Here is a 112,616-nt window from a genome sequence, read left to right as displayed (position 1 = left end):
ATCATATGCAGACTGTAAATCTAAATGATGGATCAACTGGATTTTCTGATGTAAATGAAGATTTTGCAAACTTTTCCTCCATAAAAACAAAAATAAATTGTTTCATCTGCAAAATCCTGACATGTAATATAGTGTATAGAAGAAAGACTGTGAAAGAAGTCAGAGCTTAGACTCAACACAAAGTTATTTTCCTAAATGTACATGTGTAGATACTGTACTATGTTTCTCAAATGCAGCTATCCATCGCATTCACACACCTTTGCACACACAAACACAGACACACTTAACTTCCTCAGCCGATTATAGTTCCTCTCACAAAGGCTGAGACAAACTAAACTTGGATTAAGTTTCTTTCACTGGAATAAATTCAAGACAAACTGTGACACAAACTAAATAATTTTATATGCTAACGTCTTGTCTGCCTGTTGGTGGACATTTTCAACCAAAGCTTAGTTGTGGTTTGAAGGAGATTGTATTGCAACATCATCAGTGATTATTCATGCTGCCAAACATCTACATGTATTTTGTTTTGTTTTTTTTATAATAGTCTGCACCACTTAATGTTAAAGTGTGTTTACACAGCTTCACTGCCTCACTACAACATCCCTCTTGTCAGGTACCAGTCGTCTGTGTGTAATTCAGTGTTGTCCCCTTTTAATATGTGGAAAGTTAAAGTTCACTGGATGGTATATGAAAATACAGGGAGAGAAATAAAGTGGTGTCATTTTCTGCTTGTGGCTCTTCTTTGGAGAAGTTGTATCAACAACAGATACATTCATTCATTGATTCATTTATTCATTCATTATCCGAACCACTTAATCCAATCAAGGGTCGTGGGGTAGCTGGAGCCTATCCCAGCAGCCTGCAGGCAAAATGTGGTGTACACCCTAAACAGGTTGCAAGTCCATCAAAAGATACATTAAACAAAAAGGGAAATGTACTGTTTTGTAGGGGTATGTATTGGCAAAAATCTGGCAAAACAATATGTATCAATACAGGGGCAGTGATATATTATATTACTATGAGCCAGGTAATACAGAGCAATTATTCTTTACCAGAGTTCATCACAGTGTAGTAAATAAAGCTGCCACATGCTTGACGTCAACTTTATGAATAAGAACAGATCTTCATCTAACTGCAGAATAATTAAAAACATTTACTCTTTATATACAAGATGAATTAAGAAAATAAATATTCAATAATCATTCATTCATTTTTCTAACCTCTTTATCCAATTCAGGGTCACAGGGAAGCCTATCCCAGCAGGCTTTGGGCGAAAGGCAGGGTACACCCTGGACAGCTCGCCAGTCCACTGCAGGGCTATTCAGTCAATATATCAGTATCAAATGATTATATGAAATACATACATTTTATTTCAAAGTATTTCTCAAAAAAGTATGTTTGATGCTAAATCAAATTATACTACTTTTACTGTTCTTTTAAAATTTGCATATATAAAAGAAAGATTAAAGATCTGAGGATTCTTGAAGTAAATGTTAACAAAAAACAGGTAAAGTTTAAGTGTAACACAAAAACCACTGTAGTTAATGTTGGAATATACAGTGTATTTATCGCTCCATCCATCCATCCATCCATCCATTCATCTTCTGCCGCTTATCCGGGGTCGGGTCACGGGGGGCAGCAGCCTAAGCTAGATTCCCAGACCAGCCAAGAGATATAATCCCTCCAGCGTGTCCTGGGTCTTCCCCGGGGTCTCCTCCCAGAGGGACATGCCTGGAACACCTGGCCAGGGAGGTCCAGGAGGCATCCTGACCAGATGCCCGACCCACCTCAACTGGTTCCTCTCGATGCGGAGGAGCAGCGGCTCTACTCTGATCTCCTTCCGGATGACCGAGCTGCTCACCCTATCTCTACGGGAGAGCCCGGCCACCCTGCGGAGCAAACTCATTTCAGCTGCCTGTATACGAGATTTCGTTCTTTCTGTCACGACCCACAGCTCATGACCATAGGTGAGGGTAGGAACGTAGATCGACTGATAAATCGAGAGCTTCACCTTCTGGCTCAGCTCCTTCTTCACCACGACAGACCGGCGCAGAGCCCGCATTACTGCAGACGCCGCACCGATCCGTCTGTCGTTCTCATGCTCCATCCTTCCCTCACTCGTGAACAAGACGCCAAGATATTTAAACTCCTCCACTTGAGGCAGGACCTCACTCCCGACCCGGAGAGGGCAATCCACCCTATTCTGGCTGAGGATCATGGTCTCAGATTTGGAGGTGCTGATTCTAATCCCAGCTGCTTTACAGTCAGCTGCGAATCACTCAAGCGAGAGCTGGAGATCACGACCAGATGAAGCCAACAGGACCACGTCATCCGCAAAAAGCAGGGACCCAATCCTGAGGCCACCAAGCCGGATCCCCTCAACACCTCGGCTGCACTTAGAAATTCTATCCATATAAGTTATGAACAGAATCGGTGATAAAGGGCAGCCTTGGCTGAGTCCAACCCTCACCGGGAACGAATCCGAATTCATAAAAAGAAAATTATTGCCTTGCTTTTGAACATTGATATATAAGCACACAAAATATCATAATATTTCAGTTTATCAATATTTTCTTAAAACCAATACTGCTGGTAACAATGTTCGTCCTACGAAAGGTCAGTAAAACTGCACGTAACACTAGTAAGACAACAAAACCATGCAACTATAAGAAATTCATGTAGCACCAACACAGAGGCTGTGTAGGCTACAAACTACTAGTGACTCAAATATGATTGTTTAAAGCTAAGACTTTTTTCTGAACGTGTAGCCATTCAGAAAAATAAACCATTCAATAAATAGAATAAGAAAAAAAAGATATTTTCAGATGAAAACCCCCTTGAGTAAGTCTGGTACTGTTAGCAAACAAGGACTGTAAAATAACTCACAGCAGAGAAAGCTGCAAGCTGCTAATTAGCTTTGCTAATGCTAGCTAGCAGGAAATGTTGACTGCTAGCATGCCCGAAAATCAGATAACTGCAAAAACAGAAAATGAAACATGAACCATTAGTTATTAGTAAAATTCATAGATCAGCTTGAAAGAATAGCAAATTGTATAAACTTTTCAAATGCCACCGCAATGATTTTATTGTTACCATTCAGGTAAAACTCTAATAGATATTAGCACAATTAATCAATCAGCTTCAGGAAAAAGCTAATGCTATGTAGCTTTTTGATAACTACTGGTCGTTACTGTCATTCATCTTGTGGGAAGACTCAGAGCTAGCTAGCTAGCAGAAAGAGATGCTAACGGTGGTTGTGTTTGAGAACAAAGACAATAATTTTAGGCATCAGGAGTTATCTTAGTGATTCTGCTTAAAAGTTTAAACCACAAAGAAATTATCTGATCAACCGTTTAATCAATAATAATGGTAATAAAAGCAGTAACTAAGTAAAAATCTTCTTTCTTAGCATCCATTAATGACTTATTTTATCAGGTGCCAGAATCCTGCTGAGGTAACAGGAGAGGCAGATGAGCTTCAGCTGAGCTTCTACTTGGGCGACATGATTAACTGAAATGCAAATGAACACATTTTTAGGTTAAATTGAAAACAAAAACACATTTAAAAAAGATAATTACTTTAAAAAAATTATACATTTCCTCTGATATTACAAATTCTAAGCAATTGCAATAAGTTATGGTGCAAAAGACATAAATATAGATCTATCTATCAATCTATCTATCTATCTATCTATCTATCTATCTATCTTTGTCTATCTATCTATCTATCTATCTGTTTGTCTATCTATCTATCTATCTATATCTGTTTGTCTATCTATCTATCTTTGTCTATCTATCTATCTATCTATCTATCTATCTGTCTGTCTATCTATCTATCTGAATATCTGTTTATCTATCTGAATATCTATCTGTCTGTCTATCTATCTATCTATCTATCTATCTATCTATCTATCTATCTATCTATTTGTCTATATATCTATCTGTTTGTCTATCTATCTATCTATCTAGATATCTATCTATCTTTGTCTATCTATCTATCTATCTATCTATCTGAATATCTATTTATCTATCTGAATATCTATCTATCTATCTATCTATCTATCTGATTATCTATTTATCTATCTATCTATCTATCTGATTATCTATTTATCTATCTATCTATCTATCTATCTATCTATCTAAATGTGCAGTTTTTCTTGTGACCACTAGGTGTCTGCCTGTCTTTAACCAACTTCATCCGAGAGGCTCCTTTGCTCACGTCTGCAGTGCGTCCGCGTGCGCGCGCGGGAGCACACGCTCTGCGCACCGGCCACGCCCCTCTCATGAATAATGCAACACCTACCGTCGCCAGAAGGAGTTTCGTGCTAGCAGGAGGAGCTCCTCAGACGTCAGCTCGTGCTCACCGATGGACAGAGATAAATGGTCGTAATATTGGTTTCCGTTCACCGATAAGGAGGTTCTGATATCCGGTCATGAATGGGGGACGCGGGGCGCGCGGGAATCCGCCTCACGCTCCACGTCTCCGCTGGCTTCTACCGGGAATTTACGCATGAGGACGCGGCGAGGGGCTGGACAGCAACCAGACCGTGACCGACCTGTTATCTACCGGTCAGACGTGTGCTCTCATCGGCCGTGAAAACAGCGCCAGAGGTGTGTTTTCTGTCGTTTCTGGGTTGCTTTCCGCACGCGCGCGCGTGTGTGTGTGTGTTGGATGTAACCTGTGTGTGATTGAAGGAAGGGGAGCGATTATAGTAGCGCGGCGTGGTGCGTGTATTCTGTCACGGATGTGTGTGCGTGTGTGGATGTGGAGCCAGCGCAGCAATAACATCAAAGACATCCATAACAAAAATCCCACTGGGCTCTGAAATCCTCCCAGTATCAATCCTCATCCTCCATACTGGCACACATGAGTCCCCTTTACCTGTTATTGATATGATCACGTGATTAATCAGATCATTCTGATTGATTTCCATCCTGTTGGTTAAAATATGCTGAAGTCAGCAACAGCAGCTCAGAATCACTGCATGCAAAATAACCTGCCTTCCTCTTCACTTCCTCTTCACACCTGGCTGTACTGGTACAGTGCAGGGCTGTTGTACTGGGAGGACTGGGAGTAATCTGCCTGTACTGGATGTCTTTTGGAGCCAGCTGGTGATTTACAGTTGTTTTGGCAGGAAACGGAAAGCCTTTGTTTAGAATTGACTGGATTATCTATGTTTATTGCTCTGGCTGCGAACAGATCTATAAATCTGTCCATCGTATTGTCTTCTAGCGTCCACCTCAGACATGTGCATCTCATTTAAAACTGACTTAAATGAACCGTTTCCCCATTTTAACTAGTTTTTTCCCAGTTCACTGTACCACGTTTGTCTCTGTGAGTGTGTACAAATGACCACGTTTGCTCCTAAAGTGTCATTTTTCCTTCATAAACAATCCTGCATGTGCAACGGCAAACAAATTCCCTTGTTTTTTTGTTCTGCCAGCCTCTTTTCTGGCTTCTTTTCCTAGACAGTGGCAGTGCAGATGGGTGTAATCCCACATTAATCTGCCTCACCCTCCTCTTCATCAGCGGGGTTTAACCCTGTGCTGATTAAAAGCTCCCATCACTGTGTCATTCATTAGTTTAATTAGATGAGTCACACACCATCACCAGTGCAAAGGAATACAAAAGACACTGAAGGGGGGTGGTTTGGTGTAGAGGCACCCTTATGGCACTTTTATGTCTTTTGTTTGTTTATTTTTTCCACAAATTCAGCGTTTATCCCAACCAGTCTGGCTGACTCGTTCCAGTCTGGAGCCCAGAATGCCAAGAAATCAGTGATATTCATCTCAATATAGCTTGATAAGTAATAAAAAGGTAATCTATGCCGGAGGGAAGGGGCTGAGTATAAGCACAGTTCATCACTCTGACTTCCTGTGGGAAGAAACTGTCTCTGAAATGGGCAGCGCGTGATTTAATGGCCTGGTATCATTTTCCACAAGGTGGGAGTTCTACCTGCCCGGTGTCCTTGATGATGCACATATCATGAAGCTGCCTGCGCCAATATTTTTCCTTAATTTGTCCTTCTGCCGTCCGAAGCAGTCCAGTCGCCATAAAGTAGAGCGATGCTCCCTGTCAGGATGCCTCCGGTGATGAAGTGTCAGGCCAGCAGCGTCGTGGACTAAATGTGACCCTCTGCATCATGATTTAGTTCTGCTGATGAAACTTTTTGTTGTTTGTACCAAGTAAGATCCCATTCTCTGGTCAGATGTAAAGATTTAAAGTAGCATGTTTTAAACAGAGCAGCGTCTTCAGACATTAATGTAGCGCGCTTGCAAGCTGCAGCATGTGAATAACCAGTAGGGGGCAGTGTGGAGGACCAGTTTGACTGGTCAAAGGGTGTGGTTTAGAGCAGGGGGTTTCACAACTTTTCCATCACATAGGCCTACCACCTCAGAAAACACCAGGCTCTCCATTCATTCGCTCATTATCTGAACCACTTAATCCGATCAAGCGTCGTGGGGGAGCTGGAGTCTATCCCAGCAGTCTTAGGACGAGATGTGCCTATCGGGCTATAAATGTTGGATAAAAGCGTCTGCTAAATTACTATAGAATAGAATAGAATAGAACAGAATAGAATAGAGAGGTGGGGTAAATCCTGGACAGTTCGGCAGTCAATTGTAGTATCGGACTCTCCTAGTAACGCCTTTATCACTGACATTTAGATATAGCAGAAGAGACTTGAGTTGTCATCTGACATCTGACAGGTGGGTTTGTTCCACATGATCTCTGGTTCACAGCTTTTATTGTGAAAGACGTTTGTCACCAGAGCTGACATTTAAACTTACTTATACAAAGTCCTTGTAAACCTCAGGGGTCTTTAACTGTACCTTCATATACCAGATATTACCAGAGGAGTACAATCCAGGTGCCACAAAGTAAAAGTCATGCTAGGCCTGTCACGGTAAATTTTGCCATTGTCTCAGATATGATTGCGATAGACGATAATATTGCGCCAAGTGATTATTGTTGTCATTTTGAAACCATTTTCAACTAAAATAACAATAATGCCATAAGAATGCAAGAACCCCCTTTCAAAGATCAACATACTTTCATTTCTAAAGATCATTTAGCTCGATGTGCAGACTAGTTTATGCTCATCCAGTCCCCAGTCTGCTAAAAGAGATCAGGATTTCTCCTGGGGTTTTGGCAACATATTTATCTAGAACATATGGTCTATAAACACCATGTAACACAGTTACATAGCCTATGGTCAGCTCATATAAGGGGACATGTTTGGACTTGACCAAAGGTGGAATGGTAAAACTGAATGTCTTTGATCGCCTTCAGTATGTTATTCCTCATGTCGTTGTAAACTTGGGGAATAGCCGTTTGTAACATGTATGGTCATCCAGACAGTTCATACTGACTGTGAAATGTTTGCAACAGTTTTCAAAATGTCGCATTTTTAACAATATTAAAGAGCAGCATGGCTTTACCAGCCACGCTGTCTGAGTGCACGCCATGTTACGCCGTCCTGTTTGTTTCCCATCTCTCGGTTAAACACCCCAGTGATCGTGGACTGTTGGGAAGTTTAAGGTCTTTCTTTCCCAGCTGGGAAAACTGGAGTCGATGTGCAGATGGAAGCTTGTTGCATTATCATGTTTAGTTAATATTGTCCTAGTTGGCTCCGATGAGGTACTGTGTGAGTACTGGTCCTCATCAGAAGCTAGCCTGAACACGTATGACAGCATTTTCTTCCTGGTGGTAATCTGGCGGAGGTTTTCACATGGGCCTAATTAAACTGCAGATTTGGGCCAAACATTTTTGCTGTCTGGGAGCAAGACAGTTTCTTCTCTTTGAAATAAATCGTCTTGTATGCAGATCTACACCTGCCTATATGGAGGCTTCTCTGATGTTTATGACGAGTTTTTTAATTAAGTGTGGTAATCAATTTGTTGCAGATTTGATAGGAAATTACACTTCTAACCATCAGGAGTCTAAAGAATAGATCACATCTGGAACTGATGTGTGAGTACAAATTAGTTTTGCAATTATATACCAATGGTGTATCTCAGGAGCAGGCGTATCAATAAAGGAAGGGGGTAAGATAGAATCCCCTGGAGTCGAGATGCTGAGGCAGGAGCTGGCTGAGATTTCTCTTGAGGCTCCTCTGTTATCAGGTAGAGGAGAAGATGATGAGGTGGCAGGTTGCCTGAAACGCAGCCTGAAGAAACGTTTAAAAAAATGTGAAAAGACCAATTGGCTTAAAAATTAGATAAAAACATGGTTGGACCAGATGGTTTTTTACTGAATGTCCTCATTAGGTGAGAAAAATATGACCGAAAATTAAAATAAAATCATGCTAAAGTAAAAATATATCTTGTAATAAATCAGACACATAAGATTGGAGGTAATAGAACAGAAAGGTAGTCTGGGACAGTTTTAATTTCTCATCTTTTCATTGGTTCATAGCAGTTCATAGCTTCCTTGACTTCGTGGTTGGATAGATAATACTCCAGATGTTTACAGTAAGTGACAGGGCTTGACAACAAGAAGCAGTGTCCAGCAACCACATCTTTTAAAAGAAAATTTAAACATATCTTTTAGTTGAAAGGCATGTCAGCTTTGTTAAAGTAACCTTGCATCACTTCCCGTCTTCTAAACTCAGCTTCTGACTCATTTTGGTAGGACACTGACATTCATTATGTACATTCCCGGAGCTGCTGTTGTCCTGTGGTGTCCCGAGGCTGAGAAACCACATTTCACAACTTTTTTTGTCCGCCCAGAGCATCGTGTTACAGCTGGGTTTCACTTTGTGGCACCATGTTACACGCTAGCAACTGGATATATGAAGCACGTTGAACACTGTTGCTGATTCATCTCAGAAATCTAAGAGAACGTTGTTGGTGGATGAGAGGAGAAGAACAAGAGAAGCAGACAGAGATAAGACGAGTCAACATCTGACTGACTTTTACTGGCTGGAGAGATCTCAGAGAAGAGACAGGATGCACGACAGATGAGTATACAATAAAAAAAAGTGAGAATTTCCAACAAAATTTATCCGTAAAACTTGAACAGAGTCGTCACAGTTAATAATGACACATGATAAGTACAATTATTTCAGATAATTATAGTCATATTTGCATATTCATCGGTTCCGTCTTCATTCAGACATGAAAATATCAGGATAAAACCAGCTCAATGTCACATTGCCAGATTGTTTTCCATCTTTCAATAAACAGATTGAGATGAGGTTCCAGATGATTTAATCTGAACAGTTTCCAGCTGTGAGCATCAACGGTGAGTCGCTGTGATGTGAAGAGTTGAATTACTGTTATAAAAGCGGGAAATAAAAGGAAAAAGGTGAGCATATCAGCGAGGCTTTTGTTTGTTTGTCTGGGGAAGGCTGTTTTGAGGCCACACACACACTCACACACTCTCCCTTCCTGTGTATGTGGGTAAGTGGCGGGAGTCTTTAGTGCTTTCAGGAAGTAGGGATTGGCTTCTCTGAGGAAGGAAGATAAGAGTGGTGTACAGTGTGTTTAAGTTGGTGTGAGTTCAGCTGAAGGCAAAACATCTGCGCTCTTCACAAACACCCTCAAAGACATGGATCCTGGTCAAACACACCCCTGTGTGTGTGTGTGTGTGTGTGTGTGTGTGTGTGTGTGTGTGTGTGTGTGTGTGTGTGTGTGTGCGTGTGTGTGTGCTCAGGGTTTAGACAGTTTGAAGGTGTGTTTGTAGCTCGGCTGTGGGAATACTGCCGGTGATTCCCCTCTGCTTTTACCAAGCAGCCAGTCGCCGTTTGGGAGGCAGATGAAGAGGAAACTGGGAAGACGTTTGGGGAAACGGGATCAGTGATCAGCATAAAACTCATGTTGGGTTGGCATAGCGACGGGTTTTATTATATAAAAAAGCTGCTGTGTTATTGTTTCCTGTGCAGCGCCTTGTTCTGGTTTGGTTGTTTTACTCTTCAGTATTTATAAAGCTGGACTGGATTAGAAATATTTCCTACAAGAATTTAAATCTTTACTCATTGTTAAAAAAAAAAAATCAGTTGTGGTAAAATTGATTGATTTAGATTTTCTTTGAATGCGTGGCGTCAACATGAGTGAAGGAATAAAGAAGTCATAATATTTTAGCCTGTTATGGACATTTAAATCTGTACTTTTTTTTATATAAAAATGGAGTTCTGAGTTTGTCCATGTGAGTGGGAACGCCACCACAGCGGTACTGGAATTGATTACCTACGGAAACATCTTCCTGTTGGTTGGTGAGCTGACTGCGTTTCTGGACGGGAAGACCAGCAGAATACACATTCTCAGAAAAAGGCATTAAGGTAAACAGCTGTGGTCTGAGCAGCATTTAAATATGGCGCAGCTCCTTCTTGTTTGTTCTGTCGCAGATCGCTGTATTCGCTGTCATGTGCAACACTGCCCCCTGTGGTTTCTAGTGGTACTGCTCTGTTAGCGCTGTCTGACATAAACCAGATGTGCAGAACATTTGTGTAAAGTTCTGCGTAACCCTGCTTCTGTCTCCTTTGAGGGAATTTATTAGATGTAATATAGACTTTGATCCCGAAAGGGTTACAAGAAGTTACCACATTTGTTTGGTCAGACTGTTTTATTTGTCCGTGGTGGTAACCTATTGATCGGCTTGCCACGATCAGTAAGAGAAAACACCACAATTCATTTAAAGTCTAAAAAAAACAGGCTAAATGCAGGATGGATGTTTGGTCGATACATGTTATGGATTGATGTGTGTACCTTAAGGCCTGTATATTGGTGAATGTACATACCCATATACATATGCATACACGTGTGTTTGTGAGTGCATATATGTATATGTGGGGGTGTGCATGTTAGGGATGTGACATTGAGAACAACTCATGATTTAATTCGATTCAGATCTTTGGGGTGTCGATTTGATTCTGAATCGATTGTCGAGTCAAACAGATTTCGATTGATAATCATTACACTTAAGTAACAAAAAGTGCTAATTTCCCAAGTAACTTCATTCTTTTACACGCCAGAAAAAACTGAGAAATTGTTTTGGCCGATTCAATTTAAATTGCAACATGTATAAAAGTTTTAGCTTGTAAATTTTTCTGCTGCTGCTTTAATACCCAAGAAGAAAAGTAAAAAGAGCAATAAAAACAATAAAAATGACAAAAACATTTTTTACAACGAACTACTTTTATTTATTTTTTTTAAAAAAACAATTTTTCGATTGGATGATCATGTAACAACTGATTGCATCACTTACCTGGCTTCCATGGAAACATGTCCACTGGAATCTCCGATCAGTTTTCAGTTGGATCGATGAAAATTTGTCCATGTAAACTTATCCTATTGACTCGTGCACCTGCTTCTCCGCCTACCTACCTGAAACATTCATCACCCAAGATTGTGTAACTTCCTGTCTGTGTGTGGCGAACTGGAGCAGAAAAAATGATTGATAGTGTTTCCATGGTAACGGATAGAGTTCAGACAGAAATACTCGCCGATCCTCCTACTTTAGGAAGGATCAGCAAGTATCTCCGATGCTAAAAATTAGTATTGGCTAAGATGCTAATATTTGCTGAGCACTTCCAGTTGCTGCATCAACAAGTCCTTCATGTGTCCAGATGGTTCAGTTCAGTGGATTTGTCATGACTTCGCATGTGGGACACGTCAGAAACATGGATCTTCTAAATAATGTCTCTTTAAATTTCTTTTGGTCATATTTGTTGTGTTAAATTGTCTCTTTATGTCGCGTCATGACAGATTTTTCTCGGTTTTGTGTCAAGCGTGACAAGAAAATGGAGGTCTTGTGTTGTGAACCTGCCAGTGAGTGAAGTTGCGCGTGTCCGATCCAAACGCAGTGTTTTAAACGGGGTATAAAAGTAGGTATAAAAGTGGACAAATCCACTCATACACAACTTTACAGAAGAAACAGGTCAGCTGATACATCACTATTGTATTCTTAGATTTTTGTTTTAGATATATGTTTCTATAAATATTACAAGGTGATATAATCCAGAGCCTGAGGTGGATGGCCACTCGCAGAAAGCTTCAGTTCGTGTTTCCAACGGGAACCTAATGAGCCTTCACACAAAGATCAGAGTCTGTCAGGAAGCAGGCAGAGCAGGTAGTAATTTGAATCGACTTTGCATGCTGTCTGAGCCCTCCTCACATCCATAGTAAGCCTTGATTTGCATCACTGAATAATGTTGACCAGCGACTTCCTGATTTTCCACCTTTCGTACCAGGTTGGTCTCCTTTTCCCTTCATTTCTGCCTCCATGCTTGACAGCAGAGCTTTAACAAGGTGTTGGAAACCTTCCTCAGAGACATTTCAGAGACGATATTCTGCATATCTCGATTGGAACCAGTGCTTATCTGACTTCCCGTTGTTTTTCTACCATCTCAGTCTGTCTATTCTCCTCTGACCTCTCACAACAAAGGATTTTGCTTACTGGACTTTTCCTGTTTTTCAGATCGTTTGCTGTAAACCCTAGAAATGGTTTTGTGTAAAAACTCTCAGTAGGTCAGCGGTTTCTGGAAAACCCAGACCAACAAGTCTGCCCCGTTTAAAGCTACTTATACCTGATAAAGTGGCACAAGTACCATGACTTCCACAGTCAAAGAGTTGTATTATCTTAACATTGCTGTTTGGCATAAACATAGCACATTAACATACCTTCACATATGAATCATTATTTATTTATTAATATCTATGAGATAAACTATATCAAAAACATTGGTTTACTTTACAAATCTTGCCAACGTTTAGCTTAATATTTCTTAATTCTGGTCCTCGAGACCTCGTGCCCTGCATGTTTCATTGGCAACCCTTCATGAACACACTTGAATGAAATAAAGGGCTCATGAACAGGCTTGATAGAACTTGATGAGGAAGTTAAATGATGTGACTCAGGTGCTTTGGAGGAGGAACGTGTCTAAAACGTAGAGGACCGGGGGGCCTGAGGACTGGAATTGAGAAACACAGCTTTAGCTAAAGTGAATCAATTTCTCTCTGGCCGTGGATGTCACGTAATCCTCTTCCTTTGTCAGGAAATGTGTGTTGCATGAACATGTTAAGTTGAACTACAGTCGGAGCTCAGTCTGTCCGTTAACTTGACTGCCCGATAGCATCGTCACGACCTTCTAGCTGGCTGGGGCAGATGTAGTACAGCTGGATTCACTGCACAGATCTAGTCTTTAACACAGCTGGATGATGCTTTGGTCAGGATTTTCTTAGAGTGAAGCAGCGGTTGGAAAGGCTTTGAGTGACCTGTCTATTTGCTCAAGTCTTCATGCGCTGTTGTTCACTCATAACGTCTGAAACCAGTTAGTCTAATTAAGGGTCGAGAAGGAAGCTAGAGACTTTCCCAGTAATCACTGGGCGAGAGGCAGGTTCATCCTGGACAGGTTGTCACCCCATCGCAGGACCCTGATACGTTCAACCGGACTAGAACTGAAACTGTAAAATATATGAACGACTTTAATTTGAATACAGCTTTTGCTTCACTGTTTTTGCAAAAATGATGCAAATCTATGCAAAAAATGTGGTTCTTTGTGGCTTAAGACCTGTTTATGTGCATGAAGGAGTAACTTAACCTGGGTAGTTTGTGTCATTTTACATCTGAACCAGTTTTTTGTTCTTTTCAAATAAGGAAATCTTGTTTTAATGATACAGACAGACATCATTCTAGTTTGGCAGAATTTCATAGGAGGCTCCTCCAACCAGTGTTCCTTGCACTTTTATTATAATATTGTGTACTGTATTGTGTAGCAATAGCATGTTAGTAACATAATCTGACCAGGCTCATTAAACTAACTTTTCTGATGTTCTTCTGCTGCTTTTACTATTCTGATGCTTAGTTGCACTTAGTCTGGAGTCCATATTTAGTGCTTTGCCTGTTGGCAGCTGTATGTCAAGGATCATTGTGCCTCTGTGACCTCTTTTAGCTTTCTTCTGCCACATAGGGGCACTACTCTGAATATAGACTTACAGATATTCATATAGATATAGATATACATTTAAACTGTAAGTGTAGATTACTTTTTTTGCTTGTCATTTTTCTTGATTTCAATTAGGAAAAAACAACACCGTAGCCAAACCATCATTCTGCTCCTATAACGCCCAAGAAGACACATAAAAAGATGGATAAAAAACAATAAAAATGACAATAATTTTATAATGGATTATTTTTATTTATTTGAAAAAAGTGGATTTTTTTTAAACAATAAAATACATTTTAAAATTGTGAAGCAAAAATCCAGATTTTCGAGTTTTTGACTTGATTTTCCCACCTCTACCATATTTATTATTAGCTGTGTTTCCATCACCCCTTACCTGATCAATCGCATTAATAACTGATGATGGAAACACCTGCTTAAAAAACACTCAAATCAGGCTGAAATGTTTTAATGCTCTCATGAGGAGGTTTTTACATGTCTGTATTAGACTATGTTATTTTCACACCACTGGATGGGACTTGGGGGTCACATGACCAGCGCATGGCAAGTAAAGATGGCTTCTGGATGACTTTTTTCATCTTCTGATCAGCAGCAGTAACTGAACTAGCTGCTCCAGAATGCTTTGTATCTCCATGCTCGAAGTGGAGCCTCGCGAGATGAGATTGTTTTACACCATTCAGTGGAAACAACTTCATATTGGAATTTTACTTTGTTGAATCTTTTGAAATGTCGCTTTTATTTTGTGAAAAACTAATGGAAACACAGCAGTCGATGAGATGGACTCTTCACTGCCCTCTGGCGATGAACTAACAACGTAAGGGAAGCATGAACGTATGATGGCAGTAAGTTTGAAGTGGACGTACCGATTTATGTACATCAAGGGAGCTGAAGCAGGTCTTTAGGCTTAGGCCTATGATGGGGACGTGTAGTATGTAAAGAATGTTTTAGTCAGTTTAAGTACCATTAAACATAATGTTGGTGTAATTCAGCTGCATTTTCAGGATCTGTGAGTCTGAAGAGTTTAGCTCAGTTACATCTATATGAAAATGTTTACATGTATTTTTAAAGCAATGATTTTAAACAAACCATGAAAAAAAATCGTACTTAATTTCTTGCATTATGTATATACAGACTGGTGCATCACTAAGTCGTGCTGCTTTTGGATTTTCTAAGTGATCAAAGCTTAAAAGGACATCTCTTTTTGTACCAATATGGCTCAATCATCATACGACTGGCTCCAGAATCCACAGCAAACATTCATGATATCCACTCAGTGCTACAACACTCGCAGTGTTGGAACATATTCAGTGGAAGTGTTGAACACTCAGTGTGAGCTCCACATGTTTGCTGCTTGACTCACTTCCACGGTGTGGGCAGGATAGCTGATAAGAAGCTCAGTCTGTGCATCGTGAATTAACACAGTGACACAGTGCCCGTCTTTCAAGGCTGAATCTGCTAACATGCTGTACCTGATGGGCAACAAGTGGTCTCATGCCAGCATCGTCCAACTGGAGCTCATTCTCCAGAGTTTTTATCCTGCTAGTGAAGGCATGGAAAGTTCTGGGATGACTAAACCAGCCGTACACTTCTCTGAAACACCAAGTACAGCTGATTTACTGTATATTGTTTTATATATTACCTTTTTGTCTTCAAGACATGGTGGTGTAGTTCTGATTGGCTTTTATGTATCTCGTTTTCGTACAGTGTTTTTTTTATATTCTTTTGTCCTTCCATCTACTTTCTACTGCTTATCTGGGGTTGGGGGTCAGGTTATGGGGGCAGCTGCCCAAGGATGCCCAGACTTCCCTCCAATTGGCAACCAATTCGCCAATTAATCAGCTTAATACCAAAGTGTTCCCTCATGGGCAAAGAACTGACAACCAGCCACTCAACTCTGTACTCCAAGGGTTGGGGCCATGTAGACCTGTGTCCAGGCAAGGGAAACCTGGATCCATTGTTTTTAATCATCATAGGTATCTGCTGAGCTGAGTCTCCTTCCTTTAGAGACCTGTTTGCCTAAATCTTCAGGACGTGCAAATGCCTGAAGATTGGGGAATGGTATATATAATATTGTATTAATTGGAATAAATGTTTGTAGTGTTAGTTGGGCTTCATTAATGTGGAGGAGTAGTATTATGAGCAGTTATTCATCAATGCTCCAAAATCAGTTTTAAAATGTAAATGTGGAAAATGTAAATAAAAACAGATTACAATGATTAACAAATCCCATCAAGCCGCATCACATTCACATCAGAACATAAACATCATATCAGATGCTGAAACTGAGACATGGAAATTATGAGCTCGCTCTGAATCTGCCAGCAGCAACACATCTGTAAAAATTAGGGGCGGGGCTTTAGCACGTTAACTCAAAATGAACTTCAGATTTAATTAAAAAAACATTAAAGCATTTAATCGCAGTTTGCCGAACAAAGTGGAACATTTGTCATGTATGATTTCTAGAGGTGTAAATCAGACTGAGAATGCATTTTATCCTCACTGAGCCAGCGTCCCAGTACAATGAAATGTCTTCCAGTACAACCCGTCCAGGAATAAACAGACATATAAGATAACAGGACCAGGCCGACTGAGGCAACAGCCTAATCAACATTTTGATAATGATATGATATTTAATGAATTAGGATTCTGTGTTTTCTGATCTCTGAAATTCAGTCACAATCCAGTTTCAATCCGATTCAAGTTCCACTGAATGATATAAAACGACATCAGAGGCAGAGGTGGATAATCCAGGTGAAAGTCCTGCCATGTTTTGGGATCTACCTCTGCATTTAGACCAGGTGTTTTCTAGGGGTGGGGAATCGAGTAAAAAAAAAAGAAATAAAAAAAAATCGAAAACAGTTTTAAAGTTTTTTCAAATAAATAGAAATAAACCATTATCAAAAATGGATTTCTTTTCTTCTTTAGCATTCCAGCAGCAGCATGATGATGTGGCTACTCTGGTTTTTTCCTAATGGAAATTAAGAAAAATGATGAGCAATAAAACTTTTATACATGTTTGAATCAAATTAGCCCTGAAAATGTCTCAGTTCTTTCTAGCATATGGACGAATGAAGTTACCTGGGAAATTAGCACCTTTTGTTACCTAGGTGTAATGATTATGAATCGAGAATCGGTTTTAAATTGAATCGTGAGTTGTTGTTGGAGTTGGTGTTTTCACCAACAGGCTCGTCTACCTGCAGTGGAGCTGAGCTAATTAAATGCAGCTGGTTTAGTGACTGGTTGGAACAGCTGCCGGACTGGACTTTTTACTTTGTGGCACCTGGATTATACACCTCAGATCACGGGTAATTCAACATCGTCAATTTACATGAAAATCCCCAAAGCAACTAGAATATCATTTAATATTTAGCTCTGGTATTTTCATGAACACATTCATACATTATCCCAACCGCTTAGTCCGATGAAGGGTAGCTGGGGGCGAAAGGTGTGGTACACCCTGGACAGCTCGCCAGTCCATCTCAGGACCTTGCATGAACTCGTTTCAATAAAAAATAGTTCTTCTGGCAAAGAAACTTGTAATAAACGGAAAATGACTCAAAGCATTTTCAAAATAAAAGTGAGCATGACGAATGGTTATTGCACCTAATTCTGAACAATGTCTGCATTTTGGATCAATGTCATTGACCACAAAACTGATATATTATGTATTATTACACTCCTAATGAGTTGCTAGCAGAAGCACGCTCCAAAGCTCGGTTAAACCACTGCTGCCAACTTAGCAACCAGTTGTCTGGAACCTCTAGCGACTTTACTTCAGTCAAGCAGTTAGCCACAAATTTAGTGAGTTTTCCTGGTTTTTAGAGACTGAGGTGAAGTTAACCTTCAACACACTTTGTGTAAGCGCTAGACAGCTGTCAGCTGAATGCGCCAAAATACAGGAACACACTTCACTGTTGGTGAACTTTCAGGAGCACATTTAGAAGACGATGATGTGTCTGAAGGGGAATGTTTGAGCTATTCTTCAACGAAGAGATCATCGCTCTGTTCGTCCGCCAGACTAATCTCTACGCGGACCAGGTAAAAGACACAAAGTGGGACGGAGCAGGACAATCGAGTCGTGTTGTTCACTTTGAATTTCAAGGTAGAATGAACCCCTGATCTTCACCAAGAAAAAGTTCCAAAGAAAAACTCTAAATACATTTTTGTTTGTGTGTTGTTTAATTTTTCAAGAAATGTATGTAAAAGACTGAAAGACACTGAATATATTTTCTCATTCTTTATTTATTCATGTACAAAATACCAGGCTGTTACAACAATAAACAAGATATGAGCTTTTGAAACAGCAGGATTTTTTTTCTTTGTGAAAAAGAATGCAGTTTATAAGGAAAAAATGTCATTTTTTTATGCAGTGATGAAGGTTAAAATAAGAGGAGATGCTACATGATGCTAGACTTGGAGCTGCTTTTCTTCTTGCTGCCATCAAAATGAGCTCATGGTTTCCACAAAATTGTGAAATGCCTCAGCTTCAGCGTCTGATATGTTGTTTATCTTCTTCTAGGAATAAAATATGCATTTGTAAATCATTGCACTTTGGCTTTGTTTATAGTTCACGCAGCGTGCCTGAATCAGTGTAGTATTGTAGTATTTGCTGTGATTACTGGCGCTTCTGTTGTCATGCTGTCGCTGACTACAGCAGAAACCTGGTCCAGACCTTCATCTGTCTCTCAGCAGCATCGTTTTTCTTACGATCTCTCTGTCGGAGTTTATCTTTTATTCCATGTTGGCTTCATGACTGAATGCAGCGTCGGAGGCTGGAAAAGCGGCTCGGTTAGCTTCAGGGCCGACTCTGCATGCTAAAACAATTGTAGCTGTTTCTGATTTGGCAGTAATCGGGTCAGCCATCTGTGTCGTCCAAGTGTGTTGTGTTGCTGAAAAGAAACAGCCCCTCTTTGTCCAACAATGTGCCAGCATGATGGTTGCTAATTTTAAGACCTGGACTGTACGTGCAGATCCTGGTTTTAGCAGCATAAAGGACCAGTGTGGAGCTGGAGATTATCTGCAGCATCTCACTACGAGGTGGCCGGATGACTCGGTCTAACTTACTGTTATTACATTGTAACTACCAAACAAATAAACAAAAGAGCCCTCAGTGTGTGTGTGTGTGTGTGTGTGTGTGTGTGCGTGATTAAGACAGAAAAAGTTAGGGAGCTGAGATGGGGCAGTAACTGACAACAGATGGTGTGTGTGTGTGAGCTCTTCCACACACGAATGAGCTTCTCAGCACGTTGGCGCTGAGTCACATTTACTGGCTGCAGACCGATCGGAGTGACTCCTCACTTCCCACATATCTGTGTTTGGTGGTTTGTTTGTGGTCGTGTACGCTGTCCTCACACTGAGCGAAATGCAGAAACGGCATATGTCACACGCCGCATCGCAGCTGTACCTTTACATCATCAGCATGTAGAGATGGAGGAGATGAAGCCGTTTAGCTCGGACGCTCTGAAGGAAATGATTCAGTGGAGGTGATTGGACAGCGGCGTGGTGCCTCAGTGTTTATTTATTGTCCAGTTTATAACCAGTATTACTCATTTTTAGTGCGTCGAAATACACAACTGTGGTGAAGCAGATAATTTATGATATGAAGGATACTTCATCATGCAGAGCCCTTTCCTCCTCGGTGTAGGATTCAAACCATTAGCCAATCACATGGCAGCAACTCCATGCACCTCCCCAAAATTTCAGCCGTGTACAGGGGTGATTTTAGCTGTTTTTATTAAATGTTGCTTTATGCATATATGAGGGTGTTCAAATTTGGTCCTTGATGGCCGCCGTCCTGCAGGTCGTTGATGCTCCAACACGCCGGGCTCATTTTAAACGGACCCAACAACCCGACCAAACCGGCTTTCCACGTAAAGGAACCGCAAAAGACGGCTCAGCAGCCCGGAGTTCAAATCTTTTATGTTTTATATAAATGTATATATCTATATCTATATAAATATAAATGTGTGTGTGTGTGTGTGTGTGTATACTCTGCCAGACACGGATGAGTCCTGCTCTGGTTTTTCAGACATTGTCTCATTTGTCTTTCGTGCATTTACATAAAAAGCCAACATCTTCCATCCCAGACACATGCAATGTCACATTAATATACGTGCAGCAGTTCAGTCATGCGTGTGTGTGTGTGTGTGTGTGTGTGTGTGTGGGTATGTTTGGCTGGGGGGGTGCAGCCTTGGCTTTTTTCGAGCCAATCCCATCATTCCTGCTCGCTTGTTGTCAAGGATTAGCACACTGACACACATGGCACCCCATGCAAGGCCGAGCTAGCTGTGTGTACGTCATATCTAAGGAAGCAGAAGTCACCCAGGCTTTGAGGGAAGGTTTCTCAGACACGGATTAGACTAGCCAAGCATAGTTGGAGCTTTTTTATGTCCAGGTTTTGTGGTATCTGCTGCTGAGACCTGCTGCACGCAGCAGGAATATGAAGGATATCATGTTTCCTGTTTTTTTTAAAGGAAGACTTGTTTACATATCCCACACTTGCAGAGCACCAAGGCGTGGTAGAGTTTGTCTTTGTGGAGCGACTGCTCTCATGCTCGCCTCGCACCTGGCGGTAGAGGTTTCAAAGCTCCACTCCTTTGTGGACACACACGCATGGAACGGGATGTTTTCCCCAGGAGGAAACCTAGGGAACAATAGGAGAGAAAAGAGGAGGCTTGGACAGCGTGCAGTGCATCTGTCTGCCACGTTCCACACATTGTAATGATGATCTGGTAGCGGCTGAAGCATCCATCATGCAGCTGGATGTTTACTCTGTGTTGCCGTGACTTCCTCTTTGCTGTTACATGATAGAACTAACAGAAAGAGCAGAGGTCATACCGATGCAGTGTGGACATGGCCATCTGGGGTCTGTTTGCTATTTGGGTTCCCTAAACACAACAGTTTTGTGGTTCCCCCACCAACAGTAAACACACCGTCTCAGCCATCACAAAGAAAGTAGATTTCCATGTTCTAGCGAAGTTGTCTTCATTTCCAGAATAACTTCTCACTGTTAAACCTCAGGAATCAGATTGATTTACTTACTTCTTCTGTCTTTACTGACCATAATGTCCACTTCCAATAAACCCCAAACAGCTGCCAAGCAAAGAAGTTTTAAGAATTTTAACACTTTAAAGGCTTTTTTCTTACTTCATGTCCCTGTTCTGTTTATCTTTTAGTCACGTTAAACACATTTTCTAAAAGTCTAATAGTTATAAAAATATATATTTGGGCCTTCTAAGATTTTTTCAAGATTAATAGTCAAGTCTTTACTGTTAACCATTAAAATCAGCCTCAGTAATGCCTGTGCTAAAAATAATGTTACCTAAGGCTGCATTCACATCGGGATAGTCGGCTAGACTGCTGGTTCGGTTGGGGACTCGGCTCAGTTGTAGTCCCACCAGAGGGACTACACCAGAGGTGGCGCTACACTGGTATTCAGCAAAAGACAGGACAAGACTGGCATGAAGAAGAAAACTCTGTTTCCTCCACCTGCGAGTTAAACATGGAGACCAAACTATGGCTGTTTTGGGTTTTTTGTCCTTATGCAAGTATCCTGCAGAAATCCACTGCAACAATGGACGCAGTATGAACACCAGACGAGGCAGAGGACCCTTAACGCCATCACTATGTATTTACCCACAATGCAATGCTACGTCAAATACAGGAAGGGACTTTTTTTGTAGTCCGCTTCCTGTATTTGCTCCATTTGAAGCAGATCTGACCTGCGTTTGTAGGCTTCCTTGGTCTGAATCAGAATTTGTTTGGCACATTCACATTTCCCCAAACGAAGCGACTTTCCGAACAAATAAACTGGGATTCCAATCAAAAAGGTTTGTGAATGTGTTCTTAGTTACAAGGTGACTTTTAATGGCTGGTTTCTGCTCCGTTATGTACGTACATGGGGATGTCTGTTTCAAATGTTGTCATACGTCGCTGGCCTCATACTTCCATGTGACTTTCACATTGCCGTGGTTATTATGTCAGCTCATCCACTAGTGGGCAGTGCAAAGTTTAGCTCTGCATTTTAACAGCGGCTGTTAGCGGTAATGCACCGCTATAAAGCTGTTAATAACCGCCCCAAAAACACCAGAAGAGGAAGAAAACTACAAAGGCTTTTTTGTGGGCTTTTTATTTGGCTTTTTAATCTTGTTCCTCTTTTTTTCTGTTTTTTTTGTTTTTTCTGGTTGCATGTCAGCTCAACACTGCCCCCATGATTTCTGTTGGTAGTGCTCCATTTTCTGCATCATGTGACACATAGCTAGCCCTTTAAAAACAGACCAAATTATGCAGGTAAGTGACACAGATGACGTACAATGTTGTCTGGCCTTGTGCATATCTGTCATCTGCGTCCAGCACAAAGAGATTTACATAATGACAAATAACTAACATTTTTTGCAACAAAAGCCAATCGGTGGGTAATTAGCAGACTGGAGTCTGAGTGCTGTGTTGCAGCCGGGAAACTTATAAAACCGGCAGGAGACTCGAGGACCAGGACTGAGGATCCTGTTTTTAATCCTTCTGGATTTTGATTCTTCTTCTTCCTCATGTCATCATAACTATTAACACATGACCGCACGTTACCATGGCAGCTTTTTTGTGTGTTTTTAGCAGATCATGTTGCTTCAGGTCTTGTTGACAATAGAACCGGTCTCCAATGCCAACGCCCCGCCCAGTGTAAACAGGAAGTGCTTTTTTCCACACTGTGAGCTCCTTCTCCTCAGAAATTAACCCCAAACACTTGAAACTGCTGCACAACATGTCTAACCCCCTTATGATGCCACAGTAAAAAAAACTCAAGTTGCTACACCAAAATGTAACCATGTTGAATATAGCTCCAACACCAGGTAACAGGAAATACCTGTAACCAACACATAAAACCATATATCTTGGCCAGACCTGGCGTCATTGATGCCAGTCATGCCCTGAACTACATGGTAAAATACTGGATAAGTTACAATATGGATCTATAGCGCCCCCTAGAATAATTCAGTTCGTGTAACATTAATGTCTTCTTTGAGACTTTGCGAAGATCAGAACAACTTCAGACTATTATAGTATGACCAAGCAGCAACGTCCGGCGGTTAAAAGTGAAGCCTATGCAGAAGTGCATAAAACTGCAGTTCCCCCTTCATCCACTAGGGGCTGCAAAACAGAGTGAATCCCCATAGACTCCCATGTTAACAAGACCAACTTCACAGCAGAAATAAACATGTTTACAGCAGAAATAAACATGTTTACAGCCTTGTTCAAAATTCCATTTTTGGTTTAATAGGTCAGGTTTACCTTCATGACAACTGGGGGGAGTGATTTTTTTTCTAACTCCCCCGTTTAAAAGTAATTTAATCTCAAAATTCGACATATTTAGGGACGTGTCCTTTGATTGACAGGTACCAATCTCCCGCTTCAAGTAAGAAGAACATAGAACAATTGCGATTTTTAGCCGGTTAACAACGTGACTTTAGCCCACTTACTTCTGTTAGCTGGTTAGCTCCTGTTATCTCCAGGTTAGCTTGGTTAGCTCTTAGCTACAGAAAGCTCAGAGTTTCCTCGATGTCAATCATCCACCATGACGCTCACAGCCCCCCTCTCAGCTCCACCTCCTTGACCATATCTGTATTTTTTGAGTGAGTTGACCCGCATGCCCCTGCCAAGATGGCGATGGTAGGAGCTACCCACCGAGCTTCAATTCAGCTCTTCAGGTACCTATGGGTGACGTCAAAGAGGCTCCGTCCATCTCTTTATATATATTCTCTGAGTATAACAAAGGAAGTGAAGAGCCGTATCACATACCCCACCATGACCAGCAACCCCACAATCACCACTGAGTTCCAGCAGGTTTGCTCTATCCAACAGCTTAAACGCACAGTTTAAATTTAGTTTATTATCAGGACATTTTTATAGGACACCTTTTTTAAGCTAATATTAGAGTTTTATTTATTTATTTATTTTCAGATTTTAAGCAAACCATGACTCATGAATCGATCTTTAATCGTGCATTTGATCACTCCAAAACTCCTTTAAGATATAAGTTGACCACTTAAAAGCCACAAGTTTTCTTCATGTTGTAACATTTTTTTTTATTTTTTATTTCTGTCTGTTAATTCAGGAAACAGATTATATTTCAAGGCAATATTTAACTGTACTTTATTTATATAGTACTTTATTAAACACATAAAAGCAACCAAAGTACTTTATAGGCCAGAAAGCATCAAAGGTCACAACAGTTGAGATAACTGTGCAGAGAGCTTGTTTTATCTCAGCAAAATGTTGGTTTATCATAACTGAAGCATTCTTTTTTATCTGAGGAAACACTGGAGAGTTTTGTCCTGGTTGATGCAAAGATGCTTTTTCTAAAATCCAACAAACCTGGCTTTTAGATCCTGTTCCCACATTGCTTTTAAAAGCATCTCATGGTTTCTTTGAGCCTGAGACATAACTTATGTTTTCACACAGCTGTTTTTCCGCCTGCCTGTAGAACGGCAGTGGTGAGACCTCTTCTGAAGACCCATTAGATCCAAACATTCTCCATAAATTTCAGCCTAAATCCAGCTCAAGTTTTTAATTAAACTACATGAGTTTTTAAATAAACACAATATTTTAGAAAAATATCAGTCTGGTTTCAGAGCAAACCACCGTACAGAGACTACGGGATGGCAAGTGTAAAACTTCAGCATTAAAGTTGTTGTTCACACATTTTTATTATTTATCTCACTTTTCTCATATTTAGCATATTTTCCCTGTATTTTTGTATATTGTAACATACATATATAATAATGTCAAGTACAACTTTCAATCTGATCCAAATCTAAATATTTAAAAATAAATAATATAATAAATATTGATTCTTAAAGAATTATTAATTAAATTGTAATTATTAATAATATCAACGTTATATCTTAAATATAAATGTTTAATCTAAATGTTAAATAATTTATGCTAAAAAAATCGTTTAAAATTTTTACACTTGGCACCCCATGGGAGACGGCCCTTTTAAAGATAGTTAATGGTCTCAGGTATTATCTGGACTCTTTGAAACTTTCTGTACTGGTTATACTGGTTCTTACTGACGCATTTGATTCAGTAGATCGCCAGATTTCATTACACAGAAGTCTGGTGGGTGTCTCAGGAACTATTTTAAAATGGTTTTACTCACAGATCAAAAATTTTTCATATGTATGGATACTTAAGAAGCTGTGAAATAACATGTGGTGTTCCTCAAGGTTCAATCTTAGGCCCATTACTTTTTAATCTGTACATATTGCCTCTTGGGGACGCCGTCAGTAAGCGCAGCTTTAGTTTTCACAGCTATGCTGATAATCTACAGCTTTACATCACCATGTCTCCCAATGACTTAGAGCCGCTTAATGTCCCTTTAAACTATATTTTAGCTGTAAAATGGTGGATGGCAGAGAACTTTCTGAACGTAACCATCGGTCCTGAAGACAGGAGAGAAATCATTTTATCAAGCCTGCAGAATTTTAAAAACTTCACCTGGATTTTTTTTTGACCTAATAAAATGTTACAAAAACAGATAAGATTGTCATCTTAAAAACATCGCCAGAATCTGCCCATTTATGTCCCCTGCCAGCACAAAGGTACTGATACATGCTTTTATTTCTAGTAGAATAGATTACTGTAATGCTCTGCAATCTGGTCTTACCAACAAGGATTTAACATACAAGTACTTTTAAATCACTGCATTGGCTCCCATGTGGTTCAGGGTAGGTTTTAAGGTTATTTTAGTCTGTAAATATTTTAATGGTCTTTGGTCTTCATATTTGTCTGACCTGATTTTAACTTTTAAGCCTTCGTGGAACCTGAGGTTACCTGGTACCAGCCTATTAATTGTCCCAAAAGTTAGAAGTAAACCTTCTGATGAGGCCTTGTTCCATCATTACAGTCCTTGGCTGTCGAACAGCCTGCTGTTTCTGTCATTAGGCTTTTAAATGTTCAACATTAAAGCCGTAAATGTTTGCTTTTATTTAAAAAAAAAAAGAAGTCTATTTTCTGTCTACCATCTGTATGACAGTAACTATCCTGTAATTTGCTATTAAATCCAACCCAAACCAGTTGTAGTAGTGAAGGGAATTCACTTAACCCAGCACGTTTCATTTCACTAACTACATCAGATCATAGCCAGATTTTAATTTGGGCAATAAACTCCTACCTTTGCTCCGTTTCCGTAGAAACTCCTGGCTGAGGTGAAGATGCCTTCGCTAAACTACTTTACACTCAGATTTGCATCAGTATTCTTCCAAGACCACATCCACCACAGCTTACACCAGCACGGGGTTATATCTAATACCCATTCTCATTAAGGGATTGCTTAGCAACGGCAGATGGTTGCCTAGCAACATCATAACCAGACAGCAATTTGGGTGTGTGTCAAAGTCACACTGTAGTAAGATAAGGGAGAGGGAGGCGGGGAAGGAGTGTGTATGTGTGTCTGAGAGTAATGATAATACAGCAAGTCAGACAAATGAGATATTCTGCACAGTCAGCTGTTTTTCTCAAGAACACTCACAAAGCATGTGTTAAAAATGAACCGTCAGCTCTGCGTGAACCAGTATGAACTCTGGTATCATCGTCTCTAAAGCAGTTGCAGCGCAGAGTTCCGCTGTTTGGTGGATGCAGGTCGGTTCAGCTGATGAGTTAACCACCAGGAAGAGCTGCAGGCAGAAAGCTCTTCTTTCATGGGTTGAACAGATGGGAACTATCAAAACACAAGAAGGTGCAGCTGTTGGCTTTAAGAGAAAGATAAAACGACCTTTTATCGAGTCCACCTTACCAGTACCGGGTTGGACCTCCTTTCCTGCCGTAGTTCTGGAGTTGACTTAGATCTCCATGTTAACATGAAGCATCACACAGTTGCTGCCCAACTGTAATGAGAATCTCCCGCTCCACCACGTCTACATCACACAGTTTGGTTTGCTTTATCAGAGATTTTTTTTTTAAGAGAACTGGCGAAGTCCAACATGAGTCAGTCAATAAACTGGAAACCAGTCGGTCCATTTGCAAATAATTACTGGTACAACAGAAGTTATCGCCATTGTAGCTACGCAGGAGCAATCTGAGAGCACATTCACATCAGCCTTTCTGGTCCGAATCCGAGTCTGTTTGCTAGGAAAGTCCGCTTTGTTCGGGGAAATGTGAAAGTGCCAAACGAATTCTGATTCAGACCAAAGAAGCGGACTCGGTCCTTCTACAGGCGCAGGTCTCGGTCCGTTTCAAACGGACCAAATACAAGAAGAAAGACCAAATATAAAAAGTCACTTCCTGCATTTGGCATAGCATTGCATTGTGGGTAAATATATAGCGATGGCGTTAAGGGTCCTCTGCCTCGTCTGGTGTTCATACTGCGTCCATTGTTGCAGTGGATTTCTGCAGGATACTTGCATAAGACACAATAAAAACCCCCATCAGCCATAGTTTTAACTCCATGTTTAAATGGCATGTTAGTTGCGACTCTGAGCTCAGCTTGTTGACAACGTGGCTGGATATGAGGTGGAGAGGAAATGATGACTTGTTTGTCTTCGCAGGAGTTGTCGACAGGAAGTGTTGGCGTGACCTGTCGCTGTGAGAAAGCATGTTCCGAAACAGCCTGAAGATGCTGCTGGGAGGCAAGAGTCGTAAGATGAACAACAACGGTGAGTTTCTTTATGAATGTGTTTCTTAGAGTTCGTCTGAAACCCTGCTCCAGTCTGACTCGGTTTCTTGTTCCCATCAGGTGGCAGCAGCATCGACTCAGACGGCTCAGACATCAGAATGATGGAGGGCTTCACTCGCTCGCTGCCCTCCTCCCCACTCCTCAACCTTCGCCTGACCAAGAGATCTGGTAGGGCTGTTTACTGCATGTAGCTCACCAGCAGAGGATTAAACCTGGTTTCTGCTGCCAAAGAAAACTGGAAATGTTTGAACCAAAGGGTCTGGTTCTCTAAACATCTCTGTTAGCTTGTTGTGCTAGCTTGTTGGTGTTCAGTCACATGACTCTGGGAAGTTAACGTACCTCCAGCAAACAAAATGGTGGACAAATAAACCAAATGTCTGATATGCAAAGAAGATTAATTGTTTTTATGACTAGTTTTACTTTAAATCTGAGTTTCAATTCAATTCAGTTCAATTCAACTTTATTTATATAGCTTCAAATCACGGCAATGCCATCTCAAGATGCTTTACAGACAGGAAAAAACATAATGAAAGCCAATTCATAATAGCTTATATAAGGAAACCAAAATATTGGGTTGAAGAACAGTTTAGCAACTAGACATCTTTAAAAACAAGCTATGTAATTTTCAGACCATAAAACTCCACATTCCTGACTGGTTTGATGACACAGTGACATCTATCATCCACATCTCTCAACGCGTTGCTGTCCAGTTGCATACCGAGGCTGAGAAGCCAGAATCTACACTTTGTCTTTTCCAGGACACCTCGTGAGGTTTCGGTCGAGTTTTGACTTGTGTGTGCATCACACGCTAGCGAGCGTATAAAAAAAACACCAGCCGTTGTAAAGCACACCATGGCTGATCCGATATTACCAGAGGAATAGAGGAAGACAAGTAAAGTTAGTTTTTACAGCCCATTTCATGTAAAAAAAAGACAATTACAAGTGCTTTACATCAAACTTTAAAAGCAGGAAGCATCCCGCTGTAAAACCAAACTTTAAAAAAGAAACTACTTCTCCATTTAGAAGTAATTTCATGTCACAATTTGGCATATTTAGGGGCGTGTTCTCTTGATTGACAGGTACCAGATGTCCCGCTTCAAGGAGGAATGTAGATCCACGGTTTTTAGCCGGTTAACACTATGATTTAGCTTTAACCACCTACATCCGTAGGTGAAAGAAAGACGACACGCGTAACATTGCCAAGATGTTGACCGTAGGAACCATCCAATAAGCTTTAGTTCAGCTCTTTAGAAACCTACGAGTGACATCACGGAGGCCCCGCCCATCTTTCTACATACCGTCTGCAGATTTCATCTTGTTTGATCCCAACTAAAGGTTCTTGAGCCTCTGTTCCCAAAGTGTCTTTAATAAAAACACATTGCTTCGTTGTCTTTTCTAAGACTTCACTAGGAACATCAATCAGGATGCTCTGGTCTGACCTGAGCAGGTTGACCACCATGTTACACCCAACTTACAAGACGTCACATGACACTCAGCCATTCAGCCAATCAAAGCTGCTAAAACATCCCTCCTCTGTGTATTTTCTGACCCCTCCCACACAGCTGTGACCTGTTACACCGCGTCTGGCAGCAAAACGGGGGGTTGACCTTTGACCTTGCATTTGATCGCTCCTGTGTGTGCTGGTGAGAGAGAAACCACAGAAATGCTTCGTCTCAACCCCCTGCCAACCTCTCCTCCTCCTCCTCCTCCTCCTCAGCGCTGGTCTCAGACAGCTCTCCTAAACGCTACCATGTGGCTCCTCGTTCTCTCCGGTTCTCTGCTGCTGCTCGCTTTCTGTCAAAACACCGCCGTTGTTGTGAGAAGGCACCTTTTCTTCTTGTCCAAGCCGCGTACACAAACACTCCTCTTTCTTTTCTTCCTGAGTTTTGTCTCTTCATCTCACAGACTTCCTTTGTCTTCTTCCCCTCAGGCTGTAACGTCCTCGCCATGCTGGAAACAGACGTTCATGTTTACTGTATAAAATATGACTGTTTTCTGAATCTGACGGAGCTTCTCTGGATGCTCATTGGACCGTTTCGCACTATACACTTAATTTCTGCTCCAGTTGTCCCTTTAGCCCCCTCCAGTCCCTCCATCATCTCATGCTCCTTGTTGTTGATGGCACAAGTCTATCCATGTTTTAGTGTCTTTAATGAAAAGCCGAGATTTTCTGGAAACCTTAAAACTCTGCCTCTACGCACTGAAACCTGCTGCTTGCAGAGGTCCGTGTGAGTTCAGGCAGTTTGATCCAATTCATGTTAAAAAGCAGAGCATGCACTTATATGGAGGAAAACGATCAAGTATAAACTATCAATCCAACTGCTTGGTATCTATGGATACGGATGAAAACAAAAACACAATCCAGTTTATTTTAGGCCTCTGCTAAAAAACTGTTAAACTCTGCAACCACAAGTTTATTCGAGGAGTTGTTCAGATGTGTATCAGTATATAGGCATGTCGCAGAAAGTCCATAAGGAAAAAATGTGCGCAATAAGTTTGCTGGACGCAATAATTTTCATTTGTCTTTCTTTTTGTTCTCAAGTGCCACATTGGTTTTAAGACAATACTGACTAAACACAGCGACACAACAAGCTTCCATCTGCACGTCACTTCCATCAGTCCACGATCACTGGAGTGTTTAACCGACAGATTAAATACAACCAGAACATGGTGCAACATGGCGTGCGCTCAGACAGCGTGGCTGGTAAAGCCATGCTGCTCTTTAATATTGTTAAAATGCGACATTTTGAAAAATGTTGCAAACATTTCATAGCCAGTATGAACTGTCTGGATGAACATACATGTCACAAACGACATTTCCACAACTTTACAATGATATGAAGAATGACTGAAGGCGATTAAAAACATTCAATTTTACCTTTCTACCATTGGTCCAGTCCAAACACGTCCCCTTATATGAGCTTTACCATGGACTATATCACTATGTTACATCATGTTTATAGACCATATGTTCCAGATAAACATGTTGCCAAAACCCCAGGAGAAATCCTGATCTGTTTCAGCAGACTGGAAACAGGATGAGCATAAACTAGTCTGCACATCGAGCTAAATGATCTGTAGAAATTACAGTATGTGGATCTTTGAAAGGGGGTTCTTGCATTATTATGGCATTATTGTTATTTTAGTTGAAAATTGATCTCAAAATGATAATAATAATCGCTTGGCGCAATATTATTGTTTATCGCAATAATTTCTAAGACAATTAATCGTATGGCAAAATTTCTTACTGTGACAGGCCTATCAGTGTGTGTTAGTGATGGAAAAAAAATGAAGATACAAAGCAAAAGATGAAAAAATAAAAACTGAGGCTTGCCTAAAAATACACGTGGGTGAACATGAATATCTCTAATATTGCAGCTAGAGGTCTAAACATCTGTCAGATAATGCTGTGAAATTTTAACATTACCTCTGCAAAGGTCAAATCTGATAGAAGGAAGCAGAACTAAGTTTATTACAGACATTTTACCGTAAAACATCATGTGATGTCAACGCCGTCCAGCTGGAAGACGTTTGCTTTTCAATATTTATGCTTATTTTTAACATTGTCAGAAATATTTAATTTTGCCATTGTTAATCATAATCATCAAATAAGTTCAGCGCTGTTTTAGATGTAAAGTAAACGTGGCATACAAGGAGCAGAAACAGATTCTGGGTCATGTGACTCGTTTCAGATTAGAAAAAAGAAAAATCTTCTTTAAATCCAGTTGCGGAACCGTTTTTCCAGAAGACAGAACATCATTACGCCATTTTTGGCTTTTTGGCAACAAAAATAGATGATTTTCGCAGGATTTATGCAGACGTCACTCGGGCATGCTCATAACTACCCGAACATGTCAGAACACTTGGGTGTCCATTTAAATCGCAACAGAGAGTCGTCTTTACCAGGAAATACAAACAACGGCAGAGAGTTGCAGCGTGTTTGACTGTTCCAGTCATAGAAGACGTAAACGGGGAATTTTTTTGTTCATTTAAAAGAAGTAGATCGGGCTTTTGTGGTTTGATTTGAATGCAGATGATTGTGTTGAATCAGTTGTATGGATCTCTGAAACCTGGAATCGAACTGAAATCGTGTTGTTTTGTGACACCTGCCCACACAGAAACAGTCTTTTCCACTGAATCGATATTGGAGTTAGGACACCATCGGAGATACTCACCTATCCTGCCTAAAGTAAGGAGATCGGGATCTGCTAGTCGAAACAACATCCGTTACCACGGAAACAGATTCTTTCTTTCCTGCCCAACCCCACCAGCATCACCACACAGAGACACAGGAGTTAGGAAGTCTTGTGTGATGATTGTTTTGCTTTAGTAGAAGGATAAGCGCTCCACATAAGTCCCCATTATGCTAACGTTTAGCGTTAGTGTTATGTTAGCAAGTTGCCATGACTACACAATACAGAATCCCACCGGCTGATACACGGGGCTGAAGTTTCCAGAAGCGGCCCGAACGCTGCCAGATTTGCCTCCTGCAACTTTGGAAAGGGCCCTGCGAGGAAATGGCGAGCTGTCCAGGATGTACCCCGCCTCGGGCCCAAAGACTGCTGGGATAGGCTCCAGCTTCCCCGCGACCCTTCATCGGACTACACGGTTCGGAAAATGAACAAATTAAGGAACCTTGGAAAGCATTTTGGTTTCCATCACGTTTGTTGCCGTAAAGGAAAAACAAGTAATTGAAGCAACAACAAACGCAACAACAAATTCTTTTAAAAACGGGAGAAATAAAAAGCCAGAAAAGTTAAGGTATAAAAAAACAACCAAAAAAAGTCTCAGAATTTATAGTTCTATTCGTCCGGCCTCCTGTTCGTCATGGAAAATGCTCCATTTAGGTTCAGTTCTGAGTTTTTTTAATAGAATTTTTACCTCCGCCAGGGAGATCATGTTTTTACCCACGTTTATCTGTTTGTTTGTGTTCAAGATCAAGTTCAACTCATAAAGTTTTTGACTGATTTCCATTAAATGTTCAGGACTTGTTGGAAATGTGAAAAGAAAGAACTGATGTAATTTAGGTGTTGATCACCGTTTGGATCCAGGTACTTTGGCAGCAGTTTGTGCCCTCTGACTGCTTTTTATTTTAGTTTAATAATGTAAAAAGGATGTGTGGTTTTCATTGTTTTCATGTGTTAACTGATGTTTTCTAGTTTAATCTGTGCTCGGCCAGTAAACAATATTAACAACAATATCATAAATAAACTCTACAATAATAGAATTTATCTAATTATAAACTGAATCGGCCTCTTCATAAAATCACACAAGTATCGGATCAGTCCTCGGTATCGGCAGATATCTAAACCCCAGGTATCGGTATCAGTACCACACAGAGAAGAATCAACATATCATGTACAACATCACGTCTTCATTGTGTTGACTGGCGTGTGTCCTGTCTGGTGGCCAGTCTGAACCAGTAAGGGGTTATAACTGTAGAACTGGAACAGCTCCTGAGGCAGGTTGAACTTCCTGAGTTCACACCGGATCTACTGTCTGTTTCCAGACTATTTCATTTATTCCATCGTCGACTCGATCGTAGCTCGTATTTCTTCACGTAATTGTCCTTTAAAAGTGCTTCTCTGTGACTGGAAGTGAAGAAGTCGAAGCATCTTAACGCTCTAATTACTTATCTCTACATTTTTCACATTTTCTGGACTAAGTGGATTACATTCCTGCCGGGCCGCGGTGATCTGCGGTCAGACGCTGCTCTGTTCCTTCTGCTGTAATTTCAGCGCTGCTTTGCTCTGATGACTTTCACTCATTCATCCTCAACTCGGCTTGTGATTTCCTTCTTTTGGAAGAAACAAGGCGGAATTGTCTCTAAACTTCGCTGTGTGAGACGGATGACTCTGGTTGAGCTCCTCCTGCATGTTTTCCTTTTTTTTTCCTTCTTTTTTTTGGGTTGGAGGAGGGGAGGTTTGGTTTGCACTCAGACGAAGGAGGTCGTCTTACAGGGCACATATGGAGGCTCCGTTATTAAAACTGGACGCTTTTTTTTTTTGCCCTTTTTTGAGCAAAGTGGACATCACCTGGACGAGGACAGGTTCTCTTAACTCGCTGGCTTAGTTTTAGTTTAATTCCTTTGTTTTAGTTTTACCTTTGGACTAAAAGGAGCTTTTATTGTGGTGAATAAAGAGCAAAAACCAAGGAAAAAGTTCTGCTCGTGTGTTTTTGGATCCAACTTTTCCCTGCAGAGTCCAACAGAGGAAATCTTCCCGACTCATGAGAAGTTTTAGCATTTGCATGTTCCGCTCGGCAAAATAAACTTCCAGTTTTTTATCCTTTTCCCGGAGAGCCTCTTCCTCCTTTTTATCTCTTTCATCTTTCGCTCCTTCGCTCTTTGTGCACTCTGGAGAAGGAGGAGCTCAGGACCAAACAGGAGAAGAAGTGATGTCAGCAAAATCTCTGCAAGAAAGTGGAATGAAGAGCACAAAGAGCAGGACCGCAGCCGACTTTGTTTACGCCGCCCGCTTCATGGAAACGCTCTGAGCCAATCAGAGCTCGCTGCCAGCCGGCCATGGACTGCACGGCGGCTGTTTTGAAAGCCTGCGCCCGCTCCAGGAGCAAGTGGTGCGGGCGCAGGCGCTCGTCTGTCCGTCCCCGGTGGATGCTGGCGAGCAGATGCGGTTGCGGTGGAGGTATGGCGGCGGTGGGGGTCGTCTCCCACGCCTCGGCTCTACTGCAGCGCATGGCGCTGCGTTTGTGCTGCTGCCGGTCCCACGAAGAGAGGTCAGAGTTGTGTCGGGAATGGAGGGATCAAACAGCAGAAGGAGTGGAGAGAGGAGGAAGAGGAGAGGAGGAAGGTGAGAGGAAATAAAAAGCTCTTCAGTGTAAATTCCTTTGTGAAACCTTCATTTTTCCGGTAAGCTATAGTTTCACCGTTTCTTCCGATTTTGTAGCAAAACAGTTTTTTTTGTACAAATACTTCAGATATTCAGCTTTATTTAACCTGAATAAAGTTAAATAAATGAAAATAAGAGAAACAGCAGCGGGATTAACTCTTTCACCCACCTGCTCACCTTTTCTACTCCGCTTTAATCCAGCTGAGGGCTGCAGGAAGGCTGGCGCCTGTCCCAGCAGTTTGCAGGGTCACCAGTCCATCGCAGACCAGTTACAGATGTCTAATCGGCCAATCGCACGGCAGCATTTAGTCCTGTAGACCTTCATGGCCAAAAGTGTCCTCGCACAAAAACATCATGTTTTCTGTTCCGTTATGCTCAAAAATACCAAACATCCAACGATTTTCAGGTTTTTTAGGCTTTAAATGTCAGTTTGAATATAGAAATATGAGCTGTTTTTCCAACCCGGGAACTGACCAAAATGCTGCTATAAAAAGCTGAAAAAACCCTTAGATATCACTAAAATCTGTTTTTACGCCTTCATGAGATGGTTTCTTAGACATGTCTAGAAGAATATCGCAAAGTGTAATGAAAGCACTCATTATTCATTTGCACATCACCAGAAATGACTAAGGGCTTCATGTGACCAGTTCTTTTCAAGTAAAGATGACTTCTTTAGTCTTCTGATGAAGACAGTGGCAACAGCAGCAGTGATATCCGAAAGAGCTTCTCAATAAAAAGCAAAATGTCTTGAATCGTCGTTGTCCTCGAAGTGGAGTCTCTCAGAACGAGATTTTACAAGCGTTACGGATTCTGTGACAAACATAGAAGACGTGATAGAAAACGACAGCAGATATCACAAACTTGTCTGAAAATAAGAGTTGTTGCAAAAGTTTTTCCCCCCCGAGTCGCGACACAGACAACAACACAACAGAGCCGAAATGGTGACCAAGTACACATTAAAACAAAAAAGTTGAAAGGAACTCTCCAGACGGTTTAAGTTTGAACGTGGCGGAGAGGAGAGGAAACATCAAGCGAGCAGCAGTTTCTAGACCAGAATGTCTTCTTGATGTCAGGGGTCAGAACTGAATTGAATTAAACTTTATTGTCCCAAAAGGGGAAATTGTCCTGTGCACATAGAGCAAGTCCAAACATGCATTAACACAATAGCACAAAAAATGGAATGGTCAGACTGGTTGGAGATGATGGAAAGACAACAGGAAGTCCAGTAAGCACTGGTTCCAACCAGGATCTGCAGAACATCAACTCTGAACACACAACATGTCCAGCCTGGAAGCAGATGGTCTCCAGCAGCAGAAGACCACAGCGGGTTCCCTCCTGTCAGTAAGAACAGGAAACTGAGGCTACAATTCACACAGACTCACCAGAACTGGACAATAGAAGATGGAGAAACGTTGCTGGTCTGATGAGTCTCCAGTTCAGCTCCACATTCACATGGTAGGATCAGAATCTGCTGGAAACATCATGACAACATGGATCCATCCATTTTCCTGGCCCACTTTGGTCCCATTAGTACCAGTATGACATAGTTTAACCTCCACAGCCTCCTTGAGTCCTGCTGCTGACCATGTCCATCCCTTTCTGAGCACAGTGTAGCATCTTCTGATGGAAACTTCCAGCAGGATGATGCACCATGTCACAAAGCTCACATCATCTCCACCATGACGATGAGTTCACTGTCCTCCAACGGCTCCACAGTCACCAGATCTCAGTCCAACAGAGTGGATGGGACATTCTCATCACGATGTGGTGGAACGGGAGATTCTCATCACGATGTGGTGGAACGGGAGATTCTCATCATGATGAGGTGGAACGGGAGATTCTCATCATGATGAGGTGGAACAGGAGATTCTCATCATGATGAGGTGGAACGGGAGATTCTCATCATGATGAGGTGGAACGGGAGATTCTCATCACGATGTGGTGGAACGGGAGATTCTCATCATGATGAGGTGGAACGGGAGATTCTCATCACGATGAGGTGGAACAGGAGATTCTCATGGTGATGAGGTGGAACGGGAGATTCTCATCATGATGAGGTGGAATGGGAGATTCTCATGGTGATGAGGTGGAACGGGAGATTCTCATCACGATGAGGTGGAACGGGAGATTCTCATCACGATGTGGTGGAACGGGAGATTCTCATCACGATGAGGTGGAACGGGAGATTCTCATCATGATGAGGTGGAACAGGAGATTCTCATCATGATGAGGTGGAACGGGAGATTCTCATCATGATGAGGTGGAACGGGAGATTCTCATCACGATGTGGTGGAACGGGAGATTCTCATCATGATGAGGTGGAACGGGAGATTCTCATCATGATGAGGTGGAACAGGAGATTCTCATGGTGATGAGGTGGAACGGGAGATTCTCATCATGATGAGGTGGAACGGGAGATTCTCATCATGATGAGGTGGAACGGGAGATTCTCATGGTGATGAGGTGGAACGGGAGATTCTCATCACGATGAGGTGGAACGGGAGATTCTCATCACGATGAGGTGGAACGGGAGATTCTCATCACGATGTGGTGGAACGGGAGATTCTCATCATGATGAGGTGGAACGGGAGATTCTCATCACGATGAGGTGGAACAGGAGATTCTCATGGTGATGAGGTGGAACGGGAGATTCTCATCATGATGAGGTGGAATGGGAGATTCTCATCACGATGAGATGGAACAGGAGATTCTCATGGTGATGAGGTGGAACGGGAGATTCTCATCATGATGAGGTGGAATGGGAGATTCTCATCACGATGAGGTGGAACAGGAGATTCTCATCATGATGAGGTGGAACGGGAGATTCTCATCACGATGAGGTGGAACAGGAGATTCTCATGGTGATGAGGTGGAACGGGAGATTCTCATCATGATGAGGTGGAACGGGAGATTCTCATCACGATGAGGTGGAACAGGAGATTCTCATGGTGATGAGGTGGAACGGGAGATTCTCATCATGATGAGGTGGAACGAGAGATTCTCATCACGATGAGGTGGAACGGGAGATTCTCATGGTGATGAGGTGGAACGGGAGATTCTCATCACGATGAGGTGGAACGGGAGATTCTCATGGTGATGAGGTGGAACAGGAGATTCTCATCATGATGAGGTGGAACGGGAGATTCTCATGGTGATGAGGTGGAACAGGAGATTCTCATCACGATGAGGTGGAACAGGAGATTCTCATGGTGATGAGGTGGAACGAGAGATTCTCATCACGATGTGGTGGAACGGGAGATTCTCATGGTGATGAGGTGGAACAGGAGATTCTCATCACGATGAGGTGGAACAGGAGATTCTCATCACAATGAGGTGGAACAGGAGATTCTCATGGTGATGAGGTGGAACGGGAGATTCTCATCACGATGAGGTGGAACGGGAGATTCTCATGGTGATGAGGTGGAACGGGTGATTCTCATCACGATGAGGTGGAACGGGAGATTCTCATGGTGATGAGGTGGAACGGGAGATTCTCATCACGATGAGGTGGAACAGGAGATTCTCATGGTGAGGTGGAACAGGAGATTCTCATCACGATGAGGTGGAACAGGAGATTCTCATGGTGATGAGGTGGAACGGGAGATTCTCATGGTGAGGTGGAACAGGAGATTCTCATCACGATGAGGTGGAACAGGAGATTCTCATGGTGATGAGGTGGAACGGGAGATTCTCGTCATAATGAGGTGGAACAGGAGATTCTCGTGGTGATGAGGTGGAACGGGAGATTCTCATGGTGATAAGGTGGAACAGGAGATTCTCATCATGATGAGGTGGAACGGGAGATTCTCATCACGATGAGGTGGAACGGGAGATTCTCATCACGATGAGGTGGAACGGGAGATTCTCATCACGATGAGGTGGAACGGGAGATTCTCATGGTGATGAGGTGGAACGGGAGATTCTCATGGTGATGAGGTGGAACGGGAGATTCTCATGGTGATGAGGTGGAACGGGAGATTCTCATGGTGATGAGGTGGAACGGGAGATTCTCATGGTGATGAGGTGGAACGGGAGATTCTCATCACGATGAGGTGGAACGGGAGATTCTCATCACGATGAGGTGGAACGGGAGATTCTCATCACGATGAGGTGGAACGGGAGATTCTCATCACGATGAGGTGGAACGGGAGATTCTCATCACGATGAGGTGGAACGGGAGATTCTCATCACGATGAGGTGGAACGGGAGATTCTCATCACGATGAGGTGGAACGGGAGATTCTCATCACGATGAGGTGGAACGGGAGATTCTCATCACGATGAGGTGGAACGGGAGATTCTCATCACGATGAGGTGGAACGGGAGATTCTCATCACGATGAGGTGGAACGGGAGATTCTCATGGTGATGAGGTGGAACGGGAGATTCTCATCACGATGAGGTGGAACGGGAGATTATCATGGTGATGAGGTGGAACGGGAGATTCTCATGGTGATGAGGTGGAACGGGAGATTCTCATCACGATGTGGTGGAACGGGAGATTATCATGGTGATGAGGTGGAACGGGAGATTCTCATGGTGATGAGGTGGAACGGGAGATTCTCATCACGATGTGGTGGAACGGGAGATTCTCATGGTGATGAGGTGGAACGGGAGATTCTCGTCATGATGAGGTGGAACGGAAGATTCTCATGGTGATGTGCAGCTACTGTGTGATGCTTCATGTCAACATGGAGGAAAGTTTCCATCTTGTTGCTTCTATGACACCATGAATAAGCAGATCTGAAGAAAGAAGAGGCTCCAACCCGATACTGGCAACATGGAGCTGATAACGGGGCCATTAAATGTATTTTTTAGTTTCTTTCCAGGAAAAGTTACATCATGCCTTCAAATCTGCTCTGAATTATGCAAATCATCCCTCGCCTTGCTGCAGCTGCTCACGGAACATAAAACGCTCTAATTTCTACTTTGACTGTGATTTCAGTCGGCAACTAACATGTTGCTGAAATTAAATAGACTTCAAAACACTTTGACGTTTCTGCAACATAAAGTGTCCTGAAGGCTTTTCAGGTGTAGTGGATGGACTGTCTGAATCCACGTCACTGGTACGCCGCAGTCCTGAGGTGTAAAATCTGAACAGGACACACAGGAAAAACTGCCACATGGACACATTCACAAGTTAGAAATGGTTTCTTTCAAAGAAAATATCCTTTTAGAGTATTCCACTTTTCAACCAGGAGTTATTTGATGGTTTATTAAATCTGGAGGCACCGTAGGAAGGAAGTTTGACCCGGAAGAGCTGGAAGATTGAAAATTAAGTGTAATTAACTCCAGTTATTCAGCTTTATGCTGGTTTATTGAGTTCAGACTGAAAACTATATGGAGGATTACTGTGGTCTGTGTAATAGAGGGTTGTGGTGGGGGGATGACCCTCTAAACGCCCCCGTATTTAGCCACAGATAAACATGCTGATGAAGCTGTGATGGTTGCAGGACGGCTGAGTTCATCCTCACTTCAGTTGGATTTTCCTGATGAACAGCAAATATTAGTTTTCAGTAAAAGCTGAGCTGCAGAAGCTGGACAGAAGTCCACTGTCGGGCTGAATCGATATTATTTAATACTTTTACATGACTCAGTCTCTCAGAAAGTTTACGTGTGCTGCGAAAGAACCTGCATGTCTGCATACATACATGTTCTTTTGGATGTTTTTTCTTAGAGTTTGGCATGATAGCCCTTCATTAGCTGCATTTTTATTGATTTTTTTCGCAAAACAAAAGCAATATTTGTAAGTTTGGACAAACAACATTTGTGTTTTTCGGGTGTTTCCATGGAACCGTGTTTAGCGCAGTTTCTGCAAGTCTCATGAAAACATTGCAAAAGGAACAAGATTTTACAAAAATTATGGATTATGCAAGGTAGCCACGTAGCGCTAATTTGTTACAGATTTTCTAAGCTTTTCTCCCTGATTTTATTTTGCAAAACTCTGAAATTTGCTGTTGCATGTTCCACTTCTTGCCATTTTTTTTCCTGGAAATGAACTGGTCACGACCCTCCATGTCACGTTGGGGGACACATAAATCTGAAAAAAGGGTTCCCATTACACTTTTGCAACATGTTTCTGTGTGGAAACGTCGGGAAAACCACTTCACGAGAGTGTAAAAACTTTTTAGTGATATTTGAGACTTTTCAAAATGTAGGTGTCTCAATTAGCCTTTTTTTTTTTTTTTTTTTATTACGATGTATAGTTTTTTCGCAATTCTAGGTATAAATGGAAACACACCTATTGCCAGTCATATACTCTGTATTTGGAGTGATGCATGAAATAGCAGCATAAATTGTAACTGCAGGGTTTTAAGCCATCCACATGCGATTTTTTTTTTTTTTTTTTTTTTTTTTTTTCCCATAGCTTGGCTTCGTTCACTCGCATGCATGTTGTTGAACGACTGCAGTCACAAAGACGAAATAATCCAGAAAGCCAAAGTTGCTTATTAAACTGTTGATTTTTGGGTCCAGAAGCATAAAACACCAGATCTGATTTGCAGCAAAGTGAATGTGAAGCAGAAGCTGATGTACGTCTGGAAGCTCGCTGCCTCCACATCAGTGCAGCTTCACCATAATTACTCGTGCAGATGTGCTTGTAAAAGCAACCAGAGATGGATGTGACATCAGCCAAAAGGCAACACAAAGAAAATGAACACATCCAGTTTTCTGCTAAACAACGATACTTTAAATCCCCACAGACCATCTGCTGCTCTGCTTTTTACTCTTTCTTCCTGTGTTAGTGATTAACGTAGCTGCCATCTTTAGTCGTCTGAAATGAACATATGAAGTTTTAAGCTTTGGATTATTTCCCATCATTCCTTTTCCTTCTGTCAAATTTGCATCATCAGCTCTGAAACTTCCTGGAAGCTAACACATAAATACTGATGCTAGCCTCACATGCTAGCTGTCTTTTAGCAGCAAAAAGCCCAGAAGTTTCCGTAGTTAAAATGCGTTACCTTCACTCAGCAAATCTGTTGGATTTTCAGACAAGTTCATCCTTGGAAACGCGGTAATTTGATGTTTCTTTGACACATTTTCCACACTGTGATGCTACTTTCTGTATCTCGCTTTTAGCTAATTTTGTTCATCGTGTTCTCATCTTTTAAGTATTGTTTTTATACGACTGTCAGTGGCATTTTGTTGTTAGTTTACAATGATAAGATTGTCTCTAAAAGTCTCCATATTAATATATGTTAGCACACTTCTGTCTCAGATACAATGCTAATATTTACTAAACCATCTTCAGCGCTCCAACTGGAGATAAAGAACAAGACTTCTTAAAGTGTTTATAATCATTCAGAATGACCGAAAACAACTAAAGAAACCTGAATCCGTCTGGACACACAGGAGACGCGGAGTTTCAGTATGTCTAAGGCTGAGACATCACCGTTAACCGCAGAGAGGAAGGATGGAAGGAAGGGGAAGTAGGAAGGAAGATAGGCAGGGAGGGAGAGGGAGAGTGGGAGGAACAAGAAAGGGATATATAAATAAAAGTTTTGGGAAAAAGAATAACGAGAAGAAAGAAGTAAACATTGGAAAAGAGAAGGATGGAAAGAAAACAGGAATGGAAACGGAAGAAAGGAAAAAAAAAAGAGGAAAGGTAGAACAAAACGTAAAAAGAATAAAGAGAAAAAGCAGAAAAGAGGAGAGTTTCATTGATAAATAGTGAATAAAAGATGAAGAATCCTGAAATTAATGATTTTGGGATGTAGAGGATGATGAAGGGATGGAAAAACTTATGAGAAAAAGAAAGGATATGAGTGAAAGAGGACATGAATCAGAGGAAGGAAAGAAGAAAAGGAGAAACAAGAAAGAAGGAAACTAAAGAGAAAAGGTGGAATGATTAAAAGAAACTGAGAGAAAGCATGAAAGATAAAGCAAGAAATTTGGGGAGAAAGTAAAATAAAGATGGAAGAAAAAGAGGAAAGTAGGAGGGAAGGCAGGATAAAAAAGTAGAATTTCATAGAAAAAGAGGATGAAAGATGAAGAAAAATCTCTGGAGAAAGGAAACTGGATGAAAGGCAGAATATTGGAAATGAAAGACAGAAATGATGCTGGAATAAAGGACAAACTAGAAGTGAGAGAATAACAAAGGTGGAGAAAAATAGCTAAATACAGAAGGATGAGAGGATGAGGAGGGTGGAGAAGAAGTGAGGAAGAGAGACGAAGGGCTGATGAGGAGATCAGCAGAGAAGTCTGTTTTCTCTATCTCATCTTTCCATTTCATTTTTCCTCTAAAAACAGCTCACACACCCTGTCATTGACTGACCACACACACACACGGCGCATGCATGTGTGTGTGTGATGCTGCGCTGGCTTTTTGTCCGACAGTCAGCAGTTTGTAGCTGTAATTACAGACCGTCAGCTCCTCCACGCCGGCTGCGGAGACGTCTGCAGCCGGACTGGCAGATTCAGGTCAAACACATCTTCACATCAAAGCCTTCTTCACTGGATCGTCTCTTCTTATTGGACACATTTACCACAGTTTTTCATCATGATTGGTAAGACGAGTTGGGATCCAGGTCACCAGGGCAACAGAGCACGTCCCGGGATCAATGTCTGATGTGATTAACAGGAAGACAGTAAATGACGGATGATGTTCTGGAACTTTCCCAGCGTGAATCCCAGTTGTCTCCGAAACACGTCCAGTTTCACCGCAGTTCATTTGAAGCAGGACAGCTTTATTTGTCCACATTGAGCCTGTTTTCACGGGAATCGAACCGCGATAACTAGAAGCAATCAGCCAATCAGGTCTGCACATGAACATCTGAAACCCTGGTCTACATTTTCCAGTCTGTTATCAGGTTTATTTTGGCATAGGCGCATCATGATGTCACTTCCTGTTATCTTCAAAACAAAGCGTCTTTATTGAACACAAGTCGTTAGCATTAGCGGCTAATGTTTGAGCTATAAGCCTGCGAAATAGACGTGAATATTTTTTACTTGGTTTATACTTTGACTTCCTGTTGCAACATCTTACCGTGTTTTTCTTTTCTGTTCCACTTTGCGACAGCTTTTTGCACACGCAGAGATGTAAAGGAAACTGAATAAATCAGATATACTGAATGTACTGAAGGATCAGCGTGTTATGGAGAATCCCTGGTGTGTTTCTCTTAATCAGATAACTGTCTTGGAGTCAATTTACATGACTATCAAAGTCTGATAACTTGGAATTATCATGTAATGTTTCTGAGTTTGAATAACAACCTAATGGTCTTACCATTAGCTGCTAACGTGGGAGCTAATTAGCCTGCAAAAGAGACTACATGTAAAAAAAATAAGAAAGGGTTAATAAATCAATTTACACTGCTGTGTAAATCTGTACATATGGTCTCCGTTTACGAATGAGTTCCATTCCTACGCCGCAACTTAACCCAAAATTCCACATAAGTCGGATTTTAGTCCCTAAATATCCCATAAATTACTAAATAACTGCGGTAACTTCCTCCTTCTCTGCATCTTCACCTTTCTGGTCTTTGAGCGTCTGAAAAATACGCCGCGACTTTTCCTAAATGGCAAGCAGGCTAATGGAAATCCTGCGCTGATTCTGATCCTCGATCCAAATCACAAGCAGCTCCATTTCTTTACACACATATACAGCATATAATGATTGTTGTAAAGTCAAAACGATGTAAGAACCGTGTAACTGGATGACCGCCTGTTTTTGGAGAAATCTGTGTGTTAATCCAACTTTTTACAGTCAGATAACTGATAAAGTGTCATCAGATTATTCACTTAAATAATCTGAAAACTCAAGAAATGGGACAGTTAATTGGGTTTTTGGTGTGCATGTAAAGTGATTCAGTATAATCTACACAAACTTCAGAAAAAGCTGATTTCAGTATGTTAGGGTTCGTTTGTGGACGCGGCGTGTGTGTTCTTCCAGCTCCAAACATCCAGACTGTAAATTATTTTGGAGTGCACGAGGTTGATGGCTCTAAATGCTGACCTGTCCAGGGTGTTCCCCACCCAGCGACCCTGAAACAGAAGTCGCTGTAAACAGATGGAGAATATTTTCAGCAAGAAAAGGCTGGTCTGCTATGTTTTTTCTTCTAAGTGGGTAGCGGAGAGGAGTAATTGGTGCTGGGTTGTTTCACCGAAATTACATGGCTTTCATTTATTTATTGTTTTATTCTGGTTTTACTTTATTTTTCCAGTTATGACTGGGTGTTCACCTCTTTTTACACAGATTGAGGGAATCACTGTGGACTATTGTTGAATAAATTGTGTAAAAAATATGAACTTCAACATCATCCGTCTCTCGATCTTCGCTGGAATCGGAGCCAGTCTGGATTGTGATGGTGTTGGTTGTCTTCATACACCTCTGACCTTTCTGTTGACATCATGTTCAAACTATTACATTTTTTCCTTAAATTTTCTTTCACTTCAACCCTTCCCTCCTCTTATTAGACCTCCAAACTACAATAATAAGGATTATTATGGGAAGTATTGATTGCTTTCTTGGATTGAAACTTGATCGATCCAGCAGCGGCAGAGCAGATCCAACAAAAACCACTTTATGTTCCTTATATGTGATGATTCTGACACTTTTCCAACCTTACATTCAGAAGATGCCGCAAGATGAGCCGTTTAATATGAAGGCTGTAACGATTTGCTTTTGTCCCAATTTGATTCTATGACCTTTTTTTTTTCTTTAGTGCCGATTTGATTTAAATTTAGATTATCGCAATTCTTTGATATTGCTTATTTTTTTAGACTGAAAACAAAAAAGAAATGTTGAAAACTTCTTTTCTTGTAATTTTCTTCATTCTTCATCAAGAAGACAAGTAAAATTATCATTAAAAACAATAAAAATTAGAAAAATTTTATAATTGACTATATTTTGGTATTTGAATAAAAAAAAATTTTTTCGCAAAATTATTGATTTTGAAATTGTGAAGCAAAAAATCCCGATATTCGATTTTTCCGATTCGATTCCCTGCCCCTAATTGATAAATCATTGAGTTAATCCCGCAGTCGGGTATGGGGGGGTCATAAACACCAACATTCAGTATGTTACCATTAATGGCTTTGGCTCTGAAAGTTTGAGAACCGTTGGGTTAAACAGACGAGATTCCGGGTTTAGGAATAATTAAAGGTCCGCACAGGAACACAGACAAACTGCGTTGGAGCAGTGAAGTCTTGAGCGGAGAGAGAAAAGTTCCAACAACTGAGAAAAGATTCGTCTAAAATCTGAGAGAAACTTTCTCCAACAACTTCATCCAGCTGTCAAAAATAACTCACTCTTTACTGGTTTAACACTTCAGACCAGCGAACTGAAAATCAACTTCATACTGGGCAGCTGGAGGCGGGAAGCAGAGAACGTTTAGTTGGACTTTTCTGAAAGCTGCGGGTGAGGCGGCGCGGCAGAAAGATGTCCCATTTGGCCCACGTCTGACCTTTTCCAACCAAACAACAGAAAACTGAAACGTCTGCTACAGCATCCAAACTTTCTCTACGTCTCCAGTAACAGCTGCTCTGCTGTGGGTTTAGTGGTGCAGCAGTGAAAAAGGTCCCCCCTCAAACACATGCATTCTGTCCCAAATGTTAAGGCCGTTTAAACAGGTGTTTGTATTGGTACTTGGTACTTTTATATTGCGATGAAATGGTATACTGGAGTTATTCAGAAGTAGATCTAAACATTTTGGACTAAAGATGCTGATTCAGCGCAAACCAGTTAAATTCTGCGTGTTCTGGTTTTGGTTGCATTGTTGCTTATTTAAAGATGGAAGACCAGATTTAGTGAATCATGGGATAAGAAATGCGTGAGACCCAGACGGCGGTGGGACGTCCCTGGTTGAAAGGTGTCTCTGAGGGTTTGGAGGCCTCGGGGGCTTCGGTGGAGTCTCTTTGTTTTCCAGGAGCTTTGTATTGTGAGGTTCGTGGTGCGTCTGAGCAGCTGAGATAAGGAGTAAGGCGTAACCATGACAGTCTAGTTACCATTTCCCCGAGTGAGAGCGGGATGGTGGGGGAGGAAGATAACACGCAGTCTCAGACCTGGAGACAGTAACCAGATGAGGATGTGAAATTTGGATGGTTTATGTATGAAAATCAACATTTCTACTCTTCTTCGCTCTTATTTTCCAGATGAAGGTGAGGAGTTGGGACCCCCTCCGTCAGTTGATGAGGCGGCCGACGCTCTGATGACCAGACTGGGCTTCCTGCTGGGGGAGAAGGCCATCAGCGGAGAGCAGGACTCGCCTTACCAGGCCCCGGAGGACGCACAGGTATCCATTCCTCACCTGAATGGAGGATAAACAAATCTCTGTCCACATGAACACTCACCTGAAAGACACCAGCCATGACGGTGAAGTAGCTCCGCCTCTCAAGACAAACTGGCCAATCGGAAGGCTGATTTAAAAAAAAAAGTAATGGTTTCCATTGAATCCCAAAAGGTTCATATTTAATGTGGCAGTGTCGTCAACACCTGCGTTTCCACCCTTCAAATGTTTAAAACGTAAATGTCGTAATAAAAACTGGGAATAGAAACACGTTTAAGTAATGTTTGAAATACTGCTAAAAAGATTTTACGCTCTCATGAGGCGGTTTTTCAGATGGGTCCATATCACAAAGTGGAATGGAAACACTTTCCATTTAGACGTCATGTGGTCACATGACCAGTTCAGTTCAAGTAAAGATGGCTTCTTTCGCCATGCGATGAGGACGGTGGTAACAGTCAGCCAAAACAGCTGCTCCAAAACACAAAACCTTTTGTACCCCCATCCTCCTCAAAGTGGAGCCTCGCAGGACAGGATTGTACGAGAATTACATGCAAATCGTAGTTGTACTACAGAAATATTGTTTGTTTATGAAAACGCAGCTGATAACTAGGGCTGTGACGATATGCTTTTGTCCCGATCCCATTCCGATTTTTTGGGTGCCGATTTGATTTAAATTGAGATTCTCACAATTCTTCAAAATTGTTGATTTTTGTAGATTAAAAACAAAATAAATGTATAAAACTATTTCATTTTTCTTGATTTTGAAGAGAAAAAACAACACAGTAGCCAGCCCATCATTCTGCTGCTATAACGCCCAAGAAGATGAGTAAAAAGATCAATAAAAACAATAAAAATGACAAAAAATGTTATAGATTTTTTTAAATCTATTTTTTTCATAAAAAAATCGATTTTAAAATTGTGAAGCAAAAAAATCCATTTTTCAATTCGATTCCCCCCCCCCTACTAATAACGCTACTAAAAGTTTGATTATGTAGATATAAAAAGTCTTGGTACCTCCAGTTGCCATGGAAACAAAGGTGTTAGATACATAAACAGCCCTGTTGCATTTTCCTGAAATTTCTTTTCGGTGTGAGACAAAAAACACGTAAACACAAAGAGAAACCGGTCTGGTTCTCCAGTAGCAGACAGTTGGAGGGTTTTCCGGTCGCTCCATCCTGCTAATCCACACGGACAGAGATGAGACACGGCGGCTGGGTCCAGAAGTCCTCAGCAGTCCCTAAAGCCTGATTCACCACACAGGGCTGCTCATTCTGCTGGCAGTTCGGACACGAAGCTGGCTGTTTTCTCCTCGTCGCAGATCACGTGACTGACTGTCACCACGGCAACCACCACACAGTTCCAAATCAAATCCAAACTCAAGTAAAAGTATTTTATTTTATTTTTTTGTATTTTATTCTTTTTTGATGCATATTTATTCAACAAATGAGGATATAAAAGTGAAGGACTTGTTTTTTTTTAACCTGTTCTGGCTTTCGTGTCACTTCCATCACTTTGAACTCCTGCCTGCAATGCATTGTGGTCTACACTGACCCGTCCAGTGACCCTTTGTCCTCTCTGAACATTCAAACCCAAAGAAAATGTCCTGAGGACGATGTAGGACACTATGGATTAGAGTTTCCGATTTATCTTTTGTTTTTAACTGTAGTTCAAGACTCCATCATCCAGGTGTTGCTGATCTTAAAACATGACAGATTAAAGTCGTATTTATGCCTCCTTACATCAGTAAATACATGATGACAGCATTTTAAATATAGTCACACATCATCTTACGTCCACATCTTTTACGTTGCCATATTGCCAATTAATCCATCTGCGAGTTCACTTCCGCGTTCTGACGGAAGTTTTAGAAACCAGTTGGTTATGGTAACACACCACTATAACCTCCCAACACACCCAACACGCCCACACACCTTTCTTCTAAAGTTTCCACCTTCTCTGCAATTATTTCTGTTGTCTTCTTCTTCTTCTTCTTCTTCTTCTTCTTCTCCGCCTGATCCTCTTTTGACTCTCCATCTTCTTGATCCTCTTCTTCTTCTGCCTCTTCTTCCTCCTGTTCCTCTTCTTCCTCCTCCTCCTCCTCCTGTTCCTTATCTTCTTCTGCTTATTCTTACTTCTGGTTTTTTTTTGTTTCAGCTAATTCTTCCTCTTGTCCCTCTTCTTCTGCTTCTTCTTCCTCCTGTTCCTCTTCTTCTTCTGTGGTTTATTCTCTCTGCTGGTCACATCAGCTAACTGCCCAACATTGACCCTGCAGTTTACAGTAGTATTATCCTCCGTTTGCTGCATCATGTGATGGATCTGCCAGGCCCCCAGAAAAGGACCAAATTATTACAAACTGACTCAAGAGACGGACAAAACGTCTGTAAATCTGCGTCGAGGATTGACGGGTCTTTAGTTTGGCTCTTATTTAAACCTGGAAAATCCTCCCTGTGTGTTCTGAAAGCTTATTTATTACATTAATAAATTACATTAATTATGTCCATGTTGTTTATCCATGTGAGCTACTTAACAAGCTCCTTCTTCAAAGTTGTATAAAACATTCGTTGTTTCAACACACTGAGAATTTTAATAAATGTGAAGACATTTCATGTCTTATGTTCCACAGAGGATGTCTCCTTCCTCCAGTCTGGCCAGCAGCAACACCTCCCCCTGCTCCACTCTGCAGCCTCCTGCTGGGGGGGAGGGCAACAATAACAGCAAGCACACCTCCTCCAATCATGCCTCCGTGGCCTCCCCCACCTCCACTCTGGAGAGCAGAGACAGTGGAATCATCGGTGAGACAGAAAAACATGAGTCAGCCCTGAAAATCTGCAGGATTTTTTACTTTAGGAGAATATTTCTGATGATCTGCAGATAAAATGTTTTAAATCATCTCCGTGTCGAGTCGGAGGAACCGCAGAAGGTTATAAACCACGCTGTTATTCACAGTTTCCATCTTTCTTTCAGCCACGTTAACCAGCTATTCTGCTGACTCGGCCGCAGAGCGGGAGGACGGAGCCAAGTTCCCCAGCGACTGTTACCATGGCAGCAGCCTCAACCTGTGGCAGCAGGGAGGCCGATCGGTGGTGGCCTCCACCTCGTCTTCCTGCGTGGAGGCGCGAGTAAACATGGAAGACGGCCTGCTGTACAGGGTGGAGGACAACATGTCCGCCTCCACCTACAGCCTGAACAAACTCCACCCTGACCGAGGCCCTGGCTCCGCCCGCTCATCAGGCTCCGCCCACTCCGTCACACTTAACCTCATTCCACGGCCAAACTCAGTGGCTGGTAAGATGTCCGATCAGTGTGTGTGTGTGTGATTCTGGTTCCAGTCCAACACACACTTTCCTGTTGGGAAGGAAATAAGACTGAGCTCAACGGTGACAGTCAGCAAACCACGACGATGATGATGATGATGATGATGATGATGATGATGATGATGATGATCATCATCATCATTCTTCATCATCATCATCATCATCATCATCATTCAGCAGTTTCATCTAGGCTAAATATTCCTCGTATGTTTCAGTTATTTTCCATCACTTTCCTCTGAGTCCGACCTTTTCATCTGACACAGCGAATTATTGAGGCCTAAATAGAACTCCTGTAATCAGATGGAAGTCTATTGATCAACGATCATTGTTTACGTGTTCGCAAGAAACCTGATCATTATCTGAACTTCCCAATATATTCATATGACCATGTAGACATCTTAATCAGATTATGCTTGATCAGATGATAAGACCATTTACAAGACCATAAAAATCTGCTATCTTCTTACAGGTGCTCCTGATGATTACCTGCTTTGTTTTTCTGCTTAGCTTCTATACAGCTGTAGCATCTGGTTGCTGATCTCGTTTCCGGTCTTTTGTATCTTTGTTTTCTTGTTTCTGGTTTTAATTTTCTCCTTTTCTGTGTAGATTTGGGTGTTACACTAATTAAAAGATAAAAAATATAAAGTATCAAGGGGAGCATCATATTTACTAAGCATCTGAGCACAAAGCATCACACTGATATTTAGCTCTGTTTTGGAAAATTAAAACGCTGATCTGATACCTCGGAGTAATCAGATCATTGTAATAATCAGATCTGACACGTACTGTACATACACCACCTTACATTTTAGTCCACTTTCTGATTTCTTTTACAATATTTTGCATATGCATAGATGTAAACAAAATAAATCATTTATAAGAGTCTACATGAACATTGTAGGCGTCTTAATCCCATTTATTAAAATCACATAACTGCCATTATCTGATGAGGCATAATCGGATTATACCATCTGTATGATCACTTTGCTAATCTGGTTACTTCTGAAATCAACTATCAGACTTTTGCTGAGCCTGTAAACGGGATCTGGACTGTAAGAAGTTTTTTTTTCCAGTTTTTAGTGTAAGCCACTCACAGCAGATTGATCATGTGCTGCAAGTTCAGCCTGAACTGAAAGAAGCGGTTTTATTTCAGGATAATTCCACCGAAACGCCTTGAATTTCCCAATCCAGCAGGCTGAGACACACTTCACATCTGGTCACATCCTCCCTTTTCCCGCGAGCAGAAAAAGCACTTTGGAAAGGAAGGAAGTGACATGTATGACACAGGATGCGAGGCGCAGCCGGCGCTCATGTTCGGTAGCATGTAGCATGGTTGTGTTTGGCTTGATTGGATCAAACTTGTGGTAGGTTTTCTGTTTGACACTTCTTTCGTCCGACTTTGTCAGAGAAACTTTAGGTAGTTTCTTTTTTATCCTCGCTCCTCTTGTTGTTACTTTTAACCTCAAATCAGCCTGAAAGCTGCTGGTGTTCAGCCGGAGCAGAGCTGACTGGGACTGATGAAGCTTCTACTGGTTTCGCTCCTTTCTTTACGTCATCCCACATTTAGATTATTTGTAAAGTCTCTACTCTAAAACAGAAAAATCAGCCTGAATTCACAGTTTGGGAAGTGTTGCTGTCGTCAGGAATGTATGTGCATTGTGGTTGCCAGGCAACCATGGGTGACAACAGTAAAAAACAGCTGTAATGCTGTAGAGATGCAGCTTTATAGATTTGTTCTCTTTTATGCTAAACTAACCCACTGAGTTCACTTTGATTAAAAAAGACGTCCAAAATATTCCACAAACATTTCGTCTAAATTTACATTATAAGGCCAAACTTATCTTCTTCTCATATAGATATTAGCTAGAAATTAGGCCTTATTTTCTGAGGATTTCCTGCCGGTTTTGAGGGTGTGCTGCAAGGGACATTTTTCTGCATATTTTTGGTTCTCTCAAGACTTATGATGAGTCTCCATGGCAACGAAAGACTTGTTTACAGTCGGGATCAACTAATTTCATTCATTCAAACGTACCGTATTTGATACGTACTTTTCCTGAGACCTTTTCCATCACTTCATGGTTGAGACTTTGTCTCCTTGGATACCAGAAAGCAGAAGATTACATTACAATCATTTTGACCTATCGTGTTTATAAATGGAAACAAATTTCAGATTGAATCAAAAGGCCAAATAAGGACTTTAGGTAAAAAGAAAACAGACTTTTCTCCTCAGTGTTGCCTAGTTTGACCTTCAAACAGTAAAACTAGTTTAGATCTAGTTTAATAGCATAAGGTAGTGTACATGGGTTTGCCTGCGCTGGATTAAAACACCTTTGCTTTGCAGATGCTTCTTGCAGGCTGCTGAGATGCTGCAGAACGATTTCATTAGTGTGTGTTTAGACTAAAAAGTCTGTCCTTTTTACAACTTCCTGGAAGCGTCTAGCTAATCTAATGTAGCTTATTTATCATTCATGTGACGCTAACTGTGTTAAATAATACTTTTGTCTTTCGTCCTCCAGTGAAATATGAGTTGGGTAAAATATTTCCATTTTAAGCAAATTTATTTTCATTTCATCTCACAGCTAAACAGAGATCACAAGGGATTTTTCTTATTAGCTGATTTTTATACCACAGTCACATCGTTTCAGTAACCAGTTCGGATATAAAACTGTTTTTTTTCTTTGTGGTTTTTAGTATAAATTACAGTTTGCAGTTTTGAAACACTTTTATAAACATCACTCAGTGTTATTTTTTATTTTTACATGTGATAGAAGCGCAGACGTGTAGCTGAGCAGGACACATTAAGCTCTTTTAATCCTTCCTAGTAAATGTGCTGCTTTCTAAAACTTTCTTCATTGTGTCTTTAGAAGTTTTGCATTGTGAGTTTTACTTCAAAGTATTAGTTGCCATGAGCCTCAGCCTCTCCCACATGGGATTAGTTTCAGGTTAGATTAGTCAGCTGCAAACTTTCTTCTTTCGTCAGGGAACAATGGATGAGACATCGGAAAACTTGTCCACATGGAGACGAGTTTAAGAGAAGTTTTTAATTATTTCATCCACATGGAAACAACATGTTAGAGACAAGAAAAGAATCATTTCTAAAATGGGTTACAAAGCAAATAAGATTGCACCCAGTCGGGAGACACGACTGGTGTCATTTTCGAAAGGATTTTGTAAAGATAAAAACAAAACTACTGAAAATGTAGTACCTATGCCAGGCCTGCAGGTGGCACTGTGACACAGAGAAACACCGAAACAAGGAAGATGTGACGTATACATGGGACAGTGGTTGCATGGATTCACGTAGGAAGTGTATGGAAATTAAATGGGGCCATTTTTAAGATTTATTCACTTTTTTCACCCAGTTACTACGATGAGCATTTTCAGGCTCCCAAAACGCCAAAATTCCATGTTTACAACACGTATGAGAAAAAAGCCCCACGTCTCCGTTAACACGCATCTCCCAATCCTTCCAGTCGCTACAACAATAGATGATCACATTATTTACATGCACACCAAAAAAAAAAACATCTTTTAATTAAAGGCATTAAAAAGATGGTGGAAACATTGGAAACACGGAACAACACGGTCACAGCTTGAGCAAAATGGAAAACGGAAACAGCAGCAGAAAATGTCAAAATAATTGATAAAGATAAATACTTGCATGTAGCCTGTTTTGCAGTTTATTAGCTTCCACGTTAGCAGCTAATGCTAAAACCATAGTCGACATGTTCAACAAAGACTGAGGCTGTTTCTGAATGTCGACACTACTCCCTACACAGTGCCTCATATGGTGCTCACAACATTTTCTAGCGGTGTCTGAATGTCCAGAGAGAAGAAAGAGTAGTGAACTCAAAATTACCCACAATGCATCTCGAGAAGTAGTGAGCATCGATGGTTACTAGATCAATATAGACCACAATGCATTGCAGTGGCGGAAGGGACACGAACGTCAAAGCAGGTTAAAAAAAAAAAAAAAAAAGACAATAGATAATTCATTTTATATCTTTGTTGTTGAATAAATGTACAAAAAAAAATACAATAAAAGAAAAGAAAAAAAATCACGAGTTTGGATTGGATTTGGAACGACATGTGGTGGTTGCTGTGGCGACAGTCGGTAGTCACGTGATCTGCGACGAGGAGAAAACAGCCAGCTTCGCCAACAGAATCGTCCGAACCAGCCGCTCACCATGTAGTGCAGCTGTATGTAGGGAACGAAGGGTTTGGGAATAGGCTGGACACAACCAGCATGTTTAGACGATAACAGGAAGTTGTGCTATAATGAATGTAGTCTGAAATAAATCCGATAATAGATAAAAACGAGAAGAAGGAATCTTATTTTAGAGGTACATGCAGATTAGATTATTCCAGTTGTCTGATTACTTCCAGCTGTTTGGCTTTAATAGTGTAAACCACAGGTGCCAAACTCCAGTCCTTGAAGGCCAGTATGCTGCAGGTTTTTGTTGTCTCCATGCTCCAACGCACCTGAACAAAATGAATGAACAGGTTGACGAGAAGCTGTTAGATCCATTTCATTTGAATCGGGTGTGTTTGAGCATGGAAACAACAAAAACCTGCTGGGTACCGGCCCTTGAGGAGTTTGACACCCCTGGTGTAAACAGGTCCGGTGTTGATCCGTGCTGAGGAAGTTACTGGACATAATATAGATTTCAAGATAAATTCCTCTGCTTTTCTACTTAAAATGAAAGTATTTCCATGTGGAAGCAGCAGAAACTGATTCTTTTAATTTACTTTTTCATTTAATAAACTGAGATAACCAGCTGCAGTGTGTGTACCTGCTGCTGTGTGAATAAAAAATCATTTATCTGTCCCTATAGCAACAAGTTCAGCTCACCTAGAAGACCTAGCCTATCTGGATGAGCAGCAGAGACACTTTCCGTCCAGGACGCCGCTCAGGATGCCCAGACAGAACTCTGGGAGTCGTGGCCAACAGGACCACCGAGGTAACACACACACACACCTACAACCTATTAATCACACAAACAACCACTGTACCACACTGACGCTGCTCTTCTTCTCTCCTCCTGCAGTTCGTTTCACGCCCTCTCTCAACCTGAAGCCACTCAAGTTTGAAATCCCCGGTCTCTCGTCTGATTGGCTGTTTACCGGCAGGGAGTGGCTTTTCCAGGAAGTGGACGCCTGTCTCCGCAATGACGACCCAGCGACCAGCAGGGGCGTGGTCGTCATCGGCAACATGGGTTTTGGAAAAACGGCCATCATTGCCCGTCTGGTGGCACTCAGTTGTCATGGAAACCGCATGTGGCCAAGCTCCGCCGGCAATCAGACCATGCCCAAATGTAAGTCCCTTCAGATCTGCCGGGATTTTACAACTTCATTCTGGTTTTTTTTTTTTTTACATTTTTAATAAGAAATAGAAATGATTAGATTTTTGTTTGTGAGTTTAAACTGTGATCAATAGTCTAAACCTGCAGTTAGGCACGGTGGTGGCAGCATCATGCTATGGGGCTGTTCAGGGGAAAGATGAACATAGCTAAAAACAGCCAATAACAGAGGGCAGAGGCTCAACAACTTACTTAATAGCTATTTATTTACGTAAAATATACAGACTTTACATCCAGTGAAGCATTTTTTCTGTTATTTCTCAGATTATCTGTTTATATTTCTGTTCGTGTGGATTTCCAAGATTGAACTTTTCTCAGATGGATCAGAACGTTAGACTGCAGCTCTAGAAACAGAAAGATATTCATCACACTACAACATCGTTGGCAGTGGCTGTTTTCTCATTTCTTACCAGAACTCCCCGCATGTCTTTCTATCCACAAGCTCGACCTCATTCATGTGCGTATCGATAGTAAGGAACTGCTGAGTCATCCTACTGAAGCAATGAAATCCATCTGAGTTATAAGCAGAAACACAAATCTGGGCCAAGCAGCAGAAGAATAAAGAACAAGTTCATGCAGACGCAACCAAAAGCAACAAAACAAGAACAGTCGGCAAGCTGAAGCTGCTGTCATGGATGATTTCCATCGTTTAGCTTTTAGCTTTATGTGCTAAAATCATCACTTATATTCCAGATGTGGAGCCTGTTTCTCTCTCCCATGAGTCTCCGGGAAGAGGAGGAGGAGGAGGGGATGAAGGAGGCGGAGGAGGAAGTTGTCCAGGAACTCCAGAGATGAGGAGGAGGCAGGAGGAGGCACAGAGGAGGCTAGCCGGACAGGTAACGTCCCACTTTACTGAACTGAGATATACAGTTTGTACAAAAGAGTTTTTTATTTATTTGTTCAGTTTGAAACTGTATTTGCCCTTCATGTAACTTTACTCATCATTTTTCAGCAGTAGCAGCATTGTGGTATTAACCTGCCGCGTGTTAGCTTAGCACGACGCCTGAAAAGGAAAATTATTTCACCAAAGATCGCTTATTCACTAAAAATTCTTGTAAAAACTGGTTCTACCCTAAATGTGAGCCAGATTAATTCCTGACAGGCGAAATCTTCCAGATTTTGTGTTAAACTAAGAGAACCACATGCTAGCTGCTACGTTAGCTTTCAGGGCTGGTTTCTGTGCATCACCATCGCAGAGGTCCAGGATCCTCAGGAGGGATTGTTGACGGTTTAATGTAGAAACCAGCCGAACGAGGATGGAGATAGGTCTGTATTTGGAGGGATCAGCAGATGGTGATTGTGGTTCCAGGCCAGTGAAAGTCCAGTTTGTGTCTGAAAAGGAAAACTATGCCCCTGTGTCATACTTCTACGGAAGCCCGGGGAGGCCACGCCTGCAGATATTTATTTTTTTTTAAGTGGTTTTTATGGGATGATAAATTACTTTCTCTCTTTGTCTAAACAACCTGAGTTTTCATTCATTCACTCATTCATTCATCCATTTATTATCCAAACCACTTAGTTCAATGAAGGGTCGCGGGGAAGCTGGAGCCTATCCCAGCGGGCTTTGGGCGAAAGGCGGGTACACCCTGGACAGCTCGCCAGTCCATCGCAGGGCAGAACCTGAGTAGTTTTTTCCAAATTGAGCTTTTTTGAGTAAATCCATTAATCTGGTTTTCTGTTTGATTCCTGACATCAACTTTCCTGAACCCAAACAAGGTCTTTCTTTGATCATAGTTTTAATAATAACATCACTTTATAATGAAGTCAATGAGAATTTGCAAATGATAAAATATATGCTCATCCTGGAAGTTTATTGCAGTCCCATAACAGCCAATCAGAGAGAAGCGCAGCCAGTTATGTTTGTAAGGACGAAGCCGGTTGTTATTCCCAGTGCTTCCAGTAAACCCCCCACCTGTCTGTCTTTTATAGGTGGTTGCGTATCACTTCTGTCAGGCCGATAACTGTCACACCTGTCTGGTCCCTGAGTTTGTCCACAACATGGCAGCCATGTTGAGCGATGCTCCTCAGCTGGTCGCCTACCGAGAGCTGCTGCACCGGTCGCCGCAGCTACAGAGCATGCTCAGTCTGCGCTCCTGCATCCAGGATCCGAGCTCGGCCCTCCAGAGAGGAATCCTGGAGCCACTGGACGCTCTCCAACGAGGTGGCGTCAGATCTTACTGCTGACTCTGAAGACTCGGATGTGGTAAAGTTTGTCATCGTCCACATTGTCTCATTTTCTTTTCTTTCAGAGAGGAAGTTTCACGTGGAGGGGGCGGGGCTTATTGTACTGATTGATGGGCTAAACGAGGCGGAATTCCACCGGCCGGATTACGGAGACACACTGACGTCCTTCCTGACCAGAAACATCCAGAAATTTCCTCCTTGGCTGAAGGTCATCTCCACCGTCAGAACAAGCCAGCAGGTAAATGTGTAGTCCTTTAACATGAACTGAAGTTGCAGATCAGCTGAAACATGAGAAAAACCAAACAACCAACATGTTGCCCAAACCTCAAGCAGAAAACATGAGAACATCACGGGACACGTAGAACTCCTGATCATTTCTCCTCATAAATAAGGCGTCATATGAAAGGAGAGACTCTGATGAAGGCAGACGTCTGCCTGAATTCAGCTCTGAAAGACTCTGCTAATGTCTTCTCCTATGAGCTGAAACGCAACATGACGGTCCTGCTAGTTTCCATGGAGGTGAAGGTCCTGCTAGTTTCCATGGAGATGAAGGTCCTGATAGTTTCCATGGAGGTGAAGGTCCTGCTAGTTTCCATGGAGATGAAGGTCCTGATAGTTTCCATGGAGATGAAGCGCTGATAGTTTCCATGGAGGTGAAGGTCCTGCTAGTTTACGCCAAGATGATGGTCCTGCTAGTTTCCATGGAGATGAAGGTCCTGCTAGTTTAAATGAAGTTGAAGGTCCTGCTAGTTTCCATGGAGATGAAGGTCCTGCTAGTTTCCATGGAGATGAAGGTCCTGCTAGTTTACGCTAAGATGATGGTCCTGCTAGTTTAAATGAAGTTGAAGGTCCTGCTAGTTTCCATGGATATGAAGGTCCTGCTAGTTTCCATGGAGGTGAAGGTCCTGATAGTTTCCATGGATACGAAGGTCCTGCTAGTTTCCATGAGGATGAAGGGGGTTTCATAGTGAAGTATTCTCTCTTCCTATCATAAATTACCTTCGGCTTCATGTCTTTCTGGATCCTTGTGGTGTTTCTAGGTGACTTTGGGGTCTATTCCTGGATTTATTCCTTAATTCTGACACTTCTGTAATAATCTCCTGTGTCTCAGCTTTCTGTTGAGATCATACATCCAGCCCTTGTAGCGCTGAAGACATACTTGATTTGTTTAATTTATTTTATTCAGTCATGATGAAGAGGTTAAACTTCTGCTAACTCAAACACAGCCAAGTCTTCTCAGCTGCTTTAAACAGCAGAAAAACACTAAAGCGGTGAACATGTTTATTCCATCAGGAAATCACTCGTTCTCTACCTTTTCACCGGATCTCTCTGGACCGGATGGAGGAGAACAACGCCATAGACCAGGACCTACAGGTTGGTAAACATGGACCTGTTTCTCCGTCCGCTCCACGATCTGGTCTGGACATCTGAACTCTTACCTGGATGTTTTTATTATCAGGGTTACCTGATGCAGCGCATTCACAGCAGCGCTGAGATCCAGAGCAACGTGTCGCTAGGTAATGGTCGCCTTGACAACACAGCGCTGACCAAGCTGATCAGCCACCTGAAGAGCCTGAGCAGAGGCTCGTACCTGTACCTGAAGCTGACGCTTGACCTGATAGAAGCCGGGTACCTCGTCCTGAAGAGCTCCAGCTTCAAGGTGAGAGAACGGTGAAGCTGAAGGTGGAGGTGCAACAGAAGAGCCGCGTTTTCTGAGGAACTGAATGGTGTGTTTGTAGGTTGTTCCTGTGAGCCTGGCGGAGGTGTACCAGCTGCAGCTCAACATGCGCTTCCCCACCCAGTCGTCTTTTCAGAGAGTTCTGCCTCTGCTCAGCGTCACGGCGGCATCGCTGCACCCGCTGACCGACCAGCAGGTTGGCACCAACTCACAGATACAAACAAATTCAATGACCTAGTTGGGTTATTTTTTATTGTTGTTATATTTTATATGTTGATTTAGGTATTATTTTACCATTGTAAATCTTCAGCTTGTAGAATAAAAAGAGTAAAATTTTATAAAGTTTAAAATTTATACATAAATAATATAATTTTATATATTGAATAATTAAGTTTATATTTTCTTTAAATTTAAGAATGATTTAAATTCTAATACATTTTAACATGTTTTATATGTTTTATTTTAAATTTTAATCTTTCTGCTTATTCCTATTTATTTCATGTTTTATTTTGTTCAATATTTTTAACTTATTTTGATTTACTGATTTACAATAAAATTGAGATCAATTTCAAAATGTTATCATTTTACTGGATGATTTTCACATTTTATTAGATTTTTAAAAAAAATATTTTAATTTATCGTTAATTGATTAATAATTATTGAGGTAACCTGTTCAGTTTATTGTACTATTGATTTAAGGTTTTTTTTTTCCCAACTTTACCCTATAACATAACTATAATCATAAGGTTTTATAGGTAGAGATGCATAATCAATCAGCAACGTTATGAGATCATATTTGGACAGATGTCATACTTTTACCTCCGGCAGTTCTGCTGTAAGGCTAGTGATGGGATATTTACAGTGAAAACTTGCTGTAAATCACAGTGATGAACATTTTACCACAACGTTCTCTTCATATTGTCATTGCAGACATGTTAGCATGCTAAAATTAGCATTCAGCTGAAGTCTTTCTAACTGAAACATGTCATGGTCATGTGACGTGTTTTTGTCTTTTCGTGCTCAGCTGTTAAATTTCCGTCTCATCCCATCTTGTAGTTGTTTGAGGTGGTGAATTCAGGATATCTGAGCGGAGGAACGATGCAGTGGACGGAGTTCTCGCAGCGACTGGAGCAGCTCTCTTCCTTCCTTCTGCGCCGTAGCGACGGCAGCAGGATGCTAAACCACGCCTCCTTCAGGGAGTGGCTGGTGTGGAGGGAGGAAGGGCAGGACGACAGATTCCTCTGTGACCCCAGGTACAACCACACCTGGAACAGCTGGAAGAGGATGGGAGGGAGATTTTCTCACCGATGTGTTTGTTTCCAGGAGCGGACACACTCTGCTGGCCTTCTGGCTCTGCAGACAGGACGGGAAGCTGAGCCGACAGCAGACGCTGGAGCTCGGACATCACATCCTGAAAGCTCACATCTATAAGGTCTGTCTTACACATGTTCTCTACATCAAACCCCAACCAAGTCCCACGTTCTGACCCAGAAAATCTCATTACACTTTAAGGTTAAGCTGTAAAAATGTCGCCACCTGGACGTGCAGCTTGTTTCCACTCGCAGCTGGACACGTGTGCAAACACCTGGAGGGGGGTTAGAAACCGAACCCGGCTCGGAGCTTATTATCAGACAAACATAAGGAAGTACTTCATGCTTTAACCTGCGCTGAACACAAAATTAATGGCTGGAAAACGTTTATTGCCTGGGGTGAAGAAATCGCTGTTAGCGTCTAATGATCTGATCAGAGACACGAATTTTAACGAAGCAGCAGATGGTTTTTCACCGGAAGCTTCTGCCGGGTTTCACCGCGTGGCAGCTGCTGGAAACTGATGGCAGGTTGGTAGGAAATTAAAATCCACCTCATTCAAGTTTCAGGAGAAAATTTAATTTAATATATATGATATTAAATATGACATTTTATTTTAATATCAGATGATTGATCATTCATCTGATAATGATGGAAAAAAAACTTCCATGCACGGTGTGGTTGACATTAACGTACTTCCCAGCCAGTTTTCCACAGGCGACCGTCACAGTGAAAACATTGTAGCAACAGCTGCTCGCAAAATGCCACACGCTTGATTTGCGTATTTATGCATCATCTGGATGATTAACGGAGACGTCCGTCGACTGCTGTGGCTACGTTGCCGTGTAGCAGCTACCAGTAAATTATAATTATAGTAAATTATAGTCATTTTTGCCTGTAATGACTGAAAAAGGTCAGAACGCCTGGATAACATCAGTAAATCTTCAAAGAAAGTTGTCTTTAACAGGAAAATGAGAAGACTAGCAGTAAGTTGTTGGTGTTTGACACATCACGTAAACAGATAATATGTGTCATCTGTTTAAATGAAGAAACACCAGCAATCTACTGTGAACCAGTGAGACCAATAAAAACAGTTGGTCCCAGAAACACGTCAGGAGAATTGCCGCTTTGCCGGATGTCCAGTCTGTCGCTGTGTTTAATGGGGTTTTATCGCTGTACAAGTTGTCTTCGGCCGTTTTGTATCAAACATCTAATGAGCAGAACATAAGTATTTTCCTCGGTTCACTTGAAAGTGGAAGAGTTTAAATATCTCAGGTTCTTGTTCATGAGTGACTGAAGTGTCTTTGGGATCGAACCTGCGTACGCCACCGCGTCTTTGGGTTCGAACCTTCGTACGCCATCATGTCTTTGGGATCGAACCTTCGTACGCCATCATGTCTTTGGGATCGAACCTTCGTACGCCATCATGTCTTTGGGATCGAACCTTCGTACGCCATCATGTCTTTGGGATCGAACCTTCGTACGCCATCATGTCTTTGGGATCGAACCTTCGTACGCCATCATGTCTTTGGGATCGAACCTTCGTACGCCATCATGTCTTTGGGATCGAACCTTCGTACGCCATCGTCTTTGGGATCGAACCTTCGTACGCCATCATGTCTTTGGGATCGAACCTTCGTACGCCATCATGTCTTTGGGATCGAACCTTCGTACGCCATCATGTCTTTGGGATCGAACCTTCGTACGCCATCATGTCTTTGGGATCGAACCTTCGTACGCCATCATGTCTTTGGGATCGAACCTTCGTACGCCATCATGTCTTTGGGATCGAACCTTCGTACGCCATCATGTCTTTGGGATCGAACCTTCGTACGCCATCATGTCTTTGGGATCGAACCTTTGTACGCCATCATGTCTTTGGGATCGAACCTTCGTACGCAATCGTGTCTTTAAGATCGAACCTTCGTACGCCATCGTATCTTTGAGATCGAACCTTCGTACTCCATCATATCTCTGGGATCGAACCTTCGTACGCCATCATGTCTTTGGGATCGAACCTTCGTACGCCATCATATCTCTGGGATCGAACCTTCGTACGCCATCGTGTCTTTGGGATCGAACCTTCGTACGCCATCGTGTCTTTGGGATCGAACCTTCGTACGCCATCGTGTCTTTGGGATCGAACCTTCGTACGCCATCGTGTCTTTGGGATCGAACCTTCGTACGCCATCGTGTCTTTGAGATCGAACCTTCGTACGCCATCGTATCTCTGGGATCGAACCTTTGTACGCCATCGTATCTCTGGGATCGAACCTTTGTACGCCATCGTATCTCTGGGATCGAACCTTTGTACGCCATTGTGTCTTTGGGATCGAACCTTTGTACGCCATCGTATCTCTGGGATCGAACCTTTGTACGCCATTGTGTCTTTGGGATCGAACCTTCGTACGCCATCATATCTCTGGGATCGAACCTTCGTACGCCATCGTGTCTTTGGGATCGAACCTTCGTACGCCATCGTGTCTTTGGGATCGAACCTTCGTACGCCATCGTGTCTTTGGGATCGAACCTTCGTACGCCATCGTGTCTTTGGGATCGAACCTTCGTACGCCATCGTGTCTTTGAGATCGAACCTTCGTACGCCATCGTATCTCTGGGATCGAACCTTTGTACGCCATCGTATCTCTGGGATCGAACCTTTGTACGCCATCGTATCTCTGGGATCGAACCTTTGTACGCCATTGTGTCTTTGGGATCGAACCTTCGTACGCCATCATATCTCTGGGATCGAACCTTCGTACGCCATCGTGTCTTTGGGATCGAACCTTCGTACGCCATCGTGTCTTTGGGATCGAACCTTCGTACGCCATCGTGTCTTTGAGATCGAACCTTCGTACGCCATCGTGTCTTTGAGATCGAACCTTCGTACGCCATCGTATCTCTGGGATCGAACCTTTGTACGCCATCGTATCTCTGGGATCGAACCTTTGTACGCCATCGTGTCTTTAAGATCGAACCTTTGTACGCAATCGTGTCTTTAAGATCGAACCTTCGTACGCCATCGTATCTTTGAGATCGAACCTTCGTACGCCATCATATCTCTGGGATCGAACCTTCGTACGCCATCGTATCTCTGGGATCGAACCTTCGTACACCATTGTGTCTTTGGGATCGAACCTTCGTACACCATTGTGTCTTTGGGATCGAACCTTCGTACACCATTGTGTCTTTGGGATCGAACCTTTGTACGCCATTGTGTCTTTGGGATCGAACCTTTGTACGCTCTGAGGTCAGATGCTGTTTAATATGCGCCTGTTTGGTGTCAGTTGGAAACCATGAAGACAGATGACTCGTCATGTGATCAGTAGGAACTGATCAATATTTGTTTGTTTTTAATCTAAAATCTGCGTCATTTCCAGGGTCTGAGTAAGAAGCTCGGGGTTTCCTCCTCTGTCCTTCAGGGGCTGTGGCTGTCCTACAGCACGGGTAGCCTCAGTCCGGTTCTTTCTTCACTGCGTAACCTGTACACCCCCAACATCAAGGTAGCACACACACACACATACACACACACACACACACACACTCAGTTGTTCATGTGTTGGTTAGCGATTGGTGAGCTGTAAGTCTACCTGTCTACCTGTCCAGGTGAGCCGGCTGCTGATTATGGGCGGGGCTGATGTAAATTACCGTAGTGATGTCCTCAATAATGCCCCCCTGCTGTGTGTGCACGCCCACCTGGGTCACACTGATGCCGTAGCGCTGCTGCTGGACCATGGAGCTCAGGTCCATTTTTATCTTCACTTTTAGTTTACTTTTATTTATTTTCTTAGTTTTATTTCATATAATTTCATTCAAATAAATTCAGTGCATTTCAGTTAAATATTATTTATATTTCTATATTATTTATTTATATATGACATATTTTAATTTTTTAAAATTTGATCTGTTTATTTTAAAATAATTTTGGTTTTACAATAATATATTATATTTTATTTTAACTTGTATTATTTTCATCCTCATTTTGTTAATAATTCTATTTATTTTTATATATATTTTATTTTGCTTTATTTTATCATTCTTTATCTTATGTAGTATAATTCAATTTATTTGATTTCATTTTATTGAAGTTATTTAATTTAATGAACTTTAATTTAATTTAATTTCTGTACAGTGGTTTTATCGCATTGACTTTTGTCTGAATCTCTCTGAAAGCCGAACTTTCCGCCTCTGTGTTGAACGTTTAGGTTGATGCTCAGTCCACTGATGGTTTGTCAGCTCTGGGTTTTGCCGCCGCCGCCGGTCATCTGGACATTGTCACCATGCTGAGTCAGCACAGAGCCAAGGTATCTGTCTGCTGGGTTCAGTTTTAGATAAACTAAAAGGTCCTGAAACTCAAAACTTTTTTGAAAACATTTTTAAAATCAGTCTGAACAACTTTATTTAAAGTTGTTGGGACACCATCCCCTCCTTTACCAGAAAATAAGATGTGATGTCATGTTGGAGCTGCACCATCACTTTAACGAAGTCTCCATCTTGCTTGTGCATTCAGGCGGGTCATGTGGACAGCTCGGGTCGGTCCGCTCTGGTCCTGGCAGCCCAGCGGGGACGTCTGGAGGTGCTGCGCTTCCTGTTGAAAAGCGCCGACTGGAGCTGCACTTCCTGCTGCAGCCAGCGGGGGGCGAGCAGGAGCACGGCGGTGCAGCAGGCGCTGGTTGCAGCAGCTAGCATGGGCCACGCGGAGGTTAAACACACATGAAGATTTCATGATTGTCATGAGCTGTTTTTCATCCTCTTGGGTTTATTTCTAACAAATAAACTTGCGTTTGTGTGCAGATGGTGTCGTATTTACTGGATCTTCCAGAGGAAGATGAGGAAGAGGAGCAGAGACCTGAGATCAATATATTCGACAGTCTTTGGGGAGAGACAGGTACCTTAAATATGCACAACACACCTCAATAAGTATTTCATGTATTAAATGTTGCATCTCATGCAGCTTTTGCAAGTAAATAAAATATATAAACGCAAAAACTGACAATTTATCCTGGTCGCAGCAAATAGAAAGTAAACAGACGTTCGATCTGCAGTAGAACTTAGAGGCTGACATTAACGTCAGGGTGTGACATGAAGGCTCATTTCCTGTAACACGGCCTGATTTAATGGTTGTTTACATCATTCATAATTCAGCTGGTTGAGCTCTGTGGTCTGAGCTGCGATGGGAGGACAGCGGGGTGGTCAGCAGAGCGGTGGGTGGCATCTGGGCCTCGGTGCTGACATCTAGTGGACGAAGCCGAGTATTTCACCTGCTTCATTACAGAGATACTCCTCCGTTTCTGGATAGCTGCTCAGACTAGCCTCTCTTCGCCTCCGCTGATGTTATCAGAAGTAAAACACTGGATGCTACATCCGTGTACGTGAGTCTGAATGAGGATTTTCTCCTTGAGGATTGGCTGAGTGGTGATAACATGCTCCAGTGAACAAATGTGATGGTCAAATGAACCAAAAGGAATGTATTATTTAGCAAGTTCCTGCCCTGGTCATGGTGGCTCTCTTCCTCTGCCTTCCTTTCCTCGGCTCGCTCTCCGTTTTTATGGCGTCCCGCCGACCCTGAATTTGCCTCCATTGGTTTTGTGATTGGAAATGTTGGAAAAGCTGCAAACTCCTTAAACTTCACATATTTTCAGCCTTTAGCAACATGTTCACCACTTGTTCTGGTCTTTAGTGACTTTAGTGGTTTTCCACTTCAGATGTGATGCAAGTAGAGATGTCTCGATTACTTCATTCACAATAAATCAGTGCTACAGTTAATTAATCATAAAGTTCACTCAATATCATCACTTTCCATAAAGGAATATGTCTGAATAGTGATGTAATGATACCAACATCATCTGTCCGATACCGATTCTGATACCTAAAGTTGAGGTATTTGCTGATACTGATACCAAGTATCAATTTGGTACCTGTGTTATTTTATTAGAAGGTCTTTATAATTTATGATTTCGTCACATTTATCATAGGGTTTGATGTTTCATAATGTTGTTGTCATTGAATGGCCTCGTTTTGGTTAAACTATAAATCAATAAATATATATAAACATATCACAAACAGTTGGGATTTTCAACTTTCAGGTAAAATTGACCAAAAATGTAAAAAAATACAACTACACCGATATTATGTCATTCATGAAAGACAAATAAAAAGAACAATTCAGTGGTAATTCCATTGTTCAAATCAATTTATTGACACAAAAGCTAATAAAAGTGGTGTGTTTATCACAAGAAAAAGCATCAATGTGTCAATAACTTGTCAAAATGTGAACCATACGATGCCAACGACAAGATGTCCACAAGATGTCGTGGAACCGGGACGTTTAGTGGTTTATTTGTGGTTGCGACGCTTCGTTTTGGGTCTTTGTGGTTAATCATCCTGTTACAGGACAACATGTTGTGGAAAGCTCAAACACCTACAAACTCCTGGTTCTTTTTGACTTAATGAAAACCCAGATGCTTTATAAGGTTGCTGGTGAAACTTCAGCATGTCGCTGTTTCACCAGAGGAATTTTCTAACAAGTCATGATGCCATGTTGCTAACATAATGCTAATGCTAAATGTTAGCACACAGCAGGGACACGTGTGCAGCTGCTTTTCGCCGACCAACTCCAACTTCCTGTGTCTGTTTGTGGTGGGAAAAACAGGATTATGATTATGTTTCCGTGGTAATGGATGGAGTTTAGACAGGAATACTTCTGGATCCCATTAAATGTTGGCAGGATTGGCGATGCTAGTATCAGTATCAGCACAACTCCAGTCTGAACCAGAACAGCAGATTAATGCAACATAACAACATAACATAACACACATAACAACACCGGTCAGGTTGCTTCGTTTGCAGGACGCCTACGTGTCAGAGAGGAAAAGTATAGCGGATAATTTAGTCAGATCTCTTCGGTTAGAGAAGGAAACCATGGAGGACGACTCACTGGCTGGTAAAGAAACCATTAAAAAGTTGCAGAAAAATGAGTAAATTAATGGAATATGTTTCATTTCCTGCAGAATCGGCGTTGAGATAAACCATAAACTCCCTGTAACTGGGTTAATGTTGACCTAATGACTCTCTACAGGAGCCTAAACCTAAAGCACCTGAAGTTACATGAACACCTTTTTGTTGCTGAGGTTACTGCGCCCAATGATTAGTCGTTACCTTTTACTGCCCTCCATGTGTATCTGAAAGCATATAAGTCTGTCAGCGATGATTATCTGTACGTTGTCCATAGCAACCGGTGTAAGGAATGAATGAACCCTCCAGCAACACCCCTCGCCTGGAGGAAGGGTCCTGGATCGTGATCACCAATGCACAGCGCTGTCATCTAGTGTACAAACTGTATATCTACAAATCCTCTTCCAGCAGGGACCCCAACCCTGGTCCTGGAGGACCGGTGTCCTGCAGGTTTTCCAAGTGTTCCTGCTGCAACACACCTGAGTCAGACACGTTCTGTACATGTCTGCTACATACACATAGATTTGAATCAGGTGTGTTGCAGCAGGGACACTTGGAAAACCTGCAGGATACCGGTCCTCCAGGACCAGGATTGGGGATCCCTGTTTTACAGTATCGCTGAAGCGTTACATGGGGTTCATATTCTCTTCTTATATCAACAGTTTCTTCTTTCAGATGAAGGAAGATTTAGTTTTTACCTCAAGCTGTTTGGACTGTCGGCGTCAGACTGCCGATCCTCAAACCGCCTTCCATCTGACAGCAGGACGTGTCGTTTATCAGCTGTTTCGTGGCCAACCTGGCGTGTTTGGTAGATTCTCCCGGTTAGGAGCGAGACGACTGTGAAGTTGGGATGATAATCGCAGAGTCGTGGCGTCCTGAGATGTGCGGTGAAACAAGCAGCTTTGTCGGCTCGGTTCCTCTCGGGTTCCGTCTTCGTTTCTCAGACCGGATCAGAGTTTTCCTGTTGGGACCTGATGATGCGATGAGCTGCGAGGTTGTAGACAAACCGTGTGTTTCTGTCTCTGTTTGCGTTGCAGCTCTGACGGCGGCAGCCGGACGTGGTCGGCTGTCCGTCTGCAGGCTGCTGTTGGATCAGGGCGCCGCCGTTGATCAGGGCAACAGGCAGGGCGTCACGCCGCTGTTCAGCGCCGTCAGACGAGGCCACTGGCAGGTAACGGCACCGGTTCACACTGAAGCACCTGATGGTCGCTGTAGGAGTCCTGAGTTTCCGCCTCTCCGCCAGGTGGTGGAGCTGCTGCTGAACCACGGCGTGGACGTGAACCGGGTGGACCAGCAGGGTCGAACGGCTCTGATGACGGCAGCCTCAGAGGGACACATGAGCACCGCCCAGCTGCTGCTGGATCACGGTACGATCACGTTCCAGTAAAAACAATCAACGCTTCCCATTTGTTCTTAAAGGGGCAGTACACCCAACATGTGGTTCTGGATCTGTAGACGAGATTAGTAACGAAACCACCTGTTGATAAAACTAGTATTCTTTTCATGCTGACTGGGAGTAAAAGAGTTGAGCTTCTACATGCAGTTTTTACATATTTAAAGAAAAAAACTAGCAGTTTTAAGGGTTAATTAAGAATAAACGAGTTGAACTCTTCGTCATTGTGTCATGATGTGGTTTGTGTTGTGCCTTAGTTTCAGGTTTCCTGTTTTATTTGGTAGTTTTTCCTGTTTGGTTCCCTTGTTTGTTTAGCTTTATTGATTTCCTCATTGAGTTCACCTGGTCTTGTTTCAGTTCATTCAGTGCACCTGGTTCCCCCGTGTTTTTATACCCCTCAGTTTTAGTCTTGATTTGCTGTGTCATGAAACCTGCGTCAGACCTGATGGGATGGAAAACTGGGAAAGACGTACGGAGCTTACTGTGACTAAAAACCAGATCATAGTTATAGTCCTACTGGCTTCTTGACAGGATCCCAGTTAACCTGTTGGCATGGCAACAAGCTGTTTTCAGTTCATTTCAACATCAAACTGTGTGAAGTTTCAGTAGGAAGAATTTTCTGTCTTTACGTCGCATCAGCGTGATTTGCATCAACAGTTAACAGCTGGATCTGTTTCCAGGCGCCTCGCTGGACCAGACCGACCGGGAAGGGCTAACGGCGCTGAGCTGGGCGTGTCTGAAAGGCCAACTGGTTCTGGTCCGAGAACTGGTGGAGAGAGGAGCGGCCACGACGCACGCCGACCGCAGCGGACGCACTCCTCTGGATCTGGCCGCCTTCTGCGGCGACCCGGAAGTGGTTCGTATGAACACGCAGACGTCACTGTTTCGCCCCGGTGGTCCCAAGCCGGGGTCCCCGACACGCCTCACATCCAGACTGGTTTACAGGAAGCCACGCAGAGACGAGTTCAGGCAGCGCCGTCATTAATGAGACGCGTCTGAGAAACGCCAGCCTGCAGCTGAGTCGTCCAGTCAATAAGACGAGCTGGTGATACTGGTTTACTCAGAGAACTGGAGTCAGTCTGAATGCATCATGTCAGCTGAGACTGGTTAGGTTTCATCTCCAGGTGGGCCAAATGGGAACCGGGGAAAAAGAAACAAATCTTTTCTTTTTCACATTCCAGGAATGACGCTTCATTTTAAAAGTTGTTAAAAACCATCAAAAAGCTGCAGAGATGTTAAATAAAAGGCAGGAAATAGGAATCCAGCATTCAGGAAAGACGCTTGGTTTCAGTAAAAAACAGGAAAAACCCGAAGAAGCCTGGTTGCTACGGAGACATGGAGAAGCCAGGTAGCTCCCAGGCTGCTTGCTGGGTGTGTGTCAGACTGAATAAATACTGAAGTATTACTTTATGTTAAATATTTGATCAAACTGTTGAAAATGAAAGCAGCAGATGCGATAAAGAGGCAGATTGTTCTTCTTTCTGCTTCTTTTCATTTATTATGTTGCTGAAAATAAAATAAAAAGGTGAAAAATAAATAGAATAAGTTGTGCATCTCTGCTTTAGCGCATCGTTTAGCCCGTTTCTGTATTTTAGTCCGCTGTAAATCATCTGTTCCAGAAAATCAGCATCATTACATCAGCGTTGATTAGAAAAATGTTTATATTTATCATTTCATGCAGAAAACCTGAGAGACTTTAAACAAGTCTAAAGACTTGTTAAGATCAATCTCTTTGGTCACGTCTGCCTCCAACATCCATCAGACCCTCTGATAAGAAGAGAAAACATCCCTTCCTGCTTCATCAGGAAGCGTCCCGCCGCCGCTGTAACGACTCCTACCGTTCCTCTGTGCAGGTGCAGTACCTGGTGGATCACGGTGCGTCGGTGGAGCACGTGGACTGCAGCGGGATGCGTCCTCTGGACCGGGCGGTCGGCTGCAGGAACACTTCCGCTGTCATCGCCCTGCTTAAAAAAGGAGCCAAAATAGGTAAAAACTGATGTTTCCATGGAAACCAGCTTTATTTATGAGACTTCGCTGTGCGTCGGGAACATGACGTCCAGCATCCAGTTTCTCCTCCCGTTCAGCATCATGGAGGCGGTGGAGCTTTTTAAACAAAGTCTTTACAAACCCATGAAACCTTTTTAAATCTTAATTATTTGGATGATTTTCTGTAATGAACACATTAAATGTGCACATATTGTCGTGTTGTCTGAGGGGAACTCGGCTACTGTTTCCACTTTCAGGCTTTCCTGGTAAATCATGTGAAAAACACGTCTAAAACACGCTGGAAAGAAACGGCTTCACTGCATTAAACTTACAGGAGAAGCAAAGAGTCGTTATGATGCAGAAACACAACGTTTCTAATAACTTGTTGATGTTTCGGTCCCAGACGTGTTCCTACACCTGCCGTAACGTGTTCATGCAGCAGGAGGACTAAAACCTGCCAGTCTGCAGCTTTGCCATCATGTTTCCTTTTAGCTACTTTTAAAACCAGAAAAAAAACTGGAAAATGAAGAAATTTTAATCTTTACGTCGTCTGTAGTGATCCTGTGAAACCAAGGCAGAAAGTCAGGAAGGAGTTTCCATGGAGCTTCTGTCTCCGTGTGAACCAAGCAGCAACTTCCAGGGGTTAAAAGTTAAACCAAAACCTGCAGTCCCCCCTTCATCCACTAGGGGCTGCAAAACAGCAAATCCCCATAGACTCATTCATTCATTTTCTGAACCGCTTAGTCCAACTCAGGGTCGCGGGGAAGCTGGAGCCTATCCCAGCCGGCTTTGGGCGACAGGCAGGGTACACCCTGGACAGCTCGCCAGTCCATCGCAGGGCCACCATGTTAAAAAGACCAACTTCCCAGCAGGAATAAAGACGTTTACAGCAGGAATAAAGACGTTTACAGCAGGAATAAACATGTTTACAGCAGGAATAAAGACGTTTACAGCAGGAATAAAGACGTTTACAGCAGGAATAAAGACGTTTACAGCAGGAATAAACATGTTTACAGCAGGAATAAAGACGTTTGCAGCAGGAATAAAGACGTTTACAGCAGGAATAAAGACGTTTGCAGCAGGAATAAAGACGTTTACAGCAGGAATAAACATGTTTACAGCAGGAATAAAGACGTTTGCAGCAGGAATAAAGACGTTTACAGCAGGAATAAAGACGTTTACAGCAGGAATAAAGACGTTTACAGCAGGAATAAACATGTTTACAGCAGGAATAAAGACGTTTGCAGCAGGAATAATCATGTTTACAGCAGGAATAAACATGTTTACAGCAGGAATAAACATGTTTACAGCAGGAATAAAGACGTTTGCAGCAGGAATAAAGACGTTTACAGCAGGAATAAAGACGTTTGCAGCAGGAATAAAGACGTTTGCAGCAGGAATAATCATGTTTACAGCAGGAATAAACATGTTTACAGCAGGAATAAACATGTTTACAGCAGGAATAAACATGTTTACAGCAGGAATAAACATGTTTACAGCAGGAATAAAGACGTTTACAGCAGGAATAAAGACGTTTGCAGCAGGAATAAAGACGTTTGCAGCAGGAATAATCATGTTTACAGCAGGAATAATCATGTTTACAGCAGGAATAAACATGTTTACAGCAGGAATAAACATGTTTGCAGCAGGAATAAAGACGTTTGCAGCAGGAATAAAGACGTTTGCAGCAGGAATAAAGACGTTTGCAGCAGGAATAATCATGTTTACAGCAGGAATAAAGACGTTTACAGCAGGAATAAAGACGTTTACAGCAGGAATAAAGACGTTTACAGCAGGAATAGACGTTTACAGCAGGAATAAAGACGTTTGCAGCAGGAATAAAGACGTTTACAGCAGGAATAAAGACGTTTGCAGCAGGAATAATCATGTTTACAGCAGGAATAATCATGTTTACAGCAGGAATAAAGACGTTTGCAGCAGGAATAAAGACGTTTACAGCAGGAATAAAGACGTGTACAACATAAATGCCAGTGACGTTACTTGTCCATCTTTTTATTTGCAGTCTACGGTTTGGACAGAAAGAAGCATCAGCGGGGTTCATTTGTCTTTAAGTGTCTTCTGCATTAATTAAATGAAATTTGTGGACTTGTTGGTACCAGACGTCCTGGAGGCAGGATGTTACAAATATGTATTTTAGTCTCTCTTCTCACGTACCCACACTACACACCAGTGGTCAGTGAGGTGCGACTGATGTTTACGTTTCTCTGCTACAATCATTCTGTAAAGTCGTATCAGGCCAGCCTTCAGTGCATTTTATCTTTCAGTCCATACTGTTCAGCAGATGATGCTGCAACAACAAGTTACATCAGCAAAGATCCAGCAGAAGTCATCCAGTAAAACAGCTGATCTACAAGTTTTTAATCCATAAAACAAGGGTTTTAAAGGGTTAACTTGTCCAGCTGTCCAAACACACAGTTAGCAAACGCAGCAGAGCTTCAGACGGTTCAGTAAAACTACAACAGACATAAAATCATGTCAAATCTGGACATGCTTTCAGATAAAAGTGTGTTCTGAGGAGTGATTTTTAATTCAATCTATTTATTGTCCTCAATGGGAAACTTGATTTACAGACAGGTGATTCAAAAATCACACAATAAATCCAGTCACTCGCAACAACCATGATTTAAACACTTTAAAAAAAAACATTTAAAAGTCTAAATATCAATTTAACCAAAAATGTAAATCGTCTGGAGTGTACGGAGCGAATGTCTCAGTCCTTCTTTTCCAGCTAATGTCAGCAAATTCAGTTAAAGTTTATGATGAAAACCTTCATCAGAAACACAAAGAGACGAGTAGTTTAACTTGTGTTGGTGTGTGTGTGTGTTTAGGTCCTGCTACCTGGGCCATGGCCACTTCGAAACCTGACATTTTAATGGTTCTGCTGAGCAAAATGATCCAAGAAGGAGACAAACTTTACAAGGTAACGCACACCAGCTCAGTCAGACGAGATCCCAGCTATCTGATGCAGCTAACTGTGTGTTTTCTGTGTGTTTCCAGCAAGGGAAGGTGAGGGAAGCTGCTCACTCCTATCAGTCGGCGCTCCAGAAGTTTCCAGGAGACGAGCTGAAGACCTTCAAACAGATGAGAGTGTGTGTGCTGCTCAACTTGTCCCGCTGCCGCCGCAAGATGAACGTCAGTGTTTCCGTCCTGCACGCATGATAAAGTTTTTCTTGCATCCGACCATCATGACCTCCTTTCCTCCTGCAGGACTTCAGTCTCGCTGAGGAGTTCGCCACCAAGGCTCTGGAGCTGAAATCCAAATCCTACGAAGCGTTTTATGCCCGAGCCCGAGCCAAGCGGAGCCGCAGGTAAGCAGGTGTTTCCATTAAACTGTGTTTTGCACATTAGTCTCAAGTCTCATGAAATCTCATGAGAGGAACGAGGTATTACGGAAATTGCGACTTATGGAAGGCAGCCACTTAGTTATTTTGGGGTTTTCTATGTGCTGTGGAGATTTTGCTACGGCTTTCCCAAGCTTTTCTCACATTTTCTTTTCTAAAACTCTGAAATTTGCTGGTTTTTGTTCCACACCGCGCCATCTTTGCGGGAATTTAACTGGTCATGACACCTCACGTAACGTCTAGGGACAAGTAAATGTGATAAGTGTTTCCATTACACTTTTACGATATGCTTCTTTATCTAAACATCTAAGAAACCACCTCATGAGAGCGAAAGACTTTTTAACAAAATTTGACACTTTTCAAAATGTTTCCATTCGCGGCTTTTTATTGCGATATTTAGTTTTTGCGCAATTCTAGGTGTAATGGAAACGCACTTACTAGTCTGAGTGCCAGTATTTGTTTCCTCATTTCATAACTCTTCCGCCCTGAAACCGAAGAGCAGAAATTATGTGACAATCAGCAAATATACTGATTTTTTTTTTTTTTTTTTTTTTTTTTTGAAGGGTAAAAAACTGAGCGTATTCCGACGTCTTGAGGGACCACCACACCACTGGTCATAACGTCTGTAGCTGTAAATAGGAGTCCAGCCTTATTCCTTAATTTTGTTTTTATTTTTTATGTTATTATACTTCCTAAACTGCCTGAAAGCCCAGTGGGCTGTCAGACCAGGTTCTCACAGCTGGACGTTAAGGGCCTCGCTCAGCGACCCACAGTCGCCCACCTTTGTAGCTCGTCCAAGGACTCGGTCCTTGGTCCTCTGGATCTAAGCCCACCTTTCTAGCCACTAAACTTCCTAACCTAAAAAATGGAGCTAGACAGAAAGTAAATAAATTACTTCAGTGGTGTGGAAGTTCGCTGCTTTTCTTATTGTCACAGTTATTCATATTAAAACCTGGAAGCTGCGACTCTGAGTAACACGTTTTTTTAAAGAAGTCTTTCATGAATTAAAACCTGTGACGGACCACCACCTATCCAGGGTGTTCGCTAGCCTCCAGCCCTTCAACCCTGCACTGGAATAAATGATGGACGGATGGATTTTCAATCTGATCATTGTGTGTCAAGCTGTTAGATATAGATCTAATATATAACGAGACAGAAGGTGTAGTTATTTCTAAGTGCTCTTCTAATAAAATAATAGTAATATATTAAGTTTATTTGTACAGCACTTTATAAACAACTGCTACAAAGTTGTTTAGCTGTTTTGTTTGTTTTTTTTTCTCAAAGTATTGGGATTGATTGTCAAATAATTGGCTGAATGACCGTTTCCATGTGTATTTGTTGTGGGGTTTTTTTTGGTTTTTTTTTTAATAAAAAGTTTTTACATTTTCCTTCGCCTTTTCTATCATGTTTCTGCAATAAGGTGTGTTTGGTTTTTTTTCAAGTTTGTTGTGCGGCGTCATGTGTGAGATAAATTAAATAAATAAAAATATATAAATAAATAAAAAGTATTTCATGCTGAAGCATGAAAATCAAGTACAGCCATTTAAAACGATGACAGACGTACAAAAATCCTCACAAACGAAATAAAACGAAGGGCGTCAAATAAAATCATAAGAGGCTCTCAGATTAAAGTCTGTTTTAAAGTCTGTCTTTAAAAGACCGACTCTGCTGATTGGATTTCCTCGGGCAAAGAGTTTAAAACCTTAAATCAAGTCTCTGGAACAACTAAAAGTCGTGTTTCAGAGGATCTGTCAGGGCGTGTCAAAGCAAACGCTGATGTTTTCCCCCAACAAGCCAGCAGATGGCAGGATTTGTTCACTTCTTTGCCGAGTGTTGGACCACAGCGAAGAGATCTTCATTTCTACTTTTCATTTGTGGGTTTGGAAAAGACGGCTTACCGTTGCAGCCGGATCAGATCTGATCTGTCAACCAGGTTTTTGTGTTCATTTGATCCTCTGAAAGCTGTTTTCTTTTGTCCTCTCAGACAGTTCCATGCCGCTCTGGAGGACCTGATTGAGGCCAGCCGCCTGTGCCCGTCCAACCGGGAAATCCAGCGGCTGCTGTCTCGGGTCAAAGAAGAGTGTCGCCAAGCCGCCCAACAACAAGACTCCCATCATGTTTATCAACAGAAGGTGTCTGTGTCGATCAACGAGGCCAGGTGCAGGGATTCAGGCTGCCTGCAGGTGCAGGACAGGGAGGGGCTGACCGAGGAGGAGGAGGAGGAGGAGGAGGAAGGTGAGAGGGAGGAGGAGGGAATCTACAGGGAGGAAGACTCTTCTTCTCTTCAGCCTCCACACGGCTGTCACTCTGGGGTGCCATCACCCTCCTCCCTCTCCCCCACTCACATCCATCATCACCTCCACAGTCCCACCCACTCGACATCCCTCTCCTCCTCCAGTCAGGCTGCACCTCCACCCACCTCCCCCACCTATCCCCATTTCAGCCCTCCGTCCTCCCCTATAAAGCATCACCAGCGAGCCGGCCAGATGTTTGAAGGTGTGCAACACGTCTCAGCCCTCCACCACTCGGATCAGAACCAAGGGCTGCACCAGAACCAGCCGGTGTCCAACCAGAGGTCCCTCCAGAAGCAGAACCCCGGCCAAGCTCAGTGGCTCCAACAAGCCATCGGACAGGTTGTCAGAAGCAGTCAGCCGACTGCATCTGTCCATTCTAGCATGGTTTTGGGAAGCTCTGGCTATTCCCAGTTTGCCCATCTGCCCCAAGAACTGGCAGAACTGGGGGAAGGTTTTGGCCCAAACCCCCTGGATGTGAGGCCGAACCCCCAGGTACAGTCCGGTCTGAGCTCAGGAGCTCCATATGCATTAGATGATGACCCCGCTGGCCAGACAAGAGGCGGATCTGCCTACGGAAGAGGGTCGGGGGCGGAGAGGGGGGGGTTGAACCGGTTTGGCCAGTCCCGACAGTTCAGCCGGAACCAGTCCAAAGCCGCTTACTACCCAATGGAGGTTACCGAGGCAGCAATGGGGCCTCCTGATCGGCTGCAGTCATCGCACGATTACCAGTATCACGCCCAGGGTGGGTCTCGTCGCCCACTTAGCGCACACCCCGCCTCCTCTGCTGCTCCGCCCCCGAGGCCTCTCATGCACTCCCAGAGCGTGAGCGTCCGGTTTTCCTCCAGCAGCGGGAGCCTCGCTAGCGGGCAGTCGCCTATCCACGGCCCGGGCTTCAGGACCTCGGCCTCGGCCCAGCACATGGAGCTGCCTTCAGATTCTGTGGGAGGCATCACCGGTTACCACGACGATCTTTTTCTTACGTCCTCGCCGCAGTCTGAGGCGTGCATGGCAGGAGGCGGGACCTATCCTGGGGAGGTGGGGCGCTCCTCCAGGAACACTCCTTTTATGGGCGTAACCGACAAGACTGTAAGGGTGCACCAGCAGTCCCAGCAACAGTCTCCGTCCACGCCACCGACATGCCTCAGCCCGTCTCGCTCCTGGGCCGTGTCTTCAGTGGACACGGTCATCACCTCGCCAAGCAAACACCCTGCCAACCACGGAGGCTTCCCTCCCCATCAGCCTTCCTCCATCGCCTACTACAACCGCAGCAACAACAACGGCTACCATCTCCACGACAACCAACCAGACTTCTACGACGTGGTTCCAGGCAGCGGTCGGCATGGAGACGGTCCCTGCCAGAATCCCTCCTATATAGACGTGAAAGTGGCCCGGGCAGTGCCAGCTGTCCACAGGACAGGTCCCACGTCTCCGGTCAAACCAAAAAGACCGTTTGTAGAGTCCAACGTGTAGACACCAAGAAGCTGTTTGAGGGACGTCGTCAAGCGGCGTCGTCCAAGATTAATCAGAACTGTGGAGTTACGCGCTTCGTTGTACGTATGTATCATTAGTACTCTGCACTGAAACGATCCTAACGACAAGCACACGCTGAACTCGCGTTCTGAAGCATCCGTTAAAGGCGGTTCCTCTCAGATACAACACAACGATGGTTGGGAAGGAGAGGATCGGACAAGATTCTCAATCCGCCTTTCGGATCCAAAAGCACAAGGACGAAGAACCCAAACTACTTTTTGTCATCGATCTCTGATTTACTGGCATCTCAGATCCAGATGAAGCACCGCTGTTACCTTTGCCTGCTGCCGACGCCTTTAATGAAGACTCATGTCGTGTATAAAACGCATAAATGACGCAAAGACTCGATGTGGAAGAAGTTCTTCAAGCGGCGCCAGGCGGAGACCGGTCAGTGACGCCATTGTTTTAGAAGCAAGGACAACATGGTCATTCAATAAGCACTGAATTCCTGTGCATAAAACAAAAAAGATCATATTTATCTGTAGTTTTTTTTAAGTTATGTGTGTATTTAACTGTAAAAAAACATTGTTTTCTCTTCTGTTTTGTTTACTTTTGCCGCCTCATGTTGATTTGGGGATAAAAGAAACATCTGTTTGTGTTTGCATACGTGGAGAGTGTCTGTCGCTTCGGTGCGTCCTGTAAAAATGCCTTTTAAGATTAATTACTATTATTTGGATTTATACCGTGCAGCAGAATTCCTCTTGTTTTACTTTCCTCCTTTTATATCCCGTTGTCATAGCGATCCTAATTTATGCAACTTCACAGATTCCAGCTAACAGAACTGGTCACGTGTTAGAAAAACGATCCTCCTGAGCTCCTCGCTGGTTTCTCCTGCTGTAACTGTTTAAGGAATATTATTTAAAGCAGGGATGGAGAACCCTGGTCCTCATGAGCCGGGATCCTGCAGGTTTTCCATGTTTCCGTGCTCCAGCACACCTGATTCAAATAAAATTGGCTTATCAAGATCTGCACAGTGATTTATTCATTTCTGGTGTGTTGGAACAGGAAGACATCGACTGTCAGCATGAGGACCAACGTTCCCCAACCCTCATTTAATGGTTGCCTAATTAGGATGGACCATTTAAACAGGTGATATTTGGGGCTTGTGTGAAAGAAATCTGTATTACTAAGAATGAGGGAAAATGATCAAATTCAGGATTCAAATCCCGACAGATTTCCATCTGTCAGGATCTGATTTCTCGTTACAGTGAGTTTTGTCTCAGAAATACTGAGAAGTCCTCCAGACGTCCGTGAGATGAGGAGTGTTTTTCCTTGTTTACACATGGTGGCGCTGTTGGGACAAAAGGCTGCTCTGCTGGGCTGAGTCAGTTTATTTTATTTCAGATTAACTTAAATGTGCAGAAAAGGAATAAAAGTATGTTGTTGCGCTTTCATTGGAGTAAAAAAAAAAAGCCAATTGGACGCCAACAGCTGGAAATCAGACACCTCTGGATTAATCTTTATAAAGATACTCACCTGGCTCCATCTGAAAGTATTAATATCCAGAATAACGGCTGATTTAACACATTTTCCACACATGCAAACCTTGTTTTCTTACTTCTTTTGGTTTATTTCCAGTGTAAGAGCATCTCGGTTGGAGCGTTCCTGCTGCTGATGGTGACCTCTGACCTCTCTCAGCGTACAGTCATGTCTTACTGCTCAGGAGTTCCCAGCTATGAAAAGATGTGACGATTTTAACGGTGGAGCTGCATGAAATCTGCAGTAATCTGTCCAGTAAGAATGCTAACACACTTTATTAGAAAGTTGGTTCAGTGATGAAGACTAGATTAAAAAGGTGAGGCTGTGTGGAGGCAGGTTGTCGTCTGGATGTTGGACGAGCCTGATGACAACCTGCTCCCAGATGCACAAGTAGGATCTCAGCCTGCTCGTTCCCTGAAGGGGGGGGGGCGCTGTGAGCCTTTTCACCGTAAGATTAGTTCATATTTAAAACTCAGTGATTGCCACCATAAGAAGAACGTCTTTATTAAAAAGTTTAAAATAAGATGAATGTTTGGAATCAGCTCACGTGAAAAATAGACTGCTGTGTTAATGTTTAAAAGAGGAATAAAGAAGACTGAAAGACATGGAAAAGCTGGTCTCTGTGTCCTTTATGTGTCCAATATGCAGCGACACTTAAATGTGACTCAGTGACGTGGAGTTATCATCGTCCTTTTGGGCCATGTGACTCATTTACAGGCCTCTGCAAGAACACTGCATACCCATGATGACAGAGCACGTCTGCAACCTCCACACAGTGTGTTTAAGTACGTCGGAACATAATAAAGGTGCTTTAAACATCTGCTAAGATGCATAAATAAAAAGGTGAAGAATAAAAACGGATGGTACAAATGAAAATCTTTCCAGGTTTGACTGAAAACAAACACTACCAGGATAAAGATGCAGCTGTTGCTCTGAATCTAAGAATATTGTTGGTTGTTTAAAAGTATTATTTTGGGAAACTAAAGCAGTAAAACATTAAAGATCCCAGCAGTGGCCTCCAAAATGACCATTTAGTTCCTGTTTGGCGCCATCTGTTCTCCAAGGTCCCTCTGGGAGACGTCCGGCTCTAAAAGGCCGAGCTGTGTCCACGTTTATCTACAGCATGTAGATAAGATCCTGATTGTTGCTTTTATCAGGTTTTATATCCATTATTTGCTTGGTATAGTTTTGTATCTGCAGACCTGCCGTCTGCTTTTACTGCGAATCCTGCAGCAAACAGCTGCTTGGGAAATATTTGATACGGTTTTACAACCTATTACCCAGGATTCTCACCAGCCTTTTCATCAGGTCCACTCATCTGTTGGTACAAATATCTAATCATGTAGACATGGTCAAGTTTTTAGTGCAGAATAAAGCTGACGTTGGTATCAGGCTCACCGTTGGATAAAAGGTAGAGTTTAACCTGATGATGTGGTTGCTTTGCTGCTAGCTGCCCTCCACATCCCTGTTAAATGTCCCATTTAGTTTCATATTAGCTTGAATGTAATGAAAAGTAAAGAAGAGAAGCTGTTTCACACATACTTTATTTAAACGTGTCCCAGAGAGACCTGGGCTTCACTGTGAAGAACATCAAGGAGACATGAAGATAAATAACATCCAGCAGTGCAAGTCAGGCGCCACTAATGCATCCTGAACTCTGACTGAAAAAACAAGTTTTACATGTTTACTGCATCAAACATCACAATCTGTACACAAAACTCCACAAGTCGCCTCCAGGATTGATATTTATATTATCATTTAACAGGTGAACAAAGAAAAGACATCAGGTCACAGAGCTGAGGGAGAAAACACGGGATCATAAAGATAGCAAATGAAAAAATTTGAATTATAAAGCAAAGAAAAGCCATCAGTTTACTGTGAATAAAATAAATAGATCATAGAGCAAATAAGAACAAACATCAGGTCATGGATCTAATGAAAAAAAGACTTAATTGTAAAGTAAAGAAAGAAAAGTCATCAAAAACGTTCGATTTCCAGAATTAACAACCAAAAAGCATCAGATCAGCGCTGAAAAAGAAAATGCATGATCTCAGAGCAAACAAAGAAAAGCCATCAGACCATATTGTCAGAGTCTGAACATAATGCAGGAAACTTTATATGCAACTTTTTTCATGTTTAGATCTTTAAATTTATGTTTTTTTTAGGTTTGACTGTAAAGTTAACCATCGGGTGTCTTTCCTGCTGCTGATGTGTTGCAAACATAACAAACGTTATATCGGTTTGCACTTTAAGACAAGCGTTGCACCAAGAGGCTTTTATCATTTCCTCAGAATTTTTCTAGGTGATCAACATGTTCAATTATGCCACTAATAAACAGATGGAAATTCCTCATAGAAGCTTCTGATCTGAATCCCATCTGCAGGGGAAACGACGACCCGTTCAGCAACAGAAGATGGTTTGTAAGAAAAGCAGAACGTTGATGATCTCACTGAAAACTAAACACTACAGTGATCTCCTCTTCCTCCTCAAACTCTCTCACGATCTATTTTCTTCACATTTGGATTCAGATCAAAATATCCTCTTCTACCTGCCATTCCTTGTTTCCAGCGTTAGTTGGCGAGTTCCTGCATTTTAGTGGAATAATGTCGCAACAACCGAGCCAATAAAACTTCCCCAACATCACGATGACCTGATGCCAGTTCAGGGGAATGGAGGCAACACTTCAAAGTATGCAGATAAAGGCCCAATCCCAGTGCCAATCCCAGTCCTAATCCCAGTCCCAATCCCAATCCCCGTGCCAATCCCAGTCCTAATCCCAGTCCCAATCCCCGTGCCAATCCCAGTCCTAATCCCAGTCCCAATCCCAGTCCCAATCCCAGTCCCAATCCCAATCCCAATCCCCGTGCCAATCCCAGTCCTAATCCCAGTCCCAATCCCCGTGCCAATCCCAGTCCCAATCCCAGTCCCAATCCCAATCCCCGTGCCAATCCCAGTCCCAATCCCAATCCCCGTGCCAATCCCAGTCCTAATCCCAGTCCCAATCCCCGTGCCAATCCCAGTCCCAATCCCCGTGCCAATCCCAGTCCTAATCCCAATCCCCGTGCCAATCCCAGTCCCAATCCCAGCCCCAATCCCAATCCCCGTGCCAATCCCAGTCCCAATCCCAGTCCCAATCCCCGTGCCAATCCCAGTCCCAATCCCAGTCCTAATCCCAGTCCCAATCCCCGTGCCAATCCCAGTCCTAATCCCAATCCCAATCCCAATCCCCGTGCCAATCCCAGTCCCAATCCCCCATGCCAATCCCAGTCCCAGTCCAAATCCCAGTGCCAATCCAAGTGCCAACCCAGTCCCAATCCCAGTCCCAGTCCCCATCCCAGTCCTCATCCCTGTGCCAATCCCAGTGCCAACCCAGTCCCAGTCCCAATCCCCCGTGCCAATCCCAGTCCCAGTCCAAATCCCAGTGCCAATCCCAGTCCTCATCCCAGTGCCAATCCCAGTGCCAATCCCAGTCCTCATCCCAGTGCCAATCCCAGTCCTAATCCCAGTCCTAATCCCAGTCCCAATCCCAGTGCCAATCCATGTGCCAATCCCAGTCCCAATCCCAGTCCTAATCCCAGTCCTAATCCATGTGCCAGTCCCAATCCCAGTGCCAATCCCCGTGCCAATCCCAGTGCCAATCCCAGTGCCATTCCGTTGGTTCCACCATGCAGTTCAGCAGAATGCCTCTTACCTTTAGGTAAACAAGTAGTAGTGTTTATAAAGTGGTCATTAAATCACTGCTACTGCCTGGTTAACAGAAGCATCTCATCGCTGCCAAAAAAAGGAAGAGGAAACTCAACTGGGCACACTCCGAAGTGTTTTTACGTCCATTTCACTCGTCTGAACTGAAGAAACCGGATATTTCTTTTCAAAGCTTTGCTAAAATGACTACTTAGTGACGACAGCAAGCGGATCACACATCTTAAAATATTTTTACAGGTTTTTCATTCATCTCAGGTCACATAAAAGCAACTTTTTGTTGGTCACTGGAGGTCGTTTGCACAGAGAGATGTGTGATAGAAGAAAATCTGCCAGTTAGAAATACCTCCAGGATCGGGTCATTGTGTTTCTATAAACAGCGTAAATAAATCGTTTGGGGAGCAGACCGATGCCGCCGTCGGTAATCTGGGACAGCAGATCCTGTCCAGCCTTTCTCACCTCACCAAAGCAAACACTTAATCTGGTTTCACATCAACAGAGACAAGCAGCAGAATCGATCTGTGTCCTGACAGGTAGCGAGGCGTCAGAAGGAGCTCAGGGTGTGGTCGGCGACCCCCCCTCCGTCAGGGTCTTGAAGTGGACGGACAGAGACTCTTCCTCCGGGTTTGGTGGACGTTTGTACTCCTCTCTGGTGATCAAATAAGACAGCAGCACCCCAAACAACACCAGCAAGAGCCCCAAGATGTTGGCTAGCACCCCCTCTGGGGCGAAGTGGGAGTAGGTAGACCTAAGAACCAGGAGAGGGGAAATCCTTTAGAAACTAGATATTGGAAGCCTGGTAGAAACGGTATGCAGTCACCAGCCATTTTATCAGCTGTTGGGGAAAAATGACAACTTATAGAAGAAAAACAACAGTAGAACTCAGGACTGTGTTTCAGAGGGAAAGTAAGAACATTTCCACGTGAACAATGTGACTGACCAGATGGGAAAAAAACACTAATCTGTGGGGAAAAACCCGAGAAAATGGCTTCGGATTGCAGGAACGCATGAGGACTGGATTCTAGAGCTGGAAGACCGTCATGTGATGAGTCCCTGGTCCAGAGTGATGGAGCATCAGGGTAAAAAGTGAAGACTAGTGTCTACTGTACAAGCCTGTGGGTAAAGTCAAGTCTGCAGGCATTCAGGTCTAGATTCAGGTCTTGGTTCAGTAACATTATGTGCCAAAAGACTGAAGTCAGCTACCAGAATATGCTGAGTCAGCAGGTTATTCCCTCTTCCCGATGGCACGGCCATTTTCCAAGATGGCAGTGCCAGGATTCATCTGGCTTAGATCGTGGAAGGGTGGGGGAAGTCTAAGATCTGGAGTTCCCACCGTTGGTCAGGTCTAAGTTCAGGAACACCATGTGTCCAAACCCTGTTAGCAGCTGGATGTGAGCTTTGTGACATGGTGCATCATCCTGCTGGAAGTTTCCATCAGAAGATGCTACACTGTGCTCATAAGGGGATGGACATGGTCAGCAGCAGGACTCAGGTAGGCTGTGATGGTTAAACCAGGTCATGTTGGTACTAATGGGTCTAAAGTGGACCAGGAAAATGGATGGATCCATGTTGTCATGATGTTTCCAGCAGATTCTGATCCTACCATGTGAATGTGGAGCTGAACTGGAGACTCATCAGACCAGCAACGTTTCTCCATCTTCTATTGTCCAGTTTGAATTGTCGCCTCAGTTTCCTGTTCTTACTGACAGGCCACTCTTTCTCCTTTCTTCCTCTTTCTGACTTTTCTGATTATTATTATTGTTGTCGTCAATAATGATACTGATACCAACAATAATAAATAATAATAACAATAATAACAACGATAATAGTAATAATAATAATAACAATAACAACAATAATAATTATAATAATAAAATAACAATGATGATTATTATGATAATAATAATAATAATAATAATAATAATAATAACAATAATAAACACAACAGCAACAACAACAATAATAATAATCTCAACAACAATAGGTTCCTGCCATACTTCATATGGCTTGGTCCCTAATAATAACAATAACGCCAATAATAGTAATAATAATAGTAATAATAATAGTAATAATAATAATAACTAAATAAGTGACAGACTCACGAGATGCTGAAAAGAAGTTTCTCCGTGATGCCCAGCAGGCTCGTCCCTATCGCCATGACCAGCAGAGTCAGGCCACAGAACACATGGATGGGCAGGTACATGGCTCGCAACCATGATGACGCAACGGGAAACAGGAAGAACAGCAAACCCATCACCCACTGGGAGAAACAGAGCAGAAGCTGAGTGTTGTGATCCACAGCAGATAAGATCTGCACGTTGTGTTTACCTGTAAGCAGAACAGGATTAAGGTGGCCAGGCCACACCAGCTGTGCAGAGAGTACATGTCCGGAATATTAGCAGCTCTGTGGAAGTCAAACACAGCCACGACACCTGCACACGCACATGCACACACGCACGCACACACAGACACACACACACACACACCTTTAGACCTAAACCGTCTTCATGTATGGGACGTGGGCCTGGTCATTTCCCTTCTCTCACCTACGATGCTGACGATGAGGGCCAGCAGGTGGATGATGCCATGAAGCAGCTTCACGTTCCTTTTTGCCTCGTTACGAAACACTCTGTAGACCAGGATGGCTGAAGAAGAGGAGGAGACTTCATCAGCCATCAGAGGATCATCAGTTCTCAGGAGATAAAGGGTTCAGGCAGTGAAATCTGAACATCATAAGTGGCGTGCAGAAGGAAAAACTGTTTCTGATGGTAGAAAACAACATTCATGTAAACCACGATACTAACAGCAGGGTTTGTGTCAGGAACCGGGAATCTAACCAACTACTTCCCCTCATTTACAGTTACTGACAGGCAAGCGAGGTGTGTGAACTAAGCCCACTGTAGCGGTCTTCATCTGACGAGGGTCCGCAGAGCGAAGCAGCTACATAGTGATGATGATTGGCTGAGGAAGAGCAAAATGTGACGACAAGCCAAACAGAAGCAGATCTGGGGTCGTTGATATAATGAAGCATAAATATACCATATTATGTATAGTCACTTTCCCTAGTAACTAGTTACTTCTATTAAGTATAGACTGAGTTTCTGAAAGAGACAAACACAGTTTTAATGACATTTATTACGACATTCGATTACAAGTCTATTTAGTGAGGAGTTAGTATCAATATTTCATGCTGATGATTGCATTGATTGATTAATTGATTGATTGTATCTTTTAGGTTTGTTTAAATATTCCAGCACGCTGGACGGACTAAATGCTTCTTGTTATTTCATCCAGTGGTTCCCAAACCTTTCTGCTCGTCATCAACAATGCCGAGGACGATGAGTTCCCAAGAGGAGGTGGAACTTCTTCGGCTTTATTCTGTCAGATGTTATTATTCTGACACACACGATGGAGTTTCTTCACCACCCACCAATGTGTTGTTGTAGCCCACGGCAACGCACGTCTCGTCATGTTTTCTTCTCTTTTTGTTTTGCTTGTTGAATTCGCTGTTATTGATTCATCGTTGTCGTGTTGTACTTTAACAAATTCGTCCATGTTTTGCTAGCAGTCAAAAACAAACGTTTTATTTAGCCGAGCTGTGCCCCTCCCTCGTCGTAACTCTGTGGGGGTGGAACTGGACCTGATGGTGTCCATGTCATGATCTGTGGGTTTAGGTGGGTTTTAGTTCTGTGATCTGTTTAGTTTCTAGTGTTCTGAACAGTTCAACTTCAGAACGTCATAGAAAACCCTGAACAACCTGCTGTTGGTGAGCTGCTTGGTCAAAAAGGAGCTTGTTCAGTAACAGGCTTATTCCAATGAGCTGAAGGTCTGAAAGGTAAAAGGATGTTTATGAATATATAAATTTAAGTCATGAGAGTATTTTGGGCTCATAATGAGAAAAGAGCAGCACATAAGGCAGAGAATGGATGTAAAAAACTCTGTTCAGGATCAACTGTGTCTTTTTTTTTTACTTCTCTCACACCACAATAACTGTTAATCTTCAACCTTTTCTTTTGGCCACCTGAGCCAGGAGCTTTCCTCTTTTTCTTTCAAGCAGCTTTGATTTCTTTTCATCAAAAGTATTGAAATTCATTGAAAAGAAGCTAAAGACTAAAGGTGTGCTGTCAAGCGTAACTACATTAGGACGGACATGTGTTTGTGCCTGTGTGAGGAAGCCCCCCCAGGGGTTTCCATTTCACATTAGCCTCCAGTCTCAGTCTCCATCTAATGCCCAGCTGACCTTTTCCTCTATCGTTCTAATGCAATCTAGTGCAGAACCAGTTGAGTTAATGCTGTTACTCTCATTAGCAAAAGTACCCAGGGCTGCAGACACAAAACCAATGAGGAAGATAACTGGTGTGGTCTTCATTTCAGGATACAGACACATCCACAGGGTCTGCAGGCAGCACTAATGCATCAGACATCAAATTGGCTCCTGAAGTGTCAACTAAATGCATAATTTTTATCAAGAATATGAGCAACACAGAGGCTTTAGAAACTCCAGTTAAGTTTGGATATTTAACGTCCTAAAGCTTCCAATCCTTACTATCACCCATTATTATTTCATGATCTAGGCACGGTTATTCATCTAGCCATTAACTCAATAATTATAAAATGAAAAATTACAGTCTCCCATTTTTGTTATTTTAGAACCTCAATGACCTGCTTTTATCATTGTCTTTCATCCAATATGTTGAGTAGAAGACCTTTCACTGAAAAAGCAATACAATTATTTATAAAAAGATAACATTTAATTCATGTTTTTTTACACGGTGTTCAAGGAAATATTTCAGTTTATAAATAAAAGTTTTTAAATATAGATTTTGAAGGTCTATTACACAAAATACTCACAAAATACTTTCAACCTTTTGGGTCATTTTTATAGACTGACTTACTGAGTATTGGTCTCTGTTGAGTTTGCCTACATCTGAAGGCAGTCTGATGCAGCGAAACAGTAAAATAAAATATGAAAACTAACAACTGTATAAAATAAATTTAATTTGCATTAATCTATCAATCATTTACAGCAAAAACAAACAGTCTGCCTTGTAGTTTCCATGTATACTGGAGTGAAATAGAAAGCTCTTCTTCATGCTAGCTGATTAGCTTGTTTGCTAACAGGACTTGTGTACACTTAACTCAAATCAGGTACTTTCGCCATAGTTTTTGTCTTAAAGATAAATTTTTGTTTTAAACGTTATGATTAACAAGTTAGCATGTCAGTTGTGAAAATAGCATGTTAGCTACTAACTTTTCTACACTGTGCTGTAAAAACCAAGTGACTTTAAATGTTTTAAAACTGACCTCAAATCATGTAAACAGCCAAAATAAAGTAGACATTCTTTTGAAAAACTGTTTGGGAAGGTAACAAATCAACATTATACAGTTTTTTAACTACTTGTTTTCACATGTCATGAGATCTATTTTATTAGCCGTGGCTAACAAGATTTGACGGTCAACCTAGCAAGCTCATCCTAAAGTGTGTTTGGCAAACATTTTCACAATTACTGAAAAATCCCTTTTGTTTTTGTTGTTTATGGCTGTTAAACAACCACATCTTGTTGGAGACTACATCTGGGATCTTCATGAAATCATAAATAATGGAGTGAACCAAAGATTTTATTAAAGCTCGTAAAGAAAACACAGCTGGAGATCTCTGTAGGGATCAAAAGAAGCTAAAATTATGGCACAATTTCCAGAGATCACTTGCTTAAATCTCTTTACTTCATTTGGAGAGGGTCCTTTTCTATTGGTTTCCACTTGTGGCCCATAGGCAATAAACACTGTAGTCAAGATTGCAGTTGCTAAGCAACAGCACTTGTCCTGTGCTAATGTTTTAGCTTTATTCGCCAGAATGTCGTAGCAATCTTTATGATGCAGCTGACATCGCCAGGCAGTTTGAATAAAACTCATTGCAACAATGCTATAAAAAAAACCAAAAAACATACTAAGCAAGGCTGCTGTCATTCCAGATACTGGGATGCTGAACTGATAGGTATTTCACTGATTCAAAGGTTAAATCTATTTTATGGATGAGGTTCAATTCCATCTCATAACCAAACTTTTTAGGGCATTTAGTTACTAAACCCACATCTACACTGAAAACAGTCAAACAACCTCACATCTTTCTTGCACAACGTTAGCCATTTTGTTTTAAACCACAACTTTGTTCATCAGAGGAACATGAGCATGAAAAGTCACATGACAAAAGCAATTTGGAAGGGATATCGGGGTGAGTATGCTCTTCACAGCCCTGCATGACAGTGCTTGGATTCAGTGTCAAGTTTGAAGACATAAGAAGTGAAAACTCGGCTAAATACCACGAAGAGATGCTAGTGTTTGCTGACTTGCACCTTTAATGTCACCAAGTCCAATTCTCTGTTGGATTATTCTGTCAACACGTCACTGGATGTGACAGAAAACACATACACACTCATACACTGACGCAAATCCCTCCTGCTTTTTCCTGTTGGACCTCTGGTGTGCTTGTCGATTGGCTGGTGGTGGTGATGCTACTGGTGGTGTTGGTGGTTTTGATGGGCATCTGCTTATTGTTAATTTAATGCAACAGGTCAGCAACAGCTTGAGGCCACGACTCATGTTTACCATCATAACCGCAGCCACACACCACCACTAATCTGCAGCATCCTATTACGATGTCCTTCTCCCCGTTTCACTCAATTTAAAGAACAGTTTCCTAAAAGGACTCCTCGTAACCATGACAACAGACTGGATTACAGATATCAGTCCTGTGACAGAAAGAAGAGGAAGACTTACTGGAAATGTGTTTATGTTTTAGCCACTCCTCTGGTAAAAAAGATAAAAATATGTGGGAACTTCAGTATCTCTGATGAAGTAAAGGAACTCACAGAAAAAAGCAGATATAAGAGAAATATAGACATTAAAAATGCTGAATCAGGTCAAGCTGGTGAAAAAAAGCCAGAACAGATGTGATGTAAGCAGTTTGGCTGGGACATGAGTGGGAGCACTTTTTCTGATCTCTGTCCTGCCTGGCTTCTGTCATAGAAACACTTCCACATGCCGTTGTTGTTTTCTATCCTGTGACCTAAAGATGCAAAGTAGTCAGCTGATCTGTGAAAAACAGTGAAGCATCTCAGAGCTACAGCTTAGTTTGTCCGTGGCAGTCAGGGTGGAGCTGTAAGAAGTAAGTAAGTAAATAAAATTAAATAAAAATGTTAAAAAGCAGTAGGTTCCAGCAGACAGGATGAATGCAAGGCTTCGGCTGTATTCAGCCAAATCTGGCAATGAGGCTCCTTCCCAAAGAGTTTTGCCAAAGAGGCAAAGAATCACCTTTATATTACCATAAATATTACTTTCATGCTTTTGTATTCTGTTGTAGAGCTAATTAAGTCAAATTTAGATAAGTGAAACATTAAAACAGACAAATTTTCCAAAGCAATGCTTCAATATTGACTTTGCAATATTGAAGCATTGCTTATGGAAAAAACATAATCACCTTTCCTTCTTCATCTTGTTGAGGAAACAAGCTTAGCGGCGGTTGTTTCAGATTAACTGAACGAACACAGTTAACATAAATCTGAAATAAAGTCCAGTTTAAAACTGGACGAATGTGTATTTGTTTAGACTGGATTACAATGAAGTGGCCTGAACTGATTGTCTGTCTAACCGGTCATATGCAGATAAAACTGAACTGAACTGAATTAAGACATGAGACCATACTATCAGGGAAGAGTTCTAGAAAATACTGCACCATTAAGAGGTTTAACAACATATAACCGAGGCCAGTCCACGTAGCTGCAGTGGTTCTTCATGTATGACTGAGTATTCTCGTATCACATCCAAGTTTTTTATCCTAAAAATATGTCAGTATGAACATTCAACTTAAAAATGTTGAATATTACATCATCTCTGTTGGTTTTCAAAGCACTCCTTGTAGATTTTCACAGTATATGTCCAGATAAAGTCATCAATCCTTCCAAATACCCCATACCCAAGGCTGGATTATCCAATGGGAATTATGGGCACAAGCCCAGGAGCCCACGCCCGCTTGGGGCCCATGTGGGGCCCACGTACAACAAACACCAGCAGTTTGGACATGAAACAAAATGTACATAAAAGCCAGATAGTTACACCACTACCAATAGTGTATTACTATTGGTCCCATTGGCTGAGAGATGTTAGAAATGTTGTTTCACAGTGTATCATTCCCAATTTTTTACAATGTTGCGATGGGGAAGGGGGCCCCTAGAACACTCTGGGCCCAGGGGCCTATGCACTTTTAATCCGGCCCTGCCCACACCAGTCCATATCCCCTCATTTCACTTTGTCTTACTGAACCAGTGTGGACTCACCATCACCCTGCAGGAAGATCAGGCCCAGCACCATGCACAGAGGATGCAGGTTGAACTCCTGGGCTGAGCCGTCCCAGGCAAAACCTCCTCTGTAGTGGCCCATCCACACACCAGTCAGCACCACCGACACCAGCCCCAGCACCTGTGACGCTCCCACCAGCCCCGCAAACACAGAGCCGCCATGACGGGGACCCGACTCATCCATGTTCTGAGACACATAAAGAGAAAACTTGTTTCAGTTTGGGAGCTGAAGTAAACCAAGACAAACACAGTTACACCATCAGGTCCTTTCCGTTGGTCATTTTCCATCTTCATGTTGCCATGAAACACAAGTTCAGATACAATTTCACCTTCACCAACCTAGAGAGGAAACGTGTACATGTACGACGAGCCAGAGGCGCCAGAAACATCCAACATGCTGAAGAAGACTTGATTAAAGGGAACTCTACAAAAGCCAAAACTAAAATGAATCTCAGAAACACTGATTTAGCAGAACTAATCTACTTGATTGTTAAGACGACATTACTGTGGCGAATAAAACAAGCATGACCATCAAAGTTACCACCTGTACCAAACCTGTTGCATGGACAGATAAACATGGTCCGTATTTATCTGTAAATTATTACTGATGCACTTTAATGACACGATTTTCTCTTCAGGCTAATTTTACCGTAATAGATGCTCGTTTTTCATCACATTACTCATGGATCATGGGCCACAGTTACAATATTCCTTCATAATATTCCTTGATAAATAATTTCTTTTTACTCAGTCTGCATTTCATAATCTGAATTTAGAGGTTGATAAGGGACAGACCATTCAGAAGATAAAAGATTTGACAGGAATGACCCGTTTCTCCCACATTAAACGGTCAACAACTCACCTTAAACATACAAGGAATTAGAACCATTTATCCTCATGGAACTGTGAGATTCCCCACATGTCTGCAGTCATTCCACAGCTATGTCCGGTTATACGTACGGAAGCCCATTCACACCAAAGTTAGTTGTGGATAAATTCACTAATTACTATCACACTAATCCCAGAATAAGATGTAGCAACATCGTATGAGGATATAAATATAATCTGAAATAAAAGTTATAGTCAGGAGTCCAGGAAATGGGTTGGAATTCTATAGTCAGAATTGGAGAAACTACTATTAGATTTTTAAGATACAACGTCACATTTCTGGAAAACTGGATTACAATTCCAGAACAACGATGCAGAAGTCATTGTCACTGAATACTGAATGGGAATTTTCCGTTAATGCCAGTTTAGTGTCTGAAATGCTGGGTCATAATTCCAGAAAACTGAAAGCGAATTACAGAATGCTGTGTCCGAACGTCCAGCCTATTCCCCAACCCGTCGTTTACCACACAGGGTACTCATCTTGACAATTCTGACACGAAACTGGCCATTTTCTCCTTGTTGCAGATCACGTGACTACCGATTGTCTCTACGGCAACCACCACACGTCGTTCCAAATTCATGTGGAAAAAAATTATTTTCCAACATTGTATTTTATTCTTTTTTTGTTCCATATTTATTCAACAAAAAAGATATAAAATGAATTATCTATAGTTTTGTCTTAACCTGCTTTGAGCTCCTGCCCGCAATATATTGTGGTCTATATTGACCCGTCAAGTGACCATTGATGCTCACCACTTTTCAAGATGCATTGTGGGTAATTCTGAATACACTACGTTTTTCTCTCTGGACATTCGGACACCCCTAGAAAATGGCCTAAACACTCCATAGAGCACTACGTAAACTGTGAAATATGGAATACCAATTCAGATTTCCAGAAAGTAGTTCCAGAATACTAGACACACATACACAGATAGTTCTGGAATAGAGTCAGACGTCCAAAATGTAATAACCCTTTTCCATTAGTATCAGCTTGTCTCAGCTTAACTTGCCTCGGCTGGGTTTGTAGGGTTTTCCATTTGGCTTTTGTACCGTTTACCGGTACTTTTTCTGTAACTCCTCAGCTGAGGTTCTAAGCGAGCTGAGTCGGGTTGTGTGTGACGCTGCCAGACTGCATGCCGCTATTGGTCAGGGGCACGGCCAATCAGAGGTCAGGGTCAGGGAGTGACATCACTGGAAGAGCGACTCCAACTTGGAAAAAAAAGTTGTTTACGTTACGTGACAAGCAATGGTGCAACAAAGTCTGTTCCGTGGTCCAACACTGAGGCGGAGACATTTCTTTGCCTGGTTGCTGAGGAAAGGATGCAGAGGGAACTAGATGGAGCGACACGAAATGAAAAAATCTATAAAGAGCTTTCAGACGTAATGGCTACGGGTAGAACAGGAGTTTCCAGCAGTGTTGAGAGAAGCTGAAAAGGCTCAGAAGTGACTATCAGCAGGTCAAGGACCACAATGGTTGGAGTGACTGGAAGTGGTTCCAACAGATGGACACGACTTATGGTCAGCGACCGGCAAGCTGCAGACCAAGTAGCAGATTGCTTCTAGGTCCTGTGTTGTTGTAGAGCTTGTCATGCACAACACCGACATCACAGCAATTTCACACAAGCCCCGCCCATTTTAGACCTGGTACTAAACTGTAATGGAAAAGAAACCGGACCCAGCTGAGGCAAGATGAGGCGAGTTAAGTTGAGACAAGCTGGTACTGATGGAAAGGAGGCATTAGTCATGTGTGGACTCCAAGTGGAATATGGAATCAGGATTCTAGAGTAACAAGTCGGAATATTAGAATGTGACTCATAGTTCTACAACGCTGAGTTGGAGTTTTAAAATGAGTCGGGGCTCTAGAATAAAGTCAGAATTTTGAAAAACTACAATTATAATTTTGAGGTGCAAAGTCATAGTTCTGGAAAACTTAATTAGAAAGACAACTACGGACCCTATCTCAGTACTATCAAACGATACCAGCCTTGGCATCGACACCAGTGGTGTAGTCCAGGGTATACGCGGGTACACAGAGTATACCTACTTCTTTTTCAGTCAGCATTGAGCAGGGGTGTCAAACTCCAGTCCTTGAGGGCCGGTATCCAGCAGGTGTTTGTTGTCTCCATGCTGCAACACACCTGACCGAAACCCATAAATGTGTTGACAAGAAGCTGCTGGATCCATTTGATTTGAATCAGCTGTGTTGGTAGAAGGAAACAACAAAAACCTGCCGGATACCGGCCCTCTAGGAATGGAGTATGACACCCCTGGCATAGAGTATAGCCACTTCTACACTTCTAAGCTCCCTGTGATGCTGCTTTTACGACTACTAATGTCTCTACACATGTAGCCACGTCGCCCAGCAGCTCAGCTAAGGTTACCGATGTTATACTGGTGCAGTTAGTCATCAGCTGCGTTAACTTTAGCTTGAACATAGACATAATGAAGGTACATGTACATAAGTCTATGAACCATTCTCTCACCAGCTCTATGTGCCAGTATCGGTTTAGTCATTTCATAACTCTTCCTCCCTGAAACCGAAGAGCAGAAATTATGTGACGATGAGCAGATATACTGATGGATTTTTGGGGTGAACCAAACAGAGTAGTCTTAAATGTCACTTTTTATGAAACAATGTTTTTTTGGGCTATTTTTTGTTGTTTAAAACAAGGGCGAAAATTTTAGAGTATACCCACTTCTCAAGGAACCACTACACCACTGATCGACACTATCGAAATTCAGATCAATCCATCCATCTCTGCCCATTGCACTTTGGCAATATACTAGTATATAGACACATCTGAAAACCCATCTTTGAAGTTACAAAAACCTTTCTGCTCTATTCGAGGAGTTTCTTTCTGAAATGTGACTGTTTCTGTGAAGAGCTTTTTAATGCAAAATGCGGGTTTTCTGCGGTTCTGGAGGCTGTTTGATGGAAATGCAGCTTTTATCACTTTAAAACAAACTTCTGTAAAATTCACAACACAGCTGGCTGCAGAGTCAGTCTGGTGGCATAAAAACACGCAGAAACACCGCAGCTTTTGTCTTGTTTCTTATCATGACGTTGCAGATGTAGCAGGAAGTGTCGCGCGCAGCTGGTGAGTTACATGAAAAAGGCAAAAAGAAGTTTTCCTGCCTGATCATGGAGCTGTTAATGGTCACCACTTCATCTCTCCCGCTGGTTTATCCCACCATTACCAACACGCTCCCAGTAAAACCAGAGCGGCGTGGATCGTCCACGCTCCTGCTGCGCGTGGACACACCTGTCACCTGTCTGACGTCTCACTTTCAGCCTGTCAATAATCTGAGCTTGTTTACTAAACAAACAAAACAGCTTGTCCCCGCGTGGGACACAAACACGTAGCATAAAGAGCTCGTGGGAGAAATACTTACTGCGCGCGAGGCTCCGCTCCGATGTGTTGAGGAAGTCCGTCTGGACCTGGACAGATCCGCCTTCCTCCTCCTCCTCCTCCTCCTCCTCCTCCTACTGACCCCGCGAAGCTGTGCAGATGTGTGTGCGCGCGCGTCCTCGTCAGGACTCTGGTGATGAATCCAAACCTGTCATCATCATCATCATCATCATCATGTTAAAGTCTTGAGTTAAGGCGACAGAAATAGACCTCCTCACCGCTGTCACGTCACAGTGACGTCACAGGAGATAAGCGGGTGGGGGGGTGGAAGGGATCGTTGCCTTGGTGATGCTGGAGTCAGTACAGGTGAGGAGAGGAAGATGAGGAGGAGGATGGTGGCGCCTGTCTTTGAATCTCTGATGCTTGTTAGACGTCGTGACGTCACCGCAACCAGCTCTGGATTTACGTTTTTATTTTATTTATTTACTTATTTATTTATTTTGCTTTCTGAACAAAAGTCTTCATTTCTGTCAGACTTCTCAGACCTTCACTGTTTTTCACTGGAAGGCAGAAACCAACATTTTCCAGACATTTCGGAGGGTTTTTACTGTCGGTGTGTGGAACAGTCTGCAGATATCTGGACACATACACACACACACACACACACACACACACACACACACACACACACACACACACACACACACACACACACACTGCAGCTTCCTGACAAGAACCACGTCTCCAAACTCAGCAACATGTTTTCCCTCAAACACGACAAACTGGATCTGTGTCACATGACCAAACTGGAGGGAGGAGTCAGTCACAGGTGAGAGGGGTGAGTCATCTGGATCCCCGCCAGCCGCCACGCCGACAGGAACCATTGAGACTGGTTCCACCAGCTCCTGGTGACCACTAACAGACTGGGAGTTGTGTCGTCACTAGGTGGCGGTGAGGACCCGCATGCAGACAGGAGGCTGGTGATACTGGTGATGCTGGTGGTTTACTGGGAGATCAACCACACCGAGGTAAACTCAGCTACAGGAAATTCCACAAGACTAACTGGGAAAACTGGCACAGGAGAGAGGACTGCACTGAGGGACAATGGAAACCAAGACCGTGTAGTCTACAGACGCAGGCGGGTTTTTATTTTTTAACTAAATATCTCCCCCCTCCAGCCAGTAGAAGAAATCTGAGTCCACACATCCTGGTTTTATAAGACAGATCCACACATGTCCAGATAACCGCGTTGTTACATTCACCAGCATCTCAAACCAGTAGCTCCTCTAATCCTGTCCAATCAGAATCTCCCTACATCTCATGACGTCACCTTCACAAAACACGAAACACTCTGACGTCACCTGGTGGCGGAAAGTAACGTCCTCCCTGAGAGTACCAGTAGAAATACTCTGATTACTCTGCAGCTGTGAGGAGTACCAGTAGAAATACTCTGATTACTCTGCAGCTGTGGGGAGTACCAGTAGAAATACTCTGATTACTCTGCAGCTGTGAGGAGTACCAGTAGAAATACTCTGATTATTCCGCAGATGTGAGGAGTACCAGTAGAAATACTCTGATTACTCTGCAGATGTGAGGAGTACCAGTAGAAATACTCTGATTACTCTGCAGCTGTGAGGAGTACCAGTAGAAATACTCTGATTACTCTGCAGCTGTGAGGAGTACCAGTAGAAATACTCTGATTACTCTACAGCTGTGAGGAGTACCAGTAGAAATACTCTGATTACTCTGCAGATGTGGGGAGTACCAGTAGAAATACTCTGATTACTCTGCAGCTGTGAGGAGTACCAGTAGAAATACTCTGATTACTCTGCAGATGTGGGGAGTACCAGTAGAAATACTCTGATTACTCTGCAGCTGTGAGGAGTACCAGTAGAAATACTCTGATTGCTCTGCAGCTGTGAGGAGTACCAGTAGAAATACTCTGATTGCTCTGCAGCTGTGGGGAGTACCAGTAGAAATACTCTGATTACTCTGCAGCTGTGAGGAGTACCAGTAGAAATACTCTGATTACTCTGCAGCTGTGAGGAGTACCAGTAGAAATACTCTGATTACTCTGCAGCTGTGAGGAGTACCAGTAGAAATACTCTGATTACTCTGCAGCTGTGAGGAGTACCAGTAGAAATACTCTGATTACTCTGCAGCTGTGGGGAGTACCAGTAGAAATACTCTGATTACTCTGCAGCTGTGGGGAGTACCAGTAGAAATACTCTGATTACTCTGCAGCTGTGGGGAGTACCAGTAGAAATACTCTGATTACTCTGCAGCTGTGAGGAGTACCAGTAGAAATACTCTGATTACTCTGCAGCTGTGAGGAGTACCAGTAGAAATACTCTGATTACTCTGCAGCTGTGAGGAGTACCAGTAGAAATACTCTGATTACTCTGCAGCTGTGAGGAGTACCAGTAGAAATACTCTGATTACTCTGCAGATGTGGGGAGTACCAGTAGAAATACTCTGATTACTCTGCAGCTGTGAGGAGTACCAGTAGAAATACTCTGATTACTCTGCAGCTGTGAGGAGTACCAGTAGAAATACTCTGATTACTCTGCAGATGTGGGGAGTACCAGTAGAAATACTCTGATTACTCTGCAGCTGTGAGGAGTACCAGTAGAAATACTCTGATTACTCTGCAGCTGTGAGGAGTACCAGTAGAAATACTCTGATTACTCTACAGCTGTGAGGAGTACCAGTAGAAATACTCTGATTACTCTGCAGCTGTGAGGAGTACCAGTAGAAATACTCTGATTACTCTGCAGCTGTGAGGAGTACCAGTAGAAATACTCTGATTACTCTGCAGCTGTGGGGAGTACCAGTAGAAATACTCTGATTACTCTGCAGATGTGAGGAGTACCAGTAGAAATACTCTGATTACTCTGCAGCTGTGAGGAGTACCAGTAGAAATACTCTGATTACTCTGCAGCTGTGAGGAGTACCAGTAGAAATACTCTGATTACTCTGCAGCTGTGAGGAGTACCAGTAGAAATACTCTGATTACTCTGCAGCTGTGAGGAGTACCAGTAGAAATACTCTGATTACTCTGCAGATGTGGGGAGTACCAGTAGAAATACTCTGATTACTCTGCAGCTGTGAGGAGTACCAGTAGAAATACTCTGATTACTCTGCAGCTGTGAGGAGTACCAGTAGAAATACTCTGATTACTCTACAGCTGTGAGGAGTACCAGTAGAAATACTCTGATTACTCTGCAGATGTGGGGAGTACCAGTAGAAATACTCTGATTACTCTGCAGATGTGAGGAGTACCAGTAGAAATACTCTGATTACTCTGCAGCTGTGAGGAGTACCAGTAGAAATACTCTGATTACTCTGCAGCTGTGAGGAGTACCAGTAGAAATACTCTGATTACTCTGCAGCTGTGAGGAGTACCAGTAGAAATACTCTGATTACTCCGCAGCTGTGAGGAGTACCAGTAGAAATACTCTGATTACTCTGCAGCTGTGGGGAGTACCAGTAGAAATACTCTGATTACTCTGATTGTTCATCACTTCATCCTGGTCCTGCGATGGACTGTTGATCTGTCCAGGATCAACAGTCCTCTCCACCAACGACTCCAGCAACCCTTAATCAGACGAAGCGGTTTCAGAAAATGAATGAAATGAACTTTATTCTGTTATTTCTGTTGCCAGGTAACCATGCTGCGCTGACTATCCCGGGTTGGTAGTGTTTGCATTGCATTAATATTTAACATCATTCTTTGTTTAAATCCGTCTTACAGGAGAGGTTTTGGGGAGCGACCCAGCACCTCCTCACTGCAGGAGTCACTGACTTCACAGATTAGTTCATCGGGAGAAACCAAGTGGAGGATTTCTTCTTTCTGTAGTTTCTTTATGTGAGTGTGGACTTATTTGGAAATAGGGGATTAGAACTGGTATTCTTTATATGTAATGTGTTTGTTTAGGACTTTGGTTTGTTTATTAATGTTGCAGCAGAATATGGTTGCTGGGGTTGGTGATATGGGGAACGACTAAATCAAATCAGGTGTGTTTCTAATGGGGTACTGAGACTGTACCATGAACAGCTGATGGAGGATAAAATGTTCATCTTCAAGGAAATTCCAGGACAGCTGGTTCTGTCTGCTTCTGATCTTCTCTGAACCTTGGACACACGACCTCACACGCCTTATGAATAACTTCTCCATCACGTTAAAATCCTTTTGACTATACTGGACATTCAGACTGGAAAACCGCAGCATTAACGTGCTTTACATCAGTAACTATGTGCAGGATGGCAGTAATAATACTGCAGTGTTACAGAGAGGTGGTGATGTGGAACTAAAATGCAGAGACAGGGGCTAGAGATGCAGAATCAAGAAGTTTTTAATCCCAAAAAACTAAACTGAAGGCAAACTAACATGTGAAGCAAGAACATGAAGCTAACAACGAACCAGCAACTGGGAACAGAAAGCAGGAGATCTAAATACTGAGAAACAGAACAAGACACAGGAGAAGTGGATGAACTGAGTCTAGGTGTACTTAATGAAGGTAAAGGCAAAACAGGAAACAAGACAGGAGAGAACTAAAGAAAACTATAAAATAAAACCGGAAACCAGAACAGATAAAACAATAAAAACGTCACATCATGACACTGCAGAGTATTTAGAAGGAACAAACACAAAGTAAATCATCTCTTCTGGTCTCGGGTGGAAAAACTGCAGCCTGAAAATCAGCAGACACTTTTTATAATCACCTCATGAAGCTCTACCCCCCCACCGCCAGCAGCGCATGATCATACTGTCAGATAAAGTGTGTTGTGTTATCAGTGTGTGTGTGTGTGTGTGTGTGTGTGAAGGAGAAAGAAGATAAATGAATCTGAAAACAGAGTAAAAGTTCTTGTGATGTTTTGGGATCAAATAATCACAGATTTTAGTTTATTTATAGATTTCATTCAGTCGTCTGAGGTTCTTTAAAGACAAAGTTCAGTCCAGTTCATAGCCCATTATAATCCAGTTAAACATCATGTGATCCACATTAGTCCAGTTTATAATAACTGTGTTTTTATGTGCAATGATATTTCATATTCATATATTCATATCATACGCAGCATGGTGGGGTTGTGCACCCGGCCGTGTCCATGTCTTTCCTCTTTGATCAGCCGTTTATTAAAACTATCTGTTTAACCTGCATCAGCTGACATTGTGACGTTGTTGTTGTTGTTGTTTTGTATTGTGTACAAAAACTTAAATAAAATATCTTTATAAAAAAAAAATCTTAGTGAACAAAAATCTGTGTTTTATTGTGATCATACTGACGATCATAATGAGGCAAATTCATTAAATAATTTTGAAATATTAAACAAGAAGTAATATATCAATAACGGTATCAGCAATACCTGTCCTGGTACTTGGTATCAGATCAATACCAACATTTGCAGGATCACCCAGCTCTGTTTCTCAGAGTCCCACGAGATGAAAGTTAAGCTCGACTGATGCGATAAGAACAAACCATCTCCAACCACGTCCACAAGAACAAAATAACGCCATTTTGTTCTCGTTACCTGGAAACAAAAAGATAGTTCCTGTCCTCGCAGGTTGTGTAGAGCAGGATCTCCTCTGGTCCTCGTGGGCTACCATCCTGCAGGATTAAGTGTTTCCCTGCTTTGACACATCTGATCCAAATCATCACAGACAGGTGCAAAAAACGACAAGTTGTCGGAGAACCTTTTCATTTGAAGTGTGTTGTAGCAGGGAGTAGAGTAGAGTAGAGTAGAGTAGAGTCAGTGTTATCCATAATTACATTCTGGGTTAAATGTGAAAAATTGTGTCATTATGTATAGATTATTAATCATTATCCCCAAAATTGGCTGTTGTTGTCATGGTGACAATCATTTTGTCATCTTTAGTTTTACACAGCAATCAGCCAATATACATATTGGCTGTTTCGGGTGCATCTATTTTTACGATTTAGTGTGATGAGAATGCCAAGTGTCAGGTAATGGCATTGCAGACCCTCAGCTCTCATCACTCCATCAGGACCAGAACCAGGAAGGAAAACCTCCATCAGGATGGTCCCATAGAACGTGGTTCTATAGAAGGTGGTCCTATAGATGGTGTTGGTCCTATAGATGATGGTCCTATAGAAGGTGGTCCCATAGAACATGGTCCCATAGAACATGGTCCTATAGAACGTGGTCCAATAGATAGTGGTCCTATAGATGCTGGTCCTATAGATGGTGTTGGTCCTATAGATGCTGGTCCTATAGATGGTGTTGGTCCTATAGATGGTGGTGGTCCTATAGATAGAGGTCCCATAGATGGTGGTCCTATAGATGGTGGTCTTGTAGATAGTGTTCCTATAGATGGTGTTGGTCCTATAGGTAGTGGTCCTATAGATGGTGGTCTTATAGATGGCGGTCCTATAGATAGTGGTCCTATATATGGTGGTCTTAAAGATGGTGGTGGTCCTATAGATGGTGGTGGTCCTATAGATAGAGGTCCCATAGATGGTGGTCCTATAGATGGTGGTCTTGTAGATAGTGGTCCTATAGATGGTGTTGGTCCTATAGATAGTGGTCCTATAGATGGTGGTCCTATAGATGGCGGTCCTATAGATAGTGGTCCTATATATGGTGGTCTTAAAGATGGTGGTGGTCCTATAGATGGTGGTCTTATAGATGGTGGTCCTATAGATGGTGGTCTTGTAGATAGTGGTCCTATAGATGGTGTTGGTCCTATAGATAGTGGTCCTATAGATGGTGGTCTTATAGATGGCGGTCCTATAGATAGTGGTCCTATATATGGTGGTCTTAAAGATGGTGTTGGTCCTATAGATGGTGGTGGTCCTATAGATAGAGGTCCCATAGATGGTGGTCCTATAGATGGTGGTCTTATAGATGGCAGTCCTATAGATAGTGGTCCTATATATGGTGGTCTTAAAGATGGTGGTGGTCCTATAGATGGTGGTCTTATAGACGGTGGTCCTATAGATAGTGGTCCTATAGATGGTGGTCTTATAGATGGTGGTCCTATAGATAGTGGTCCTATAGATGGTGGTGGTCCTATAGATCGTGGTCTTATAGATGGTGTTGGTCCTATAGATAGTGGTCCTATAGATGGTGGTCTTATAGATGGTGGTCCTATAGATGGTGGTCTTATAGATGGCGGTCCTATAGATAGTGGTCCTATATATGGTGGTCTTAAAGATGGTGGTGGTCCTATAGATGGTGGTCTTATAGACGGTGGTCCTATAGATAGTGGTCCTATAGATGGTGGTCTTATAGATGGTGGTCCTATAGATAGTGGTCCTATAGATGGTGGTGGTCCTATAGATGATGGTGGTCCTATAGATGGTGTTGGTCCTATAGATAGTGGTCCTATAGATGGTGGTGGTCCTATAGATGGTGGTCTTATAGATAGTGGTCCTATATATGGTGGTCTTAAATATGGCATTGGTCCTATAGATGGTGGTGGTCCTATAGATGGTGGTCTTAAATATGGCGTTGGTCCTATAGATGGTGTTGGTCCTATAGATGGTGGTGGTCCTATAGATGGTGGTCTTAAATATGGCGTTGGTCCTATAGATGGTGTTGGTCCTATAGATAGTGGTCCTACATATGGTAGTCTTAAAGATAGTGGTGGTCCTATAGATGGTGGTCCTATAGATAGTGGTCCTATATATGGTAGTCTTAAAGATAGTGGTGGTCCTATAGATGGTTGTTTAACTACAGGTGTTTCTTGAGATGTTAAACACACATTCAGTCCCATTAATGTGGAGTTTAATTCATCACCTGCAGCAGCAACAGTTCAGAGTGGATTTCATGCAAACCTAAAGTCCTTTAGGTTTCTTCTTTTTTGTTAAACAAGCAAACTGCTTTGTTCTGTCTCATCATCTCACTGCCGCCCCATCTGACCAGGCCTCATCTTCCCATCTCCCACTGCAGCTGCTTCTGTTTAATCTGTCCAGATCTTTGTTCTTCATCTCTGCAGCTTCTGTTTACTCTAAAACCAGCCGTATCTGACTGCTGCATAAGAAATAACCCATCAGATCAGAGAGCAACAAAGCCAAACGCTGGATCAAGGAGGCCGTAGACCCAGGAGGCGAGCCAAGGAGAACAGCAGCTGTAATGAGGTGGTTCCATGCTGTCCCACCCATCCTGTAAAGACCACCAAGCAGCAGCAGAGTAAAAAGTCCACCAGTTCCAGGTTGCTCCCAGCTGATAAAGACACGTCACGACGCAGGTCAGATGATATTATCCAAAGAAGGCTGAAGTGTCCATCGAAACGTGTTGAAGTAAAAATTCCAGCTCCTTACAAAATCTTTGTCTGAACACAAAAGAAAACGCTTCAAACGATGATTAAAACCGTTTCTAAGTTGCTTTTTCTGGAAACCTTGAATTAAAAACAGCTTTTTCAGCTCATTCAGAATATTTCAATCCAGATTTATGGAGTCTAAGTATTGTTAATGTGGTCAAGGTCCCTAAAACCCAGTAAATCAGACTTATTAAAGGTTCCAGAAATCATAAAGCTTCTTTTTATGAGACTAAATGCTGTTCAAAATATTTCAGCCCAGATTTGAGGAGTCTAAGTATTATAGTTGTTTTTACCAGCACCACCGGTCATTTCAGCAGAAGATGCTCCAAAACTCAACAAAATTAGCTTTATTTCCATTTATTTATCTATTTATTCATCTTTGGGGATTAATAAAGTATTTTTTATTTCATTAATGCAAACAGAAAACAGGTTTGATGCATCAGAAACTGCATCTTTTAGCTAAACTACAGCTGTGCAGAATATTTCAGTCCAGATTTGCAGAGTCCAGGTATCGTAGTTTTTTTTTTTTTTTTATCAGGACCTGATCTAATGTGGTTTAAGTCTCCAAACAAGCAGGTGAAACTGCTTTTTACCAAATTCCTAATGCACCAGCAGCTCAGCGAGCTGGCATGCGCTTCTCATTTCCCTCCTCTAGAGGGCGCTGCAGCCACATCTAACCCAGTTTGTCAACAGGCATCTGATGAGGCAGCGGGATAAACTCACCCTGTTTTGTCCACAAAAGGATGGAAAATGACACAAAAGCTTCTTCCCGATATAAATGCTGCCCTGAAGCCTCCAGATGTTGTCACGTTGCTGTACGACTCCCTACATTCACGCAGCAGCTGCACAACATCTGTAAGACGGAGAGACACGTGCAGAAATGAATGGATGTGTAAGGAACCAGGAAGCTCACGTGTCTCTGTGCGTGTGCGTCAAACCTTTTAGAGAGAAGCGTCGTCAAGGCTATCTGTATAAATGTCAGCTAATGATGGCTGCAGCTGTGTGTGTGTGTGTGTGTGAGTGCTCTTTTTCTGTCTGACATTTCTGATTTCTCCTGTGACTCACCGGAGGCTGCTCCTTTAGCTGTGTGTGCGTGAGTGTTGTGTATTGACGTGTTATTTGTTGAACTTTATTCATTACCCCCTCCAACACACACACACACACACACACACACACACTTCTGCTAACCAGTAGGACCAGAGCCAGCAGGAAAAGATAAAAATAGACGACCTGCAGGGTTGAAGCTGGAGAAACGGAGCATGTCAGGAGATTTTTCTCTGCAGGAGGAGAAAATTCATTCATCAGGTTTCAGGACATTTTATTGTGACCCAAACAAACAGATCTGCTTTCAGCATCCTGTTCTGGTATACTAACTACCATCAGCCATGGTGGCTCCCCGTTCCTCTGGCTCGAGGGTCTGCAACGTTTACCGTCCTCCCCACCAAAGAATCGCCGCTCAGCGCCGCCAAACAATGTTTGACTCTTTTAGACAACTTAAACTAAACCAAACTGTTTGCATTTTATTGCTTTTTATGTGTCATGGCAACATAAAACCACCACCAGAGTTCACATGCCAGCAAAACAACGGTGTCTCCTCAACATCGTCAACGTCTCTCAACTCTGTTGGAGCCGAAACAGTTTGCTGAATCTATGTGTTTATGGTCGTTTTGATGTTTCCGTCCTTCTGTAGAGAAACGTCTCTGAACTCTCAGGTCCAACAATTGATGCGCCAACGTTAGAATGGATGATGCTTTAGTGCAGGGGTCCGTGGACCTCGTAGGGCATCGGCCCAGCAGGCTTTCCATGCTTCCCTGCTCCAACACAGCTGAGTCATTGTACAGAAGCTGACAGGCTGCTGGATCCGTTGACTCTGTTGTGTTGAAGCAGGAACACATGGAGATCCTGCAGGACTGGATGGAGCTCACACTGCAAAAACTGAAATCTAAATAAGATTAAAAATCTTAAACTGAGTACAGACATGCTTATTATTTTAAAGGTAAGATAATTCTTAGTTTTTATGCCAGAGAATTCCTCTTGTTTTCAGAGTATTTTTTACTTGTTTTGGGAAAGTCTGGACAAGCCAAATTTTCTTGTTCTGTTGGCAGATAATTTATCTTATTTTAAGCAACGTTTACCTCATTTTTATATGTTTTTTTTTTTGTTTTTTTAAAGCTGAGTTTTTGCAGTTCATGAGAAGTCCTGCTTCAGTGAATCCTCATTAGCCGACAGCCTGACGTCTCCTGAGCTGCAACATCACCTGGACATGTGAAACGATGTTATTCAGCTTCTCACTGAAGTTCTGAAAGGTTTTTTTTCTTTTACTCACCATCAGCGAGGTAGTTAGCAGCAAGTGTTTGTTTCTGCAAACATCTTTAATGTTGCCTTTATTTATCCTTGCACAAGTGGAACATGGAGAACCTGCTCTGTTGGCAGCGGATGGAAATAAATCTGTCTGCGCAGAATGACACCATGTTCCTCTGAAGCCGGCAGAAACGTGCGAGGAGCTGCAGGTTGCGGACCTCCTCCTCCACCTCTAGCTGGACCTCTGTGGGTCTGATTGGTTGAAGGATCTTGTGGTTTTCAGGGCCGGATTAAAAGTGCACAGGCCCCCGGGCCCAGAGTGTTCCAGAGGACCCCTTTCCCACCACAACATTATGAAAAGTGTGAATGATACACTGGAAAATGACATTTCTAACATCTCTCAGCCAGTGGTACCAATAGCAATACACTGGATTGTGGTGTAACTATCTGGCTTTTATGTACATTTTGTTTCATGTCCAAACTGCTGATGTTCACCCCACATGGGCCCCAAGTAGGCGTGGGCCCCTGGACCTGTACCCATAATGTCCACTGGATAATCCGGATTTGGTGGTTTAGCTTATCAGTTACCTGCTCAGTGTCTTTTGTTGTACTTTCCCTTTTTCTACACTTTCTACGAGCTTGCATAGAACAGAGTAACGAGGTGTAGTATAGTATGTACTGTACGTTCTAGTTATAACATAGTTATACACTTTCATGTTAGTAGTATAAAGACTGTGTGAGAAACTGAGCAATGTTGTATTTTTAATGAATAAATCTGACTTTTAGCTTAATTTAAATCATCTTTGTGTGATGAAAAGGTGGGATGACACCTGACCTTCACCTGTTTACACCAATCAATCTCTTTCTGCTTCAAAGACACCCACCAATCCACAGAGCCCTCGTGGTTCTTGTGGAGTAGACTGACAGAGGATAGCGTATCCATGGCAACAACATCACCACAAGAATAGCTCTTTATTTCTCTGTCTGTCACTTTCTGCTTTCTTCCTCTGCTCTCCATGTTTTCTCTTTCCTCTCTGCTCATCTTGAACATCTTTTCTCCTGTTTTTATTCCCACAAACTCTTTTATTTACTCTCTTTTCCTGAGTTTATGCTTTTTTTACTCCCACCGTTCCGCTTTGTCACTTTCTTCTTGTTGTTTATCCTGTTTCTTTTTCCTTCTCCACCTCCTCCACACGTTTTGGTTGTGCAGAGCTAAGAGGGAAATATTTATATCCTGGTATGATCCCTTCTCTCCTTCCTTTTTCTCTTTGCTTGTTTCTGTATATTGTGAATGAAGTGATTTATGTTCACCTTTCTTCATCTACAGTGTTTAGATCGATAATTTCTCCTCACGCAAACGACCAGATTGCATTGCAGTGATGTGTATGCCTCAAGCGGTGCAAACAGATTCACTGACAGAAAAGACCAAAACTGAGTTGTATAAATGTAATATAGTCATAAAATGACATTCATAAGGATGGTGATCACATTAAAATAATCTGTTTTATCCCTAACCTTCCCAAACAACCCTAACAATGTTATTGGCTAAACCCACTTTGGGGCCATGTGGGGCAAACACCAGCAGTTTGGACATGAAACAAAATGTATATAAAGACCAGATAGTTACATCACAGTGTCTAGTGTATTGCTATTGATACCATTGGCTGAGAAATGTTAGAAATGTCCTTTTCCCAGTGTGGGCACAGGGGCCTGTGCACTTTTAATCCGGCCCTGGTTGCAGTAATACCTCAATTAACCATTTTTCCCCACTTAAATATCTTATATTATAAAAGTGAAATATCTATTTTGACATATATGTTCACTGAACAAATCTGAACAAGCTGCTCGTGACATGTTTGAAGGACGTTTCCAGGACACAACACTGTGATTTAGCTAATCTGACTTCTGAACTCATACTGTTGGTTATGATTGGGCTTCCATGCAGTGTACTACGACACGGGCTTTGCAAGCAAAAATATGATTCAAAACAACAAAAACAACGGATAGTTATTCAACTTTTCCTAGAGCAGCTCCACACCCTGAACCCATAAGCCTGGCAGGTGTTCAGTGTTGGCTAGCTCCATGTTAGCATTACATGTACCCAGCTCGTTCATGCTAGCGCTAGCTGGTTTAGTACCCAGCTTGTTCATGCTAGCGCTAGCTGGTTTAGGCAAGGTTTAAATTAATTTCTCTGCTTTGTGTGGTAAATGATGGAGCGATGGCTCACTTGCCTTTCCAGAATGCAGTTTAATACTTTGATAGGATCATATAATATGTACCAAACATGGCTGACTCGCGGCAGGCAGCTAGCTTAAAGAGCACTATGAAGCAACAAGAGGCCTGGAGGTTAACTAGTTTACCATCACAGGCAGGTTATTTTACAGATATCTGGAAAAGATTCAAACCTCTGTTGTGTACGCTGATTGATGGAGACTATATAAACTTGTAATTTGTTGTTTTTAATGGAGTTGTGTTTGTTTTTTAACTCTTACCCACAACCGTTTCAACCTGAGACGCCCAAAGAAGGAGATGCTGAACCGTCTCAACTACAACCTCTAGTTTAGTTCTGCTTCACTCAATCAGAATTGTTTAAATATTGTTCTCATATTGATCTGATGGAAGTTTAGAGCTATCGCTGCATCATCCCAAAGGAACATTCATATTCATGCTAAAGGTATTTTTGTCTTTTTGGCGAGCCTGAAACTTTTTGTATTTGTGCTGTCGCGTCTTCATTTATTCTTCAACAGTAACACATATACAATTATTTAATCCTCTTCACAAATCTCAACAGTTTTTCCTTTACCATGACTCGGAAACACCTTGTGGTCGCAGAGACATACTCATTTCATTCATGTGGGAAAAGATCTCCAAGGCGTCTGCTTCGTCTCTCTCACACCAGTTCCCAGTAGTTTACACAGACAAAGCTAAGCATCTGATGGGAGAGATTTGTGCAGATTATCCAGGTTAAAAGCATCTTTAAGGATTCTGAAAATACCCTCAGATCAGGGAGTTGTTGAAACACCCCCACCTTTTTTTGTCCCCGAGTTGGGTGTAAGCCTAATTTACTGCAATGTATTGTAATGTAATGTTATATATTGTAATGTAATGGTGTACACCAGAGCCGGCCCGAGGTCTAAACCAACTAAGCACCCGCTTGGAGCCCACATGCATCCAAGGTGACCCACAAGTGTACTTAAAATGTCAAACTATATTGATTTAAAAAAAAAGAAAAAGAAAAAATAATAATAATAAAATTGAATTCACTTTTTCAAAAAATGGTAATACACACAAAACTTTTACACTAATAAAAAGGAACAAAAACAATTTTACACAACTTTTTATTAAATTATGTGTGTTCATTCTGCAGACGCACTCTTTATAATCTTTAAGGTTCATTAATGTAATAAGATGAGGACAAGTTGTTTCCAGTTCGAATCTGTTTTGTAGAGGATGATAACGTTTCACACACGTTTGTACCTCTATTCTACATTTTAAGAAGAAAAGCTGCTCGACTGGTTGACATGTTTACTGTAAATGTGTCATTTCTGCTGATGTTTTCGCTTACTGACAAATACAAATTCAGTATACATACGTCACTCTAGTACAAAGATAGTACAATGTCATAATGAACCAATTTTTCTGAATTTACCTGCCCAGTAAGGCCAACACCCACAGCCAGAGAGACTCCATGTGTGAGCCAGGGGTCAATTCAGGAGCCACGTACGGTGAAATTTGGTGTCAGAATAAAAATATATAAATAGAAAAAAACTCCAATTGTATTTTATTCCTTATTATTTCTTTCTTGCATTTAACAAGAAGTCTACATTTAAGAGAAGAAACGAGAAACAAGCTGTAATTTCTACAGTTTTAACGACAGTTAACCTCAGTTTATAATTTACAAATGGATTATAACGTACTGATCACAGTGGATCTACATCACAAAAATATTTTCACGTGTTTGTAGTGTTTCTGACCACCTGAACTGTTAATAAGTTAACTTAAGTCCCAAAAAAGACATAAACACTACTCTTACACTGGTACACTAAGCAACACTTGACTTGTTATTTCTTTATACATATATATAATCACCAATTAGATGTGGCCATGCAGTCACATGACCATTCATACGACCCATGGTAGCGTAACTCCTCATACCGAACAGGCAAGAATTAAGAGCGTGTGAAAAATGCAGAGCTGTTTAATGTTAAAACTGAGGGGGATGAACATCCCTACACTCGTATGTTTCACTTTCACGCAGAACAAGAACAGCTGCTTATGATACATAATTCTGTTTCATTATTAATGCCGATAAGTTACATACCTGTATTTGGTACCGAGCTACTGCTAATAGCTAATGCCATGGTGTGAAATGATATGACTTGAGGTAAGACATCAACCCTAACACTCCTTGACAAATCCATTGAAAAGACTATTAAAACAGGAGGAAAAACTGGGAAAATCTGACTGAAAGAAGCACATGTTGGCCTGCTGGTATGACTTCTGCGAAGAGTAACACCAACTGAGAACTGTTGCAACCGAATGGGAATTCCAGCCCTGCATATATATGTATATATATATATATATATATATATATATATATATATATATATATATATATATATATATATATATATATATATATGTATATATATATATATATATATATATATATATATATATGTATATATATATATATATGTATATATATATATATATATATATATATATATATATATACATATATATATATATATATATATATGTATATATGTATATATATATAATATACATATATATATATATATATGTATATATATATATATATATATATATATATATATATATATATATATATATATATATATATATATAAATAATATACATATATATATATATATATATATATATATATATATATATATATATATATATGATTTGTGTTTTATTAGGGGGCAACTTTTATGCCCTTACCAATCAATCAATAAATCACTTTTCATACAGAAAATCTGCACCTCAAATGCTTTCCATATTTAAAAGGCAAATAATTTAGTAAAAACAGAGAATATACAGCTATGACTAACAAGAAAACACAAACCAATGTTACAATCAAACCTACGCTCTTGCGTTGGTGTAAACCAAAAACAAATAATGCAAATCAGTGTCACATTAATAAACGTTTTGCAGTGATGGCGCTCAGGTGGTCGAGGGGGCCAAATCAAGTTCTGCCCAGCGCCCTGTAGAGGCTCGGGCAGGCCCTGGACAAACCATAAAAGGCCGATTTATTTTACATAGATCACAAACGATTTTAGTTTAAAATAAAATACTGTAGTTAATGTACTGAATAAGAAGGGGACATGTCAAAGCAAAGCAGGAAACGCAGAGAAAGTATAGCAGTGTAGGTGTCTCCTGCCTGCCTGTCTGCCTCCGTTGGTTTGCATTGAGTCTATTTTTAGCCCCAGCAGACTGGTCACGTGGCAGCAGGAGGACGTCAGTAATGTTGTTGTTGGTGGTGGGAGAGAGCGCGAGGCAGAAAGAAAGAGGGATAGAGACTGTAAATATGGAGGAGGTGAAACGGTAGGAGGTGACACGCATCTTTCTCCGCACTTTACGGCTTTTCGCGGAGCAGGCGGAGCGCGGCGGAGTCTGCGGGGGGAGACGCACCGAGCCTCGGTGGCCAGCGGAGCCGGGAGGAAGCGACCTCAGCTCCGCCGACATCCACGGTACCGTGAGGGTCTGCGTGTGCGAGTGTGTGTGTGTGTGTGTGTGAGAGAGAGAGAGAGAGTTAGAGAGAGCGCTTAAAAACCCACATACTTGTGTTTTTATGTCTTTAAATCCCACGTGACAGGGTAAAAAGTGACATTATGTGCCTGCTAACCCACTGACTCCACGCTGACTTCTGAACGCGTTGGCCTGCAGACAGTCGGAGCTAAAGGACATTAAGCTGATGGACACTGCAGCTAACTGGTCCTGAAACAGCTTCCTACTGGTACCAGTAACTTACTGGCTTCCAGCTAACCAGGATCCAGCCAAAAGTTAACCAGGCACCACACACAGCACAAGCCCACAGCTAGCAAATGGCAGCAATTAACTCCATACTGGTGGATACTGGTGACAGGGAGCCAACTTGTAATCGCCCACAAACTCCAGTAACGATCTTTTCTACCTCCCAGTAGGAAGTGGCAATACCAGAAGAGGTCTTGTGTGTGAGGAAACTGTAAGTCAGTGTCAGATAAGTGCTAACAGGACCAATCTACTC

At 42.2% G+C, this 112,616-nt stretch overlaps 3 protein-coding genes across 3 annotated transcripts in view; 2 read left to right on the top strand and 1 right to left on the bottom strand.

Moving 5' to 3' along the window:
* Positions 1 to 4,428: 4,428 nt before the first annotated feature.
* tanc2a (tetratricopeptide repeat, ankyrin repeat and coiled-coil containing 2a) lies at positions 4,429 to 77,945 on the top strand (the record flags this gene model as incomplete). The annotated part of the gene is made up of 29 exons (XM_079252587.1): positions 4,429 to 4,613; positions 27,445 to 27,552; positions 27,633 to 27,740; positions 46,509 to 46,648; positions 49,266 to 49,434; positions 49,607 to 49,927; positions 54,792 to 54,917; positions 55,005 to 55,271; positions 56,010 to 56,152; positions 57,246 to 57,477; positions 57,566 to 57,738; positions 58,794 to 58,874; positions 58,960 to 59,160; positions 59,240 to 59,374; positions 60,235 to 60,431; positions 60,502 to 60,610; positions 63,867 to 63,989; positions 64,093 to 64,230; positions 64,692 to 64,790; positions 64,997 to 65,188; positions 65,281 to 65,374; positions 68,478 to 68,611; positions 68,684 to 68,807; positions 69,514 to 69,689; positions 70,687 to 70,819; positions 73,669 to 73,760; positions 73,838 to 73,972; positions 74,048 to 74,148; positions 76,166 to 77,945. The coding sequence occupies exons 2-29, from the start codon at positions 27,492 to 27,494 to the stop codon at positions 77,943 to 77,945; spliced, it is 5,784 nt and encodes a 1,927-aa protein (XP_079108713.1). The 5' UTR covers positions 4,429 to 4,613; positions 27,445 to 27,491.
* A 5,793-nt stretch (positions 77,946 to 83,738) lies between these two features.
* On the bottom strand, positions 83,739 to 91,721 carry cyb561 (cytochrome b561; the record flags this gene model as incomplete). Its single annotated transcript, XM_079252601.1, has 5 exons — positions 83,739 to 83,931; positions 85,286 to 85,443; positions 85,512 to 85,615; positions 85,730 to 85,828; positions 91,517 to 91,721. 5 exons carry the CDS (start codon positions 91,719 to 91,721, stop codon positions 83,739 to 83,741), a joined length of 759 nt encoding a protein of 252 aa, XP_079108727.1.
* Positions 91,722 to 111,903: 20,182 nt separating this feature from the next.
* The window catches only part of hdac5 (histone deacetylase 5), a gene marked incomplete at its 5' end in the record, with an annotated part of 79,481 nt that continues 78,768 nt past the window's right edge, over positions 111,904 to 112,616 (top strand). Inside the window, one exon of the mRNA XM_079252590.1 lies at positions 111,904 to 112,080. The remainder of the gene's footprint in view (positions 112,081 to 112,616) is intronic.

This window comes from Telmatherina bonti (genome assembly GCF_933228915.1).
Source record: "Telmatherina bonti genome assembly, chromosome: 14".
Taxonomy (NCBI): domain Eukaryota; kingdom Metazoa; phylum Chordata; class Actinopteri; order Atheriniformes; family Telmatherinidae; genus Telmatherina; species Telmatherina bonti.
This window is presented reverse-complemented; position numbering and strand designations above follow the sequence as displayed.